The sequence below is a fragment of the Zosterops lateralis genome (genome assembly GCF_965231275.1).
Source record: "Zosterops lateralis genome assembly, chromosome: 5".
Taxonomy (NCBI): domain Eukaryota; kingdom Metazoa; phylum Chordata; class Aves; order Passeriformes; family Zosteropidae; genus Zosterops; species Zosterops lateralis.
Window position 1 is genome coordinate 41768710 of NC_139766.1, and position 144179 is coordinate 41912888.

At 38.2% G+C, this 144179-nt stretch overlaps 5 protein-coding genes across 7 annotated transcripts; 2 read left to right on the top strand and 3 right to left on the bottom strand.

The window, feature by feature from the left end:
* Positions 1 to 912: 912 nt before the first annotated feature.
* FNIP2 (folliculin interacting protein 2) lies at positions 913 to 50673 on the bottom strand (the record flags this gene model as incomplete). 3 transcript variants are annotated; one of them, XM_083860971.1, is made up of 18 exons in its annotated part: positions 913 to 4833; positions 6035 to 6150; positions 9387 to 9587; positions 11306 to 11462; positions 12234 to 13551; positions 16732 to 16901; positions 17037 to 17183; positions 18040 to 18128; positions 18697 to 18898; positions 21961 to 22090; positions 22698 to 22769; positions 23877 to 23966; positions 24129 to 24229; positions 24837 to 24908; positions 24991 to 25091; positions 26132 to 26263; positions 28191 to 28317; positions 50579 to 50673. In XM_083860971.1, 18 exons carry the CDS (start codon positions 50671 to 50673, stop codon positions 4755 to 4757), a joined length of 3399 nt encoding a protein of 1132 aa, XP_083717097.1. In that variant the 3' UTR covers positions 913 to 4754. The 3 variants fall into 3 exon arrangements, with proteins under 3 accessions (XP_083717097.1, XP_083717098.1, XP_083717096.1); XM_083860972.1 differs by lacking the exon at positions 50579 to 50673 and adding an exon at positions 41289 to 41334; XM_083860970.1 differs by lacking the exon at positions 50579 to 50673 and adding an exon at positions 33322 to 33552.
* Positions 50674 to 60175: 9502 nt separating this feature from the next.
* On the top strand, positions 60176 to 74692 carry PPID (peptidylprolyl isomerase D). Its single transcript, XM_083860981.1, has 10 exons — positions 60176 to 60274; positions 62182 to 62322; positions 62798 to 62904; positions 66231 to 66419; positions 67180 to 67302; positions 68840 to 68946; positions 71390 to 71531; positions 73731 to 73817; positions 73896 to 73938; positions 74461 to 74692. Exons 1-10 carry the CDS (start codon positions 60190 to 60192, stop codon positions 74547 to 74549), a joined length of 1113 nt encoding a protein of 370 aa, XP_083717107.1. The 5' UTR covers positions 60176 to 60189; the 3' UTR covers positions 74550 to 74692.
* A 589-nt stretch (positions 74693 to 75281) lies between these two features.
* Positions 75282 to 93878, bottom strand: ETFDH (electron transfer flavoprotein dehydrogenase). The gene is made up of 13 exons (XM_083860980.1): positions 93792 to 93878; positions 91697 to 91843; positions 91072 to 91301; positions 90127 to 90208; positions 89743 to 89861; positions 89352 to 89429; positions 86687 to 86833; positions 84787 to 84927; positions 83280 to 83423; positions 78364 to 78532; positions 76495 to 76677; positions 75904 to 76125; positions 75282 to 75627 (listed from the first exon to the last, which is right to left on the bottom strand). The coding sequence occupies exons 1-13, from the start codon at positions 93823 to 93825 to the stop codon at positions 75464 to 75466; spliced, it is 1860 nt and encodes a 619-aa protein (XP_083717106.1). The 5' UTR covers positions 93826 to 93878; the 3' UTR covers positions 75282 to 75463.
* A 217-nt stretch (positions 93879 to 94095) lies between these two features.
* On the top strand, positions 94096 to 95571 carry LOC310909924 (renal cancer differentiation gene 1 protein). The gene is made up of 2 exons (XM_083862282.1): positions 94096 to 94300; positions 94378 to 95571. The coding sequence occupies exons 1-2, from the start codon at positions 94148 to 94150 to the stop codon at positions 94531 to 94533; spliced, it is 309 nt and encodes a 102-aa protein (XP_083718408.1). The 5' UTR covers positions 94096 to 94147; the 3' UTR covers positions 94534 to 95571.
* Positions 95572 to 97391: 1820 nt separating this feature from the next.
* Positions 97392 to 141753, bottom strand: RXFP1 (relaxin family peptide receptor 1; the record flags this gene model as incomplete). Its single annotated transcript, XM_083860818.1, has 18 exons — positions 141614 to 141753; positions 126221 to 126376; positions 114428 to 114532; positions 113520 to 113625; positions 112244 to 112315; positions 110599 to 110670; positions 109466 to 109537; positions 108592 to 108663; positions 107738 to 107812; positions 107406 to 107477; positions 106399 to 106470; positions 105194 to 105265; positions 104717 to 104788; positions 102619 to 102690; positions 102162 to 102391; positions 100507 to 100917; positions 99776 to 99994; positions 97392 to 97693 (listed from the first exon to the last, which is right to left on the bottom strand). The coding sequence occupies exons 1-18, from the start codon at positions 141660 to 141662 to the stop codon at positions 97392 to 97394; spliced, it is 2301 nt and encodes a 766-aa protein (XP_083716944.1). The 5' UTR covers positions 141663 to 141753.
* Positions 141754 to 144179: the final 2426 nt, after the last annotated feature.

The window sequence follows — 144179 nt, forward strand, 5'->3', positions numbered from 1 at the left end:
ACTGCACAAATCACCAAGACAGTCCAATGGTTCACAAGTATCAAAGGTCAGGGACTGGAGCAGTTTCACTCTTTTTCTGTTCCCAGCTGAGGAGTCCCATCTCTTCCCTTGCTCCTTTGAGCCAAATGAAACATTTTAACCCAGCAGCTTTTTTTTTTTATTTTGCAAACACACTTCACCTGACTATAAGGGACTCAGTGCACAACAGCAAGGCACAGAACAAGCAGCTTGCAGAGGGTACAATAGGAGGAAAGAACAGACAGGTAACTGAGTTTTCTCATTAATATCAAGTCTTCGGCATCAAAGTCCCTGGGTTTTTTGTCTTCCAACCTTTGTTAGCCTGACCAACAAGCAAACATTTCAATCTATAAGTAAGAAATGCTCAGATCCTACAAATCAGATTAACTCAGCCCTCCTCAAAGAAGCACAAATACAGTTGATCATCTCATTTCTGTTTTTATTTCTAAATATGGATTTTCAGTAAGCTTCAGAATACTAAATAGAAAGGTCATGGAAGATCTGAGAGAAATCAAAAACCTCTTTATTTGAAACTAAATCAGATCAAATGCACTAACCATTTCATAATCTAGTAGACATAAGGGGTCACTCCTGTTCAGCTGAGCAATTTCAGAAACTGGATTTATAATCTAATAGCAACACATTTTTCAGGTAGCTCAAATACTTATGGAAGGAACTAAGTACCAGACACACAGGTGTGTGTAACCTTTGCACCACCTACTCCAGCAGTCACTGTCTTCATTTTCCACTATTTTGTGCCCATATTTTTTACACTCTAAGAGCTCTTGTTTGCATGTAACTGGGGTAAAGCTTCCCAGGATGACAATAGTGTTCAACCAAGTCCCAAATTTTGTGCAGCCTTCCTGTTAGACACTTCTTGTAACAGTTACTTACTTTGCTAATGGGTTATCTAATAGTGCTGTTAGACCTCAGCTACAACAATAACAGCTATTTTAGAAGCTTTAAAAAGGAAGATACCAAATATCACTTTGATTTCAGAAAGTTTATTGCACCAAATGCCGCAAAGAAACTGACCAAAATGATAGTGTACATAAACAACTATAAGAAAAAACATGTAGTTTGACATTGGTATTCAGTCATTCCTAAAAAAGCCTATGTTCTCCAAACATGCAATAGCAACACACATTTTTCTACTATGGAAAATTGCCATGTATGTCAAATTACCTCATTTGACCTCAACCCCCTCCCCCCCACCAAGAAAAAAAAAAAAAAAAAAAAAAAAAAAAAAAAAAAAAAAAAAAAAAAAAAAAAAAAAACTATTCAGTAGTTCGGTCTTGGGTTTTTTTGGGTCCTTATTTTGCCTAAACCTTATATACAAGTGTTGATGCATCTGAAAAGAGGTTTTGACTTTACAAGTAAAGATGTTTATAATATGGAGTGGGGAAAACCCATCTATAATTCTGGAAGATGCCATCAGAAATGTGAATTACAGGATCAGTGTCTATTAGTTTTTTGGGGGCAAAAGAAAGTTGTATAGATTAGTTCAGAGAGTACCTACTTAAATTGTTTAAATCTTGGTATTGTTTGGGGTGAAGAATGAATTTCAACTAAATTCTACAATTTAGCAGTTCATTCCTCCCCTGTGTTTAGTCTTGCCTGAAAACAGTATACATTCTTTAAATTTCAGTGTGTAAACTGCATTTATGTGGGATTTTGGAAAGACTGTGCATTCCCACCTAACCAAGAAAGTATGTATTTAAATTGACAAAAAAACCTACATAATACTGATAAAAACAACTTTGGAATATTTGAAAATTAAGCTACATTATCAATTTTCAACACAGCTGTACATTCATATCACTTTTCATCCTATTAAAATAAAACCAGAAACATGCCCTAAAAATGTCTAAAAACCACATCTGTAAATACTTACTGCCCTGTCATGCCACACCAAATTTACATAAACATCAAGATGCTACCAAAAACAAGTTAAAGACTTTGAGTCAAAAAAAAAGCCCTAGAAAGTGGAATCCTGTCAACTGAGGTAGTACATTTGGTGGAGGGGGAAATATGCAATTAGCTTTCATTAGTTTAAAGCCTTTTAAAGGTAAAAAAGAGCTTTCATTTTGAATTTTCTTTCCCCCAAGACTAAAACTGTGAAAATAAAATAGTTCAATGTGTAACTTCTGAAGAGCAGCAAAATGTTAGAGAAAGCAGCAAGAACTATAAAGTTTTAGCCTGGGCTGAAGAAAATACAAGTGCTTTTGACCACCGGCTCACATGCCACCACAAAGTTAACTGATGTCTTACCCAAAGGCAGATTTTTTTTTTTTTTTAAACAGTTGATGTAGTAAAATCAGCTCTATTATTGATTATGGTATTAATCTTGAAATCACTGAATGTCTGCAGATCTCTGTCCACTTTAGTAAACTCTGTGATAACAAAAGCACATCTTAATGTTAGGATATATTTATTTGAAGAACTGTCAGAGTCTGTTCAGATAAAAACCCCACTTTAAAAGAACTGGATTGACTTTTAATGATCTGAGCTACTATTTAAGAGTGACATGAAATAGAGAAAGTACGTGAGGATTTCTATATACACTCAGAAGCAGTTTCATAGTCTTACACATGCACACACACATTCTCCATCAAGAGGGTAGTTTAGGAATAGTGACTTCCCCTATGGTTCTTACTTTGTTTTAACCTTGTGAAATAGAAAGTGGTATCTGCTACAAGCCATATGTAGAGGTAAATTTACTTTCCAGCAGATAGGATTCACAGACCAAAGATATGAAAAGTTTGTTTAGCTATAAAGCAGGAGGAAAAACACCTGAACCATAGAAAGATTTTAGCCTGTTCAGGCAGAATACTAGAGAGAAGTATGAAAATGCAATAAAAGAAACATTTGGAATGTCAGGTCAGAAAACCAGCATAGACAAAACAGCTTTAGCAGTGTTTTATCAGAATATTAAGTATCCCTCCATGTGGAAACAACCTCATTTCACAGTAGGCCAGTCTACCTATTTCCCTCAAAAAGCAACACAAGGTTAATCAAGACCCCCATCACATTTAAACAATTCACAATAAGCACATTTCATTATTTCAAATCATTGAAAGTTTACTGTAGAAAAGTCCAAACATCAAGGTAGTAGGAAATAAAAACACTTTTAATAAAAGTGTGTCCCTTCAGTGTTAAAAATCTGTAACCACCAACAAGGAGAACTCACAACTGGTGACCAGGAGTTTCTTATTAGAATTCACTATTTTCAAGCAATTGTGTTGCCAGAAATTTGCTTGCAAGATGACACTTACAGACACTGTATTCACAGCAGCTCACAACAGAACAGTCCAACATTGAGTTTTCCATTTAAGAATGTTTTGATCCTTTGTACTCTCCTCAGTCTGGTCCATAGTTCATATCCAGCTTAACAGTGCTTTATGCAAAAAGAAGTATTTTTTACATTCATTTTAATCAACCATGTGAAAACAGTGAAGTACAAAATTTTATTTTGCTTTCTAGAAACACCAAAGGCCAGTATCAACTAGTGGAGAAGTAGTTTCTGGTGTCAGAGTAGTTAACCTAATAAAGAAAGGCACCTGGATGATAGTTCAAGATTTCTGTAGAATCAAAAAGGGTAATTGCAAACATTCAGAGTAATATCAAATATTGGGGTTCGCCCCCTAAATTTCATTTTACTTCGCACAATGTTCCTCTTTTATTCCTACTCAGAGCAACAACTCGTAGCTGGAAAAAAGTAATACTTTTGACTAAGGTTTTGGTGGGGGTTGTTTGTTGTCTTGTATTTCCCCAATATGATTGTCTTCAGTTTGTGCCAATTGTTTGGTGTATGTGCACACGGACACGTGCTCACAGCACTGGCATCATTCAGAAGTTTTTCAAATTCATACTCCTTGGAGATAGCAATATTTGATGACACCAAGACAAGTTTAGTTCCCAGGACCACAGTCATACAGCAAATCAACAGTTACTGAAGTTGCATCAGCAACAAATGTAAACTTGTAGCAGAAGTTCCATAAGGCTTTCCCACAAAATCTCTCTTGGAAGTCCATTCCATTCCACTTGTAGCCATGGGCTCATTTGAATGCTCCTCATTAACACAGAAGCAGCCACAGCTCTCAACCTCTTGTCCTTAAAGGAAAAAGTCACATCAACCTCATGCACACGTCCATTCCCACATGACATTTGGCTGCTGAATCCAGGTTCCTTGTTCTGAGCCCATCACTTCTACTGTACAAAATCACACGTATGCTCTGCAAGAAAATCATGTCCCACCTAATACACTTTTGTATAGGAATGCTATATACAGAGTTTACAGCTCCTCCTCCTCCCCAGCAAAGAAACATACACCACATCACACTCACAAGCATAGGATCACGAAATCCATTCTAACCCACTTGTTCTTTTAACTGGTACTTCATGGTTTTGAGCAGCGTTTTGGATGGCAGCACACAGTCTGCCACGTAGTGTTAACTTTTGTCCTTTGAATAAAAATAAAATGCAAGGATGCAGTCTCTTGTTTTAAGTCAGAAGTGAGATTGTAAGAAAAACCTGAATGCCTTTTGTGTTATGTAAACTGAAGTCCTCCGATAAAACTTCCGGTTGAAATCAGAATCGGAAGATGGTAGAATGTACAGTCATCACCTGCTTTCATCAGTGCTCCCCTTTACCATTGTTTGGCACCTCTGTTCTTCATTCAACATTCCCATTTTCACAATTGGACTTTAAGGGAATGACTATCCTGAGAATTTAATTTATAAGAGTATTTGAGCAACATATGGGGAATGAGTACTTGCTATAGCAGCCAACAAAGGCAAGTCATTGGATTCAATCCTAGAAATTAAAAAAAAGAGACAGAGTTTAAAATAATATACAGTCATTTTGGCAAGAGAAATACAAGATGATACTTTTCATCCACTTTAAAGAAACTGGAAGTGTCTTGCTATTACTAAGCTCATTGTTTAATTATTATTTACTGTCAATAATCATATAATACCAGTAAAGGTAGGTAAATAATGCTGAAAACCAAGAAGTATGCTAGCACTTAAATCAAAAGATAGCAGTATTACATTCTGTGCTAAATAATCTCTTGTGGTTTAAATAAAAGATCTTTTATTTATTTGCTAAACTATAAGCCTTAACTTGTAGTCTTACAAGTGAGTAGACACCAATAAGCCCAGCTTATAGAAGATTATGCATTTCAGGTTTTGAATATAAAACTCAGTCCACTACATAGGAGCATTTTCTTACCAAAAATGACCAAAAGCTGAAATTATTAATTATTATGCAATAAGAGTTCAGGGAACATCTCTCAAGTGCAATGGTCAGTTTCCAACAATTTCCAAATGTGAAGCTGCTCAGAGGCCAGGATGTATGTACCTATTTATATATATTTAATGCATACACACACACATACATGGAGAAAAATTGTTTATTTTAGGGTTCCACTATTTACAGCTACATTTCTGAGCATGAAATTTTGAACAGCCTGGAAAAAGATAAATTATATTTAATCAAAAGTGCTAAAAAACTTATCTTGAGAAAGTGTATTTACTTCTTCCCCCTTTTCTGCTGTCAGCAGGCAGATCTCTAAAAGTTATATGCCATTAAGTACTATAATTAGAAGACAGCTGCTGAACAGGGCACCTGTTTATTTTTGAGACCCTCTTGTCCCTCGAGATACAAATAGATCCTTTTCATTCCAAAAATTCTGAAGTATTTGTTGGGATGAAGTTTCCATTAAGGAGATCACAACAGAAGAGACAGTGCATGGATAACTTCCTAATGACCAAAATCCAAACTTTCTTAATTCTAAAGATTTTAAAATAACGAGAATTTTGTTGTTGCTGTATAAATTTCCTGATTTTGAGATAGCTCAGTAGAACCCATTTTTGCAACTTATTAGGCACATGAAAGAGGAGTGTCAAATACGAAGTAAATCCTCATGACAACAAGCTGTCAACACTCAGATGAAAAGGAAAAATAATTGGCCCAGCTTCTGTCATTGCTTAAGACTGATACCTGCAATACTCACCCCAAAACAATTCCTAGTTCTTTTACATGCACTCTTGTATGTCCTCGCAGATATTCTGAAAGCATTTTGCTTTTGAGATACATCTCTTGCAGTCTATCCTCAAGATGCATTACACACTGTAAACACAGACCAAAAACATCAGAACAATTTTTACAACCGCACGCAAATATTACAGAAATGTAAGCACATCGCTTTACCTTCTATCTTAGAAGATAAACTAAGCCTCCACTCCAAAATCTAGAAGAAGAATTGGATTTATTACAATAGTGCTATAAACATTAAGAAGTTACACTACCCTACAAAGAGGAAACTCCACAAAGAACTGGGGCGTTCCAGCTGTCTTGGGCAGCAAGTTTGTTGCACAAACTGCACCTCTTTCTACTCAAGCCACTGTATTCCTGCCAACTTAAACAGTTTTAATGAGGTTCAAAACTACTCAATATATCTTATTAAGAATTAAGGCAGAATTCTTGGATCAAGATGTCTTTGTTATAAGCCAGTACTATTTTTCTGAAAGACTTGGTTTAGACAACAGTTTCTAAAATTATCATTCTAGCTCTAAGGCTCTAGTGCCATTCAAGAAACAAAGACTCAAGAAGTGGAAGACACCACTACCTTATTTATCATAGAACTATAGCTCTTTTGCTGACTGCTTTTCTGTAGCAACTAAGTCACAAATCCATTTTAGGCATTTGTTTTCATACTTCCTAAGTAACTCTAGTTTAAAATTGTTTAAATATTTGATGCTGATTGCCAAAAGGTAATAGTTCAAGTTGAAACATCAGTTTAATGATTCCACTTTTCTTCCAGCAGTGGAATGCTAGAAATGCATATTATTTTTAAATGTGATTCATGGAAATTTCTCATATACCAGCTACAAGAAAGGAGATGAACCTTGGCTTCAAAGAGAGAAAGGGGTTAGTTATTCTGGCAAGAGAAGGTCAGCAGACAGCGTGTCTTCACAAGCTGAGTAGGTAGGAAGTCTTATCAGGTATTTTGTTCTAGGGCAAAGGTACATTAAAACTTGACATATTCCTTCTTTTCGCAGAGATGACCACTTCAAAAAAGTTCAATTAGTTCAGCTCTCAGAAATCAGGAGATGAAAACAGGAAGCACATGCAGAACCTCACATTATCAAATATATAATCATCCAGCAGGCACAGACAGCAATTAAAAACAGTAGCAGCAAATAGCTTCAGGCCATCATTCCATGTACTGGAGTTGACTGAAAACCCTAAGTATTACAAGTGAGACCTGGTGAGACCAGTTTCGTTAATTAAAAATCTAATGAGAAAAAAAAAGACTCATGCTTGTAGGTAGCCTAATATGTATTTTTCTGATCATCTGGAGCAAGATGAAGATGTTTAATTATTTTTTCAATGAGCTAATATTGAGTCTTAATAATGGAAAATAAAGAGGCATTTTTAAAAATGTGCTACATGGTAATAAAATCACTGCCTCCAATGGAGGAAAAGAAGAAGGTTTTTGACAACAGTTTGATCAATTTGCTTCAAGCAAATTTTCACTCAAGTCATTTTAATCGTAACACCTCTGATTCTGGCCAAAAGGGAAGCAAGCACTCTTTATCTTTTCCATGACAGGTAACCCTCACATAAAAAGCCTATGAGCACTTTCTCAGTGGCTCATTTAGGGGGGCATGCAGCTGCATCACAAAGTAGCAGTTCAATCTGTTTCAAGTCCAGTATTTGTGTTAAGGATTATGGATATTTTTTTTTTAAGAGTTATGAAGGAGCAAGCAAGAATCCCACATTATTTTAAAAGAAGGGTTGTTTACATCATATGATCTATTCCTTCTGAATACCAGCAAAGAATCAAAAGACATTTCTCCCCACAAGCTTGGCATTGATATGAGTACATCAATACTTACATTTCTATCCAAATTTAAATCAACAGAAATACTACTACGAAAATGTAACACTTCTAGAGTTTAGGAACACTTAGCTTTTCCATGCACTGATGTTGTTTTAGCAGATTGCAAAATCCCCTGACAGAAGGATCAAAGTGTCACTAACACCAATCATGAAGACTTACCAACTACTAGCACCATTACTCCACACTTCCTTTTTGTAAGAAAAAGGAAATAAAACCCCCTGAAAATCATTCTGCCTCCAGACACCTCCCAAACCACATAAACCATACAGAAACTGCATATACAAATCCTAAGGTAACGCTGGAAAGAACACTTCAGTTGCAAAATCAAGTACTCAGTTTAAAAATGGCAGGATTTAAGGTGTGACTGTGATAGTGTTAGGATACAATTTCAACTACAGTTGCATATTTTTCAATGCCCAGAAGAATCCAGAGAAAACACTCAAAAATGTACCCATATATTTTGCTAATGCTTGACTTGAAGAAACTTCGTGTAATTAATACCACCAATTTAACCACAAACAATGCCAACCAATACTATTTAAAGCTGTTAGTGTTTAGCTCCATCTTTCTCTTCATCTGCTGGCACAGTCATTGCACAGGATTCCTACAGAATTTCTCAAGGCTATCTGCTGAAGGACAAATCAATTCTGTTGATTAGAAAAGGGGTGACTACTGAAAAAACAGTCCATCTCCCCTCACCAACAACCACACACTAAAAATTGAATTACAGTTATTGCAGTCAGACTTGTGGGTAATTTTGCTGTAATCAGCAAAACCAGTCTTACTGATTTGCCCTGATGAACTCCACTACAAATGAGGACAGGAAAGGATGCTGTGGGATAGGAAATACACAACATGACAAACTAACATTCCCTGCTGCAACCCTCCCATTCCCAGGTGTCTCATCTCATCAATCCTATGGAGCCATTAGCAAAGCTACCCAAGACAGCACTTGCTAAAATATATATAAAATGGAAGGGTCAAGTAAACAAACAGAGGCACAATTGGAGGGGAGAGAGAAGAGGCATCCACTGCATGGGGTTGAATAGAAACCCCAAGAAGAGAAAGTTGTTTGCCAGAACTGGGATTTGGTAGATAGATACTTCAACAACTTTCAGAGTAAAGAAGTATGGAACTTACACAGAAAAATATAAAAAACAAATATAAGCGTCCTAAGCACAAACACATGAGGACCATGCTAAAATTGCCTAAACAACTTAAGTTCTGGCATATGTATTTTGGAGTTGTTAACTTTAATTTGGTCTGTTTAACATAAATTATAGGCAAACCAGTATCCATTACTGGACTGTAGCATGGATTCTTTACAATATGTTGTAACAGCTCTGCATTATATCAGGCATTAGTTCATTGATATTGCAACACAGTTTACAGAACTCTATGTTTGCTATCTGAGCTAAACAATTCCATTAGCTTTGGCCTTCAATAAAGAAATACTTACAAAGTCAGCTGGGACGTTGAGTTTGTAAAGCTGTAAAATAGACTGCAACAGACTGGATACTTGACTTGAAACCAGAACATCCTTTCCTAACTTCACACTGTCCATCATCTTTCTCTGGCTTGTAGCTACTTGTACATTCCATTTATCTGTGTCTGCAATAATGCAGACAGCTTCTGCTATGGGCTCATCTAGCACTGGATGCTGCAACAGAAAAGAATACAATTATGTGATACTTTCATCTACATTTCCACCGTTCAGTTTGAGGTTCTACTTTTATTCACACTGATGTAAGCAAGTAAGAAAGATTCAATGCATGTTTTTGTCCATCAGGGAACCAAAGGCATCTCAAAAAATGACAAGGAGTACCAACTTCAGGGACAAGATTTACATTCAGCAGCACTGGATCTGTCAATTTGATCCAGACATTTGATTTTCATTAGTGCCTGAAAGTCACTACTCGATTTTATTTTTCTTCAAGTATTCCCCCTACACTGAAGAGATTAGTTTCTTTCAAAATGAAGAGCGTAATAATTACAGTGATCCAGTGATGGTGAAAGTACATTCAATGTTTCAGAGATATGAGAGGGATTTTACTATGCACAATCAGGCAGGGTATAACAGAATAGCTATGGTTGGAGGGGACCTCTGGAGATCCTCTAGTCCAACCCTTTGCCAAGGTAGTGTCCCCTAGAGCAGGTGACACAGGAACAAGTACTGACAGGTTCTGAATGTCCCTAGAGAGGGAGATTCCACAACCTCCCTAGGCAGATGGTTCCAGTGCTCTGCCACCCTCAACATAAAGAAATTCTTCCTCAGAAGCTGAGGTGGAATTTCTTTTGTTTTAGTTTATGGTCACTGCTCCTTGTCCTGTTGCTGAGCACCACTCTCTAGACACTTGTCTTTAGAATATTTATATGCATCAATGAGATCTCTTCTCAGTCTAGTCTCCTCTGAGAAGCAAGATGTTCCAGATCCCTAATGATCTTTGGGGCTCTCCACTAGACTCTCTTCAGTAGCTCCTCATCCTTCCTGACCTGTGGAGCCCAGGACTGCACACAGCATTCCAGATGTGCCTCACCAGGGCTGGGTAGAGCAGCAGGATCACCTCCCTTAACCTGCTGCAATGCTCTTGCTATACACCCTAGGAGAGCACTGCCTCTCCTGGCAGCAAGAGCTGCCATGGTCCACTTGTCATCCACCAAAGAAGAGCCAGCATCACACTAGACCAATCTGATGTTGCTTAAAGAATATACAGACACACACATCACTGCTCTGGGTAGTACATGTAGTCATGCCAGCAGGATGATTTTTAATTGCTACAGAGAGAAGCTGCTGACAATTACTAGATAAGCATTTTAAATTGCATACTGAGTTATTCCAGTGAAAGGTTAGTTATAAATTTTATAATTTAGGAGTACTTACAGTAGAGAAAGAACACAGCAAAGTTCTTATCTATATACAATTACCTTCTGTAGTCAGTCATTTCTGCTACAGACTAGTAGCAGTACAGGCTTCAACAAGTCTTTACCTGACCTGCAACACATGCCACTAAGTGGCAAAATAAGATGTTTCAACTTGCATGTAATTTTTCTGAAATACACGTAATTTTGTCTGCCATTATGATGTAAAAAAGAAGCAGCTCAAGGGTTTTCTTCCTTGTTTGTAACTTGAAGTTGGAAGCAATCTTCCTTGTATTAATCTTTGAAGAAAAGCCTTAAAAGTAATAAAGGAAAGCACATGATTCCTTGCATGAATAGGCTTTGCATATAGTGAATTACACACTTAGATCTTACAAAAAAGACATGGCAGGTGTGGCTGTTCAGAACAGGTAAGTAAAAATAATTAACCTACTGAAATAACCTGCTTCTGTAGATTTCAGTAATATCACAACTCCTACTCTGACTCAGTATTTAACTCACATGCATTGCATGAAGTAGATCTGCTAGTAGACACTGCTTGAGTTTTTCATCATTATTTATTCCGTGTAACACTAGATCAGGTATATATGTATGACAGTAACCACCCAGAAGTGATCTTCCAAAGTTTTTCACACATTGACTGCTGATGGTGTTTGACCTGAAATACAAAAATACAATGAAGGTAAGACTCTTGCTTGACAAACTGCCTCCAGATTTTGCATGAATGCAGAATCATGCCTACTTCTACTGTAAATATTAATCAACAGTTGTACTCCTAATATACATAAATGCTCATCCAATAAATATCCACTGGTGCTCTTTGAAATAAGAATTTTAAAAGCTGAAATTTAACAATGTATTGATTTCTTCACTCTCGTAAACAAGCAAATTTATATTCACTGGAGTTTGTGGGATGTATAAGCTTCATGTTCTGCAGATTACAATTTTGCTAAATTTGAGTTTGCTTCAATTCTCATGCTTAAGGTAAGTCTAGAAACTGACCTTAAGCATCATCAAATTCCATGTGCACCCGTAATGCTCAAAAATTTTCAAATAGCATGGCCATGTTTATTCCAAATCTGTATTTGACTTAACAATTACGTCAAATCTAAACAGCTTTTTAAGCAGTCTTGCTAGTTCTCATACATTTTATCTACACGTCTACATTAAATGTTTCAGTCAGTTTACATAAAAAGTTTGATCACCTTTGGTTAGGCATTTGAAGTGTACCTTTGTCATAAAAGTTTATTAAACCTGCTCTGTTTTCTTTCTGCCAAATCTGGTTACAAGAATTCCAACCACATTACTGATTTATTTGCAAAGAACTTAGTCAAGAACTCAGAAGACTTCAGACTTGAAACTTTAAATAACTGTAAAGTAACTACAGCTTTTGACCCCATTTAGTTCTAAATTAATCAGACTTCTATACCTTGGCAGAGGAAGTTCCACTTCTGCAAATTCTTCAAGTCGTTTGCTGATGTTATCATGATGCACTTCATCAGGGATACAACAATCACCCTCTTCATCACTAGCTCCAAGAGCACTGTCTGAACTCTCGTTCCTTGGAATGTCTCCTTCAACTCTGAAAGAGGTTTTCCTTCCAGAATCCCCATAGGGGACATCTTTAGCACCTGCTTTAGGGCAATCCTGTTTGACAGCAGAATCTGTTTCTACACAGTCAGAAGAATAGTTCTCCAGATTGCCAGAGCATAAAGTTCTATTTTCTTTCATGTTAGGCAATTTTACAGTTTCTATGTTATCCGTGGGCAAAACCAGCTCACTAGATACTGAGTTAATTAAATTCATTTCAGTTCCTTTACCTTCCATGTGTTGATTAAGTATACTTTCCTTTTCCTCACACAGTGGGATTTGTGCATAACAAACATTATGTTTACTGATGGGTATAAAGGCAGCTTCACAACTGTCTTCTTGATTCTGAGAAGCATCCACAGTCAGATTTGTGGAACTTGAGGCACAATGGATCACCTCTGGATTTTTAATTAATGCCTTCAGATTTTCTTCCATTTCCCTTCTATGAGTCTCTAAGTCTGACTCTGGTGATGCTGAACTTCCAATCTGAAAAGTGACTTTCTCTAAGTGTGAACTCCTGTGGCCAGACCTTTCAGGACAAGGCAGGGCAGATGACCTACTAGAAAACTGCTTTTCCACTTTTCTCTCATTCTGGTTCTTGTTCTTCTTGACATCCATTATATCCTCTAATTTAGATGATTCTTCAGAGTGGTAGGATACAATTCCTGTATCAGTGACAGCTCTTTTTCTACCACCAGCTGCTCCTTTACAGAAACTGCTACTTAAACAGTCAACAGATGTTTCAGAGGTCTGACTGGCCTTTCCTATTGCTTCCCTCTTTTCTTTTGAAGAGACTGGGACAGCCTGAGTGCTTTCTGGTTCACGCACCCACTCTGCAGTACTGTTGTTCTTACTTCCATCATTCTTTGGAGGTAGGATTGGAGGCACAAGAGCAGGTTCATTTTTAACAGTGACAACCACATAATCAGATTCCTCTACCTCTCCTTTTTCTAGTGCAGTTGTGATTTTGCTTCCATTTAGCACCTGCTCTCCTTCCCCAGCCTTCTCACTCCAGGTCAGGTGGTTTTCCTGCAGCTCAGAGCACCGGATGAAGTAAGTTAGAACGTAGAGCAAGCGCTGCACCAGCTCCTTGCGCTTCCCAACAATAACAGTCCGAGTCAATCTAACTGGAGAGCCTATGGCACCGTAGAGATCACCTGTGCAGGAAAGCAAACATTTCACAGGTTTATGCTGCATGGTAATATAACCTACACTGTTCAAATTCAACACATTTTGAAATAGTATTTACTATGGACACAATTAGACAGTTGATTTCTTTCACAGTAAATTCATACAAGTCTTAAACAAAGAAAAACAAAGGAAATCCCTGAATGCCTCTTACACCTGGCTTTTGTCCAGAAGGGATTTTGTGAGGAATCAGCCGCTATTACTCATTTTCTTTCTGTTAAGAGCCAATTAAGATTTAATTTACACAACGCTTGCTTACAAGACATTATCACCTGGAAACTGATACAAGAGGGGGCAAAGAAGAATGTAGATCTAGCAAAACTCTGAAGCCAGCTATACTATTTTCTATTTCTCTACTAATTTTCTTTCACAAAGTTTTTCTGTTTTAGTGCAGTGACCTTTCTGTTAAACACAGGCATTTTTGCACAGTCAAAAATCTTAATTACATTTTTCAGGACTAAGATATTAGCCTAATAAATGAGGGTCAGAAAAAAGAGACATGTAACTACCCTACTGAGCAAGGCACATGCCGTGTATGTGGGAGCCAACCTCACTCACATGAGCATTTAACTTTGGCAGGGGGCAGTAGAGAAGTAAAAAATCAAAATACAACTGCAATATGAAATGTAGGCACTACTACATCATCATCTGAGTCCCTCCCAAGAATGACTTATTTGCTACTTATCTTGAAGAACTGCTTTTTTAACAGAACTAAAGTCATACATATCCTACTTTCAACATATTTCTTTGGGACAGTGGCAATTATCTTCCATCTGCTTATAACATGATTCCTACTCTGTCTAGGACAAGTAAGCATAAGGGAAGGGAAACATGAGTAAGGAAATGTTCATATGCCCTATTGGTCAAAGATCAGCTAATTCAAGAAGTATCTATTCCTAGGATGAGTTAAACCACTTGTCTTCACATGACATCCAAGAGAGAACACTCACTAAATTGTCTTTGCTTAACCAAACTATCCAGCTGGCTGATCTCACCAGCACATGGGAGACAGCCCTTAAAAGCTCAATTTTCTTCAGCTACCTGAAGTGTGGAAAGCAGGCTTCTATACCCTGAGGCTTGATCAGTTACCTGCTAATCTACCAGACTGCTTTCAGGTGCTAATCCTTCCTCTGGGCTGCTCAAATTCTGTTCTGGGCAAAGCCTGCCATCAGGATTTTGTACTGGACCTCAAGAAGCAACACTATATTAAGAGTTAAACAGGGCTTCAGAAAGGTTTCTTCTGAGGGTGAGGGAGCCTCTGGTTTTGACACTAATGAAGCAAAAAAAAATAAAAATCCCAAAGAGCACATTTATGTCCAGCCTCTTTCTCATTATACAAAACATAAAAGGAATAGGCTCCCAACTCCATTCCTACAAAACAAGGATCAATGAGACAGTAATTCCATGGCTCTCTTACTGTCTCCCTTGCTAAGATCTGCCACTTCCCATGATGTCAGTGATGCACTGGAGAGGCTCCTGGGTGGTGGCATCAGTGGTGCCATCTTCCCTCAGTTAGGGACACCCTTGCAACCAACCCCAGAGCTTAACAAGCCAGCAAATTCTTTGCTGAGGAGCCAAAAGTGGGCTTCAGACTCCTCAATTAATCTCAAAGGCTGGTAGGCCACAAGGAGAAGCAATTTGGAAATGAAATTGGAATATATTGTTTTATTTTTGAGTTGAGCATAGCTGCTATGGAAATCAGATTCAGGCTTCATGTTCATTTGCACAACTGGCTTCTATATAAATACTAATAAGACAGTACAACAAGTCAAAATCATGATCTTCAAAATATACTAATACTTGTTAGTACCATTAAATTGAAGCTGATGTTTAAGAGACAGTATGTTCTTATGACAGAAGGACTTACAATTGTATCAGTATGTAATTCCAGTTGATATGTAACATGTAATGAAAATACAGGTCTGAAGGTGGAAAGACAGGTACATCAAAAACCTGTCATTTCCATTGATTTTGTTTTTCCTCCCTCTTCCTAAAGAAAAGGGCCAGCAGAGGGCAACATCTCACTTTCCACGATCAGTCTTCGCACCCACAACAGTAACAGATTTTTGGGCTTTATAAGAATGAAACAGAATCAGAGAGCATTTTGAGTTCAGGCTCTGAGAACTTGGCAAGACAAAAAGAGAGACTTGATTAGTCACTAGTGGTGACTTCTGGGAGCGACCACAAGAGCTACTACTGAGCTTACGCCTCCAGTCCAGCTGGTTTTTGTAACTCCAGGCCTGGCTTTGTCCTCAAGACCATGAACACTCTTTAATTTCCCCTTCAGTCTAACCTCTGCACAATGTTTAGAAGACATCTTAAACCAGGAAACAATTCAACTACGACTATATTGGTAAAGTAACAAATCTTTCATAGAGGCTACTGAGAATAAGAAGCCTGAGACAATTAGGAAGAAACAGCAGCAGCACAGAGTAAATCACATCATTGGCCCAGTATGCACTTGTGTTATTTTACATGGCAATATAGTATATCAGCTAAAGTGAAGGGCAGTCTGATGTCAGATTTTCATCTGCTGCCAAGAAGGAGGAATTGTCAAGTATTTACCACTGACAGGATTACTTTCTCAGCTTTCATTCACCTACTCATTTGACATCAGTTATCTAGTCCCTTGTATCAAGATAATTTACAAACTATAAAATATTTGTCAGAGACCAGCCTGAGACACAGAAAAAAGATCTTGCCCCAAGCCCATTCATATAACAGTAAGTGAATGGAGGTACTACCAGTTGCAGAATTCTAATCTATTGCCCTGCTCTCTATCCTAGCTATGTGAGAAACGGACAAAGAGAGGTAGCCAATTTCAACTACAAAGGGCCTCCAAGGCTGCTATCAATCCAGTCTATTTCATCTTGTTCTTTCCCAAACTGGTCAGACCATTCATAGCATTTGCACCATCTTAATACCTCTATAACGAGTCCCCCAGACAGTGTAAGAGAGGATGTCAATGAGAACAAGAATAAAAAGCAGGATATGCAAAGAGGCCTCCAAATGCTCTGATTAATGAGGCAAAAGACACCCATTGGTAACAGGAAATGTGACCTGGATCACAAGTAGCCCTTATCTAAAAGGAGTGGATGCAAAGAGGTGCTTGTTACAGAAAAACCTGAAGCTTTCCAAACCATACTGACCCAGCTGTGCCCAGAGAGGGTTATATGGGTGGGATTTTGCCAGCATGTTCACAGACTGGGATGTGCGCTTCTCAGAGAAGGCCTTGATGGGAGGATGGTCAACTGGCATCACTGTTGGGACCCAAGCCAGGTGATATGTCAGCACTGCGGTCAACAAAGCAGCAAAGAACCTAGGAGAAAAAGTTAAAAAAACATGTCCAAAGTAACACCAGCAAAAGAACACCCATTAAGTGATTCAACATATTCACATGCACTGGGAAGCACACAAGCTTTTTCTTAAGAAAAAGAGAGTGGGGGAAGCTTACTGATTCTTGTTGATCTGTTCTATCAGAAATGTAAATTCTTTAAGAAAACGCTGGCATAGTTGATTCTTTTCCAGGGTGCTGGACATCATATTAAGCCACACAGGCTCTGCAATCCTTGGAACAGAATATAGGTTCCAGATGGTAACTCTGCTCAAAGAAAAGGCCCAAAAAGTAGGTGTTAACATGCATGTTTAAATTCTGCAAATAAATATAAGTAACCCCTTTCCTCTTCTGTTGTCCAGATTTTAATTTGTTTTTTGTTTTTTTTTTTTTTTTGTAAAATCCAAGATACTAAACAAACTGGAAGAGTTTTTACTCCTCCAGTAATTACTAGTGTCCAGAACACTAGTCTGTTTAATTCATATTATCAGTAACTCAGTGTCTTCATGTGAATTACATGTTTGGCTTCCCTTCTTTGCATTCCCATGAGAATGTCATTCAAAGAAGCCATTCAGAAATAAGTTTGAGGGGAAGAAGAACCCATTCCATTCATTGCACAGATTCAATTCTACATTCCAGATGTTACATAAACTCCATTCCATTAAAGCCTTCTCTCTCTTCTGGGCTGACCTTAGCCTTTGACCATCCCATCCTTTCTCAAGTACAGAAAAGAGAGCTTTTGACTGTAACTTTCTTGCCAATTACATTGTTCAGCATCTATGGCTAGGAGTAGACACATCTATCTGCCTGAGTACATCAATCCACCTGACTGTACAGGCATCAGCAGAAGCCAGCTCTTGATGAGATGTTTACACTTTAACTGACAATCCCAGGAACATGTGAGCACAACAGAACTACTTTCATTCTCATTTGGAAAACGGCTGAGCTGGTTTTGCTAAAGTTTTCTGAAAACATTTACCCAATGCAGAAGATGCATTCACGCTAACTTCAAGACTGTCTAAAATACAAGACCTTACATTAAATTGCTTATAACAAAGTGACAAATATCTTTCATGGGGCATGAAAAGTGGTCTCCTTGTAATTCAGAATTCCATCAACTCACCTGAATTCTCCCAGGGCATCCATGACACGGCTGATATAAACCTGCACTCTCTGGCTGGATTCTGCTATTTTTCTACATGAGATCATGGCCTTGATTAAGAGTTAAAGACACAAAACAGCTGCTTAAAGGATTCACATTCTTCATCTTTTTAAACTTCATTAACATGTCAAAATAGCTAAGATCTATCCCCAGTCCTCTACAGCCACTCTGAACAGCAACAAATGCCAACCTCCCTCCACCTCATAGGAGACCAATCCCTAAAATACTGCACAAGGGGACAGAAGAAACATTTTTGAGAGTAAGAAGACAACAACAAATATGTCGTGCCTCCCTTTTAGACACTGCATGAAAGGATAGAGTACCATCATTTCCACAGTCTCCAGGGAGTCAAAAAAACCTCAAAGTGAAATACAGCAAGAAGGAAAGAAAAAACACCCATAGCATAAGACTCTCCATTCTAATTCTGTCTAGAAAAGAAACTGCACTTCTTTCAGCAAATGCCGAGTTCCTACACTGGGCTCAAGCTCAAGACTGCATGTGTAAGGAGGGAGGCAAGCTTGAAACCACGCACCTTCTCCCACTCTTCATCTATCAGATTCTAGAATACTTCATTCTGATTGACATTTTTCCACATTATGCCAAATTAGTATTCTGTACCTTTTCTATTGCATATTTCAGCTTGTTCATGTGAGACTCAAAAAGAGGAAAGTGAGAGAAAAAGAAATCCTGGAAGTTTCTTTGTGCTTCTTCTTTTTCAGGCAGAGAAAAGATTATGCTGACTGCAATTTTTTTCCTCCGAACCATTGCAGGATTGGAGCTGCAGCTTTCATCAGCCATACTAAACATTTCTTCAGTAGACCTGTAAGACAGATTTGTTACAACAGTTACCTGTGTGCTGAGAGATAATTCAGCTTGTATCCATAGCTCTCTATATAGTGGAAGGTAATTAATTTGTAGGACTCCTTTGACTACATAAGGCTTTGCTGTCACAAGTTTCTGAACAGAGGATACCTGACATTTTGATGGATAAGTCCTGTGCTTGTTCAAATAGGAAGAAGACAATCCCCAGAGGCCTGATGTGAACACTTTCCTTTTGGATTTATGTTTCAGGGAGACGAAGAAAAGGGAACAGAGATACATCACACAAAATCATAGCCAAAAAAGTTAAAGGTAACTTTGGAGCTGTGAAATGCATCCAGCACTAGAGCTCCTCTCTAGGTGCTCAGCAGCATATTTGATAGTTCTGCCACATTGCCTTCAACAATTATGTCTCTCCTTGATATTACACATGGGTTGGCTATTAGGATCAATACTGCTTAATGTTCTGGTTATCAGCCTGGCCTGTGGATCACAACACAGTGAGTTTGCAGATAATGTCAAATGGGGGAATATGGTCAGTCAAGGGGTCAGCAGTGTCCAGAGAGGTTGTGGAATCTCCATCCTTGGAGATTTAAGACTCAATCATAAGTCAAGTTACAAGCCACCTGATGAGAATTCCAAGCTACTGCTTTGCACAGGCAACTGATGGATGATATCCACAAGTCTCAGTCCAGCATAAGTTTTACTGTGATTATACAAAAGGGTGGCAATTCCCTCACCCTGTTCTATAGATATCAGGCTTCCAGTGCTAGATACTGATACTGCTGGTTTTACAAAATTATTAATTTTTCTTGCTTAAAGTCTTGATCAATTTCACTGAAAAAACATGGTGGTTTTATACATCTATATATACATATACATAAGTAAGTAAAAAAGTATGGTCAAAATGTCTGTTGGAAGGAACTTCAGCTGAATAAGGGGTTTTCATCTACTGAGAAATTATAGGAGAAAAGGGTTAAAAAGACAAAAAAAAAGCCATGGAGACATTCTGAGCAGCAGCTCATCTGGAAATAGCTCAGTTTTAGAGCTTCTTTTAAGTCAGGACTGCAATACCAGTGAGTGGTAATTAAAAGTTTGAAGTCTTTTCATATCAGAATTATCTTGAAATGGAGTCTGTAGTATTTATAGAACACTACGAAGCAATTAACAAAAGGAAAGGCTCAGGGCTAAGCATTCATTCTTAAGCCATTCTAAAAATAAATGGCTTACAGTTTAATTGGTTTGACAAAGTTAAATATACAAAAAATTCTCATCACAGAGGTATGAGTCCATGAACACAGGATAAAACACACAATTAAACCCCAGCAAAAAACAGCTTGTGGGAAAACAAGAGTTTGAGACAAAAACATAACCTCATCTGAACTTCAGGAACTTGCATACAGAGACAGAAATTCCCAAGGAAGTCGGAAAAGGATGGCCAGTCAGCATCTAAGAAACATCACAAACTTTTGTACTGCTTCCCAGGAACAGAAATTGAGGAATTTAGGTCTGAGAGAGAAGCCTTTTCAACAAAACTGCTAATCCAGCTTGCTTGCCAATTGACTATGTGGAGTTCCAACTAAACATTTCAATTTCTTTGAGCTATTGGCCTAAAACATCAGTCACAGAGACTGTAGAATCTTGGCTGTAACAACCTGGGGTGCAAACTCTGTGGCACTGAAGTATTTAACCATAAGCCTACTGTTTCTCTAGCAAGTAACCAGAAAACAAGTATCTGAATAGGCTTTTTGGCTTATAGAAAGAGTCCGAGTTGAAGAATAGTTCTAGACAGTGAAAATAATCATGTGCTGTTTCCAGTATCTTCCCCCAGCACAGGTTCTCCAGTGTGGAAAAAAACCAAACAAATAAACAACCCTGCTCCCAACAGCAAATAAGCAGCCCAAATTACAAATTGTTTCCTCTAAACAATTCATAATTTTCAGAACACTTTGTAGAAATTTATATTTCTGAAGATTTAGCTACTTCTTAAACTAGGCTGAAATGATCTTATTTGGCCTAGATGTTTTAACCTTTTTTACACAGGCTGCTGTCAGCCTTATTTCTTTAGGAAACTAGACTAAAATGTACTTCAGTTTACTCAAAGCAACCGGTTTACTCTCAGCTCCAAGTGTGATTTAGAAAGCATGACTGCTACATTAGTACCATAGCACAATTCCTCATGTTAAAAATGACTCACTAAGAATACCTAGAATAAGCTGCAAGTGTTGGTTGACACTAGGGAAAGAAGTCTTTTCAAACACAGTTTAATTTTTATTTTTTACTGACTATGCAACTTTCATGCTTCTTTTAACTGAAAAGGGAGACAGACCAAACAGCATGAATTTCTCATAGGTCTCCACTAACTCCATTCTGTCTCTGGGTACAGGTAGATGAGTACAGAGAGAGGATAATCAAGAATCATTTGCTGTTTTGCAAATGACAAGGGAAGAATTTGCTTATTAGCTATGAAAAGTCTGCTGCATTCCATGCTTTGTTATGCCACTGAGCTACAAAAGCTAATAAAATTCCAAAACAGAAGCCAAGCTTTTTGATCACAGCTTTTTTTTCTTCCTGTTTTGGCAGAAGTCACATCAGGAACATCCTGTACCAGCCAAAAGAGTCATCATGGGCTATTACTCCAAAATTTCACTAACTGCTCACTAGTCAGACTTCATCACAGTATAAAGTAATTATGGCAGCAGTGCTGTTACAATCCCTTTCATCTCAACAGGATGGCTCTGCTCCTTCAGAAACAGTTTAACTTATTTTTGGGTTCATATAGAGTCTATACATTCACACCATAATAATACACAGCCTACATATTCAATAAAAATAATTATATTCCAAATTATAAAAAATAATTATATTCCAAATTGGGCTTTGAAGCTCACATTCAGTCAAAACTTATCTTTTTAATATTGACAATCTTATGTAACACAAAGATAGACTGAGTCAAGAACATTTAATAACAGGATTTGTACTTTTCAAGAAAAGAGGCTTAAGCTCTGTTTAGCTTAAATTACTGCCAAACAGTTGTTGTAAGAAGAAAGGTGCTACACTCACCATCTTGGAATAATCCCATTCTCTAAACTGGTTGTCTGACTTCGGAGCCAACGACGTTGGTAGCTGCTAGAAGATGATGATGAAGAGCTTGGAGATGGAAAAGGAGTAACCAGAAGACTGCTCAGAGATGCTATGAAGAAAGCAAGAAATCCCACATACAATGAATCACAAAGAGTGCTGGTTAAATATTGTTCTTCATACTCTATCAATTTTGCACAAATATTGCTCTTGCTTGCTAATCTTTTTCACACAACTCACTTGGAACAGGAGAGACAATTATTTGAAATAAATCTTGCTGCTTGAGGACATTAATTTGTTATAAAGTAGCATATTGTTCCTACTAAAACATACTAAAATGTATCTTATTTTCATTAAAAGTGTTCTCTCCCAAGAGTTGTTGCACTCCCATTACAATAGACAGGATGACTTCTAGACTTTATTTTCCTATCCAGTGTAAAAAACCAACTCCTCTTCATTTGCACTAATAAAGGCTTCAACCAGCTCTTCTTCCAAATTATAAATAGGTTAAGAACCCAGAACATGGTGGCTGTAAACAAAGGATATAACTACAAATATTTTTGCATGAAAGCTTGGGGCAAATGCAGAAGGCAAACCACCTAGGAGATAAAAACAATTATGGATTTACAGGTCATGAGGTGTCTGTATTTCAGGTGAATCACTGCAGCAAAGAATTGTAACAATTAAAAAAGCAGGCAAACAAGATAGACAGCAGATACCTGACCGAGCAATGCCACTGTCTCTGTCCTCATTTTGTCCTCTGCTAGGCATATCAACAGGTGTGCTGTGTGCTAAAACAAACAGAGCAGATCAATAGAAAATATTACATAATTCATCAGACTATTTGTCAACATTTAAAAAAAATGTTTAAGTTTAAAGGTCATAAACCAAAAAAATCACATCCTGTCCTGTTGCTCAAAATCAGTGTGGTATGAAGAGAGGTGGCAGCAAACAGTAGCCTATGCTAAGTATCATGTTACTAGAGGAAGGTTATTTGCCCCAATGTAAATGTAAAAACATCTCTAAGGAGCTCATGAATATGAATACAGTCTGTATTATCAGAAATCAGATATACTTTGAAAGTGAGGGCTGGTAGTACGCTCATCTGTCACTCTTGATAAACTCTGAGTGTGCAAGATTGTCCTTTAACACAGGTTAAATCATAATGAAATAGGCTAGCACAAGGTCCATTAAAAGCTTCTGTTTCACTTGCTGAGCTGAGATTTACTGTACACAAAGCCTCACGGTCAGAAACATTCAACCTATGTCACATTACATCAAAGTGTTAGTAGTGCAGAGTTACTCAAATTGTAGAGCATGCAAGATTTGCAAAGGCTGTGAAGAAACTGCATTGGTATTTCAATTCACATGTTTGAAATTAACAGAAGTAATTAGGCCTTAGATCTACCCACCTGCAAGGATCATCATTCTGCCTGTAAAAGGAGACTTTATGTAGCTTAAAGTTTTGAGAATTAAAGAAATTTATATTGCTTGAGAAAAAACCCTTAATGCCACCCAGACTCAGCTCAAGAATTTTGAATGTCTGCCATCAAATTGAAAAGTAGCAAGAGATAAAAGAAAAAACTGTACACCACCAAGACACCTGCATGTTAGCAAGAAACCAGCAATAAGCCAGGAAACATAAGTTCTCTAAGAAACATAAGGGCTAATTCATTTTTAAAAACACTGCATAAAAATAACTCTTCAATTAAACACAGTAATTTAGCCATTTCTTTTCAGAAGACATATTTTTAAGTATATGCCAGATACACCTGTTGTCACTATTTTAGCCCTCTGTTTCTAGAGACTAATTATGCATGCCCTGCAAAGATTCAGAAGAAGCTGGATTTGTGTGTACATATGGATGGGTTACACTGTGGCTGGCATTCCACACAAACCTGCAAAGAAAGAAGCACTGCGGATGAGCCGGAGGGGACCTCCTTCAGACACACCCTGCAGCAGTTTGCTGCTACACAGCTGTAACACACCTAGGAAACAAAAGCAATGTAGACAAAATGGAAAAAAATGGGAAAAAAATTAACAAAAGTAAAAAACCCAAGGAGGTGATGTACTGGGGAAAAAAAAAGCCAAAACTGAATGAACAGATGGCCTTGTGTCGTCAGAAAGACATAGAGCCTGGAAATATTTACCTAAATTACTTCCACTGCGACAGGTTCCCAAACCATTCTGATTGGAGCTCAGCTTCCCCAGGCTGGGATCTTGGTTGATGTATTCAAAGCTATCTTGCAAGCTAAAGCAGGGGGGAAAGCCAGTGTTCCTTGAGAATGTGATCAATAGGCATTAATATTAGCTTAAGGTTACGTTTATTTTATGAAAAAAAGAAGGCTGAACATTAACTTTACAGTCAAATTGAAGGACAGGTAGGTTTCTGCAACTGGAAGGAAACAGGCATTTATTCTTTTATATTTGAATTATTGGAAGCTTCTTTATATGACATTTGGGATGCAATTTATTCATACTTGACCATTTTAGGGAGGAGGTACAACAGAACAGCATATCTGTTGAAGGAAACAGAAGTGGGATATGGGGACAAAGCATCCTCAACATATCCCTTCCTCATCCTTCTGACAGCAGGAAGAGACGGAAGTTTTGATTGTCCAAAGCACCTAACCTCTGAATTTTATTGCATGTCCTGGACAAATTAAGAAATAGAAACTTGGAGATTTTTTTTTTTTTAAATTAAAAACTTGGCTGGCCTAACTAGGATCTATTCAGAGATTTCTTCTCCACAACTGCCTTTCTGATTTTCTACCAGAACTATAAAAGCAGAAAGACAGACAGACAACTGCACTGGCTGGGAAAGGAAAAAAATTATATATAAAAAAAGAAGTTCTTACTTATTGTTGCTTCCACTGAAGCTTCCTACCCTGGCTGAGAAGACTTTACTTATCATCAGCTGTGGGGGAGAGCTGAAAGGATAAACAGTCATTTCAGTGAGTCATCAATTCCAAGTGCCTGACAAGACAGTGTATCACAGAAGAGGACACTCACCGTATGTAGTGAATTTTCAAGGTGGAGCCTTTGTAACTCATTGCCACTGAGCCAAACATCATTTCTCCCAGCATATTGACATCGGAGGCTGGTCTGGTGTACTACACAGACAAGAAGATGGAAACAGCCAAGTCAAAAATAACTTGGCATACTATTTCAACTTAGCATAGTGCCACAGCAATGCATTTGGAATGGAGAATACATGGAAAAGATTAACTTCTTTGTGGAGTAAGATCAGTGTGCACTCAGTATAGGTTTAACAAGTGCAGCAAGAAGAAATCCTGCATTTTGCTCACTAGATGAGCAGTGCTACCCTTCTCCAAAGGCAAGAGAGAAAAAAAGATCTACGGCATTTCCAAAGGAATAGCCATATCCAGCAGCATTCCCATAAAATAGAGCGTTTGATAAAAGCTGTAAATGTTAACTGGACTTGGATTCTGTGGTCTGGATCCCCAGAAAATAAACTGCCTTCCTTATTCAAATGAGTAAACTCACCTTCCCTGCTCTCATAGAAAGCTTCATGGAAATGTTTTTTATTGAAAAAAGATTTGTAATTATACTTGGAAATGCAGTCTTCAGATCAGTTGCTTATTTTGTTTCAAAGACTGATCATCAATAGCAAAAAACGAAGAGAAGTTTGTTAACTCTGAAGCAAATCATCTTCCAGTTAAATATAATTATTTTCTTTTCCCACCTTAACCTATGCATGCTTCCAATTTCATTTTTCTAGGTGAAATGCTAACGCTTTTACTAAGAAAGAGCTAGAGTACCTGAAATTTAATGTTAGAGTAAGACAGACTAAAGGAACTCTTAATAGATCATGTTCAACAGCTTCTTCAGAACTGACTTGAAGCACAAGCAGATATGAACAGAGAACAGTATATTGCTTCTTACAACGTTCTTATGACAAAATGCTATTAGATATATTTCATAACTCCTTGAAAGATAATAGACCAAAAGGTTAAGATGCACCCAGATGTTTTTATTCTACAACACTTTAAGGATAGAGTAGATATCTCAAGGTTCAGATTAAGCTGTAATGTAATAGAAGCCTAAGTCATTCAATGCATCTAAGTGAAGGCTTTAATAAACTAACTTCTTCAGTAAAATGGGAGAAAAGCAACGAAGTAACAAACATTACCTGATACTTCGGTATCTGTTCTTTGATATTCTGCATACAGCTGACAGAGGGACTATGGGAAGAAACGTTGTTCCCATTGCTTGCTTGGCAGTTCTTGGCAGAAGTCTTTACAGAAGCCTCATCGGCTATTTTCTATGTCAAAACAAACAATGTGATAAAAACTACTAAAGTAAATCTGAGAACTGCCATCTCTAAACATATCATGGCAAGAATCTTCTTAAAACTACAGGAAAGCAACAGAAACAAAGAATACTCTTATTTGGTTCAAAAAATATGTATCAGTTTTAAAATATATTTTTTAAAAGCCAACATTGGAGCAAATGGAGAACTGCTCTCACATTTGCACTGTCAGATTTTCATAGGAGTGAAATATAATCAGAGTAATTAGTCAGTTTCATGGGAAGATCATTCCCAATCCTTATCAATTAGTCCCTTTTGGGTTTCTTACAAAAATTCCCGTAAGCATTTGCACAATTAATCACTCTGATTGCATGTAACTTTTGCTCCCCAAGTCATTAACAGATTTCTAAACAGAAGAACAGCCAGCAAAAAAAAGGGATGAATAATCCATCATTTGGTAAAATTAACAGGTTAAAGACAAAGAGTGTATTTGAATATTCAATGTGAATAAGCCCTACTGTATTTCAGAAAAACACACAGTATGCACACATATGCTTCCTTGACTTTAAACAGCACTGAGTTTGAAAGTAATTTTGCCTTAATTTTAAATGAATCAAGATTTAGTTTTGCTGTTTGAGAACAACTAAACACTCAAAATAATTTTCAACATCTATGTGTTTGCATGGCATTCAAAGTACTTTGGCTGTTTTAAGAGGGAACCTAGATTAGTGTCTGGCTAGAAAACAGATTATAGCTGTATCATGTGTTATGAGGGGGGTTATAATCTGTTTCATGTCAGTGTTTCATAGAGAGTTTCTGATAGTACATTTTGTACTCAACTTTTAGCTAAAGTATTCAAGCAAGTGGAATGATTTAAGTATTTAAATGAAGCCAGAAATGTATTTTTTGCTAAGATGCTGTTTGTTTTAAAACAACTTCAGACACAAAGTAATGACCTTGATTTTGGGAGGGGGTGGAGGAAGAGGGGAAGCAAGATTAACAACCAGTCTGACCCATTTACGCTCTTAAGTAGATGATCAGACATCAGCTGATGATGCTCATCAGTCTTACTGATTCAGCACAATGGCATATTTATGGTGTGACTGAAATAGAGATTCTTGCTTTTTAGATGTCTTTGTAAGTTCTACAAGTTGTGACTGTTCTTATATGGCTTATGCAGGTATATATATAGCTCTGCAATAAACCATGCTAGTCTAATAAGCTGAAGCTGCTGGTTCTAAAAAAAACATCAAAACAAACAAAAAATTGAAATAATTCAATGTAGAAAAGAAACATAAAGGGAGTAGAAAAAACAAGCAAAACTACCACAAAACAGACAACACTACTGCTTTACTCATCTTAAAATGACCAAAGTTTGCTGAAAGCTTTACTCCATAATTTGTGTGCTTGGAGAACAGCAAAAAGAACTTGCATCTTGACAGCATCTGCTCTTGCTTCTGTGTCTCCAAAATTTACATGGCCATATATATCACCATGTGTCATGCTTATGTCACATCATACAACGTGTTAGCCAGTGAAGTTGTTTTAATTCGAATAAAGACAACAGCTTTACTAAACCAAACACCAAGGGAAGAAAAGCACCTTTAGACACATGGTGAACATCACTGAAATGGATTGCACAGCCAACAACAAAAAGCAAACCCAGTCAACATTAGAAAGGCCGAAGAAATACTCAGTTTAAAGGGAAATAGATTTCTTTGCCTGAAAGCAAATCTGGATTGTTATGTTTGAATACCATATTTATATTATAAATACCAAATATCAGATATGTTCATAGGCTTGTTGTAATCTAACACATGCTTGTTGCAACTATCACAGTGAAAGATCACAAGATTAAGAAGTTGGCACTGTTCTATAACTGCTTTTGAAAAGGAAAACAAAAGAGCAGTAGGACAACAGCAGGATTAACATTTCATACCTGAACCACAGCTTCATCAATTTTGCGGACTGCTTTGGAATCAAACAAGACCTGTCTGCCCCTCCTCTCACAGTCTTGGTAAACTATCAGGCGGATTTCATTCAAGTCAAACTCTGAAGAGGACCAGCTATGGATTAGAAACACAAGATGTTAAAATAGTGTGCTTATTTTGTAGGCTCATTTAAGTGAATAAACAGGTATTAGGCAAAGATATATTTTACTTAGCATTTACAGAATCCAGGGTGAAAATCACATAGCTCCAAGCAAAAAGGAACTCGAAAGGAGTGTCTAAGCTCAGTGTCACTGACAAAGGCAAGCAAAGCCAGATCAATTTTCATCCAATCTTTTTCCAAATTTTTCCAGAAAGAGAACATAAAACTGTCTCAGCAACCTGCTCCTGGCCTTAACTCTTGTTATTCTCTTCTCTGTACACAGCCTGGATCATCCTTGTTTTAAGGTAAGCGTACTATTTTATGCAATAAAACACAATGCATTACCATCCTCTCTACTGCAGCCTTCCAAAAGCACAAGGCTTACACCATCTCTCTTCCTCCTCAGAACAACACAAGCCTAATTCCTTTTGACCCGTTCCTGACTATGTAAGTTAAGATTTTTCCCAAAGTTTAAGTCTGGCAGCTAATAGAAAAGGTTTATGTTGTTCCATTCTTCTTCCCCCTTTTCTGAGACATTTCAGCCACTGATTGCTGAGACTTGATCTCCGGCTACAATAAAAACCATTTAGTACCTGAAACCAAGATACTTGAACTTCAACCTGAAGTGAAATAATTCTCAGAAACCAGAGCCTGCCCATTCTTGAGATACAACAGGGCACACGTCCTGCCTCACTGCACTACCACAGGGGCCAAGGAGCCAAAGTGATCATTGCAGCAATGACAAGAAACCTCATTGCCTCATTTCAAAAGGAGTCAGTCTGCACATCAGAGCACGGAGACTTGCTTGGCCTCAGTTTCAGCTACAGAAAACACTTTTCAGGTTATTGTAGCTGACAAGCTGAAATCAATGGGAAAAAACCTACACTGTGTAAAGCAGTGCCACAGAGCACTGATGCTCAGCCACATTGCCCCAGCCCTGACCTGGATGGACTGCACCTGGGGGGTGAGAGTACAACTGATATTAATAGTTGTTGGTTTAACAAACTTCAGTCAAGGCCACGCTGATCCTCCACCCAAAAGAAGGTTTCATTTAGGAATTTCCCCAAATTGTGCTCTACAGAAATGGAAGGCAGATAATTGAGAGAAGAAAGAGCATAAAACCCCTATACAGATGAAAGACTTGAATTTATGAAGCTATTTCTTTTATTCCATGCCATTCTGTCAACATCCATAAATCAATAGTGAGGTAAACACTATCAAGTCCTGCTGGAGTCAGGATAACTGCTTTAGAAGTACACTTGCAGACTTCTGATTTTAAAATAATTTTAAGTAAAGTCAACTTAATTTCTTCTTTGTGCTCTTTCTACGTGGCTAAAAAACAAGCCTAAATAGGCATCTTTTCAAACCTGAAAAACCTCAATCTCGAGATTTGTTTTTAAACATCTTCAGACAGAATAAGCCAGATGCCTATTTTCACTGTAAGGTATTCTGATACAAGTATGCTGTAGGTACATAATATGCAAGGTTCCCTATCATGGAATGATGCTAAAGGCTGTTTTGCCCTCCACAGTGAGGAAACTTCCTGATGTGCATGTAACCTGTTGCCTCTAGAACTGCCAAGAGTGCCAGGCAGATTTCTTTTCAAGACTTCCCTTTCAAAGGCAATCACAGCATTACATTAACCTGCATGAGACCAGACTTGATACCATTGTTGATAGTTGCCCAACGAAGATCTTACACACCTTGCTTACACAGAGAGTTCAACTACACCATCTGTTTAAGAAGTCTGTTACTAGTTTCTCAGCCTACTGCCTGTGCAATGCCATTACAAAACCCAGTTATACTGAATGCAAGAGAAGTCAGAGCCATCAATACACTTCATCCTAAGCCACATGATTCTGATAGTCTTCAGTATCAGATAAGCCACTATCTCTTCAGTTACACAGATAACTATTTGCTTATTTGCTGCAACAGACACCCTGATGTAAGTATGCTGTTTTCTTAAAAAGGCTGCAGGTCTTTCCTTCCTTTAACAGCAAAGAAAAGGTACATCTCTATGACTTTAGCTTAAATTCTATGGAAGAGCAGAGCCTTATTTATCTCCATGACTGGCACAGAAGCATCCATACTTCAGACCACAGGCTTGCAAGTCTAAACTGACAGATTCAGTTCAGATACAGATTGAGCCAATCTAGCCCTGCATCTGCCCTCTGATGCAGGACTGCATGCAGGCTGGATTGTATGGATTCAGATTTCCTTATGAACAAATGAACTCCCTCATTAAGCACTAAAGCAAACCTCATGTTGCTCATGCAGTGCTGACTTCTGTATAAGACACGAACTGGATTTTATGTTAAAGTAGAAGCAAATTTAACAGCGTTTTCCACACAACATGCTAGAATTAAAGATTCCTGCAATTTGTCAGAACTACAGACAGATTCTCTAGTACCAGACAGCAATGAGCTAAGAAATTATATAAAACCTATCATACAGAGCTTTATGTGACTAGCAAACCAAATCTAGGGAAGTAATTTCAGGTAATGCTTCTTTATAGTTCTAACCAAACAGCAAACTTATGTTTTAATGATTCCATTGCTTAGAGATGCAGTTCCTGCAGCAGACCTACCCATTACAGAAGAGATTCTCATTTGGTAACATCAAGCATATCTATAGGCAATTTATACAAGCATACAAGTCCATGTAGTCTCATTACTTCCACATGGAATCCAGCAGCAGACCCAAGACTAGCCAGATGACCTGGATGTTTATGCCCATCAAAAAAGCTGATGAGCACTGCTTACAGTACTTCCACCCTTTACTGTTTAAGTGAGATTATGTAGCACAGATGCCCCAAAACAGGGACAGCAAGAGTATTCATTCATCTCCTAAAAGCAGAGTGTTGAAGAAGAGACAGTACATAGACTCATTGGTCAGCTCTGTTTTCACATGAGCAAAAACCAAAACCCCAAAATGTTACCTCCTTATCTCTGTATCAGCTTCTTGCTAATTTAGCAATGCCAGGTCCTGCATATTCTTAAAAATCAACCAAATTAACCAAATTAATGTGATCTTGTGTGTACGCTCACATTTCAGGTGGCTGTTCTGACTGAACACGTTTTCTTATTTGACCACGAAAGTAAGAGCCCCACATATCCTTTCACCCCTTTTTGTAACTATGTTACACTTCCTGTTACTTGTGTCTGCTCTGGTAATTGTTGGACCTTTCCATAGGTAAACTGAACTCTGCAGCAGCACAAGTCTGTCCAGGCATGTCCATGAAAGTGGGTCAGAAACATGGTTGGACAAAGGAAGAAGTAGAAGGCAGTGGAACATGCACCTCTTGGTGGCAGCATGACTTACACTAACTCACTTCATCCATGGGACTATATACCTTTAGGAAAGGGCACAAAGAAAACCTTCCCGATACATTCCAAGTGAGTCCAGGGCTAGCTGGGATGTTAATTCAGATTTCTTGTTCTCAAGTCAGTCCTCTCTGCTCAGTGAGCTGACTTCCCTAAGAGGAGCCAGTTCCAAAAGGACTTGAAAGGCCAAGGCCAGAAGAAGGGGAAAAAGGACAGGAGCATGATGCTAAAATTCAAAGGAAGAAGTGGCTCCTTCAACACCATCAGTCTGTTTGACCGGTCAGCTTACCTATCCTCACCTTCAGACTCTATCTTTACTGGATGTGGAAGATGCTAGAACTAATAAACATGATCTTCAAGTCAAAATAAATAAACCAAATCAAGCTGTCTCTGTTCATATGACAGTAGAACCAGGTCTACTAGAGATACTAATATGCTATGGATTTTCTTTTTTTTTTTTTTTGAAAGAAAGCCACAAGTTTGGAACAGCTTACAGATATCCTGAGAAGTTTTGTCCCCAGAGAAGCTTAAGCTTGCTTTATTTTCTCCTACATGTACATATAAGCTACTTTCCTTTGACTTGTTCAACATTTCTTCAATTACAGTTATGAGACGTGGAGGCAAGATTTCTCTTACTTAGGGGAAAGCAGACTTGTTTGTTCCTGGAAAAAATTCACAGAAAATTTGCATCATTCTACCCTTAATAAATACTTTCAGTTAATACAGATTTCCAAACTCTAATGTTTACAAAGAAAGCTTTTGCTTCACCTTTATAATTATCAGCATGCATGCAATAACTTAAGAGTGACCTATTCATTTATATTCAAAAAACTACTTAAGTTGACCTTAAACTGTTTTTGAAAGTGATTAACTCCTCACTCCTCCACTTTAACATCTACATGCAGGCTAGAGAACTAAACAGGCTGAAACATCCCTGTATATTTATCTGTATTTTATGGCTTTGTAGACCAGCAACCCTGAATGTAGAATACTAATTCTAACACCCTTGGGTGCTAGAACTTGGAAAAAAAACACCCTGAACTGTATTTTCAACACAGCTACATAGCTACAAAGAGTCAGACATTGGAGACATGCTGGCACGTGTCTGAAAAGGACAACACAAAAGTTAAATAAACACTATTCCCACTTCAGATTACTCTGATGTAATGCTTGAATTAGAGGCAACAAGTAAATTGAATTAGAGGTAACTTGACAAGTAAAGCAGAGGGTTCCCCTTTCTGTTCTTCCCCTACTTCACAGCATTCCCTTCTGTCAGCTCCACACACTGTCAGTACTTGAACTACTAACACAGGAGGAGGTGGCAAAAAAAGTAAAACAAGGGAAACTAATTAGGAAACTAAAAAGAGAAGGTAAGATTATTTAACCTTAATTGAAAAGAAAGGCAATTACCCTTTCTGCCTCAGTTTGCATATACATAAATCTTACACATCAGAGTCAAGAATGTCAGTTCAGTTTCAAACAGCAAAGACTTTCTGGAGTTTCAGTCAGCATCATCATCAAGAATAAGCTTCTAACAGAACTTTTTCAATTATTTACAAAATAGCCTTTCAGGCACATGTTTATAAATCTAGTGTTACATAAAAATGGCCTTTCTTTGTCAAAAATCATATACATCAAAAAAAGTTACATGCATACCTGTTTTGCAGCAGTCTAGTCACTTTGTTCGCGCAGCTGACACTTTCATCTCTCAAAGACTTTCTAATTCTTTCATCCAATTTGGTACAAGAGAGATTGTTTCCAAGTGGTAAATCGTTGTTGTGTCTTGCTCTTTCTATTTGCCCCCCAGTGCCATTTGCAGTTTTTGGTGTACCCCCACACATTTTCTTAGCTACAAACCCTCTTGTAAAGCTCACTCAAAGAAACTAAATTCCTGCTGAAGAGAAACAGCCTCAAGCAGTTTCTTCACTATCGATCAACCATTAACAATGGTAATTTACCATCAGCTTTCTTCCCTATAAAGTAACACAGTCTGCTGAATTTCCAATTGGGAAGAAAAAAGGCAAAGTAATCTTCATATATTCTATAAGCCATTAATACAAAAAGACAGCTGTAGCTAATGTACTCCTGCAATTATTCCAGACAGAACAGACATGACTTTCAGGTTTCAGAAGCCATCGTGGACTTGCTCTTGCTGCTGTCAAAGGTTCTCCTACTAAGCCTGGTGCAAAGCTGTAGCAGATACAACAGCTAATATTGACTTTAGCTATGTTTGTTTCCTGGTATGTGATTTAGGTAGCTGGCAATTATGTAGTCACAAGACTGAACCATATGGCCTCTTAAAAAAAAAAAAAAAAAAGGCAGCATAGTTGCTTTTGCAGTGACTCGCCCTTAGTTGCAAGGTTGTTCTAACACTGGCTACAACACCCTGTTAATGGCTCTCATGTGAGCAAGTGTCATCTGACAACCCCTAGCAACCTCATAGAGCTTAGGAGCAAGTAAGAATTTGTCATCATTGCCATATGGCCATCAGTTTAAAAAACCTAACTACTGACACCAAGAAGCACACTAGATATTCTACACTGTAATGCTTTTATTTCTAAGGACAAACACTACTTATACTTGGACAAGAACTTGGCACTAGTACTTCGAAAAGTTTTTTTAAAAAGTATGAAGGAAAACAATAAAAAAAGGTTTGTTGCAGACTTCAAGTTGCTTGATGAGAATTTATAGTCATGTGCCTCTTAAATAATTCAACGGCAATACTGATGACAAAAGTATCTAATAAAATACTCCTAACCAAATAAATATAAAATGTTGAACAGAACAAAGGAATCAGATCACAGAAGACAGAATATCATTAAGCCAAACTCCTGGGCCTGCACAGGAGCATCCCCAAGAGTCAGACTTATGCACCAAAGCATTGCCTAAATGCTTCTTGAACTCTGTCAGGACTGGTGCTGTGAACACTTACGTCCTTGGGGAGCCTGTTCTAGTGCCCAAACACCCTCTGTGTGAGTAACTTTTTTCTAACATGCAACCTACACCTCCCTGGCACAGGTTCAGGCCATTCCCTTGGGTCCTGTCCCTGGTCACCACAGAGATCAGTGCCTGCCCTTGCTCTTCCCCTCATCAGGAAGGTGTAACTGCAATGAGGTCTTCTCTCAGTTTCCTCCTCTCCAGGCTCAGCAAACTGAGTGGCCTCAGCCATTCCTCATATGGCTTCTCCCCAAGGCCCTTCACCATCCTTGTTGCCCTCCTTTGGGTACTCTCTAATAGCTTAAATATCTATTTTTCTAATAATAATTTTCTAATAATAATCTTTCTAGTATTGCCCTGACCAAAGCTGCACACAGGATTTTCCATTAGGCCCTGGTAATTCTACTGCTGAACAAAGCCCTCTTCCCCATTATTGCTTTAAAAAAAGTTATCCAGACATATCTGCTCCTAATTCACATTTCTCATGAATTATGATGGGCTTTCTCCCCATCAGTAAAGTTTTAGACATTTTATAAGACAACAGCCCTACTGCAATTTCCCTTCCAGGTTAAAAAGGGAAAATAACTTTGTTAATGGTCAACCAGACCAGCAGTAGAGTTAGAAACAAGATTTCAAAATCCAGTGCTATGTGCTACCTGCTAAACACAGCACCCTTAAAATTATTTTGTAATCATAGTTAAGCCCAATCTCTAAAAATTGGACGGAAGTGAAGGAAAAAAACTAGAGCAAGGTTAGGTTGAACAACTTGCTCTGTTGCTGAGGGAAACCTATAGCAATAAGAAGAACCAGCTCCACTTCAATCCCCAGAGAAGTGACAAGCTCCAGATCACAGTCACTCTCCTCCTAAGAGCGACAAACAAGTGAAATCTTTGGCCTGTTCTTGTATGATTTAAACCATCTAGGAGGGGACAACTTTAGCCCTCACCTCATTGAGGAAAACTACTTTATTAAACACCACTGTTACCAGTTGTCTTTGAAGCGCGAATGAAATAAGTGAAATATTACACTTTGACTGAGATCAGGAAATTGTAGCCTTCACTTCTGTACTACCTTTTCCCCAAACAAACCAAAATTCTGGAACATTCATCAAACTATCAAATTCACATCAGACATTAAAACAAGGAACTCCTGTAAGCTCACTAAATAGATGTGTTTTACAACACTACCTCATCTGTAAATGCAATCATCTGTAAAATAATATAAATCCTAAAGTACCTGGGGAATTAACATTGCAAACCCACAGAACAGTTTCTAAACAACAACAACAACAAAATAATACATAAATCCACACATGAAAAACACACAGAGTCCATAAAGTAGACAACACTAGTAGACAACAATAGTAGACAACAATAAAATGGAAGAAAGTGTCCTGCTCTGCAGATATAATCCTCTGTGAAGCAGAGTTTAATCACTCTTTTTCTAGGCTATGTGACAGCATGTCACCTGCTCTGTTTGTAGGTCATTTCCTGTCCTTCATCTTCACTGCGAGACAATTCCCTAAATGATTTCAACTCAAGGTAACATTTCAGCAAGAAAATTTGGGGTAGGGGAAAGAGGAAATAAATAGATGTGATGTAGTTAAGAATAACTTTCTGTTACAGCTATCCACTTGTTACAGCTGTCCACTGAAATTTAAGCTGTCCACTAAAACTTCAGGACTGTTACAGTTACAGCTGTCCACTAAAACTTAAACACTGTTTTCAAATCTAAGAAAATATTTTCAGAGACCTCTGAAAGGTTTTATTTTCTAAACAGCTTTTAGAAGTGGCTAGAGAAGCTTAGAAAAAAAAAAGTTTGAATCATACCTGCTGTTTCAGTGAGCATTTGTTTTTGCAGAACATACATTTAGCACAATTGATACACAAAAAAATGCCTAGACCCTGACATTCAGGATTAGTACCAAAACACACGTTTAAAGATGAAGTGGAATCTCTTTTGGATTGCTTAATGATGATTTTCCCTCTTTTAGTCCATTGAACAGCTTATGTGGAAGGCAGGTTCCCATCCTCCCTCTGATTTTGAATAATTTACCCTGCATTGTTTCTCCTCTTTCTAAAACCTCAGATATGGAAGGGCTGTGCTGATGCCACACCACATTCCTTCTCCACAACGACCTAGAGTAGTCCTAATATGGCAAAGCTCTATTAACCTCAGATGAACTACCTTGTTCAAGCATGATACATAGTTACCAGTTTCACACAAGTTAGGCGGGATACATTGCAGATTAGTCACGCAACAAGTGAAGGAAGGTATTACTTGGAGCACTGCTCTCTCTCTCTCAGGACATTTTCCTGAAGAAAGCGTTCAGGTGGAGAAAATAAAAGTTATCAGTATCAAGTACAGAAGGGTAACTTTTTTTTTTTTTTTTAGGATAATTCTCTGTGTTCCTCTAAGAAGTCCAAAACAATATTGGATATATTTGTTCATTGAAAAGTTAAAATTCCACAGATTCCCTGCTTAGGAAAGGACAATATACTGGATTTTTGTAAGGCTAGAAGCATTTTTTTCCATCACCTTTATTGCTACAAAGCAGTATCATCACAGGCATTCAAAAGAAATTACAAGACACAGACACATGCTGATAGATGTTAACAAACATATCTACACAAGTTGGAGTCACCAACAAGTGCACACATCAGCCTTCCACAAACATAAAGAGCAGCCCATTAAACCAGTGCGTCACAACTCAGCTTCTCAAAGTTATCAGGAATCACTGTTCACGAGCTTATCTACAAGTCTGAAGTCTGGGAGCTAGCTGTCATAGAGTATCTCAGTAATGATGTAGAAATAAAAAAATAAAACTCACAATAAAACAAAACCCTAATATAAAAGAAAACACCCAGCGAGTAGTCCCTTGTTTGCAGTAGGACCACAAACAGCACAGAAACAGTGGTCTCAGTTGCTGGCTCCAGAAGTGGAATTCCTCATTAGCAAAGGAAGAGCTAAAGGCTTGTAATTGCATGAAAAATAGCATGCATTCAATTGTGTTTTACCATTAAGAAAAGTGTGGGTTTTGTTAATCTAGGTCTTTAAACAAAGAAAAGTAAAGTCTGCAGTAAGGTTACCATCCTAGGTGCACCACCTACTTCTTTTCTCCATACAGAAAGCCATGCTTAGTCTCAAACAACTTTCCCCTTTCCATCCCACTTTCTGCCATCATCTCCACAGCTTCTAACAGGAGAGCTCAGCTGACCCAAAGTAAGTCAAGTATTTTGCAGAAGCTGTTTCATAGTGACGACCTTTATCCTTTCAAAGAACTGAAAATTTGCTAGTAATTTAACTCTGTAAGATCTGACAGCTTCTTTGCCTATTTATTTTTCCAAGTCACCTGCAGTAATCAGCTTCCAGTTTTCACTGTAGCCAAACAGCTCAAGCTAAATAGCAGCGGTCATCCTGAAGCAAACAGTGCTGGGTCCTGCATCTCACCCGGGCCAGCCCAGCCCAGCCCAGCTCCTCGGGCAGCGCTGGGTGTCTCCAATGCATCATTCCCGTGTCACTTGTTCCATGTGACTGGGCCTGCAGCCAGGAACACGGCTACTAAATACAGACACTGCCAAGGCACGTCTGGGAACTGCCTCTGCCACAAAATGAGATTAAGAGAAATCTTTTATCCTGCCTCTGCCTTTCCCCACCTTCTCTTGAACACAAGGAAGAATTACGCATTGTGCATCTGAAGGAGAATCTTGAGCAACAATGCGAGGCAGAATCTGGTATTTATAACACTGTACTAGCTCTTACTCCATTGCAATGCTGAATAAAAGTACTGACAGATCTCAGACCTCAGTATCTCGTACATAAGGGAGCAGGCCAGGACAGACATCACCCCACCTTAGGGCTGGTATCCTGAGGCATGGGTTTGGTTGCCTGCTCTTTCCTGCTCCTTCTCTCTCCTCTATAAAGCCCTATAATTCTATATTTTATTCTTTTTACTTCAGAAAGAGTTTGTGTACACCTTTCAAACCTCTATTCAAAGGATTAATTTTAGAATATGGAAAAAAAAATTACTAAGAAAAAGGGTTCTTTATCGGACGTAAGTAAATACATAGATACAGAGAGATGAACAATTCCTGGCGTTTAACATTCCCCTCCAATATTTTCTAGCTAAATGAAAAATATTTTCTCTGCTATAACACACACAAACACCTTCACTCAAAGTAGCTAAAAACACCCGCATGTTAACAGCAACCGTTTCTTCACAAATTTCCTCCACTTCTGCTGTGAAAAGGCTACATTCACAAGAGGGCTTTGTGAACTGCAGAGGATATGGCACATTCTCAAGCCTTACAGACAGAAGTTTAGGGTACTCTCTCCAGAGGCACAGAAAGATTGCAAATCCCCATTTCTCATCACTGTTCTGAACACGCACTCCCACTCTACAAAAGAACACTCTCAAAGAGGGCTAGAGGCAAATGTTATCCAGGGAACCCATGTCCCTCTTCCAAAGGAAACTGCTTTAGAAGGGGTCAGTTTCATCTAACCCAAAAGCATAAACTCAGCAGTATCACTTCACTTAAAAAGAAATTGTAATTTACCTCCTGAATTCCTATTCTATGAAAAGATATCAGATTTGGCTCTCTAACAGTGCTGAGAGCTGAAGCAGCCCAGTTTTTTTGACCAGCTAACATAATACTGGGAAGACCTCTGTAAATGGTGATGTTAAACTGTTGTAAGAACAAGATGCGTTTTGATCTTTCTAAAACAGAGATTGCAACTGAAAAGTTAAAAAGTTAGTCTGCAATAACCAGGAAGGGAAGGAAGAAAAACTAAGTTGAATATTTATGAGACAGTACTGATCTACCCAACTGGGAAGAATATGGGAAAGAACACACACAAGGAGCCACGCTTGATCACCCAAAAGTTGCTATAGCATGAACAGCAAAGTCCACTGCTTCAGTCTAGATGAATGCCAGGAAATCCTGACTTAGATTGAATGAAGTGATAACATGGACGGATATAACATCACCTCCGGCATTTTTCACTAGTTATAGCCAAAAATATGTTTTGCTCCTCTTGTTGTTGTTATGATAATTTGTCTATTCCATCCAAAACACTTTCCTTAACTCTCTCTTGTAGACAGCACAGAAAGTAGCTTTCTAGTAAGTAGAACTGAATTTTGAAGGATTAGATAGATTTGTTTTCAAGTTTCACTGGAAAGGGAAGGAGGAACATGTGTTGGGATCCGTGTGCATGGTAATTAAATCACTCATACATACCCTATACCTTCTCAATGAAAAGGACTACACACAAAAGCAACCAAACAAACCACAGTCCTGCAGCTGACTGGCATGGGCAAACCTACCCTTGCTGCAAGCCACTAATGCTAAAGACTTACGTTCTGTTTACCACCAATTGCGTAGGACTTTGAATGTACAAACAGTCATTAAGTTATGAAACAGTCTCTCCTCCTTAAAGCAGGCCAACCACTCTAAACTACTCACATAGGATCTCAAATATTTTCTCAAAAACACTGGTATTATAGTAGACTTAGGAGTTTATCCAGTCAAGTTTGTACATAATTACAGCTGACTGCACCCAGTAGCGTGCTAATATTTGGATGCCAAGTATCAGTCCACCAATCCTGAAATATCTGAGAAAAAAAATTAAAATCACACAGAAAAACCAGTTGCATCCTTGTCCTGCAGTGATTTGCACATTGATAGATGCAAACAAATTTCAGCCAGCAAGTTTATGTAGCAATTATTTAAACAAATTAGAAAGTTTTCTCCTCACGAGAAGGTAAAAATTGGTCAAGCTCTTTTAGGATTCCCCAAAAAAAACAAGTGTACAAGAAAGTCCTTTATAATAGATCTGATTTACTTCTGAGATGAGTCGACCAGAGCAGACTCGCTAGAAGACATCCTAACAACTACAGATTCAGGATAACTTCATTTAATTACAAACAAAACTTTCTTTTTACCTGCTGTTAAAACAAGGACCAAGGATACAACTCTAATGAAGACCAAGTCAACGTTTAGTGCTTCAGTAATGCAAACAATAAGCCAAAATCGAATCAAATTTCAATCAAATTCCTAGTTCACATGCTAACACATTTCAATACAAATACAGAATTATTTCTTTGGGTAAACAAAGTTCAATTCAGAGGTTCAAGTCATCTTTGGCAGTCCACACAGCCACGTTTTGCTTAAAAACAAAGAAATTGGGCAGATGCATTATCAATGTGCACATGGGTTCATTAGCTTGACTGACTGTTTCAAAAAACCCACATTCACTACAAAATACATTGTTCTGTTTGCATTTTTCATCTTCTTTGCATACCTATCCCTGCACTCATTATCCAGTCCAGCTATACATAAGCATTTTACAGCATTTCCACCAAGTGCTACCCAAAAGTGACAGAAATATTTATTTTCAAATATCTGTTATTTCCCTAGTTCCATTTAAAAGCATTCCCAAATATATCCCTGTCTGTAGGACTGCTTACGGGAACTTCTGAACGTAAGAAATTCAGTACCTGAACTTTTTTGAACTCAACTGTACTGTGATCTAGTCCACAGGAGGTGACTGACATATCCCCAAGTCTCCCAAGTACCAAAGTCATTCGGTATTACTCACCCGCTCCCGAAGTTAGAATTGCGTCTGAAATAATTTTAATATTTTGTAAGCATGATTTATATGCATGCACAGGCAAATCTTATAAATACCTTTATAAGGAGAGAGGGTTAATTTTTCCAACTCTTTAGCTTGATGTGATCTAGAAATGCTTTTAACAGTTGAAAGGGCAGAGGCTGCACTCCTGAAGCTGTTTCAAGTGGCTAACACAGGAGAGCAACCCTCCTCCAGGCTAAAAGCCAAGACCAAGTAGGAGCTAAGATGCATGTCACTGTTGTCTGCTAAGTGAACTGAAGTGGCCACCAAATCCCTGCTCTTTATTCCAGCCTTCCCAAGGGAGCTGAGGATTAGCCCTCCACAAGCATTCCTGCATGTTGTCACAGTTTAACACAGACTACTCTAAGAAGGGCTGGTTCTATCACTGACCTTTGCACAGACACTACTGAGATGCTTCAATGCTGTTTTATCAGCGCTGCTGTGGAAGCCACAAACGTCCAGCCAATACCCAATTCCAGCACAGAACAGGAGAATGCAGCAGCATCTTACAACATTGGAGCCATTCACCAAGACCAAGGCTTCACATGCATGGACTAATCCTGCTGCTCCACAACTGAACAAAGTGATTTCTGCACCAAATTTCTTCTTCCTTGCACCTACACCTTCCTTTGCAGCACCCTCATAGGTCTCCGCCCACCTTGTTCAACCCAAGCTGTTAAACAAGAGAGGACACTTCAGAAACAAAAGGCTCATGACCTTTCCTACAGTACAATTGGTTCTAAAAAGTACAACTCATTTCAGAGTGCAAGTTAGAGAGCAGAGTGTTAAATGTGAAGGTTTTAAAAGGTCATTTGGGGGGAATGTGAAAGGAAAGGCAAGCAAATGTGACAGAAACAAGCAATAGTTGGACAAGCTCATGTGCCCCCATAAAAAACCAGAAGATACAACAAAAATTTGTCTGAATGTAAACTAATTTCTGTGAATTGCACGTTTCAAAAAGTTCCAATAACTGTCTTTTCCAGGCCACAGAGGGTTTTAATATTACAACATTATATTTCATTCTGTAAAGTTATCCACATTCAGTGAAATAATAATAATTTAAGAATAATTTGCTCAGAACTATGTATTCAACAGTTTGTATAGCCTTCTCTCTGGGGTTTTCTTCAAAAACGTTATCTAATGTACTCTGGTCAGATTTTCTGTACTCCTGGAGCTGTGCATTAACAAACCCAACTCCAAGAGTTGAGCAATTTCAGATATTGGATAACATCCAGATTCAGAATTCAGTACAAATACTCTGCACAGAAATTCAGAGCACTGAGTTCATTCAAGCCTCTGTTTTCTTTCATAAAAGTTGGTAAACTCAGTGAAAACAAAAGCTGAGTTGTTATTGTAAGAAACTTCACAATTCCATTATAAAAAAATTAAGTACTACTGTGTTCAGATTTCTAATTTGAAAGTGCTAATACCAGATTCAGACTGCTAGTGCCTCTATTAGAAAAATAAATAAATATTGTCAATTGCACTTAATACAGCTGATTTCATTAGCACATCAAAATTTCACTGAGCACTTTGGAGGAGAAAAGTTGAGCTGTATTGCACTGAAGTGAGAGCATCCTGCAGAGAAAGCTCCATACTGATTCAGTAATTACATCACACACAGCTCAAGTTTCCCTTCAGCACAGTCCATGGAAACAGAATCATGACTCAGTTTTAACAGTAGCAGGTGTGATGTAAAGCCCTTATACTGGTTCATCAGTACAAGTCTAAGAATCTCACCAATATGCAGAAGTGTGCTGACTGACTAAAGACATTTCAGCCGCTGCTCAGGTAAATGCACCTGCACTTGCCTTAGTTGATGTGGGGAAGACAAGCACTCACTGTTGCCAGAACTCCTAAGCTCATCCTCTCAGTGGCTCAGAACACTTTGTCTTGTAGCCTGCACAGGAGCTTGTCTTGTGACCTCAGCCTTGCACATTAAAACATGACATCACTAAGGTATTCAAGTGACAAACACAGACAAACAGAGTGATTTGAGAAAGGTACTGTAATGTGGGGAGAGAGCAGAACACAGAAGAACCTGAGCATGAAGATTAAGAAGCGGCATAGGCAGAGCACACCCAGAAGAGCTGATTCATGACAGGCAAAGGTGAATTGCCATGTCCATGCCTGTTAGTCAGATCAGAAGTCATCTGACACTATCACAAGAAGCACATGGAAAAAGTGCAGACAGATATTTGCTGTCTTCACATGCGTATCCCATTCAAAGTCCTCCTTTTCCTGCTTATTCTCTCTAGCAAGCCTGTTCACCACCACCCTACAGAACTGCATTCCTCATCTTTTGCCTAAGAAGTGTACCCATGGAAACCCTCACACAGCAAATACTGGTAATTAGGACAGCCTAAGAACATTCTTCTCATAACGCTTCATACAAGACAACAGTGTGATCTTAGAAGTAACTCTTGACAAATATAAAACACAGCACATGACTCCAAATCTGAATTTACTCTTCAGAAACTATCCGTGAACATCGCTAAGGTGCAAAGTACATGATGAACGTACATGATTGTTAGTGTCAGAAGGAATTCTTTAAGGAACAGGTACGCCACCCAGGTTTGTAGCACGTATAGTGAGCATTAATCCAAATAATTTTTTTTGCAAAGGAAGTCCTCAGCAACTTCAATAATATTGAAATGTCAGAACAAGGAATTTTCTATATGAGAAAAATTACCCCATTTTCTGTCCCCCCTGACCCCAGCTACTCTGTCACTTCTACTGTCTCAGGGCATTTGGTCTGCTGTTACTCACTGTTCAAATCAAAGCAACAGCTGAAGGCCACTACCACCATTGGAAACACCTACATCTCACAACGTCGAAGTGGGATGACATGATGACTAATGACTAAAACATTTTTGTCAAAACGCTTCCACCTTCCTTTCCCCTAAATTTAATAAAGCTGTTTTGTAACTTTAATTTAGTTTACATAAGAAAAGTTACAAAGTTTATGCAAGTTTACGTGAAGCCAGCTTCTACTGGCAACAAAGCTCTGCGTCAGCTTTTAAAATGTTTCTCCACAAATTCAACTTTCATGAATGCTTGTCTGCATTTTTCAGCCCCAAGCAGCTTTATTTTCTCATTCATATCAAGCCATTTATGTGACTAGGTATTCCCTTATAGTATGAGCATGACTGTGTTAAATTGCAGTTCCTGCTTTAAGTTGTGCCATCAACAAGGAAAGATACCTCCAAGGCTTTCTGCTGCTACTATTCCCCAAATCACTTTCCATATCACTTTTGAGCACAGTATGTGGCACAGTACTCACCCAGCTTTGGACATGACAACAGCAAAAGCGCCCTAAGAATAAGGAATCAAACACCTACTATCCAACTGAACATCATTTTTAGAACCAATGCATGGAACTCCATGGATAAGTTACCCATAAATCAGAAATAAGATAACCTACAGGCAAAACCCATTTGACTGTCAGGCAATAATGCATCTTTTCATGTAATTAAATAACCACGGTGCATCCATCCCTCTCAGAATGTCAGTAGCTTGTGCATTTCCACACTTTTTTTTTTTTCTTGTTATTTGTGGCAAAGAAAAAACAAAACAAAACAAAACAAAAAACAGGGTGTCTTCTTGCAACTTTAAGAGAGATGGAACTAGACTCAGAGTAAAACTCAGGGAAACCACGAGGTTGTTCAGTGACAGCATTTAAGGCAGAGGAAATCCAAACAACTAAAGAAGAAGAATGGACTTAGTTCCTGCAAAGCTCAAAATCAGAGGACCTGGAGCTTGCTTACCTTCAAAAAAGTCCTAGGCTGGAAATGTGGTTTCCATGTCAAAAGACCATACTTTCAATTACTTCCTCTCTAAGCTGTGTTTTTGAGGGAGACTGTAATAAATCTCTTTCTACAGAACTTATTCTTTAGCTCACTTTACTGATGAAAGAGAGACTAATGCCAGTGCAAAGGTGTAATACTGCAGCCTAAGGCTCAGCTCCAGCTGTCTGTGAAATGGTGCATGGTTTAGATCTGCTCTTTGACCTTTCCTGCTCCCATGCTCAGATCTGGCCCTGGGCTGGATTGCCCTTTTACAGCATATAAAACAGTAATTTTCTTTCAAATATTTTTCCAAGGGTTTACAGCCAGATGTTTATAGATATTTCCATGTATGAAGATGTATATGTGTGCTCAGTAGGGTTATTGCTGTGTGGATCTCTACGAAACTGCAAGAAGCTCAAGATAAAACCCAATTAGGTCACAAGAACCTTTCGAGGAGTGTTTCATTTGAACAAACTGACAAACAAGCAGACTCCAAGCTCACCACTGCTTTCTTTCCTTTTTCAGAAGGTGGAACATTGCCAGGCTGGTAATAAATGCTGTGGAATAATGCTTAGCAAGTAGGATCTCACCAAGCATTTCAGCACTATGACCAAAGGAATCACTAGTACCAGCTGCCAAACAAATGATCTCATATACCAAAGCTAACAAACTGTTACCAGATAGATATCCTGCAGCTACAACATGACATCCGTTCCATTAGAGACACCAGAAGGAGCTGCTGACACTTAAAGCTGAAGAAATAGACTGCGTGCAAGTTTCAGACACAGCTGAAATAATACAACCTTAAAAAAAAATAACATATAAAATGAAGTTATTCCCTACTTTACAACAGTCCTTCACTGCACATACCAATATCAAAGAAATTTAATCACAGGTTGCAATGCAGAAATTATATATTCAGCAGTGAAAGCAGTCTTCTGAAAACTCCAAGACATTTATTTTTGTTAAAAAAAACTCAAATCAAATCAAACCATCAGAGACTGAAATTAAGGTGAAGTCTGAACCCGCAGCTTAAGGACTTTATGTTGAAAAGTACAGAAAAGCACTGATGGGAAATTTCTTCTAGAATCAGGCAAACACAATTACAGAAAAACTGCTATCAATTTAAGTAAAATCAAACTATCTGCAACCCATATCAATTTCCTTAAGGCCACCCCCCCCCCCCCAATACCTTACTCAAATACATGCTTAGCACTTGAAACATTCTAGTCTTGAGATACTATGTGCTTATAATCCCTAAAACTTAATGGACTGTTCAATGGGTAAGGAATTGGTTGGATGGCTACATCCAGAGGGCAGTGGCTCAGAGTCCTGATGGACATCAGTGACAAGTGGTGTCCCTTGGGGAATATCAATGATGGAACTGCATGCGCTCTCAGCAAATCTGCAGAGGACACCAAGCTGTGCCTGTCTGCACTCCTAAAGGATGGGATGGCAGCCCAAAGGACCTGGACAAGCTCAAGCAGTGGGCCCATGGGAATCTAAAAGGTTTAACAAGACCAAGTATGAGGTGCTGCATTGGGTCAGAGTAACCTCTGGTAACAGCACAGGCTGGGGATGAACAGATTCAGAGCAGCCCTGCCCAGAAGGACTTGGGGACATTGGTGGGTGAGAGGCTGGACACGAGTCAGCAATGTGCATTCTCAGCCCAGGAAGCCAAACGTGTCCTGGGCTACATTAAACACAGTGTAGCCAGCAGGGCCAGAGAGAATATTCTACCCTTCTACTGTGCCCTGGTGAGACCCCCACCTGCAGTGCTGCACGTACCTCTGGGGTCCCCAGCACAGGAAGGACATTGACCTGTTGGAGCAAGCCCAGAGGAGAGACACATGCTTAGAGGGATGGAGCATCTCTCCTATGAGGAAAAGCTGAGAGAATTGAGGCTGTTCAGCCTAGAAAAGAGAAGGTTTTGGGATGACCTAATTGCTGCTTTCCAGTACCTGAAGGGAGCCTACAAAAAATATGGAGAGCGACTATTTTAAAACACATGTAGTGACAGGACAAAGAGGAATGGCTTCAAACAAGGAGAATAGGTTGAGATTAGATATTAGGAAAAATTCTTTACTGTGAGGGCGGTGAGACATTGGAAGAGTTTGCCCAGAAAAGCGGTGGATGCTCCATTCCCATAAATGTTGAGGCCAGGTTGGATGGGGCTCTGATCAGTTTGGTCTAGTGGAAGGTGTCTCTGTCTGAGGCAGCGGTGGTTGGACTAGAGGATCTCTAAAGTCTCTTCCAACATGAGCAGATCTAGGATTCTGCTGAGTACATGACCCTGGTAGCACTCCAAAACTCTGTACAAACTACACTAAACCAATCTTGTAAGAGAAGTAACATTTGATAAGGAAATAAGAAGTTTTAGGGGAATTTATCCACATAAATACACATTGCTTGCACACAAAGTAATCAGGGTTTTCCCAGAGCCTCAGAGGCTAAGAAGAAATATATTCAATTACAGCCATTTAAGTGCCTCTGTTGAAAGGGGTGTATATGTACACACACATACATCTTTACATATGTATTATGCACACAGATATATATATATATATTTTCAGTTAAGGGAAGCAAGAAGCAGCAGTAAAAAAAGGTAAGCTCAAGTCTGTGTACAAAACTGCTTAGAACAAATGCAGTATCTCACTAATACATGTCTGTTCTCCACCTGGTTTATAATTTCTTTTTGTAAAAAAAGAATTAAACTATTCTATAATTCTAACTACTACCCTTCTACCACTTCATACTTCCATTATCTTGAAGGAAAACCTGGGCCAGTAGCAAGTCCTACTATCCCAACAGCTCTGTATTAGCATCTACAGCTGATGTTTACATTCTCCTCACCCAGCAAGTAAGGGCTGTGCTCAGGTGGACACACAGTGCAGCCCAGAGTAGCTCCACAGAGTGCATTAATTGGTGCTAAGGAGCTAACACCCACTCTAGATGTGTTCTGGAGTTTTACTATTGACCAGCTGCAGTGTGGGACCAGGGACTGTGAATGTGAATACACATTAGTGATTGCAACACACTTTTCAATTTCATTCATTCCAACAGGAATCCAGTTCACCTACTGAAGCCACTCGGCTTTGTGAGGCAAAGTGCAGTTAGTGGAGACAATTTAGAGGTTTTCTTTAAAAGAACACTCCTGAGCCAAATTAATATACTAATATTCATGCACCCAGGAAATCATTTCCTATGGCTCCACATTCAACTCTAGGCACCATGTCTCTTGCTCTTTGAGGCTGTGCCAGCTCATCCTGGTAAGCAGCATGGACCTTGAAGCTTGATGTTTCCATCAGAGCCAAGAAGACAAAGCATCATGAACCTCTGGCCAAGATATAGTTCCCATTAAAGGAGAGAGTGCAGCAGAATGAGCACATGCAGTACTTGTTACAGGCAAGCTGCAAGCTTGGTTGATCCCCCTCTGCAACAGAACTTTTCCTGGTGTTTCTGGGAAAACTGGAAAACACAAAGCTTCCCAACAATGTAGTTGAAAGAAGTTGTCAAATTACATTAATTTGAAGGGGCGTTATCTACTAAACAGATTTTTGGCGATTTCTCTGTTGTTCAGGATAAGGAGGGCGTGTGAATACATTTAAACTTTCAAGGCTTTCATAACAATTGAAAGTCCAAGGATACTGATTGTTATTGGTCTCACAGGGCTCCTTAACAGAGCTAAATCCTGCAAGACATGTTGAATGTAGAGGGACCTCACTAACCAAAACCTGGAAGGAATAAATCCAACTAAAAATCCCTAAAAAGACAGTCATGTCATTAGAAAATGATTCTGCCATTTTGCATCTAACATTGACCAGCAGTATATGATTAATACAAAAGCTACCAAAGGATTATGTCTCCTGCTTTACTCAGATCAAATCACATCTCTCCACTCAGAGATTACTGTGGAACAGAAAGTCTATTAAAAACATTGCAGCAAATCTTCTAAGACCCTGTAAGTATGCTTTTGCAGATCATGAACAGATTGCTGGAAAAAAAGAAAGAAAAAGCACTTCAGTGTACTTAAAGTTGTAAGGAAGAAGCTTAATATTAACAAGCAAAAAAAAAACCTCCGTTCACATGTAAAATCCTTCAAATAATTTTATGGACCTTAGGTGTGTCAAAAAGAGTCAGATAAAGGAAATGAGGAGTAATAGAGGATAAAAAGAGTGAAAGGTACCTACAGTAGTATTTTCATTACATTAGCTTTTATGTGAAGTGTCACATCATTTAAACGTTGCCCAAACTGAAAACCAAGTGTGGAATATCTTACTGAAAAAACAACAAGAAGGAAAAAGTACAATCCCTAACTTCACTAAATACTCCAAATGGAATAATCTTACTGATTTTAAGGGGAAACACACTGTGAAAGGAATCTGCCCTTGTGGAGATGCTTGATAATCCAATAATAATCCAATAATCCAGAATTAACAGCACTGGTCTCTGACACAAAATATTTCTAATAGAGTTAGTCTGGAACTGCCAATTTCAATGTGGAAAACTGTTTTCTTCCATTTTAAAGGAGATATTTAACTCATAAGGTGAATAAGTGCTAAAAGAAGTAAGTAGCAGTTACACAAAAGTAACCTCCAGTTATGATTACAGTGTATACACTCCGAAGCTTCACAAAATTCACCAGATTTATTCTCTAATATGCATGCAGCTCCAATCGCTTTCACAGGAATCATTTTGTAACCCAAATACATTGCAATTTTCACCTTACACCGTTTTTCTCCACGATCTTGCAAGTTTAGCCACACAAATGGCCATGTCCCACACAGATCATCTTTGAATGATAAAAGCTCCACGACTGTGATCTTTCATACTTGGCACTGTGGATCAGAAAATTGCCCAGTGCTCTCCCTCACCATCCTGAGCAGTTTCAGCGGTGAAAGCCGAGATTCCAATTCACCGTGTGATCACAAGAGCGGTGAACTCACACAGAGAACAGGCACAGGGGTGACCGGGCGTGCTGTGACTGTCACTGTGCCCACTGTGCTCGGTTTGTGAGCAAAACGCTGTCCCCCAAGGTTCACAAAACACTGATAGTTCAGTATTACACAGAGAACCGATATTATATAAAGGTTATAGATGCAAACCCGAAGCAGCGATAGCTACTGCACCGCCTTTCATCAGGCGCGGTACCAAAGCGGGGGCAGGGAAAGGTGCCTGATGCTCAGACTGTGCACGTGTATTCAGGTCACGACAATTCTCAGTTGTGAATTAAACACGTTTCCCAGATTTCCCGTGCTGAGGAGACACGGGCACGAGTTCTCAGCCAGGCCCCGGCGCCTCTCCCATCGCTGCCCAGGGGCGAGCGCCCAGGGCCCCTCATGGCCATGCCAGCGCCAGCCGTGCCGGGAGAAAATGGCTGAGAGAGCCAGCCAGGGGGAAAGGCGGGAGAAGAGCCGCTCCGGCGCCGCCGTGCTCCCGATTTCCCCCGGGAATTCAGCGCCGAGGACCCCCGGGGGCTGCGGCACAGCTGCGCCCCAGGCCGGCCCCTCCGCCCCAGGCCGGCCTCTCCGTACCCCGGCCCCGCAGCCCCGGCTCACCTGAAGGCGGGCCCCTCCCCCGGAGCCCGGCCCTGCGGGCCCGCCGCGCCGCCGCCCCTTTTGTTGAAGAGCTTCTGGAGCAGGGTGGGGGCCATGGCTCCGCCGCGCCCCTCGCAGCGGCTCAACGGGCGGCGAGCGGCGGCGGCCGCGGCACCATCATCCCCGGGGCCGCTGCGGAGCCGCCCAGCATTCCGCGGAGGAGAGGAGAGGCGAGGAGAGGCGAAAGGAGCGCCGGCCCGCCCAGCCGTCACCTGCCCGAGGGCCGAGCGCTCCCGGCCGGCGGTGGCGGCACCGGGCAGGGCAGGGCAGGGCAGGGAGCGCTCCCGGCCCACAGAGATGGGAATGGGGATGGGGACGGGCCCGCGCTGCCGCCGCGCCCCCCGGGCGCTCCCCATTGGCTGCGCGCCGCCCACGCCCCGCCCCCAGCACGTGGTCGGGCGCGGGGGCGGCCTTAAAGGGCCAGGCCCGGCCGCGTGTGAGGGGTGTGCTCAGGCTGAGCGCCCTGCGCGGGTACAGCCACCCAAAAAATCCATGGGACCGGGCCTGAAAGGTCATCTAGTTACAAACTGCACTCCCATAGCACAGCTCCCGCTACACCAGATTTCTCAAGCTCTTATCCAACCTGGCTTTGAATACCTGCAGGGTTGGGGCATCCACAAACCTCTTTGAGCAGCCTGTTCCAGCTCCTCTCCATCCTCACAGTAAAGGATTTCCTCCTAATAGCTAACCTAAATTTCCTCTGTTTCAGTTTGAACCTGTTATATATATTTTATATAAAGTTGGCTTTTCGCAAAATGTGCGCTATATAGTTAATATTGTGGTAAAAATATAGAATGTAAGTTTTTATTTCTGGCTTTAGAAAATTAAGCATAGTAGTAATAACTAATATAATGTGCTTAAACTGTCTGTTTGGTCGGAATAACATCCAACAAACATATAAAGAAGACCCTGCTATTAATATACCAACTATCAGCATCTACCACCTAAAAAAAGCATAGACCAAAACCCAAACTAAAAGCAATAAAAAAAAACACAACCACAAAACACACATGCTCTAAAAAAGCAAACCCAAAAAAGAGCCATACAAAACAGTTCCTAAAATTCAGTCATACAAAACAGTTCCTAGTGTATGTTGAGTTTTTCATCCACATCCACACATAGATAATGTATCTTTTACAATGTATTTCTCTACAGATGGAAAAGTATTTGTGCACGCATGTGTGCCCTGCGTGCACACACATGTAAATCGTGTGTTGGTGATTTACAACACTGTATTGGTGCAGTGGAGCAAGAACAAACAAACCACTGCCTGTATCAGAAGCGTTTGTTTGCCTGCTTGGGCTGACAGCGGAATGTGGTGTCCAAGTGCCCTCCCATCCTTCTTGCACCAGCCAAACCCACAGACTGACAAAAATCCATTGGGTTTCAGGAAGCTCACATCCCTTGTCTTGCTCCATGTACCAATCTGTCACTGGTCCAGGAAAACTTTTATGTGATTTTCACCCTAGTCAAGACTAGAATATCTGTAATGGAGAGATCCCTGGCAAATAAGTGTAGAAGTACTGTGATTCCCATGGAGAATCTGAACTTTTACTTTACTATTTGACCAAGCAATATTTTTGCAGGAAGGTAGATCTGCTGGAATGGCGCTTATTTTAACACAGAACTATTCTATTCACTAATAATTAGATGAGGCTACAGTATTTAGGTATCATTTGGAGCTTTTTGTTTGCTTAATTTGAGGGAAAGGATGGTTTGTGTGGTTTTGCCCAGCAGCAGGATGACACCTCAATGTATCTACCAAGAGACTTCAAATGCTCCTTTTCAACCAGCTAAGTCACTGCACACTGTGGTGGAACAAAAACCAAACAAATCCCCCCAAAACCCCAAGAAAAGCAGAATCACAGTAACTTCCTGCTCCTTTTAGGAAACTGGAAGATGAGACATGGAGAATAGTGGTTATTATAATAGCTGTAAGGAATCATTACAATACTCTGCAAACTCAGCATCCAGCAGAGGTAGAAGAGCTGGTGAACATATATTTCGTAGTCAGCCTCTCACTGTCTGGAGAAGCTGATTTCTTTTTTAAATAAGAGGTGACTGCCTACTGGGCAGATAATCTGATCAGCTGCACCCTTGATAACACCAGACTGAATCTTGTAATGCTCAACTGATCCTGTACAGAGGTCCATTCTCAGAAAGGCTTTAACCACTTCCTCTGTGAGACTGAATACCCAGTATAAATCTTTCAGCCTGGATGTTGTTACTGCCCCCAGTCATTAGAATCAATCCACTTGAAGAAAGCTGAAGGACAGAAGAGAGAATAGCAGGGTGTGGCTGGACAAGATTAAAGACATCATAGTTGACACAGTAATCTACACAAATGAGAATCTAGGCATCCAGCTCCAGAAATAATCACTGAACTGCATTTCTCAAGGAACAGCCCTGAGAAACTTAAAAGATGCAAACACCATGGCTGCCTCTCTAAAGTTAGCAAGGAGTGCTGACCAGTGGGGGCAGAATCAGAGGCTAACATCCAGTTGTCTCCCAATGTCCACACCACAAACATTTTACATTTTACACAACCATTTTACCAGTCCATTTATTTTGGACTGGTTGCGGTCTGGTCCTGTCAGCAGAATGCATGTCAGTGGTTGAAGAACACTGAATGTGTTTCTAAAAAATATGTGGTTTAGTTTCATCTGAAAATGATCCACTTTGTATGCCCAGATGCCACCCCAAAATATGAAGCAACACCAAGTCAATGAAGACAATTGGGATACTCTCTTCACAAATAGCAGTGTAAATATACCCTACATGTTGCCTGATGCTCAGTCCAAAACTAGTTCTCAGTGTGTTAATGTGTATTACCATCACTACTGAAATTGGTAACTACACATTAAGACACTAGTGTTCTGAAGGCTATTTCTGGAGGAAAAGAAAAAAAAAACAAAACCAAAAACCCTAAAAAACAGCAGAATCATCAAAGAAGTACAAAATAATTTTCACTATCAGAACGCACTGTCACACTCTGAAAAGAGCTGGGCTATGCAGAACACCTGAAAGCCAATGCAGTGATTTGTCACTAACCCCAGAGTACAAAATAGGAGCAGATGTAAGGAAAAAAGCCATACCAGCTGTCAAGCAAAGATCATTTACAGCAAGATAGTGCATCTACAACTCTCACTCTTCTAGGAAATACAGGAAATAAAAATGGCATTTAAAATCAAAAACTAATATTCTGCCTGAGAGTGAGACTCCATGTGCAGAGAAAGACAATTTAGTTGTTTAAACTTCAGTCAGAAAAGAAGCCAGATTCTCAATGCAGAAATAGATGGGACTTTGTTAGGAAACTGACAATACATAAAAAGGATCATTCAAATCCTGGCATAGCTGAATGCTTGAAAAAGCATATCAATGTTTCATAGCACATAAATCTCTCTAAAGATTCTGTCCTGAAAATGTAGCCAGGTTTAACAGCCAGGACAGGTAGGATTAAAAGCCAAGGGTTGTAAATCACACTTTGCTACCCCATCACTTACACCTGGACAAACTGTTGAGTTCCTTTGTGGATGCTTTCATTCCACTCTGCTCAGTCCTGAATGCACAAATTCAACATGCTCCTAAGCCTCTCTTGTCAGAACTAGGGTTTGGAGGTACTGCAAAGAGAAGCCAGAGGCCAAAACAGGTAAACTCTGAAGATGAACAAAAATTTTGGTAACCTAAGATGTTTGTTAATAATTGTTACATGAACACAGGTAAGTCTTGCTACAATTTGCAATGTATCAGTAACATTTTTGATTCTGTAAAGTAAATAAAATCCAGTTTTTAATGCAATTTTAAACGTGCCAAGTGAAATGTGATATTAAGAAATACCCAGAATTATTCTCTCTCCATATTGTTATTATTACTATTTAGCATATTAAATCTAAATTACTCTCCACAAAGGATTTAAAAACCTATTGTAAAATGTATTTCACTTTACAAGCAGGGACAGAAACTGGCAGAAAAGGAAAGCTTGGGATTGCAGCCCCCTGCAAACCAGCTTACTCATCCTTCATTGAAGCATTACATAACTTGAGCTGTTGCTGCAGCAACTTTCCCCAACCCCTGAACAGAGCCACAAAGGTGTTGTTGCCATAATACAAATAAGCATTTTCACTGCCTTTTTACATGGAACACACATTCAGTTAAAAACCAAAGACAGTTTGAAGGGGAATATTAATTTAATTGCTTCTGGAAAAAAAATTCTGGGAAATATTGATGTATATGTTATAAAACATTTCATTTTCAATAGTCTTTGGTGTTAAAAGCAAAGCAAATGGTCAGATGAGAAATGTCTTCTTTTAATCACCAAAATACAAATATCAACTAAAATGGAGAGAATTGGATTGTGTGAAGGTGATAAGTACAGTCCTCTGAAATCACTACTGTGCATAAGCATCTTGTCAAATTTCCTAAAGCAAGGGTACACTACTTTTTCCTCTAGAAGAGCCTGAAAATGTACATACCTGTGAATCTTTAAACAGCTGTTTAGAACCTGGTTTGGTTCCTCTTCTGAGAAAAACAGAGGAAAACAAAGCTTTTAGCATTGGTAAATTGCGTTTGTAAGTCCTGCCCAAGACTCCATCCAAAGTCTAGCTGGAAATCCTCATGTCCCAGATTTTCAATGGTGAAATCTGCCATGGGCCTTCCTATTTGCTGCCTGCACTCTTTGAGTCCACGGAGCTCTAGTTCACCTTGGACTCCATCCTACCCACATTAGGTGCAGACCAAAACCATTTTCTACACAAGAAAGTCTGCAGTCACCATAATTGATATTTCAGCACCTTTTGGTGGTAACTGTGATAAACATGCACTTACATGAAATTGCAATAATATCAGGACATACATTTGTATCAAAACAGAGGGCAGGAATTTAGCAACAAAACTGATACCCTGCAATGCTGCAGCAGTGACCACCTGCTGCTGACACTGGGTCTCTCCTTACAAGCCATGGCTTCTACTGTTATCAGGAAGTCACAGGGACTCTCTTCCACACCTCCTCACATCCTGAGGTCCTGAGCACTGCTCTGAATAGTTGCATCAAAAACATGTTTTAAACAGACCTAAAGTACATAACAAAAAAGTCTGCTTATTCTTGGTTGGTTCTTAACCATTTCTTCAGGGATCAGCAGATCTGAAAGTTAGTGACAAGTAAATGTATGACTTTATTTTCAGTTTCTGTCATGTCAGCTCTGTGTGGAAAATTTTCTTTTTAAAACATCCTCAGACAAGAACATTTGGTTCTTTCATTGTTTAGCATTGCATTTTAACTCAGTTTAGAGGAATCTGCACAGAGTTAGTAACTGTTCAGTATGAGTGTAATCTGGGCCCTCTTTATTCAATTTTATGCAGAAAAAGACTTGGTGCAGGTGGGTAACAATAAAGCTGATGGTGAAAAACCAGATTTATTTTTCCTGTCTCGTGTGCCTCTCATGAAGGTGACATGCTTGATGTGCCAGGTCACATGGGAATAGCATATGATGCAGCCTGTGTGTCATAGGACACAGGGAAGGCTGAGGGGCTGCTCTGTTTCACAGCCAGCAGTGAAAGCATCCTTTCCAAGAATGTTTGCATGTTGGGAGCTTCTTGATAGTTGTTCTGAAAAACTGATGAGGTGTGTGTTTCAACTGCTTGTCAGATGGATCCCCATCAGTACTGCATCATATTGTGAAGCTGCAACTCAGTCCAATGAAAACCTCACATATGATTACTTCTGTAAAAAGCAAAATGGCTTTTAATATCCTTAGACAAGGTAGTCCTGCACTGAGCCAAAGCATCCACTTTCCAGTGGAATTAGCATATTTAAGCCTCTATTTTCTTTACAGTGTCAAATACAGATTTAAAGGTGAAAAAAAGCAAGAAAAACAACAACAACAACAACAAAAAAAATCCTAGTCTGTATGTATACATATTTATCCATCTTAACACAATCTGCAACAACTATATACAATCTTTATTTTGCAGTTTATTCTTTTGTGAATGCAAATTGAAGGCTAGAATAATTATGAAATAAATTTCCTTATTGTGTATTCCATCAGAGTACTAGTTTTAGAATTACATATGCATTTCTAAGCATTTATCGATGATTGCTTGCTTATTTAGTCAGGAAAGGAAGAAGAGGTAAAACCGAAGATTTTATAACAGGCTGATCTTAGGCTGGAGGGTCATACTCCAGCAAGTATGATGTACTTAGTAGAAGGGAGACCTGTACTTGAAGCTATTTGCTTCAAGATTTTAGCACTCACAACATGTTTACCTATTGATAATACTCAAACTACTTTACTGAGTAGCCAAACCTGTATATATGGGAAAATAAATAGGTGAATTAAAAAATTAACAGACAATTCAGTTACAGTGAGTATTTTAATGTACTGCTTTACAGGCATTTACTACATAAACTACTGGAAATGTCAAAAGATAGGAGGTATTTTGGTAAAAGGAAGTATTTTGAAATTACAAGATCACAAAGGATTAGAGGAACACAGGGATGATTTCACTGCTTGAAAACAGATTTTAGAGGACTTTATAATGAAAGTCTGACCTTTTAAGAGGTTATTTGTATATAAATTCAGTGTGTAATTTAATACATTAATTTGAACATGAGATCACTCAGTATATTCTTGACAGAAGTCACATTATGCTTGTTTTTTACAATCTGTCAATGACTTTCATAAATTAATATGAAACTAATTATGCTACTGCAGTGCTTGAGAATATTAATTCAGCTCACATATTTTCCAGAATCTGCTACTGACATTGAGAAAATCACTTGATTTCGCTCTTGTTCAGCTCACATCTCCAAATTATCATGGAGATGCCTCTTTCTTTGTACCTCTGAAAGGACCTTGCACATAAGGACTTGCAAGCAAAAAGTGTAAAAAGAATTACTCATCTAGAATCTAGACTATTCCAACTTCACCAGTAAAAAAACCTGCAGGGACTGAATAAGTCTACTCCTGGAATAATGAATCACTGCTTCTTCCTGAGAAGAAGCTGCCAACAGCTCTTGCGGGGGACACACACCAACAACACACACTTTACTCTGATGTCTGCTACAGAAATCTCTTCTAGACTCTACTCACTTGGCTAGCAACTAACTCACTGAGATCATAGAATATTTTAGGTTGGGAGGGACTTTAAAAGGCTTTTGAGTCCAACCCCCCTGCAATGAGCAGGGACATCTTCAATTAGAGCAGGTAGTGCAGACCCCTGCCCATTCTGGCCTTCAATGTTTCCAGGGATGATGCATCTGCCAGCTCTTGGGTCAACCTCTTCCAGTGTTTCACCACCCTCATTGCAACACCCTTCTTTCTTTTACTTAATCTAAACTGACCTTTCTCTGTCTAAAACCATTGCTATATCACAACAAGCCCTACTAAAAAGTTTGTCTTTCTTACAGGCTCCCTGAAGCACTGAAAGGCTGCATTAAGTTTCACCTCTCCAGAGCCTACTCTTCTCCAGGCTGAACAATCCCACCTCTCTCACCCTTTCCTCATAGAAGAGGTCCTGTAGTCATCCTTTCATCCCTTACATGACCTTGGTGTCCTTCCTCTGGGCTTGCTCTAACAAGTTGTCATCCTTCCTGCACTGGGAAAGAGGTGGATACAGCAGAATAGTCTCCCTTGCTCTGCTGGCCACGTTGCTTTTAATGTAGTCCTGGGTATGGTTGGGTGACTGGGTGGCAAGTGCTGATGTGAGACTGCTTCTCCTACACCACTGCACCTCAGCTAAGCATAATGATAAAAATATCCCAGCCAGTGACTGTGGTCAAATGCCTCGTGAATTACAGATGACTCAAAGCTTTGGTGGCCTCTGACATGGTGGAGCATGTGAAATCCCTGACACAGCTGCATGACCTGGCTCAGAGAGAGAAATGCCTTCATGTGGTTCCACTGATTTCTCACTTAAGTGTTCCCAGATGGTAGCAGATGGCTTCTCTTTCTGTTAAGGGTTCCCAGATGCAATGTTTAACAGCACTCCATGCCAATCACCTCTCCTGCCCAACATCTGTGCAGATGTGTGGGAATGATTACAATGCACTATATGGACTACAGTTACTAATATCAATGCTACTTTATCTTTTCTTTCAGTCTAGGGATTACAACTGCCCTCTGACACATTCAATGTCGACAACATACTGAAAGAGATGAAAACCACCTTGATGAAGCTCAAGTCCAAACATACAGACATGAATTACAGGGGAAAGCCTTTGGAGAACACAGTGAATCAAAGAATGAATGTAGAGGTTTCTGGGATGGATTAGAGGAGTCCAAGAAATACAGAGACTCATTTTGATCAGCAGCTTTCCCAGAAGGAGGAGTTTGCAGGAGTCAGACCCCAGCACTCTTCTATTTTTGCCACACGTACCTTGCCTCCACGGTGCCATTCAGTACAGGATGTGGCCAAGTTGAACCATTGGGAATAGACACCTTCAAGAGTCCCAACCAACTGCATTGATAGTGCTCATGTCCCTTGGTCAACACAAATGTCCCAAAGAGATTATTTGCCTGGGAGCAATTATCGTGATAGTGTCAGGGTCTGCAAACATACGCGGGGAACCTGATGGTTCGTTTTGGAGATCTCAAAGCGCAAAAGACACAGCAGGGGACAACTCAGTTTGCCTAAACAAAAAATGCACTTCTATTTAGTGCCCACAATGCGATAGTAGGGAAAGAAAATAGAGAATAGTGAGAAAGATAGAGAAAGAGGGGAAGGGGATTATAGCTACCAATGTGGAGGGTCGGAGTCCTCAAGGCATAGAGATGCCCATAGACGGGATCTTCTCCAGTGGGGTGATCATAAAGGTGTTCGGGGTCTACAGAGTCTTTATAGGTTGGTTGGGGCGAGGACCAAGGTGAGTGGCACGGAGCCAAAGAGGGCACAGGGCCGAGTCAGACACCTGTGTTAAGGTTGGGTGCTCAGGGACAAGCTACAAGCTGTACCCTTCTGGTACGGTCAGTATAGTCAGCTCAGTCCACTGTAACCAGCTACTATCGTTCTTGCATTCCGTTCTTGTGGAGCAACTTTCCACCTCAGTCAGGCAAGGGGGCCCCTCCAAAGTCCAGGGTCCCGGTCTGCAACCATTGGAGACTGTGGTGAGGCATAACACATCCACAGACAGGCTCTGACAGATAGTCATCCTTCGGGATGAAACACATTTTGTTTTCAAATACAAAAAACATGTTTTTGTTTTCAAAAACACCCTTAGGAAGGCTGAAGTTATTCTGCCTTTCTAAACCTTTATGGGATAACAGTCACTTTTGACAGTTTGCCCATTTTACCACGGATCCCCACTTTTCATTTCTCTCATAAAACACAAACCCAGGCAAAACCCTAAAATCTCTTTCCTTCCCCCCATTTCCAGGCCTCGCGTGTGTGCAGAGCCTGGAGAAAGCGATGCCGCCTTCAGGGGTTATCCCCAGTCCCCTGAGGCCGCTGAGGGCAGGCCGGGGGCGGAGCGGCCCTGCCCCGCCTGGGGCTCCGGGCTGGCCGGGGGAGGAGCGGCCCTGCCCCGCCTGGGGCTCCGGGCTGGCCGGGGGAGGAGCGGGAGCCACGGCAGCGGCGGGATGGGGCACCCGAGCCCTGCCGCCCGGCCCAGCAAGGCCAGCAACCCCCGCACCTTCTTCGATGTGGACATCGGGGGCGAGCGAGGTGGGGAGGGCGGGACTGGGGGGGCCGGGCTGGACCGTGCGGGGCCAGGCCGGGCTGGGCGGGCGGCGGGAGCGGGGCCAGGCCGGGCCCAGCCTTCAGAACCAGGGGGACCCCGGGCCGGGAGCTGCCCTGGGGCCTGCGAGAGGCAGCCCCGGCAGCGGGAGCAGGAGGAGGAGGAGGAGGAGGAGGAGGAGGAGGAGGAGGAGGAGGAGGAGGAGGAGGGCGGCCCCGGCGCGAACGGGCCTCTCCCGCCAGAGTGAACAGGCCCGAGGAGCGTGGAGAGAAAGGCAACATGGCAGCGCAGGCGCCCGGCCGCGGCCTGCCGGGGAGATCCCGGGGGAGATCCGGGGGAGATGAGATCCCGGGGGAGATGGCAGAGGAGATGCCAGAGGTCGGGGCCCGTCCCCGCTCCCAGAGCCGCTCCACGTGCTGCGCTGCGAGCCCTGCCCGCCTCCGGGCCCTGCCCCAGCCCGGGGAAACTGGCACCAGCCCTGCTTCTCCTGGCAGCGCCAGGGCTACCAGAGGTCGTTCAAAAATCTGGTCCAAATGGAAATAAGGAAATAACAGCAAGTTAGCTAGGGTACTGTGATACATTCCCCCTCCTGCCCTCCTCCCGGGGGCTTTAGCCAGCTCAGTTATTAGGAGGATTTGGAGAGAATTATATCAAGGATGAGGTGAGATATCTCAGAAGAGGCCCTTTCCCCAGGACATTTGTCCCAGGCGTTTATTCTTCGAGTTTCCAGGGGGGAAAGAGGTAGTACAAAGGAAAGGGAGACAATTTATAGCCCCCAGCTCAGAGGAGAGAGAGCTGGACCACAGCCAGGGGGGTCAGAGAAGGAAATAAGGGTCACTCTAAGTGGTCAGGGACTCCAGGGGTCAGGAGGGAGAAACCATTTCCCTAGAGAATTACAACAGTACTGCTTGAAAGCATAGGTTTAAAAAAATTAAAGATAGGGACTGCCTAAATCTTGTCAGGAAATTGCTTTTCACTTATTCAATTCTGGTACTCAGAAGAATAAAAAGAAGGAAGTCTGCGAGATGATTTGCCTTTTTATTGACTTTCAGTTGTCTTAATTTGTTTTCATTCCTGTATTAATTAGAATCAATATATTTACATTTATCTTCCGGTGAAGTTATGCTAATTAATTGACTGTGAGGCTGATGAGAAAACAGGAGCATCAAGTGATGGTGGCGGCTGCTGGGAGTGAGAAATAGCTCTGTGAGAAGGCAGTTTGTGAAGGAATCCATTTATCAGCTATTACAGGATCTGTTAGATACTCAGGTTTCATTGCCTTCAATTAAAACATGTACAGCTTTGGATTTAACAGTTGCTTGTGGTGTCTCTAATTGTAAGTAGCCATTATTCATATGCATATTAAGTACCACTGCGTCTTAGTAAAATTCAGGTTTAAGAGAGTGAGGAGTAAAGGATGTGTTTGGCATAAGCTTTTTATGGATTAAAAGTCTCCACAAAACAGTCTTTTTGTACTGTATCTACTTTTGATTGAACAAACTACAAATATACTAAAATTGACATAAGTGTGCATATTAAAATTCATAATTTGGCTTTAATACATAATTTGGCTTTGATTTCCCAACACCTTTTTTTTGGCAGAAAATGCATTTGACATTTTCATTAGTTTTTTGCAGAATCTGTCTTTATTTCCTGTACATTATTCTTGGCAGGGGAATTGACTGTTGGTAATAACCTAACAACCTAAAAACCCAACGTAACTCTGCGAGCAATTGCCATGGAGCAACCTCAAGATGGAAATGGAATAGTAATCTAAATAAAAATAATAGTAATAAAGCTTGAAACATTAACTTCTTTTGACATATAATGCTCAACACATCACCATGCCAAGGACAAGACTTAAAAATGTCTCATTCTCTCTTTGTCATTTCAGTTGGACGCATTGTCTTTGAATTATTTGCTGACGTTGTACCTAAAACTGCTGAGAATTTCCGTGCACTTTGTACAGGAGAAAAAGGAACAGGGGCCACCACTGGAAAACCTCTCCATTATAAAGGATGTCCTTTCCACAGAAGTAAGTTCTGTGAAATCCTCCATTTTCCTATTGGTAACAAAAGTTGTCTGCCATGAATATTTGAAATAATATTAAATAGTATTGTAAGTACTTGTTAAGAAGTATTATTGTCAAGTACTTGTTAAAGAAGTAACTTCACTGAAGGAAAGATTTTCACTTCTTGATCCTCCTAATGACTATGTGTTCTTACCATGCACTGACGATAGTAGATTATAAATTTACTAGTAATTTTGCAAAACTAGTTTACTCTGAGTTGTAAACAGGTTGAAATGAATCTCAGGTAAAGGTTTAAATATCAAGTGATAGCCACATAACTGAAAAGGAGTACTTATGTGACACTTGGTAAATAAAAAATGGATTTTGGTTCCATTTAGGTGCTGGTGACAGGATTGATTTTCATATTAGAATTACTTCTTTTTTTTCCTCGTGCCTTTTGTGCCTTGCTGATACATTTTATAACTATTTTATTTTACAGTTATTAAGCAGTTTATGGTTCAGGGTGGCGATTTCTCAAACCAAAATGGCACAGGTGGAGAAAGTATATATGGTGAAAAATTTGAAGACGAAAACTTTCATTATCAGGTACTCTGTTGAAAACACTAATTCTGTTCGGTTTGTGACGTTTCAGTGATGTTACTCCTGCTGCAGTAATAACAATTGTCAGCATTGGTATTAACCATTTTCATTTCATGTTATATATGGCAGCATATGTGGGACTCTGAACAACACTGACTAAAAAACTTACAGACATCACTGTCCCATGGTTAAAGCAAAGACTTGACTGCAGTTGTACTTGCCCCCAAACAGTATTTTAGGAAAAGAAAATACAGCAATCCTCCACTAATCAAATATCAAAATCCTGTATCAGGCTCACAGAATCACAGAGTATGTTAGGTTGGAAAACACTTTTAGCATCAATGAGTCCAAGCTTTGACCAAACACCAGGTTGTCAACTATAGTGTAGCACTAAGTGCCATGTACAGTCAGGTCTTGAACACCTCCAGAGATGATGACTCCACCACTTCCCTGGGCAGCCCAACCCCTGTCTGTCAAGAAATCCCTCACAATATCTGACCTTAACCTCCCCTCATGCAACTTGAGGCCATTTCCTCTTATCCTGTTGCTGATTGCCTGGGAGAACAGACTTACCCCCACCTTGCTTTGAGGTCCCTGTGGAGAGTGATAAGGTCACCTCTGAACTTTATTTTCTCCAGCTAAAAAAACCTCAGCTCCCTCAGCCACTCCTGACAGGACTTAAGTTTGGAGCAATAGCTGGAAATGTGACTCCAGTATCCATCAGAAAGATAATTCCAGTTGTGTTGTCTGCAGTCTGACACTCTGGTGGTGCCCCCAGCACTGCTGCTGGCAGTGTGTGTTCATTGGTCTGTCACAGGATCATGTCCCTGAAGATGACTTTATGTCATTACATTTTTGGTTGTTCTTTGTGATCTGGAGGTAATTATAAACATGATACAAATGATTCCCATTTCTGTACTGCTCTGTACTTCTCAGCTCTAACAAATGTTGTCAAAATGCCAAAGATGAACTGAAGAGCCCATTTGGATCCTGTACAGAATCTGAGAGCTTGATTCCTGTTACCTATTCATGTTAGCTATCAGTATGGTAGGATTTTACTGGGAGTTTAAATGTCTATTACATAGAAATTCAGTGGTTCTTGCACTTAATCCAGCAGCCATGCACTGTTCTCACCCACCGTCTCGGAAAACAAAGAGTTGTTTTTGTTGATGTTTTAGGACACTGGAACTGTTTGCTCTTGTGCTGGCTGCATGGACTGTTGCTAATTGCAGTAAACTGCAAAACTTTTGTCAGTAGTCAGCTTATTATCTCAGATCAATCCCACTAGGCTTTTCTTGATGCCACTTCTCCAAATAATGGCTCTGCTGTTGTGGAACACCCAACTTACACAACTCCAAGCACTGTTACTATGGCATAGTTTCGCAAGCCTTGGGTCAGTCAGACAATCTGATTTTGTCCAGATTTTTTTGCTTGCTTTATGAGCTTAGAAAATGACAGCAGAAACCATAATGGGAAAGACATTCCATCTGTCTGCACTGTTTTTCAAAACACAGCAAGAAAAATTCATGAGTTACAACAGTTTTCTTTATAAATAGAGACTCTCATAATTTGGAGTTAACCTTGAGATTTGGTCCCAGATGAAATGGGGTTGTGTATAAGTGGGGAGACCGAAGGCACCAGACTCTTCTCTGTAATTTCCAACATGTCCCCATACATCTTTACAGACAAAAGGTAAACCTGCAGGTGTAAGGCAACACCAGAACTTACTGTTACTTGTTTTTTAGTTTACAAACCATTGCTGTCTAGTGTTAGCTGTAACTGGGGAGAGAAGGGGGAGGAACAATAAGATTTATAGGTTTTGGGCAGTGAAGCAGTGACCAGCCTCAAATGATATTTGCAAAAATCTGCTATGGGGCAACCCTTCTGTTTAACTGGTTTGCCAGCAACCACAATGCAAAGTGGGAGATACTCGTTTTGGAGGCTGCAGTCCTACCAGCTGCCTTCCTTGCTCTGGAACACAGGCTCCTCTGTCTTTGGCCATTTGACTCCCGGGGTGAGTTTCAAGGTTAGAATAGACAAAGCCAAGATTCCAGTAGCTCTCTGTTGGCTGGATGTGATTCTGGCTTTCTGTAGGACCTTTTCCCAGAGTTTCTAAGCCAAATCTTGACTGAAAAGGTCCTGACTTACTGTGCTTTATGACCAGATGAACAGTTCAGGCAAGGAGATCTCCCTACCATCATAGAAATCCAAACAGTGTGTGGGAAAACAATTTTCAAAACAACAGGTTCTTTGAACTGGTAGAAAATGTAGGAAAAAACAGATGCTTAAACACACCAGACTCAGACTGTTACCTCAAACTAATCAACCTCCCATTGAGCTCTGAAATCTGTTTCTATGTCCTCTGTGCTATCATCATTTTTTGCCTGTCCTCTCCTTCCCACAGTATCAAGTTTCTTAGCAGTACCACAGCATGATTGCTTTAGATGAGAACCAGTGTCTTGGTATATTAAATGGAGTTCCTTGCACTTAATAACCACACCAACTTGAGGAGAATAATATCTTCATGGCTGGGTTGTGCCAGTTAAACAAGACATTCCCAACACATACGAAAAACACATTTTTGCAGTACAGGTGAAAACTAAATAATCTATGTGATAGGACAAGAAAAGTCTTAGTTCAAAAAAGGAAAAAGTACTTGCAAGAAACAAGATAAACAGTATCTTCTTATATTGGGCTGTTTAACAATTTTCTTTTAGTTTGACGTCCAGTGGCTTAAGTTGCAAAATAATTAGATGGTTAAAAATCCCACCAGACTAAAAACTGTGTCTCTAGGAAAGTGAAGGAGAAAAAAAATCCCCAAACAAAATCACCAACCCATAAAATTTAAAAACTACAGTCCTCTAAACTCCACACCATACTTTGTGTGAGTAGCCCTTATAAAATTCATACTACATACCCATCTTAGCAGTGCAACGTTAAAGCTGGTTTCAGTGATGTTTAGCCTTATTTCTTAAGGCCATTGGTCTTAAATAATTCAAGGAGGATCTTCCCTCGTTTCTCAGGTGATCTGCCTAAATTCAGCATCTGTGCAGAGGGTGGAGTGTAGAAGCAGCAGACAGGTCTTAAAGCATTAAGTCACACATGTGGCTGTGCTTGCTAGATTGCTGGGGGGCAGGTAAAAAGCCAGAGCTGAGCATTTTCCCTTTTCAGTCATGGTAGGTAAAATTAGTTGCCACCTGTATGTAACTGTCTGGTTTACCAAGTTGTTGTGGCTGTCCTGGCTATGTTTACAATCAGCCTTACAGAATCATCCACATGGTTTTATAACGTATTTTAAATGTTGATGGTGATTTCTTTTCCTCCCAATGCAGCATGATAAACCAGGTCTGCTGAGCATGGCAAATGCAGGACCTGGTACTAATGGCTCTCAGTTCTTTATTACAACGGTGCCTACTCCTCACCTGGATGGGAAACATGTGGTGTTTGGCCAAGTGATCAAAGGAATGGGTGTAGTTAAAATACTAGAGAACGTTGAAGTAAAAGGAGAAAATCCTGCTAAGGTAAGCAAAATGCAAAGCACTGAGGGATGATGTTTATTATTTCATTATATGATGTATAATCATTTCTTCTAAATGCTCGGTGTAATATTTAGAACTATTAAATTATTAGTCAGTTATTTTTACTAATTGGTCATTTCCATTTTACTCTCCTTGTTAAGAGGCTTTTGTTCCTGCACTGTACATTTCCCTTGCACAAACCACTTATTGTTCAACACAGCTGTGAGGGTGGAAGCCTTTGCTAGAAGTGTAGGATGGGTGATGAAATTAAAAGGTGGAATTCACAATCCCACCTAAATGATACGTAATTCTTATAATTTTTATGTCAGAAGTCATTTTTCTGAAAAAGCAATTGGTGTGTAGGTCATAGCAGTTTGTGGGTGTTTGATGAATTAATACTCCTAACTTTAAAAGACTTGGCAGTTGAAGAAAGAACCATCTTCTCTAATGTAGTAGAACTTCCATGTCTTGTGTTTTGCTGCAGTTCAGCTTGCTGCCAGTTGCTCTTCCAGCCTCTCTGTGAAGCGTGGGTCTGGTGTTTTTGGAATGCTGATCCTCTGAACGCCACACTTGGTGTGATAAAAGCCTTTTGATGAGGATAGGCTAATGATGTGATGGGTTTCTGAAATAAATGCACCCAAACAACAGATGAAAAAGCTTTTTTATAGAATTTCAAAAATTTCAAAGAACTCTTGGAAGTTACTGCTTTTTTAAAAACTGTCTTATTAAGCAATACCAGTATTTACACTTCATTTTTTTTCAGTTGTGTGTCATCGCCGAATGTGGAGAGCTAAAGGAAGGAGATGATTGGGGAATTACTCCCCAGGATGGATCTGGAGATGCTCATCCAGATTTTCCTGAAGATTCAGATATAGACTTAAAAGATGTAAGTGATTTTCTTCTTGGGTATTTTACAGATTGCAAGACTTGTAGGTAATCTGAGTTACATGGTGTCTGTGATGATGTTCATTAAGCTTTTTTATTAAGAATGGATTGAGGTCCTGATTAAACGGTGACATTACATTTTAAGAAAGAGAAGGCTGTGTGGGAAGGGATTGTTATCTCTTTTTTTCAGTGCTAATTGCAGCCCATTTTTTTCCCCCAGTAACTAAAACCTCACTTAAAATTGTCACTTATTTTCTATTCTTGATTTCTTTTTACTTTTGTTTGTGCTATAACATCAAATTGCAATTACTAGAACTGCATCCTGCAGATGACTAACCTAATGTTATTACCTACACACTTTTTAAAATACCCACCCTTTAACAGACTGACCCACTTATTAGAAATAAAGGATCAGCCTTTTAAAAAGTTTTTTACTACATCAGAGCTAGTTGTTCTTAATTCCCAATAGTTGTTTACTTTTAGATTGTTCAAACTGAAGGAAGAGCTGTTGTTGGGAGTTAGAGAGCAGACTGGTGAAAGCAGCTCTTCTGCAGGTTTTTACTTTCTCATGGAGGTGAACTAGACAAACTATGTAAGTCAAACAGTGATTTGTGAGAGGGGGAAGAAAAGGGGGCTGCAGGAGTAGATTCCAAAGAGATAGAATTGTAAAAATCCATTTGAGCTAGAAAACAAACTCCTTGGCTGTTGAGAAGCACTTCAACTTTTGTTGAAAAAAATGTTTTTGGATAGCAGTTGATGCGGTGCAGAATCAAAGTTGGCAGGTTGCCTGTGCCCTTTAACTTAAAACTTGTTCATACAAACCAACTACAGAAATCGTGGTAACATTGGTCTCACACTGATCAGTTTTTGCAAAGGTTACTGATTCTAGTAGGGTAGAATAGACAGCAGTCATTGTGAAGTATTTATTGCCACTGGAAAAGTAACTTGAAGTGTACACAATTACAGTCCCAGTGTACACTGGAGATAGATTTGATAAAGACAGGCAGTTGTTTTTTTCTCCTTCATTGATACTCTTTAAGTGTTCAAAGAGAAAGATAATTGTGTTGATATGACTTCCAGTTTGAGAGTGTGCAGAATTCAGGTGAGTGATACAGTTCTGAGAAGCAGAAGACAACATTTCATCAGGATCAGGAATAAGAAAGTCTTAGTTGAATAATTGTTAACATAGCTTCTTTTCTCTGAATAATGGTCAACACCTTTATATATAGCTCTGTGTGGGTAGCAGCATTTGGGGAAGAGAGTTGGACTGCTATGTCTCCTCTAGTATTTTCTCACCATTTATACTCTAGAAAACCCACTAGGAATTTCATCTTTCAGTCAATTATGTTACATAAAGTAGAGAATATTACAGAAGTGGTTTGAAGGTAGTATTTTGTCTAAAATTGGAGTATTTCTATTCTGAGATTTTATAAACCTTGAAAGAGGATGGGCCTGGGATCGTACTCTTAAAAATTAGTTAATTCACAACTGCCTTCATAAATACATTCATATTTTATATTTCCCATCTATTTTATTAGGTTGACAAGATTGTGGCCATAGCAGAAGACACAAAGAATATAGGAAATACTTTCTTCAAATCGCAAAATTGGGCAATGGCAGCTAAAAAGTATAGTAAAAGTTTACGGTAAGGCTCTCATCACTCCATCAGGTAGTTCCTGTTATAACCCAAATTAATACCCCTATTAAGCAATGATTTGTACATTTAAAAGGTGCCTGGTGCATTGCTCTTTTCTTTTTTAAACAAAGAGCCTTCTGAATCTGGATAATATCTGATTGATTTTTAGCTACTGAATCTAAGTAGGTGTTCTAGTCATTGCTAGGTAAGAGCTATGGGCAGGAACTATTGCTTAGAACTGATTAAATAATTATTTTATAATACTCTCACTGTGCTGGTACATACCTGGGAAGAAAATCAAAGCAGTATCCAGAGTAGTTAATGGACAGCAAGGAAGGGAATTACTTTTTCTGTGATTTATAAAAAGCTTAAAAGGTTTAGGAAATTGATAAGTTTTTAAAAAAATGTGGCACTTACTCATTCATTACTATTTTTTTTCTGAGGGTCCATACTGTTTTCCTGACTCCATGTATAATTCAGACTTGCCTTCAAAACCATAGTCTTTCTGCTTTTGTTTCCATTCTGCTCCTTTCATATTTTCATGCTTTTTGCTTTAAGTATATGAACAACTCCTAAAAAGAAAGTTACACTTACTGACCTTTAACCCAACCTTCTTAATGATCACTGGTTAAGCAATAGTAACAATAATGAAAGAAAAAAGTTCAGGCACATTTAATGCTTCAGCTGAGATTTTAGCAGACTGGGTTTCAAATAAATGTAATCTTTCTGAACCAGAAAATGAATCCTTTAATTACAGATATTAATCTAAGATGCAGTGTCTCAACCTGCCCTCAAAAAGCCCATCATAGAAACAGAAACCCCTAAGTAAAAAGGATTTCTATGCAAACCTTTTGGAAATCATACATTAAAAAGGCAGGAGGAATGGATCTTGAAGGCTCTTTGTGTTGTATCTGTCCATTTTCTCTCCCCATTCTTAGGTAAATGCCAGGTATAATTACACCATCCCTTCCAGTTAGGTGTCTTGCTCAGTTTTAATCACACCTAGTGAAGGCTCTTCCTTCTGAGCTGCTTTGTTGCTTATTTGTTCTTGTAGGTGGAAATTGTAGTAACTTTTCTAGACTAAACAAATCTGATCTTTCCAGCTCTTCCTTATAGGCCATACTTTTACGGACATGCCCTGTTACTGTATCTTAAAATACAGTATTTTATGTAGGATGGCCACCTTCAGCTGGCACTTCACCAGAACTGATAGGAATAGAATAACTCTTACCTGGTTATCCCATGGCTTGGGTACGATTCACCTGGCACACCATCTGACAGTGCTGGCTTTTTCTTTTCACCTACAGTAACCATTATAATCTTCTGTTGTTTTTCTTGTTTTATTGCTTCTTAGTCCTTTTTTAAAAAAATATTTTATATGTTAGAATTGACACTTTTTTTTTTTTTAAAAAAGAATGTATTAATTCCTATTATCTCCCTTGATACTCACTTCACTGATTTCTTTGACTTGGAAGCGCTAATCTTATTTTCAGAATGGTTGCTGGTTTTTTTATGTTTTGGTGTGATTTCTAACTGTGTTATAACTCTCCTTACCTTTTTACTGTTTGCTCTTTCTTCTGGTTCCCATCTCTTGCATGATGCCTAGCAAGTGGAACAAGCACTGGGACTGCATCTAATTTACTTTTTAAGTACTAATTTTTGTGATCCAAATGTTGTATATGAACAAAAAACCAAAAACAAACAAACAAAAAGGGCATGTAAAAAGTGAACTTACATAGGCACTGATCCGCAAAGACGACATTAATTCATGGCATGCTTAAAATGTGAATGTATCCAAGCACAATTTTTATTTTTTAACTAAAACTCACATGGGTTCTATCAAATAGACCATTAAGGAGTTAAAACTTTTGTATCCACAGCAGACCTTTGCCACTGGAAATAAAAAACAGACAGAAATAGCACATTATAAATTAAGAAATTTGCTTTCGAAACAGAGATGTAGTAACTGCTGTGGCTCTGTCCTGAACCAGTGTCAGTTTTGAAGTTCAGGAAAAGTCATGAAGGACAGTGGGAAGAAGGTGGTGTTACTAATGCTCATAAACCACACTCCCTTACCAAGTAAAGTTAGCTTCAGATTTTAGCCACAAATTCCTAAGCTAATTAAAAGATTATTGAGGGAACTCAAGAAGAGATGGAGCTTCTCATGAACGTGGAGGGTGCAATGGTGGTGTTGATTTTTTGGCACTGATGAACAACATGTTCTGTGAGAATAAACTGAGATAAATTCTCATGTTTTCCAGTAGTAGAATAGTGCTTTTGTCAGGGTGGCTTTTATGTATTTAGCTTAATAAAGATTTGTAGTAGTTGAATTGAAGCTGCTTTAGAAGTAGCGTTGGATAGGCCGGTTCACACATATCTGTGGAGAGACAGCGAAGGGCAGGACAAAATGCAACACTTAAGACACGTTGTGTGTGAATCTGTTTTTCTGCAGGTATGTAGAAGCTTCTGAAGGAGTGGCAGAAGAAGCAGACAAACCCAAGTTAAAGACTGTTGCTTTGACCTGTGTTCTAAACATTGGTGCTTGCAAACTAAAACTGTCGGATTGGCAGGGAGCCATTGAGAGCTGTTCAGAGGTAAATGTAATGTTCAGTATCTTGGTCAAGAATTGGCCTGTACAGACAAGACTACAGAGCTTTTCTAAAGAGTCTTCTGCCAAGCTTATGATTTGAAAGTAAACAAGTAAAAGCTCATGGTGAAGTTAGTACTAACTTTCTAATATGTGGCTTTTTAAAAAGATTTTGAAATTGAAATGAATCATTAGAAACAAACAAAAGAGGGCTGTTGGTTACTGCCATGAAAAATGCACATCATTGTCAGTTTGGTTTGCAGAGCTACTTCTTACATTACAAAGAGTTAAACTGTGTTCAGTGAAAGAGGAATACTTTTCTCAGGAAAAATAGTACAAGAAGATGTTTTACTTGCCTCTGGATTTGTTGGCCTTTTATTCATATCAGAGACTTTCTAACTAAATTACTAACCTTTCAGGTAGGCTTAGTAGTGAAATAAAATGACTGCATGGGAAGAAAGAAACAAGGAATAAATATGGAAAAAAAGAAAACCAGTAGAACTAAAGAAAAAAATGAACCATGACATGGGTGTAGTGCAAATTTAGTAAATTTGAGCAAACTTCAAATAATTCAGTGAATTTAAGAAATATTTAAGAAAATATTTTGAAGGAAACAGGGGAAAGAATGCTCTTATCTGGTAGCAAAGGATCCTGAGCAGCATCTCCTAGGGCTTCATACTGAAAGCAGGAGTCACAGCTAATCTGTGTGTGAGGCCATTAGAGAGCTTGTCTTGCTTTCTAGCTTGCTGACAGTGGAAAACCTTAATAAATCTAAATTCAGAATGGACAAATGGGGAATGAGGGAAGAAGAAAATAGGAGAACTGTGTAATGTGATATCTGTCACCTAGAAAATGGTAAAAACTGAAACAGAAGTGTTACAGGTAGAAATTACTACAACTAATAATACTTGCCATTGTGGGAAGAAAATCACACTTCCTTTTTTTAAGATTAAACAATTGTTAGATAAAGGCAACTCCGTAGCTATAATAGACTTCTGTAAGGTATTTAGCTTATGTCTCATAATTGTGTCAGTGCTTTAATCAGAACACCAGTTTCCTAAAATTAGCTAATAAAGTTCTAGGTAATAGTTAATGAGAAACTGTACACTTTCTCTTTTATGATTTCACAAGGCCAAAAGCAATTTAAATTAACAACCTGGAATATATGCATTGTTTGTTGTAAATAATGAATTATGAACAGCTGAACGTGTTCAAACCAACCTTGGATTGAAATAGCTGTAAGCACAATGGTCAAGGTAAAACCAGAGAACACTACCTCTGTGTATACAGTCCAGACAATTAATTACCACGGAAGAGGCTGAAGGCGTTATAGTAGGTGGATCAAGAAGAGCACCCACAGTAATTGTTTTAAAAAATACAGATGCTATTGATGACTTAGAGTTAATAAAATAGTAAAGCAACACATTGCTGTGAAGACATTTCCTCTAAACACTGAGAAACTATATTCTTAAAAATAATAAAGACACACTATAGAACTAACTGCAATAAAAATGCGATTTTCAAAGGCAAGATAAAGTTACAGCTAGCTGACCAAGTTATCTGAGGTATTCTGAAAAAATAATCACAGTAATCAAATAGTGGAACAATGTCTTTGCCCAGCCACTGTATTTCCTATTTTGATATTGTCATACTAGAGCTGGTTATACACATTACTGAAAACATTCAGCTCAAAAGAGGCGTAATGACTAGAACTTGGCAAAGTTCCTGAAGCATGATGAGATGGATTGCTTGCATGTATCTTTCTAGCCCACAGTGGAAAAAAAAAAATCTTTACAGGAAATCTCTTTGTTTTATTTATGATGCAATCTGAGGAGGTTTTGGTGCGAAGGAAGGACCTGCAATAGAGAGTTGCCCTGTGAGACTGAAGGTTAGGATAATTTGAACTGCAGCAACTCCTCAGCCTTGACAGCTATCTAAATATACACACACACACAGCTGTTCCATTTGAGCCTCGTGTATGCTCATCCTTCACAAAAAACCACTTTTGGTGCAGTGGTACTGGAGCTGATTACTTGCTATTCAGTGTGCTGCATTACAGCATTCCTTTTTACACAGTTAATGTTTTGACAGCTTACCCTCAAACCAACTGCGAAGATTGTCTGCTGGTGTGAATTGTGCCATTTGTGGAGATGGGAGGCTGTGAAGTATAAGAAATGTTAATGTGACAATTTTATTAAATTTACAGGCTCTTAAAATAGATCCAGCAAATACTAAAGCTCTCTACAGACGGGCTCAAGGATGGCAGGGAATAAAAGATCTCGATCAAGCACTGGTAATCGATCACTTCTTTTTTTCATTTTAAATTTAAAATTCTGTCAGATCATTAATTTGTATTTTTCTTTTATTTAAGGCTGATCTTAAAAAGGCTCATGAAATAGCCCCTGAAGACAAAGGTAAAATAAGCTGTTTCTTTTAAAATTCCCGTAAGAATTTAAAGTATCCACGGTAGTATTCAGTTGGAATTCATACCAGTGTGATGCCTAAAATGCTAGTTTCTTAAACACTGATGTTCAGAGCAGAGAACCCAGTGAGGTAGAAAAGCTGATTTTATACAGCAGTGATGCTTCTATTGCACTGGAAGACCTGCCTATGTAGGTCAGCAGCATTCCTCTTGAACTGTGTCTGGATCTCACTGGGCTCTTACTAGCTTAATTTCCTGCTCTAATTAGGTGAGATTTTTAGCTCCTAAGTTCTGTGTTGGCACCAATACCATGCTTGCTACACACTCCTTTATCTGGTTACCTTACCAGTTGAGACAGAGCAAGGGACAAGGCTTTTGTTGCTAGTATCCGACCAAATCAAAGATTAAATGGAGTTTTATGAAATAACATAGGTAAGTTCTAGCAGTTAACCTATGAAGAGACCTAATGTAAAAGAGATTATTACTGTAACTCTGTCATTTTCTTTTTGAGCAGCTATCCAGACGGAAACACTCAAAATCAAGCAGAAGATAAAAGCCCAAAAGGAGAAAGAGAAAGCAGCTTATGCTAAAATGTTTGCTTGATTTTTTTTCCCTAAACATTTAAATCTATGCACTAACTCATGCAAAAGGATAAATGGAGCTGCTTCTTTCATTTGCCCTCTGCTGCAGTTTTCAGTGTTTATAACACGAAAGTCTAATAATAAAGACAAACTGTTCAAAGGTGATGTGATTTTCTTTTTCTTTTTAAGCTGTAGTGACTTGTGTTTTGCAACTCAGGTGTTTTTTCTAATGTGTAAAGCAGTAGTGGTTGCTTTCAAACTTAATAGTGCTTCCTAAGCAGCTTGGTTTCACACAAAGAGAATTTAGGCATTTTCACAGTTCCTATTAGAGCAGGCCTTGATACCTTGTAAGGATAAAAATACCGGTACACATAGAATGCAGATGCCAGTATTATTTTTTTAACCACTTTATAATAGGTATTCTCTATTATCATCATCAGGAAAAAACCCACAACTGTAAATTTGATGTAAAATGTAACACTTTAAAACAGTGACAATTTTCTAGACCAATCTATTTCCCTGACTGCCAGGCATGATTACATGAAAATCATTCCATCTAGAGAGAGAAAATACTTTTTTAAACGTAGGTTTATTCCTAAATTATTCCACCATATGCACAGTTCTGGATATGGGTCCTGTTATCACTGAACTTCAGCAGTAAATCCAAGATCCAAAACTTCTTTGTCAGTCCTGATAAGAACTTTTGCCTGCCATACAGCTCCTGTAAAGAAGTTCTATTTAAATAAGGCTAGGGTTTAATCAGAAGGCACCAACTTTCCATTTAATGCAACAGTCATATGTAAAATTCAGAATGGCACATTAGTCTCAAACTCTTTTAACATTCAAATCAGTGCTGTACATCAATTATGCTGCAGCATAAAATACTCCAACATATTTGTTGGTGATCAGAAGTCACTGAATAGCTCTCCTGTTAGTTTACATTCCATTATAAGCTGGTCCTCCTCCACCTTCAGGTACTACCCAGTTAATGTTCTGACTTGGGTCTTTAATATCACATGTTTTGCAGTGGACACAGTTCTGAGCATTTATCTGCAGCCTTGATCCTTCTCCTGTTTCCAGAGGAACATACTCATAGACTCCTGCAAAGACAAGAAGGGAGCTATCACTTTGCTGAACAGATTCTACCTGCATGTGTACCCTACTTACCAGCAAGCTAATGTTATTTAATTCTCTTCTAACACGTTAACAGTTATTTCATCACAGAAGTACTGCTAACATATTTTAAGACCTGTGACTGAACCTCCTTCTCGGAGGAAAATTGAGATAGAATGCCTGAGGTAAGTAGTAGGCCAGGTGGACTCTTCCTAGTCTTTCATCTTGGAGAAACAGCTGACACACACATTTTTGTTACCTACCTGCTGGACAAAACCTTTGCTCCGGTCCATCGAATACGGCCAGATTCCTGCTCACAGGGACGCTGTCATCTTTGAGAGTCAGATGAGGGGGCTGGTCGTGTTCATGGTTTGTACCACTTAAAGCCACAGATGACAGAAGATCAAAACTGATTTTTCCATCGGGCTTTGGGTATTCAATAGGAGTGCAGTCTTTGGCTGGCTTGAGCTGAGCAAAATCTGGTCCTAAATATATTTTTAATAAGTTTCAGTCTAGAATTACTGCAATTTCCCATTATTCAAGATCTATTTAACTAAGCTGTTTTAACTTCCCTTGTCATCAGAATGCGGTACTTCATAAAAGGTAGCCTTTTTCACAGGACAAAAACTACATCAAATTATACTTAACAGTGTTTTAATGTCTTAATTTACATTGTGTGGTAGCTAATATGACAAAGTCTGCTTCAGTCTTTGTCACCCATTTCTTTTGTACACTTTAAGGCCTCATCACTGGACCACATAGCTGCACTAAGTGCACATAGTGCACTAGCTGAAACTAAGACCAGAAAAGACTGACAGAAATTCAGAATCTTCTTCAGGAAATAATGAAATTACCTGGATGTTTTAATGTCCATGGTTCCATTCCTCTCAGTAGCCAATAAAATATGCCTGTATATATCATTCCTCCGTACACACCAAGTACAGTGTGGCAGGATGGTCGGATGTTTCTCACTGCATACAGCTCTTTCCACACCCAGGACTTCTTCAGGTTCTCTTCATATTCTTGCACATCAAGTCCTAAGGCAGTACATTACTTGTTAGGTACCTACAGTACATCAAAACTATCCTTGAAATAAAAAATCAATGCTGAATAAAAGCAACTGCTAGCAATGAAATGTTCAAAATGAGAATTTCAGAACTGTAAGCTAGGAATATACTAAACAGCATGCCTCTTGAATCAAGAGACCTGTTTTGTTGGCAGATGTGTACTGCTCCTTTGTAGGCTCCATTAAATGAAACACAAGCAACATTAAATCACCTCAAACTTCAGCAAAGTATAACCAGACAGGTGGCTACATTGGTACCTCTGTGGGAAAACAGCTATTCACTCATAGCATCTGGTTGCTGACCAGGACAGTCCACCTGTGATCCAAAGCCAGGCTTGCAATTCTAATGTCAGGTTCAAAAGCTTTTTCCAAAGAAGTTTTGCAACCAAAGTCCCATTTCAGTAACTATGGCTAAGGCCCAATGGATAATGCTAGTGCTAGATAATTTCTCCCTTTGTAATCAGCACATTCATGAGATACATTTGACTATAAATTTTTGATTTAAACTCTTTGATTGTACTTTTCACAAATACTAGACATTTCACACTTGACACATCTACCACAGTGCAGTTGAAGTCAAGTAATTATCTTAAAAAATAATGGTTCTTCAAATGAAAATTATTTGAGAACTTTCCCTTCACCGTTCTCCATTACTACTGTATAGGAATAAATGTTCTAAATAATCAGTTTTAAGCCCTGTCTACATATGAAAACCATGCTTCAGTCTGTATTTCCCATAAAGCCCATTATCCCTGCAAAGAGAAGAAAACGGGCTGGAAAACAGCATATAAAACCTGTCCATAATCAAACAGGAGTGACACACTACCCACCAACAGTGTTTATAGCTTCAGATGGATTCTAAGCATTTTAGCATGTCTAGCTGAAGTTTTAATTGTTCAGCACACCTTCTGTGTCTGGTGCATTTTAGCTGAATGAGAGCTCATTAGGCCTGAATCTATCAGTACAGAGAGGAGATTTCTAAAATAATCATCATGTGGCACCTGGCTGTAGTGCCTTATCTCCAGAGTGACTGAAATTCTAATACTCTCTCTCTCTACAGACTTTATTACAGATTTAAGGGGACAACTAAGGCTTAAACAAATCACTACAAGGTGGTCAGGACCAGGTGATGACTACAATGTCCTTGTATTATGTATAAAATAAAATACACAGTCTTAAGCTGAGACGACTAAAAGATTAATAGACAGAAAAAAGGATTGAATGAAAGCAGGATCCTAACAACAATAGGAGCAAATTTGAAAAATCTCACACTGTTTTGCTTGCATTTAATCTATTCCTTTTTTCCCCATTCCAGCAGGCTTTCAGTAACACAATGAATCATAAAGCATTACTTCTCATTGTGCTTGTAGGAATGAAACTTCTGGTTTACTCACAAGCATAAGCTTGCTTTTCAGATAGTCATTAGAGCTTCTAGCAGTAGGATCAATATTTATGAATAACTGAGCAAATATTAATTTCTTTGGTAAATAATTTTGTGTTATCAATAGTAAATAAACAATAAAATATATTTTAAACACACCTATTTCATGATTTATTCACATTTCCAACTAATTCATTCAGCCAGATTAATTACTACTGTTGGTGGTGGTTCTAATTGAACACAAAGTAATTACAACTCAAATTACAGTGATCTTACCTATTGTCTTTGATTGGAGATTTTCATTGATTAATTGACTAAAAATGGCTTCTGAAGCCACCATGCCACTTTTCATTGCAGTATGTGTTCCTTTGATCTTGGGAACATTCAGGAGTCCAGGACTGCAACCAATTAATAATCCACCTGGGAAGGTGAGTTTGGGTATTGACTGAAGATAAAACAGAAAGATAGGTGGTTGTTTTGTTCTTGCTTGTTAAAGTGAAAATAACATTCTGGAAATTAAACTGGCATAAGGCTTGAATGTCCTTTCCATTTTCAGACTTGGCATATACACTCTCTAAACATACACCAGTTACTCCACTTACTCATGGAATTTGAGTATAGTATGCATATAGGAACACAGACATTGTACTTGTGCTGAGTATGAAAGTGACATTTTCCTTATATCCTCTCTTCAGCTGCCTAATCTGCAGCACAACTCCAGTAGTGTCACCCACTGATATGACTTTCCTTCTTCAACCTCAAGTGAATTCTTTAAAATAAAGAACCCAAACCCCCATTTGTTTCCCTGATTTCCACACAGTAAGTTGTACTCATCTCATCTCACCTCAAAGTGCTTTTTCCCACTAATCTTTTTCTGTGAAAGTGCCCAATGCTATATCATGCCTGTCCCCCTCCTCCTTATTTTAGAAGTTGCTCACAGTCAACAAATATATTTTAGTGCAAAATCACCATTTTACTCCAAATCTGTAAGCATAATGTCATAGAGTATAGTCAACTCACAAACCTAACACAGCCAAGATGATTTGCAAATATCAGGTCAATAGTATTAATATACTATGTTATACACTTATATTAACTAAGGAATACCTCAACTACCAAGGTGATTAAGATTTTAGACTGGGAACAGCTTCAAAATGCAAACTGACTGCAGAACTTGGAGCAGAAAGCTCTGATCAAAGCCTAAGTCACAAACTGCTGAAGGCAAGTTTCGAACATATCCTTCCTCCAAAAGTCTTCAGTACTGAGCAGCACATCTTCATCTAGCTTTTATTAAAACTGTCTGAAAGAATTCATTTTGCAGTAACCTGAATACTAAACAAGTAGTAGAATTTCATGAAAAATGTCCAAAAAAGACATCCCTTGGAATTTAAGATAACCCAAAACAAAAGTTTTGTTTCTTCTGCTTAATTGTTACCTCTTTACTGTAGTCACCCAGGACTGCTTACTTTTGTATAGTCATATAGCTATCACTAAAAAAAGTTATATTACACAGCATTTCTTCTGTGCAATTTGTTTTATCAGAGACGTAAGTGATTTGGTTCATAGGAAAGGTAATTCAGGCGGGAAACACAACTACAACTTACTTTTCTGGGACAAGAAGTTTTAAGTTCAGCTACATAACACTATTTCAAAGGAATTAAGTATGTAGGATGTAGATTAAGTATGTAGATTAAGTATGTAGATCTCTTTCCACAGAAAACAGCCATTCTGGTTATCTATTAGGATTCAATGGTGCAGCACTGACAGAAGCACAGAATGTCTTGACTGACTCTCTGAATTGCATAGAAAGGTGGTGATCAAGTACTTTCTGCAACCACTCATATGCACACTGTGACCCAACTACTGCTAAAGAATAAATGAGATTAAAGATGAGTCATGTAACACAAGAGGTAGTACATACTGCAGCTTTGGTAGTAATTCTCACTATTAGTACTATGGCACCTGGTGCCTGCTTTCACAGTCAGTAGAAGAAACACATCATGTCCCTGAGATACAGACACAAAACAAAACTGCTTTAGAGAATGGGAGACACCTGCTCCTTGCAGTCTTTCCTCTGACAGACAAGAAACCTCATGTTCTTCCTCCCCTTAGCTCAGATCAAGGCTTAAAATCTGTTAAGTGAGTCTAATATTTGACACTTAAAAGGGTTGTCAGTACAAAGGTTTTTCCCCTTGCTATTCACAGCATACACTGCTCAATAACTGCAACACCATTTTTCCCACAAAACTCTTTCAAGAGTTTTTGATAAAATAGAGGGTGCATAGGAATTTAAATGCTTTGTTTTGCAATTTTAATAAACGTAAGAAATAGTAGCTACAGAGATTAAGTTACTAGACTCTGACCCTTCTTTCCACATGCATCACAAAACATGTGCACTCTCTCTCCCCCTTCACTCTGTGCTAAAGACTGAAGCTCATGGTCATAAGGTTATCTGTAACAAAAAAGCTGAGGTTGATGACAACTCTATACACCTATTTGATGCAATTCCATTACCAAAATCAAAAACTGGAGCTATAGAATGACTTACATAAGAAAATATTCCTGGACTACAGTGATACAAATGAGTCAGACTGCTACAGTTATTAATCAAAGCAACACATGCAAAAGAAGAGCTAATCTTAAAACTCTTCCTAAGTGAATCATCAATAAAGCTTTTTTTTTACTGAAGCCATGTATTAAAAAAGTCTTTTAAAAGAGTGACTTCATGATCACCTAGACAAATCTATCTACATGAAATAATACAAAAAAAAAACCTCATCAAAAAACTGACAAAACAAAGCATACTTTTATATTAGGAACAATGCAAAGTAAGGGACATACTGGTTTAAATGCAAAAGATGTCCAAAGCAAAAGATGTCCAAAGATGAGGCAGAGATGTGCAAGATCTGTATTTCTATTGTGTAACTTAGCACAATGCCTCTAAATGACTTTAAAAATACTGTGTTCTTTCAACTACAGGTTTTGAGTAAAGGGAGGGTGCAACTAAAGTCACAATCTGGCTACTTCACCAAAGCCAGAAATTCAATGACTGTGTGTGGTTTTTGAAGTAAGCCAGTAACACAGCTATGTTACAATGTGATATGACATATTTCCACTGCAGAGTAGACAAAATCAACGCTCAGATTGATTAAATGTGCAGCATGGGTGTAATCAAGAAGTTGTTTCCTGAACCCACATGAGTCACTGCCAGGAATGCACAGTGGGGTAAAAGCCTAACTCCACGTGCCTGTGACAAGAGTGACACCGTGATGAAATTCCAATTGTATTGCAAAAACTGTGTGAAGCCACAGCTGTACTAAGAGGTTCAAAAAGGAAAGGCAAAGTAGTCAGAGGGCTGAGTGACATGGGCCCACACACAGGCTGCAGATCATGAACACTCAGGCTAGTTTTAAGGTCCAAACTGAAAGGAGCATCTGGCAGATGGATCTGGGAGTACAGAACATACTGCCACGCCTTGTCTTTCAAGATGATAACCTAATAGGTTGGAAGTACTTTAAAACTGTTAAATGTAAACTCCAGACCATTTTTTGCAAGCTTTTCCAGCCCTTTCAACTGACCTTAAGTCTTGATGAATACATATTTAAAATTTCTCCTTTTACACTACTTTAGTTATCAAAATGAACGAAGTATTGAACTTCCCAAGAAAGCAGAATTCAAAGTTGTGCATGAAAGAAACTCAAGGTATTTGTACTTGAAGAGACAAAGATTTACCTGCCAAACTACATTACAATTTCAGCACCATCAGTGACTTAAGGCTCAAGCACTGAAAAGGAGTTCCTTTTGCTGGGATAAACAAGTAATTTGGAAGACCCCACAGGAACAGATCAGTGGTACTACCCTCTCTTCCCCAAGATTCCAGGCAAAACAAAAGATTGTCTGTGGCATCTTTGCTGCTGAACATACTTGACTGCAATATAAATTCCACTTCACTGGCTGCTCATGGCTTGGACAAACACTCTGCTGGGTAAAAAACTCTCTGACTGTCTGGGCTCAGAGAAGGTTGGTGGACAGAGTTAGACCCACTTGGCAACCAGTCACAAGTGGGGTTCCCCAGGGCTCAGTACTGGGGCCAGATCTGGTTAATAACTTTATCAATGACCTGGACAAGGGGATTGAGTGCACCCTCAGTCAGTTTGCAGGCAGCACAAAGCTGGGTGTGAAGGCTGATCTGCTGCAGAGGGATATGGACAGGATGGATCTATGCACTGAGGCCAATTATACTGACAATCAATAAGGCAAAGTACTGTGTCCTGTCCTTGAGTTACAACAGCCCCATGTAGTGCCTTAGGCTTGGGGCAGAGTGACTGGAAAACCACCCAGCAAAAACGACATGGGGAGTCCTGCCAGCTGAACACGAGCCAGCATGTGCCCAGTGGCCAAAAAGGCCAATGGCATCCTGGCTTGGATCACAGATAGTGTGGCCAGCAGGACCAGGGCAGTGATTATTCCCCTGGAGTCAGCACTGGTGATGCTCTGTCTTCAATCTTTTGCCCAGTTTTGGGCCCCTCACAAGAGGTTGAAGTGCTGGAGTGTGTCCAGAGAAGGGCAAGGAGTTCATGAGCCTGGAGCTCAGGTCTTACAAGGAACAGCTGAGGGAGCTGGGAGTGTTTAGCCTGGAGCAAAGGAGGCTCAGGGGGGACCTTACTGCCCTCTAGAACCAGGAGGCTTCACTGAGGTGAGGGTCAGTATCTTCTCCCAAGTAACAAGTGATAGGAAGAGAGGAAAGGAACTCAAGTTGTGCCAGAGGAGGTTTAGATTGGTTATTAGGAGAAACATCTTCACAGGAAAGGTTGGCAAGCACTTGCACAAGCTGCCCATGAATGGTTGAGTTGCCATCCCTGGATAAGACATACAGATGTGGCACTTAGGGACATGATTTCGTGGTGGTTTGGCAGTGGTGGCCTAGTTGTTGGACTCAATGATGTAAATGATCTTTTCCAATCTAAATGCTTCTATGATTCTCTATTTCATTTTGAAAGCAAAGTGAATATGTCAGAAGATTTTCAGTATGACAGAGCCTAAGTCTAGCAAATCTCAGCAGCCAGTAGCCAGCAAGGCAAGAAGGTTTTTCTGTCCAGCACACATTTGGTACAGCCTGCAACCCAAATCTACAGCACTAAATGCATGGCTATAGAGAACTTGAAGATAAAAACTTCATGAACAAAAATTACCTGGATACCACCTTCATTTAATGCTCTGGCACCGTAGGCAATCCTTTTTCCACCCTCCAAAATAGGCTGTACACTGGGATGGTGCTTCCACCTCTGAAATTCCCTAAATGGATTCAAATAGGGATTTTGATAATCTAAACCAACCTTAAAAAAAGAAAAAAATGCACATTAATAAAGATAAGGTATGAAACTTCAAAAAAATTTGAAGTTAAAACAATTGCATATTACCACATCAAGTCTTTAAATCTATTTTATTCTAAAGTAACCTTAGGATCTTTCTACTTAAAGTACTGGCAAAAATATATTCTATTAATGGTACAGCAGAAACAAATCTGAAAATTTGTTGCTACAAGTCTGCTCTCATCCCCACCTGAAATATGGAAAATATTTAATTGCATTGTAACCTCCTTTCAGCTGTCTTTGGTATAAAAAAGATTAAATTAAGCATGATTTAATGTGTGGGATAAGCAGCAAAACTTGTTTTAAATTTGTATTTCATACCTCTGCCCTAAAAAAAAGCTGTAAAAAGAGGTAAACAATTATTTTTTTGATTGTTATGTCCTTGTGCTCTCATACTTTAAACAGTTCTTTAAATTGTTTAGTAGTCAATTATAATTTCCAGTTAGGTGAGCCATTGTAATAAAGCACAGGGGAGCAATGATGAAAGCAGAAAATGGGGTAAAAAAGATTGCCAGTGGGCTGGATGCCCAGGATTGTAATGCATTTGAGAATTTGCCCAAATATATCCTCTGCATTTCCCATCTGTAAGATACTCTTAAAAATAATTCTCTTGCTGAAGTTTTCTCTTTTGAGAAAGGGATTATTTCTGGTTCCTGTGGGTTTTATTGGAGATAAGTAACAAAATACGTCCTGAGTCAGCAGCAATCAAGACTTTGGTATCTGTGGCAGCTCACTGCTTTCAGAGCAGTGCTTGCCTCTGCATTGCTGACAAGACAAAATTAATGAACAAGTTTCAAAATAAAGGTAAAATAACCCTACCACAAGAATCATCTCCGACTGAAATAGGTATAAAGACAAAAGCACGATTGTGTGTTCACACTTCTGTTTTTTCCTCTCTGATTTTTCCTTCCTGATTTTTCCTTTCCTTCCTGATTTTTCCTTTCCTTCCTGATTGTTCCTCTCTGGAGAGAACATGAACATTACTGATTACTTATCATTCTCTGTGATAATCAGAGCTCTCAGCCCTTCTAGAATCAAACAGAATTTGAATATCTACTGTATGTACTTATTAATTCCAATATTGAAAATTTGTACAGAACAAGTATGTGTGTCTGAGAAAGCTAACTAGTTTTTTCAATGCTTCTTACAAAACAGTTAGACAAAAATAGAGTTTTATATGGGCATAAGCACATATTAAGATTGAGAAAGGACTTAATTTGGTCTGTTCCTATTCTTCTATTTACATTTTCTTATTAAAATAGAGAAAAGAAACTGCGTAAGATGGAGATCAAACAACAAGCAAGAATGAAAAACTAGCTTCACTTACCACAAATCCAAGAGCAACTAAAGGCTCACGCTCATTTAAGTGATAAAGAAAGGATCCTCCATAGGTATGTCTGTCTAAAGGCCAGCCTACAGTATGTTCCACTCTTCCTGGTTTCCATTTCTTTTCATCAATAGTCCATAACTGAAATGAAGATGAACAAAAAATTACTTCAGATTGCAAAGTAATGGCCTTTCAATAATATATTAACAGACAAACACACAATTACATATAGGAGAAACTTAATTTACTCCTATGAGCAATGCAAAAAATCCTACAGCAAAATACCAACTGTTCAGTATAGTTTTTTGGATTACCAATTAGGATTTTCCCAATGCCTCTCTTTAAATGTTGTGTATTGGAAAATGTGACTGAGACTCCAGTACTACACCCAAAATTTTCATTCAGCCACAAGATTCCCAGTATTAGTAACTTTGACAGATTCTTCTTCCACAGAATGCAATGCTTATGTTGCCTTTTTTCTTTGAAAGAATTATTTTTTCATATGATTCTATGAATTATCTTTTGAGTTTTTCAAGGTCAGGACAAAATAGCATGCCTGAGTTGATCTAAGTAGTTTTTGTCAAACAAATCATCCTGTCTCTGCCTGTCTCCTAGACATTTCCAGTGCTCCACTGACCCATGGTGAACTCAGAGAAGCATTTTCATGTTTTCAGGAGTGAGTCCATTTTCTGCTCATTTCACAAAACATCTTTGCACCATGGATATGCCAGGCACAGTCTAATGACAGGAGGGCAGTTGAGCACTGTAAGATCAGCTCAAGCATGGAGGGCACATCTATAATAATGTTCCAGTTTAGATGAAAGAGCACATTTTTGAGAGGGACTTCTGATTCCTCCCACTTAGTGGGCTTTGACTCACATCAAACAGCAGCCATGGAAGGCATGAACTGGATTCCTTCAATGTCAAACTAAAGGACAGGGTCCTAAAAGTCCATCTAAAGCATTCCAGTCATGAAAGGGCACTCAGTCTATGGGACTGGATCACAGCTAGTCCAAAGTAAAAATAAACCTGAGGCTTGTATAGCACAGATATATCAGCTCATCAGCACCAACTACTTCAGATCCACTGCTACTGGACTGCACTGTTTGTTAAAGCAGACAGTCTCATCTGGAAGCAAGGGAACTCTACACGAAAACCCTTCTTTAATGACAATTTCAGAATTAGACACTGTAACTAAGTTTTTATCATATTTACAGAGTGGTTATTCTCTAGGGAAGTGTAAACTAATAATTTAAGAAATATTTTGTAGCTGTAAGCATATACTAAAGTAATAAAGAATTTGTTATGGTCAAAATTCTGAACATATTCTAAAATAATACAGCTCTTTTTCATGAGTGATATTTCCTGAGTATAGAATATTTTAGAAAGGAAACCTCATTCCTATCCCAGTTTTATATGCCAAATGTAGGGAGGTTTTTTTTTAAAGAAAGGCTCATCTGAAAGGTGCTTCAGAGACCACGACTCATCATCTGAAACAGCTCTCCTCTCTATTTCAGTAACATACAGAAGTCCATATAAAGTATTTCCTTCCTTCCTCATGTACTAACCCCTGCTCCTGCAAATTAGGCAGCACAAATCCCTCTCTCATTTAGTACAAGTACAGACAACAGATTCCCCAAAGAACCGTAATTTGAAAATTTTAACAGAGCAGTTCACAAGTACCTCTAGTTATAACAGATAGAAAAAAAGCAGCAGCTGAACAGTCATGACATTCAGGGAGCATCTGCTCTGATCAGCTTCCAAACAGCAAAGATTCTGAAGTCTGAAAGTGTAACTCAAATTCTTCAATTATTATGTCTTACACAAATTAGTTAGAAAGCAAACAGAATCTAGAGTCTTACGGTATTTCCTTTAATTGTTAAAATTATGCAAGTGATACCTCTTTCAATCCAATGCCATAGCTCTGGGGTTGACAATTCTCCCTTAGATTGTATTTTTTGTACAGCTGTTTGGCTAGATGTCCATGACAACCTTCAGCAAACACTGTGACTTTAGCATGGAGTTCCAAGCCTCTTTCAAAGGTAGCCTGCAAAAGTACAGCATTTCATCAGCAGTTAGGTCTGTGCCACACCAAACTCACAGAAAGAAAATGGAGAGTATTAAAGTGATTTTACACTGTTTGGTAACACAGCTTAGAACCTACAAACCATTGAAAATTATGGTTCCAGTTCAGTTGTCTTTCCCACCTAACCATGACACACCCCTGGCAAGTCCTGGAAGGGATTCCAGTAAAGCAGCCCCACGGTGAATCGCTATTTGTCACTGAAAAAGAGAATCTTTCCAGATCAGAGGATAATTATATCAGATCTGCTCATTCACAAGGTGCAAAGGAACTCGGACAAAGAATCCTTACCTGTAACCTCACACTAACTTTTGCCCATGAAGTCACATTACCATAAAACATTGTGTGTGTGTGCCCCAACACACATGACAGACTAGACAGAACTACCATATCTGAAAAACCTGAATCATCCCTGGTCCCAAAAGGACCCACTACTGCAGAATTCCATTACTGCATTACTCCAATCTGGCATGCTAAAACATGCATTAACATTAAACTAAATAAAATATAACTATTAAAAATTCTCATTAAAAACTCCAACGAGATTGAGAACCAGGTAAGGGGAATTGGCATACTGCTGTATGAGTACATTACCTGCATATGTGACCACACAGGACAAGAATATAGATTATTTTACAATTTTTTTATAACAAAAAAAGAGCTTTATTTCAGTCAGAAAGTTTAATGTTGAAAAAGACAAAGAAAACAGTTTTGGATTAAACTTTCTAGCATTACCCAAATAAATCAAGGTAAGCCAGCATAGGTTCAAAAGAAGATTACTGCTTTGTTTTTGAATTGTCTCTCAGGTGCAATCTGCTTGTAGCTAACAAATGAAAATGTTCCCTCTAGTTGAGAATTACATTTAAACAGGAGTCAGAGGATTTTGTGAAATTTTTAGTACTCTTTGAATTTCTGATTGTCGATGTGAACATGAATGAATTTTACAAAATACTAAACAAGAGTTACCTCTTGAATATACAGTGTCCACTTTGAAGTGACTTTATATAAAACAAATTAACTACAACTCCACATTGTAAATATTAGAAATTCATTCATTTGAGACATGTCAGTAATGTGACAGAATTGTACTTCATAGTTAACAAACTTCTTCAATATCTACACAAGAATCAATGTGCAACTTTCTACAATGTATTTTTACCACTGTCATTTTTATTTGGATGGTGCTGTCTGCAAGGTGAAAATCCATTCATTAACCACAGTCTATTTGATTAGGCTCTGTATAAACACATTGAAGATATTCTTGCCTCGGAGGTTATACAAACTACATCTATTTACCTGAGCCTTTATGAACTGGAGATAATACTAGCTGACCTAACTGACAACTAAAATACTTGAATTGAGTGATAGTGCAATAAAAAAAGCCTGCAGTAGAGGTACATTCATTATGTACATTAAAGAAGTTAAAAGACACAATCTCCCAGAACAAAAAACGAAAAATGAATCTATGTTTTGAGGATGTTAAGAAATACACCTAAAATTGTTCCTTCTCATCTTAAACCAAACCCAAACTCCCAACGAAGATTCATTACAGCAGAAGCTGCACACATTACTTGTGCCACCTTCTGGACAAAGAATGCATTGGAAAACGAGAGCATCTGTCCCCTACAGCAGATACACAGTATTACCTCCACTGGCTATATTTTCTCAAAACAAGAGATTCTTTTCTTCTCACTCCCTGCCTTAAATGAGGAAAAAAATCCCACACTTAATGTGAAAGTGAATACTTCATCGAAACTCTAGGAAACTAGAACAAAACTTTATAAAAAAAGAAAATAAATGCTAAGAAATAACTTCTACTCCTAATTTATGTAGTCAAGTACTACTGTGTGAAAGTTGTTCCAAGTAACTCTAAGGTGCCACATTCTCCCAACATATTATACAGGAAAACAGCACACTTAGGGCAGGTTCTGGATTCCACCAAAAAACCAAAAATCCAAGTCTGACACTTAGGGCAGGTAGTCACCTTCTGGATGCAGAAACATGACCAACCAGCATAAAGACTCCGTGTGTACCTTGTCCCAACAAGGCAGACAGACTGTCAGCAAGTGCAACTGCAGTTGTAAATATCAAGGAAACCAAACAAGGCAGAAGCACACACTCTTATATGTTGCTAGTTACCAGATGCCCTAAAGCTTTCTACTCCACCTTTGGACTTTTTTCCCAGGAGCTCCTACAGTTCTTTCCCTTGTTTCCAGATTTCACACATGCCAAAACACCCTTACATAATCTCCTTCAAGACAACTTTTCTGAAAAGGTTTTTTCCACTAATCTCAGAAGAATTTTACAATGTTCTGAGACCAGAACTTTCACAGGTAATCAATCCAATTAAATAGAGAGGGAGGACAGGTACTGAATTTTACAACTTTTCTTATGCTGCAGCAAGACTATTGATGGCAGTAGAAGCAGATGTATCACAGTTTCCATAATTAGACCGCTAGTTATGGAGAAGATAGATACTTACTTTAGGTGCTCCATCCTTCTGAATGCCCACATCATTAGTTGCTATCCCTTTCACGCTACCATCTTCATGAAAAAGTACCTTTGGAAATATTTAAACAAGCAAAAATCATTGTAATGAAACAGTACTTTGAATCTATTCATTAAAAGTTCTAAAGCAGAAGTTCTAAGCACTATGACTTTAATGGTCAAACATGAAGATTATGTATTTATTCACATACTGTATGATCCACTTGCACTTCACTGGATCTGAGCCAGGGAATTTAAACAAAGAAACACAGTTTTCACAATACGTATCAGCTGAAAGGAATGTTACACATGTACAAATGATCATGACTGCACTGAAGGGGGTTCCAAAGCCAGTTTTCATAAACACACACTGATGTCATCAGTACCTCAGCTGCTGCATAGCCTGGATATATCTCAACACCCAAAGCTTCTGCTTGTTCACCTAGCCAACTCACAAGGTGGCCCAGACGTACTATGTAATTTCCATGGTTAACCATCGGAAGTCCTGGACAAAAAAAGACACACACATGTCAAACATCAGACATTAAGCAAAATAACCAAAGCTGTATATAGCAGATGTTACATCTACAGCTACTATCTTCAAGGTAATCTCGTGTTATCAGAGCCACCACCTACTCAGAGTGTGTTTCTGTAACTTGTTATCTTCTACATACACTTGCTGCTACAGTGAATCAAACTTGTTTTGATTCATGGACAAGTTCAAAAAGACACAGAGGAAGCTGACTGTCTTCTCCCTCACTAAACTTCACCTGGAAGAATTGGCACTGGAATTCTAGATGTCTCTGTCAAAATTCCAAACTTGTCTTCAGTTACAGGAGTATGAAGTGGAGCCTAGAAAAAATAAAATAGAAGAAGTAGAGAGTTACGTTTTCTCAGCCAATCCAACAGAAACAACATAATCAAACAAACTGGCAGTCAAGCACAGGTTTAGTAGAGTACTTCTATAGGAAATTATCACAAGAGAGAGGATAAAATACTTTATGAGGCAGTCATCAGGCAAGAATCAACACAACTACTGAGGCTAAAAAAAGAAAAAATGGCTTTATAAATAACATTGTACACAGGCTTATACTGCATCAATATTCTGGACCTTTTTATAGAAGGCAGTTCAACTTGAAGATTTATCACAATAAGGCAAAGCAAGGAGTTGACAGCTGACTTCTTGCAGCCCACAGGTGATAGTGGGCAGCTGGCTGCAAGTCAGATGGCTGTTCTGGGACCTGCCTCCTAAAATCACCTTAGGCCTTTGTTCCACCACAGTGTCTGCACAGAAATCAGTGTACTCTGGCCATCTCCACAAAGAGCTACTGTACAGATCCAGCAAATCTGTCATTGGTAAGGACCAAACATCTTCCTGCTTGTACACAGGAGCTGGATTTTGCACAAAGTGCAAAAGCAAGTTCAGGGCACCCCAGGCTGCCCCAGACATGTTGTGTATATTGAGTTTACACAGGACTACTGCAGAAAAGAGCAAAGCCCACAGCATATCTGTGTAGAGAGAAAACTTGTAGCATTGTTGAACTACAGGCAACAAACTAAAAAGAAGGTACCCATTTTTGTATTGTTCCATCAATGTATTTTAAAATGGCACTAATTACTAATGGTACCAGGTACTAACACGTACCAGAATGAGTCACATATGAAATTCATTACAATCTAATAATGAACTTTGGTGTTTACATGCTCATACATACCCCTCGCTCTTTCCAGTCTGGAAAAAGTTCTTCCAAGGACCTTGGCTCCACACAAGCACCAGACAAGGTATGTGCACCAATCTGAGAAGCCTTTTCCACCAGGCAAACACGCACTTCTCTGTTGTGCTCAGCAGCCAACTGTTTGAGCCTAATGGCTGCAGAAAGGCCTGCAGGGCCTGCTCCAACAATGACAACATCAGCTTCCTCTGCAAATCTTTCCATGTTTACCCCTTCAATAGAAAACAATGATAACATAAGCCAATGTCCAATTTCTTTCAACCTCTCTCTCACTAAACCTAAACCCTCGTGGTAAGAACAACTGAAAAAACCAAGCAGATACGTAATGAACAGACTAAATCTTGTTGTAATAATCACTAAACCAAAAGCTGCTTGTATATTTTCTTTACCAAAACAAGCATAAAGTGTCTTCTGATACTATTTTAGAGCACTAAAGACACTCATTTTGAGATACCAAGCAAAATTTTCATTTGAAATATTACTACTGTATTTAAATGTAGAGAATTTCCATAAAGAGAAAAAAACCAGCAACACATTTTAGCGTCTTTAAAACTCACTAATGACAATAATAATAAAGCCTAGCTTTTAAAGAATGGAATGTTTTTACCTTCCCATCGTTTGTCCTTGTCCCGGGGATGAATTGTGTAATGCGTAGTGATGCGAGGCACAGCAGCAGTAGAGGCACATCGTGAGACACGTGGCGATAGGAGGCAATCCTTCTTGATCAACTTCAGAGCATGAAAGCACTGACGTGCTGAAAAGACCAGAAACAATTCTGTCAAATCGGTAGTTTTCCAAATTTTTCAAAATTTCAGAGATGCAAGTAGCACAACAAATATGATGGGTTGCCCCTCCCAAAGGCTACCAGGTGATACGAAGATGAGGAACAGTAAACATGGATTTTTAAATTTTCAAGTTAGGAGGATGCTGTGTAATTTTTTACCAGAAAAAAAAAAAGACGCTTCCCTTTAAGCATTCTTTAAAGTAAAGTTTCAAATTATCAAACCAGGACTCTTTTCAGAGGACTAGTACATGTCAAAATTTTCCTCTTTTAGAAACAAATAATAATTGCGTGTGATTTGAATAAAACCTAATATCATTGGTATGAAAACTAGTTATAGTTAGAAGATCTGTGAACTAATGTGCCTTGACTAATGCTATTCCTTACTTAAAGAATTGTCAATATTCAGGGATGAAGAATGATCCCATATTTAAAGTGAAGTATTTCTGCAAATCTACATAAGTGAAATTACCAGTGTGCTTTGACTGAAATGTTTAGTTGAGAATGGCACCTGGCAAGGCCAGCACAAGCATCCTGTGCCATAACCCTGCCTGGTGAAGGCAGGACAGAGGTTTCTGTACATGAGTATTGTCCATGTTGGTTCCTTAACAGGAGTTCTGTACCCAACCAACATGACATAAAAGCTGTTATCATCCTACCTCATTATTCTTAGTTATCCTTTACCTGCAGCCAGGCAGGATCTAAGAACAAGTACTCTATAAGGTTGATAACATCTACATCCATATGTATATATAATGAATTTTTAACTCTCAGGATTTTTATTAATTTGACCATAACTGATGGCATTATGAATCAAACAAAGTATTAAAAAAAAAAAATCAATTATTTTGCACATATGCAAAAGAAGCGAAACTCTCCTCCGAACAAGTCTGATAATTTTGTCATTATTTTTTATACTTATTTATACTTTTAAAAATATTATCTATATATAAAAAATAATTATATTACCTTTATTATTAATTACTATTAATAATATTAAAATAATTATTAATACTACATCATTAATAATTTATATTAATTATTAATTCATATTAATAATTTAACAAAAATTTTCAAGTATTTATATTACTTATACTTATTTTATATTATTTATATTATTTATAAGTAATTTATACTTATTATAAATACTTATTATAAATAATTTATACTTATTATACCTATATATATTTATAAATGATTCATACTTATTACTATATATTTATATTTATATTTTTTATACATATATTATACTCAAAATGAGTGTCTTTAGTGCTCTAAAACAGCATCAGAAGAAACTTTATGCTTGTTTTCGTAAAGAAAACATACAAGCGGCTTTTGGTTTAGTGATTATTACAACAAGATTTAGTCTGTTCGTTATGTATCTGCTTGGATACATAATTATGTGGGGAAAAAAACCCAGAGAGGTGGGTGGAGACGCTGTGGGGGCAGAGTCTTCCCCAGGGAGCTCAGGGCCTCGGGAGCGATGGGAAACCTGCAAGAACCAGGCGAGCTCCGAGGAGAAACTTTGTGGCAGCTCTTCAGGCACAGCTGTGGGGATGCTGTCTGCACAACTGCTGCCCGAGTCAGGGCGCTCGTCCCGCCGCTTTATTTCGGCCCTCAAAGCAGGTGACACCTAGGGTCACCCAAAAATCCTGGCCCATTCTCCCCGCCGCAGGTGAATACCGCACGCCGACACCGCGGGGCTGTCCCCCTTCCCTCCCTCCCGGCCCAGGGGAGCCGCGGGTTCGCGCCCTCGGGCCCCGCGCCCGCCCGGACACCGGCCCGACCCGGCCGCGACCTTTGCTCTCCCTCGGCGCCGCGCCAGCCGCCGGCCCCACCCGCCGCGCCGAGTGGCCCCTCAGCCCTGCCCGGCCCAGCCCAGCCCAGCTCAGCCCTGGTGGGGCCGGCCCCGGCGCGTTACCTCGGCCGGCGGACGGGCAGCGCTGGAGCAGCATCGCGGCGACCCCCGGGCACACTCCGCTTCTCCTGCGCACCCCGCCGGCCTGAGCCCCACCGCGCCTGCGCGCCCGGCCCGCCCCGCCCAGGGGCAGGACTACAGGACTGCAGGACTAACAGGACTACAGCTCCCAGAACCGCCCGCGGGGGCGGCCGCTGCCAGCCCGTCCTGTCCTGGTGCAGGACTACAGGACTACAGCTCCCAGAATCCCCCGCGGGGGGGGGGGTGACTGCCAGCCCACCCGCGGCCCGGGCGGTGCTCGGCGGGACCGGGACCGGGGCTGGGCGTGCCGCGGGCGGCGCGGGAGAGCCGAGTGGGACATGGCCGAGGCGGGGCCGCTGCCGCTCCAGGCCGTGCCCGAGGGATCGCCCGGCGACGAGCCCCGGAGGGCCCGCGGCGGGAGCGAGGGCTCGGAGCCGTCCGGAGGCGCCAGGCGGGAGCTGCTGGAGGAGGTGGAGATGCAGATCGGCGACGTGAGTGCCCTCGGGCGGGCTCGGGGCGCCCTCGGGGCCGGGGCCGGGCACCCCCAACCTCTCTGCCGTCCCTCCAGGCCGCCTTCTCGCTGGCGAAGATCCTGGAGGCCACGGCGGCCGTGTCGGCCCAGGTGGAGGAGCTGGCCAGCAAGTGCTCGGAGAACGCCCGGTTCCTCAGGACGTGGCGGGACCTGCTCAGGGAGGGCTACGAGGCCCTGAGGCCCAGCGGCTGAGGCGGCCCGGCCCGGCCCTTCCACCGCCCCCGCCGCCCCAGGGAGCTCACACGGAGTGCTGTGTTACCCCAGAGCCCTCTCACAAATACTTGAGGGCTCTCGTGTGGATGTTTTACGTATCTCGTATGTTTTATGTTAGTCTACCGGATAAAAAACCATTCTACCGGATAAAAACCCATTGTTTAGGGCATCAGTTTTTCGACTTTTAGATTTTTTCATTGGAGCTCAAGCGATCTCACACTCTTTTTTTTCCTCTCTTTCGTGCTAACGGGATACCTACGATGTTAATATTGTGCTACGTGCAGAACTCATTACTGGCAAGGAAGTGGTGTCTCCTATGGTAAAGAATTTTCTTTTTTAAAGAGCTCTCACCAGCAGAAACCTTGCCAACCCCAGAGAAACTTCAACTAACTTCAGTTTTTTGTTATGCACACTTTTTCTTCGTGTTGAGTGTGGGATAGTGTGGAAAGTTGTGGCTGATTTATGAGCTGTAGAAAAATCGTATATCCCAAAGCTTTTAGCAGTATTGTAATGTATGTCTATAAAGCTGCAGGTTATTTTTTTGTTACTGCAAACAATTTTACCCTACTTTTTTTTTGTAATGAAGTGCCTTATGATGGACCATGTATCTCTGCAGGGTAGAAGTTTAACAGCATTGTTTACTGATAGGATGGATTATTTTGAACTGTAACTAAAAGCTTCCATTAGTTAGAAAAGATTCTGCCACATGTCCCATCACTGAGGAAGCACATCAGGGCTTTTCCAGTATTTGGTCCTTTTTTTTTATCTTTACCTTAAGCAGTGACTAGTTTGATAGTCTGGAGCTTACTCTTAATAGAACCTTTTGGTCTGAAAGATGGTTGATCTGTAATAAATCCTGACACTCCTGTACCTTTACCAGGCACTGTGAAAAAAATTAAAGGCTGCAGGAGAACATGGCTCTGCCATGACTTACTTGCAGGCCTTATTTTTACTTATAGGACTTTGAGAAGAACCCACTGTTTGCTTATCAAAACAATAAAGATGTTTCAAAAATTCTGAAGTATTGACTATTATTGTCTTACTGATAGAAACAAAGGTGACAGTGAGTAAACCATAATAATGTGCAGTGAAAAAACAAGTAATGGCAAGGTCAGGGATCCTTGCAAATCTCAGCAAAGGCAGTTACAGTCCTTGAGCCCCTCAGAGTAAGGACTTCTACTGAATTCAGTTCTAATTGTCCTAGTTAAAGGCAATCCACGTGACAGGATTTTACTTAGGTGTTTTTAACCCCCACAACCCAAAATATTGCTAAACAGCTTGGAAAAGAAGTCGTTTTGTTCAGCAGATAATATTTTATTTTTAGGAGAACATACAGCAGTGGAAACAAGATGCTTAACCATCTTCAGTTTCAAGATAATCCAAAGTTCTGTAAACAGTTGAAGTGTGAGTCACACTTTTTCAAAATTCTACTTCTTATACTGTTAAGAAGTTAAGTGCAAACATTGGAATTATCTTTTAACTTAAAGTAGTTTCAAATCAATGCAAAAAAAAGCTTTTTTTTTTACCTTTTTGGGCTTCTAGGCCATCAGACTGAATACGGTACTGAAAGAAGAAGGGAAGTTGTAATAATTCATAATAGAAAAAATTCTCTTCAGTAACAATGTGTGAAGGAACTGCCTCTAGGGGATTGTTTCAGATAGGATATTTTGTATTTTACTCTTGTAATTCTGGGAAGTAATGCTTTAAAAAGTGCCGAATGGCTGTGGTCTTTAAATTACTTTAATTATAACGTGTCCAGTCATGTACAAAGTGATTAAAATGTAGATGCCATGACAGCTATTAAGACTGATAATTTTCTATTTGGCCATCTCCCTTGTACATAGAGAGACATCTTAAGACTGCAATTCATTGAAGTTTGCAAGCTGTGGTGAGCTACTTTGGGTAGCCTGTTAAGAAAAATGAGGAAAAGAGCAGCAGCAAGATGCTGGGATACTCAGTCCAGTCTTTCCAGAGTAAGAAGGGGAAAACTGCCACCAGTTAAAGCCGGGAGACACTGACTTGAGAAAAAACAAACAAACAAACAAACCCAAACCTCTCCTTTTTATTTTTTTCTTCACCACAGTTCTGGTTCTGCCTGAATTAGAATCTTGAAGATCATCTCAGGGACACCTCCCAGTGGACCAGGCTGGTCAAGGCCTTGTCCAAACTGGTGACTGTATTAGAACTAACATTACAATTTCACTGTTGCCTTTACATGAGTGAAATAGTCTGTAAATTTATAAAAGGAATATAATTTTCACTTGTTTGGCTTTTAAAATATATAGTTAACTGACCTAATTATGAAACTTAATGTTTTTCTTACAGCTATTGCTCCTAAAGCTTTTTAAGAAATGATGCAGCCTAAATAGAGCCAGTCAGAAACTTTGAGGAGAAAATACATTTCTTAATGAGGAAACCAATTAAATCTTTAAAAAATCAGTTGTTGAAATGAGAACTTAAAAAAAAGAATAAAGAAAATACACACACACACATACACTTCCCCATAAATAGATGATTTTGAAACAACCTGCCTTCAGGATGAGATGCTTCAAATGACAATTCATTTTTTCCCCCCTACACTCTTGGCTTGTAATCAGCCGCAAACAGCTGATATCTCATTCTGATCTAGGATGAATTGTCAGAATGTCAGGTCCTGCTGTGAGATGGTAAAATGCCAGTTCTACCTGCAAACAGACACATGGCTCCCTCTTCTTCCCGCAGCGGTTCCCGCGAGCCCTGATGTCACACCTCCCTCACTTTCCTCATGGCTGTAAAGCAGCAAGCCCACAGATGTGAAGCTAACAGTGCCCATGTCACCGTGAGGATCCCAAATGTAATTACGTGTAGGAATTTAGTCTTGTTGACTGTGTAGTCACTGAAGCATCAGAAGAGTCTGTACAAAGCACAGGCTTCGTAACCTTTGGCGTGATTTCGTGCATTGGCCACATCTCTACCCAAATGAATGATGGACCGTAGGGTTTCTGGCTGCCTTTACCTCGTTTGGATCTTCTTTGTCTGTAGTTGTACCAAACCTGATGGATCATCTCTTTGAAAGGTCGTGTAGTCAAAGTGTAGAGAAGAGGATTCAGAGCACTGTTTATTGGCAGTATAAAAATCACCACCCAAGAAGTTATGGTACCTTAGGGAAGGAAAAAGAAAGGCAGCTGTAATATGCATCCCAGTGTTTGCACTCCTCAGTTTGCATAAACACTTGATGCCAATGCAGCACAGCTTCCTGGTGAGAGGGGATCGTGTGCTTTCACACTGAGCTCCTGCACAACAGGTGCTCTTCTTTTTCTTCTTTCTGTTACACTTGTACTGCCTCTTACCTCCCTCTGTTTCCAATACTCCCTGCAAAAGCTGGCATTTATTATTCTCCCAGTAGTTCCATTTGTCCCTCTTTTCTATGCCATAGCTTCCTATTTGCCCTGACAGACTTCTTGTTCTGGCTGAACCCCTTTTTCTTGCCTCAAAACATTTTGTGTCTGCTTCTCTCCTTATCTCTTCCTGCAATCTCTGTTCCTCATCCTCTTCCCGGGACTGATGACATGCAGTCCTAATGGTGCCCCTGATGTTCTGTTTTCCTGCAAAACTATCCTCCATTCCCCATATCCCCTCAAAGACTGTTTTCTCTTCTGCACCAGGACTTCTCCATTCCTCCCCCTGAAAAAGAGCATTGTATACATCCTCCTTATTTCCTTCTTTTCCTGTTGGTAAAAGTTTCTGTGTTCACTGTCTGCCTATGTCAGTCTGTGCATCTTTACAGCATCCCTTTCTCATCCTTTGCTGTTTGGGAAATAAGTTACCTGAGGGGCAGGTGGGGAAGGGACAGGATTAAAGTGCTGAGAGATGTCAGTGGGTGCCCTCTGCTGCTTGGTTTAATTTATAAAACTGTTACAGGACTGTTCCAAGAGGCACAGAAACTTAGTTGCTTCTCTCCTTCTGGGACACCACCCCCCATGCCTCTCCCCAGTTTTACAACTTTGTTGCAATATCAAGACATTTCTGTTGACACCCATCACATTGGCTACAGTTTTGGAAACAAGCAGGTGCTTGGTTCTAATATTGTCACAATGTATCACTGACAAAAAGCAAATACTTTCAAATTAGGTTTACAATTTGTGTCAATTCGGACAGTTAGTTGTCAGGTCTTTAGTTTCATGAAATGAGTAATTACTGCTTAATCTGGTTCATCTGCCACAGAACATTAATTTGCTGAACCCAAGATCACCCTGTGATCCCGCAAAATTTCTTCAAAATTTCTTGACTTATAATAGAGCTGCTTCTACTTTTTGCAATATTTTCTTTCAAATATCATAGAAGATATCATTTGATATCTTCTTGATATCAAATATCAAGAAGAATTTTAAAAGATGTAAAATATCTGAATATTTGACATAATCAACATAACTTCCAGACATTTGAGATGCAAGTCCAAACTTTGAAAGTCTCAACTCCCAACCCTCCTGGTCAGCACATAAGACAAAATCGTCCGAGCTAAAACATTTTCTTGTGACATACATCTCTACACTGAGTCTGAATCTGTTGTTGCTGATTGTTCTGTTCATGCTGACATCTCCTTTCTAACAGAGTTCACAAGCCCCACACAAAGAGGCTTTTTTTCCCTGGCATCTGCTGGTATTGCAAAGAGAAGAAAAAAATTAAGGTGTAATTTTAGTCTTTTAGGTTACACTATTTTTACATGGGAATGTATTCACAGCATGAAGAAGATAAACAGAGCTTTATGTAACTTAATGAGTTGAACTATAAATACCAGCTTGTAAAATAAAGTTATTTCAGAATGAGTTGCATTATTAAATCAAGATACATTATTAAATCAAGGAGGTACTATGTTGTCTTGAGACATTTAGGCAACAGAATCAGCAAAAGTCATAAGATGAGAAAAGCCAATGCAGCTGAGACTTGATTTTTAAATATATTTTGTACACTTTATAGACATTATATGCAGATTGACTTGAATGATTTGAATTTTGGAGTTTTCTATGTAACACAAAGGTGGCTAATCTTTCATGCTTATAGTAATACAGTTCAATTAAATAGGAAAACTATATAGTTAATTATATTGTGTATACATCTATATCGATATAGAACATGAAGTTAATTGCAGCAATGTAGTTCATTTCATTAAATTATTTTTCTTCTGAAGTAGAAGAAACATTTCATGCACTGTTGAAATTACCTTATAAAAGAAAGGACATACCTGGTATTTCTACTCGAAGTAAAGAAAGGAGTTTCAAAATAAAAATAGGTATCCAACATAGTGCATCAGTAAATACAATGAAGAAAAAACGTTTAGCAAGGATCATCTCTTTTTTAATATGATTCCGAATTTCAGTGGCCATAATAGCTGTCTGGTGAACACTGTAGAACATGCTCCCATAGGAAAACACAATGATGATAAAAGCAGCCAAGTTTACACCTGTTTAAAAGTTAAAATTAATTATACCTGAAAATCATTGTGGCAATTCAACATCACCTATTTGCAGTCTGGGTAATAAAGAGGAATATTTAATCTAAACTGCTAGTCCCATGGAATAAAGTGGCCAGGAAATCTGAGTCTGTCCTCATCTGAGGACTGAATTTTTGCCTCTACTCAGGTATTCATTTTATTCACTGATAACTGACAAATGGCTACCATCTGATTAAAACTAAATAGTTCTTCTCTGGTCTTACTATTGTCCTACTTCCCTAGCATAGTCTATTAATTCAAGAGCATAATGGTCAATAATTTCTACTTTCTCAGCCCTTCATGCATTTTAAGATAAGTAGGTACACATCTAATACAGTAAAGTATTTATATTGGAAATAGTCTTTAAATGCTTCCTGAAGCATCTAAATCCAAGGAGGTGTGAACATCAGCACTATCTTATTTGTGTGGATACTTGGTTCCTTTTCAGCTCTAGTAATACATAAAGAAGAAATGCAACTTACCTAAGAAAATCACAACAGAGTAAATCTGACTTCCTGAACTTTCTGATTGCTCTGAGTGAAGAGGAAAACAGACGCCATTGGTGCCATAGTAGTTCCTGAAAAGTTCCTTATTGCTCAGTGGGATGAAAGCAACAGCAAACCCAATTATCCAGATAAGAACCAAAATGGAAATTGTCCTGCATTTTCTGGGCTTCAAACACCTAAAAGGATAAACTATGCAGATGTATTTTTCCAAAGTCAGATAAGTCAACAGTAAGACTGACACCTCTGTAGACAGAATAGCCAGCGATCCAACCAACTGACAGTGAATACTGTCCATCCACAACTGAGCGTGCTTGTTGTATTCTCCACGATATTTAAGATCAAAAGCTCCAATCACAAATAAATATATTCCCATCAGACAGTCAGCACCTGTGGGCACAGTGCTTAACATCATTATTTACACATCTGAATTTCCCATTCTCTGCATATGTATATTGGAAAACAGACACACACACACAAACACACACACACGTATAAATATATATAAGTATTTACAATTTAGTTAATACATAGATATAAAATCAATATTGCATCTGGAATGCTATTATGAATTACAATTAAGGCAGTATAATTTTTTGTTTGTTTGTTTTTGTTTTCCTTTTCATTTAGACTCACAGTCCATGTTTCATACTCATTTCCATTTTTTAAAGCTCTGGTAAAATTGGTTTGCAAATAGAAAAATATACAACGGTATTTATAGAAATATTCTTCCAACCCTTTTTACTAAGTTTTATTTCTTTATTTCTATATTAACATTTGGCTTAAGATAATTTTTTCAGAGTAGGTAATCTCTGCTGGATTTAAAGTTTATTTTTTTTCACTTTATGCTGGTTCAAAACTCATGTACGTAGTCTTGTAAGACTAGTAAGGAGAGATGACCTGTAAACACAGAACTGAAGGCTTCTTGGATATTTTGCTAAAAATTTTGCATAGTATTCAGTATTCTGATTGTTTCTATGGGAAAACAAAGTTTCAAAATTACTGACATGCTGTATTTAGAAATGTTGCAATAATTTTATATAATGTTGACAATTATCTTTCAAAACACATCTAATTGCATTTGTGCAATCTTATAGACGCTCCTGTATTGAGAGACTCAGGATTGCAGTGATTGTACTGTCAAGTGGTTCATCCATAAACATGTCTTTCTTTCAGGACTAAAATAAAAAAGACCACCACGATTCCTAATACTGGGGAGCTAGGATAGATTAATTTTCTATTTTTGCCTAAACAACCTTTGGTTTGAGCAAAGAATAGAATATTTGAACACAATAATTACATGCAGAAATTGTTATTTACTGAAAAATACATAGTAAAATATAGGTTTGTGGGCATTTGAGATAGTGGAATTTTATTCCTTCTTGCTGAAAAAAGTGGGAATTTGACAGAATTCACATGGCATGAAAATCACACATGAAACCTTTGGAATGTCCCAGATGCCAAAGGCAGCATTTAATGAGATCTCCTGGTATATAAGCCACAGCATTTTGTGGTTTTGTTTGCAGCATCATGAAAGTAGAGTTAATCCAATGCTGGAAATATGTCACTGTAACATAATAAAAATATACATCTAAGAGCAGACTAAAAAGATACTCTGGATACAGGGTACTCACAGCAGAGAGACATTATAGAGATGGCATGCAGCTTGTTCTCCGATCTGATGTAAGGCCTCATGCAGATAACAAAAATGTTTCCAAAGCAGGTAATGGCAGATACAACCCAGACAAACACCCTCTGTATGATGCTGGCTAAAAGATTCTCGAGGGAGGAGATCCCATCAGTGTTGGGTTTGCAGCTGCGCACATGAGGAGCATATCCGCAGTACTGGAATTTCTTGAAATATCTGGTCGTGAGAAACAGATGAGAGATCATTCTAGATTGACTGTCAGAATATCACAACTAACTAGTAACAACTCAGAAAACATATTCTGAAAGAAGACAAAAAAATTGCCAAAATTTGGCAACTGCTCATGTGCTGCTTTTCTTACACCTTTGTTTTCAATTATCCAGAATTCCGTAATTGTAAAATACAGGCCAAAGAAAGCAAACTTTCTAAAATAATCTACTTACATGTGGGAAAGGTTTCTCAGGGGTCTGAACATTCTCCTCTGGATGTTTGCAATTTCAATGCCCTCCAAGCTGCTGTAAAAATATATTCTCAGTAAAAGGCCATTGAAACTCATTAGTAAAATACCAATTTTTATGAGCATTTAGTTGTGATTTTATGCTTATAGGAAACTAGAGAAGAACTTTAATTGCATCTAATCTGTCAACCTTTTGAAACTTGACCAAAAAGTCTACATAAAATCTGAAGTGGAACAAAAAAGGAATTGCAAATAATTTTGATGAACTCACTGTTCTTCAAGATTCATGAAGAAAATTTTAAGTGCTGCTCTCAGTCATGAGAATTCATGAATGTCTGTTTAATATGTCACTCTTTCAAAGTGCTGTTCTACTGATGTTCTTTCATCATCTCTGGGAAAATAATAACTTGTTCTAGTTGTAATATTTTTACACATCTCTGCTCTCTTTTATCCCAGGGAGTGCTTTACTGGACAAACAAACCAACCCAAGAACTCAGTCTTCATATTGTCAAAAATAGCAGGAAGCTGGGACACAGAACACAGCACGCAAGAAAAAATGCTGGCTTTTTTGTGACACACAGGTGGGATTCCTTATTTTAAAGTTTATCTTATATATATATGAAAGCAGAAATATTTTTTCCCCCGCAGTCCTAGATCAATAAAATTTAACTCTGTAAGATGTTCTTCTAGAACTTCAGGTTTTGTATTCTTCCAGTCCATCCCATTCCCTGGTTAGATGTGCAACTGGGTCAGGGTTCTTTGGATCTCCTTGTGGAGAGCCTTATTTGGATTTATTGTTCAAAGATTTGAATGTAATACTCATGTCAGTTCTGAACACATTTAGGCAAAAATGGAGAAAAGTACAGACTTACTGGTTAGTTGATGTGGGTTGGTGGGCAGTTTTGCTGGCAGACATGAGAAAGCCCCAACATGGAAGTATGCTACTATTATTTAAGTAACATTTAAGTGCTGCAATCAGTCCAAAGGAGTGCTTTCCCCAGCTATTTTTACTATTTCAAACAGATAAAGAGAGAACTGGTGCTCTACAAACTGCCAAAATACAGTTACCTATTGATCTGTCTCAAGATTTAACATTTTTAACTAAGAAACATGAAAGGCCATGATCACTGAGTTGTATGTGTTCTTTGGTGTTAAATAATAGATAAAAGGATAAAATCATGCTGTAACTTGACTGTTAAGGAGGTAATTGGTTATTATTTTCTGTGCTGATTTGCTTATTTTCATGACACACAGATTTAGTATTTTCAGTTCATTAGAAATTTACCAGATTTAGGGTTTTAATTTAATTGAATTTGGCCAGGGGGTTCTAGTCACTTTGAGGGAGCTGGTCTGATCAACAAAGCTATGTGTATACTGCTGGCTACAGCTCACACATAATCATATCAGGTCAAATCATGAACTCCTACTGCACTTCTGTCCAAGGAAATGTCTGGTTTTCAATCTCTACAACCATTTTTAATAGAGCCTGTTGCACTAGGACAAGGGCTAATTGTTTTGAACTAAAAAATGGTAGATTTAGACTAGATATTAGGGAGATTTTTTTTTTTTAATAGGTGGTGAAACACTGGAATAGCTGGTCTAGAGAGATGGTAGATACCCCATCCTTGGGAACATTCCTGGTCAAGGTGGACAGAGCTCTGAACAGCCTGATAGAGTTGAACATGTCCTTGTTCATTGCAGGGGAGTTGAACTAGAGGACTTCTAAGGGTCACTTCCAAAACAAACTGTTCTATGATTTTGAAATGCCGTCTGACAAGAACCAATGCTGTGCTATACACCAAGGGGGATACTTCAGGTGTGAAGTGACCAGTGAAGATGTACTTAAATCTACTGCAGCATAATTTCAGATTTGCAAAATTGTTGCTGCACTATCTCAGAGTTTTAGGAAGAGCTCTGCTGGCAGAGTTCAAGTTAGAGCTGCTGTGTTAGTGCACATGCAAAAACTCCCACTAAATGCTTCAGGGGCAATTTCTTACAAAACATATTCTGGATCGCATGCTACTGAGAGAGATGTGCATAATCACCAAGAAAATACAACTAAAATAGAAAAACTTGATACTTACAGGGATTTGAGTTTAATTAAAAAATCAAACTGGTCTATTTGTATTTTCTTGATGGGGTTGTAAGAAAGGTTTCTGTAAAGACAACAAAAGTAACTTTGGCTACATTCCTTACAGCTTGTTCTAAAAACAAAGTCAATCTACTTTTACAGTTTAATCCTGGTATCATGTTAAGCATTCCCAAGCAATTATTGATTTTTCATGATGTAGCTAGCATAGCTCATCTTGTATGTACTAACAAGATCTAGAAAAAAGTAGAATTAGAGCATGCTGTCTTTTGGGAAATGAAAATGCACATCTTTTACAAAATTATTCTGGACAAAATGCTATATAGAATTGCTTTAGGTGCGTTTTTTAAGGAAGAACTTAAATGATGCATCCAAACAAATGTGCTCTTCTCTTTCCTGACACATATGACCGAAAGCATCATATCAAATGACAAATATACAGTTATGTATAATAATAAACAAGAATCCTTACAGTTGTGAAAGCTCCTTTAGTTCCTTAAATATATATGGAGGAAGTGATTCAATCTTGTTGTTAGCCAAATCTCTGCAGAAACACACAGGTTACAGTAAGTTCTTACTACACACAGTAATTTTACTGAATAGTTTTACAGTTTCAATATACTTTTATTGAATATACAATATACAATTTTATTTGCTAAATAGGATATTATTTATTCTATAGGTTATCAGAAATCTGGACTGTAAAAGACTAATTTTAAAGCAAGGTGGGAAGCTAAATCTATCAGATCTTGATTTGTCTCTAGTTCAGAACATACCATTAGATACATAATTCATTGTTATTTTATTTCCATCAAAAAGAAAGTAAAATACCATTATTTTGTCTTGTAGAAGCTTACAAATTAGTTAAACATATTGTTTCATGATGGCACATGGGCTAAATAGCACATCTTTATTTGGTTTTTTATCTCTACTTTTCACCTTACTCTCACTGTACAGAAATCCCAATAACAGAGGAATAAACGTCTCAGTCCAATCAAAACTGTCAAACTGGTCTAAAAGACACTGAAGGCACACATGCACCTGGATTGTAGTTTGTCATGGGTTAACACAGCTTGGTTTTTAGTTGAAGGGAAATAGTTCCCTCTAAGAACCTTAGAATTGATGAAATACTGCTTTAAAGTGGTGAAACTGACTGAAAGTCACAGCTTTTGTCTCTTTATGTTGTGAGAAAGTGGACAGTTGTGGGGAAGGAGAAGTGTTTTTGGGGATTTAATTTTGATTCTCATTCTTCTTTTAGTGTGTGTTAAAAATCTATCTTTATACCATGTAAGTTTGAGCCTGCTTTGCTTTTCTCCTAATCCTATCTCACAGCAGAAAAGACACTCAGTTACTGCACTAATTCTGGGAAACAGACTGGCAAACATGAAACCATAGTGATACAAGATAGTGATACATAGTGAAACATAGTGACACAAGAATAATTAATATTATTCTATTCAGGGAAGATAATATGAGAAAAGCCCCAATATGATTGATACAGATGATGTATTTTATTGATTATTTCTTTCCTGTTCAATATATATTCTAAAAAATACCCTAAAGAAGGATGCCATCCCCAGAACATGTTATATGAAATAGAATTTATGATGAATGATATTTCTAATATAAATCACAAAACTGTATGACTTGTATAAATAAGAGAAGAAATCTACTCACAACTCATCTAACATCTGGAGAGAAGAAAAGCTGTTTTCATTTAGGGAGCTGATTTTATTTCGTCTCATCACCCTGAAAGAATAAAACAAACTTACGTTGCTTCTTCTTGGTGTCTATTTGATTTTGGAGATAAGGTTTTATAAACTTTAAAAGTTCTGTTTTCTGCATCTTCAAATATTTGCACAATTCAGTTAACAAGCTAATTGCATCTAGAAGTTTACCATTTTATCCTTTGGAAAACAACTTTTTTGCCTATATATCCCATACATGCATGTACTTCTGTGCATATATATATATACACACACACATACACCCATGGAAGGCTACTGTACATTGATTGAGGGCAGGAGGAGGATTAAGTGGGCTGGAAGGCTTGTGACCTAATCATGCCTCAGATACAGGTACCTGGTTGTGCAGCTTTTCATTCACCCTTTTTTCACCTCCACTGAGCTTATTCCTTAAATGAACTACCTGGCTTTTAAAAATTACAAGAAAGCCAAGAACATGGGTGCTGCAGAAGAGTTAAAAATGGAAAGTGACACTCACCATAGAGTCTACTGATCTATCTAAAAGTAGAAGGGATTTTCTTAAGATGATTACGTCATCACTGAAGAAACTTTGGAGAAAATTCTGAAATTGATGAGCCAGCCAACCCACCAACCAATCAAAAAAAGAAACAGGCTATGTATTTTGTATGTTTGCTAGTTCTCATTATGAGATCTTTGACTCCAATATAAAGGTTATAATGAAAATTTCTAAATCTTAGTATCAGCCATAATCTCTTCAGTGAAGTCAAGTTACATATTTCAATGCTCAACTTTTCTGTAAAATACAAGCAGTGGGTATTCTGTGGGGTACTCACTTCAAACCAAATATTTTAATTTAATAACCTCAAGATATAAATAAGCATAGTACTCAGGAAAATTCTATATTAGCTGTAATGAATCACTTGACTGTTCAGCATGAGCACGTCTCACTCTGGCTAGCTACCATATCCAATTACTTACAGTACAGTTAGAGTGCTGCAGGAGATGAAAGTGGCATTTTTCACATGATGGATATGGTTGCCTTCAAGGTCTCTGAGACAGAAAAGAACCCCATCAGTCATTGAAAATAAACTCAGGCACTTATTCTAAGGTAATTGAAGAAAAATACTACCAGAACTTGACTACACAGAGGAGAATGGGAGGCAGATGTGTAATACTTCCGCACACTGAACTGATGACTTCAGGCCATCAGGCACTCTGCAAGACCCAGCACTCCATAAGAAAAAGTGGTGTGGAAGTGCCATACAAAGACAACAAAAAAATATTTTTCCAGTGAAATAAAGTAGACTTACAGCCAGTTTAATCTTGGCATATATTGGCACAGAGGTTTATCAGGCAAACGAGCAAGAGAATTATTCATCATCTCTCTAAAAAAAAAAAAAAAAAAGAGGAATAGTACAGCTGGTTATATTTGCACAGTTTCATTATAGAAAAAGATCCCAACCATGTCTCGTATGTACTTCTGAAAAACAAATCATTCCAATCTTGAATAATTTTGAGAGTAGTAGTATTTTCTTCCATATATTTTCCCTGTGGCATTCTGTGCAGCAGTATTTTATCCTTAGCTTGCTAATGACCAGGTAAAGGAAAGATGTTCAGTCTATTCACTGATATTCACTGCTATTAAAATGAAATGTAGCAATTCAATATAAATCTATATTCAGTCAGAACATGTCACTTCTATGGATGATGGAGGAAGTGGGATATGGAGGGAGGTGTCCCTCTGAGATTCAGGGGAAGAGGGCCCCTCATCTTTTGGGCTGGAGAGGGCAGTGGCAGATCACAGGCAGGGTCTTGGGGAGGGTGTCAGGCTGCCCTCCTGGGCAGGGGCAGGGACTGTGGGACCTTCATTCCATGGCTCTGGAGGACACCTGGAACCCAGTGCTGCAGCTGCCTCGACCCTGCCCTCTCAGTGACACCTTTTACCATTTTCCCCACCCTTCTCCCTATACTTTTCCAGACACTGTGTGTCCACTGCTGCCAAAATCCTCCTACTCCAGCATTTTGCCTGGGCTAAGGGAAAGCTGCAGGTGTACTGCCAGCACTCTGAGGTGAGCAAGCATCATTGTTGGAAAAAGGTTTTTATATGGATATGCCCTTCCTATTCTTTTAAATAACACCTTTTTAAATCTTGTTTTACACTTACAGAAGAATAAGGGATTTGAGTCCATAGAACGTTAATGGATAGATCCGATTTATCCTGTTGTTTTCGATTATCCTATAAATTAAAGCAAAATATGTATCAGATTGATAAATGGCTTCAGTCTTAAATTGAAGAGATAATAAAAGGTAGCAAGCTTTGTAGTGAATTTCTTCAAAAGTCTAGTCAAACTACTTAAAAAAATAACTATTCCTTGACAGGTTAAGATATTAATTGGATTAATTTTCTTTCAGAAAAACTTAAATTAAAAAAAATTAACTTAGAGAAAATAATTTCTTTTGACTTATAAAAAGTGTTTTCCTTCGAGGCTTTTAAATCCTTTGATCAAGGAACTTTGAATGGATTCTCTGTAAAAACAAAGTAAAACAACCTAATAGTATTATGTGGCAATCCAGCTGTCCCAAACATGCAGAAGAATGTAAGACATATTATTTGCCTATTTTTAATAGCTTAGTCAAAATTCCTCTGAAAAGCAGTAATAAGCCAATATTTCAGGTTATGACATTTGTCTGGATATTTTAAGTACAATTTACAGGAAAAGACCTGCACAAAAAAATGTCTGTCTATTGTTTTATAGTACCTGGCTTATTTAATATATTCATTTGTAATAAGCAATTGCTAACAAACATTGTTTACTATTGTTATGCTTCATCACTCATTGAAGCCATTAAGGCTCAAGAACTATTTTCTGCTCTCACCAAAGCCAATTGCATTTTTACCTTGCACAGTGTAACAGGAGTTCCTTAGTTATTAGCTAGTGTAAAGTAATGGTATGCACAAAACTGAAAGCAATCAAAATATTTATATATATTTTAAAATTAATTAAGTCAATAAATATACAAATAAAAAAATTACATACAGCCATTCAAGTCTGTGGAGGTCTGCAAAGACAAAAGGCTCCAAATTTGTTATCTTGTTGTTGCTCAGGTACCTGAAACAAGACCAACCAAAGATGAGTGAATGGAATGATTATTTAGCAGCAGACACATGAAAATGAGTTTTAAGATTATTTTTCCTTGATAATTTACCAGAATACTCCTTTTTTATTCATAATTTCTTTCTTTCCTTTTTTTTTTTTATTATGGTAATTTTCATGCCCTTGTTTGAGAGCAAGACAGGACTCTCTCTAGTGAGAATTTTAAGAGCAATTTTGTACAGCACTTTGTCTTATCCATAAGAAAGCACAGCCAGATAGATATTTTCACTGTGTCATATTTTAGATGCTTTCCAGTTTCCTTCTGTGGAGTGATTTGTTCCATGAAAGTTTCCAGGATCCCATTCAGTCATTGTTAAGGACATTAGTCATAGATGCAGATACCAGAATAATGGAAAAAGAAAAGCTGAAAATGAATGGGGAGAGGTACTATAACTGGTCTGGGAAGATAATAACAGCTGTAATAACAGATAATCAGCCACACTTGTGTGATGGAAAGAACAAGAGGTACATCTTTGTAAAACTTTCCTTCTGAAAACATTGCAGTAAAAATTCCGAAGCAAACAGTGCAATTTATAAGTTGTATCTTGCACTGAACATTTCCCTTAAAATTAGAAACATCTTTCAAAAAGTTCCTGCAAAATAAAGAAAAAAAGTGTTGCTTTCATCACCTATACTGGTTACTTGGAATTACGTTTGTAAACCAAAACACTGTGTTAAAGAATTTTCATCCAGCATAAGCGCTCACTTTAATTTTACTCCTTCTTCATTGTCTTTGGCTTTCTCCAGGATAATTACCATACTGCCTCCTTCCATTCTGAGGATTTGGGGAATAGGATTGAAGAATGGAGCAAACTTGTCTTTTCAAAGTACTGTCCTGCCAGAGAAACTTGCACAGAGACCTCCTAATCTGTCTTTGCTTTCTCAATTCAATCATTGAATTAAAGTTTTGGACCACTTTGCAAGTTCCTAATATGGAATCAAGTAGAGAGAGAGAGAGAGACTGTCAGAGCTCTGCTGGCTGCTTTTTACTTCAGTATTCTAGAAGCAATACTTACAGTTTTGTCAAGTTGTATAAACCTTTGAAAGCACGTTCAGATATGGCTCTGATTTTATTATTCTGAAGATACCTAAGAAGACACAAACCCCAAACAATTTATTCTCTACAAGCAAAGTTAAAGTAAACATAAGAAACCAATCAAAATCTATCAGCTAAACTGAATCCACATTTGATACTTTAAAAGAAGCTGTTATATTTGTTACACCTTGAATTTGACAATAACCATTTCACAGCTATAGCTGTGAAGATTGCAAGGTTGTTTTTAAAGAAATTCACACAAAGAGCAAAATTTAAAAAATCATTCCTATGGATGCTTGCCTTGCCAAAGATGAACAGTGGAGTGTTGTTTGCAACCTCCTTGATGAGGTCCTAACCTTGCAGTACTCACCTGTGTGACTTGATCTCTGTGTTTATTCAAATCTCTGCTACAACCAAAATTTTGCACAGTAAATGTAAAATTAAAATAATTTTTGAAATTTTTTGTGGTACTGGAGAATTCTCAAAATATGGCATTTTTATGATAATACGTTTTAAAAGATACAGCAAATATTATTAATCTTCTGTAAACTAAAGATGCTATTTTTTTAAAATTCTGGATATCTTTATCTACTTTAGTGAAGTAATGAGTTGAAAAGTATCAACTGCAAATGCCAAGTCTTTTTCAAATAATTATAAGGCATTATAACATTATTATCTGAATAATATTTAAACATAAGTCCTTTAAATCAAATTCCAGCTTCTGAAACATCTAGATGTATTCCTGCTAGAAAGCAGTAAGAAACTGGACGTTGGCTTTTACAAAATGGGTTTCTGTCAAACACTGCTCAAGACCTTTTGGAAAATGTAAAATTATCTATCAGAAGAGTGTGAAATTGATATTAGAAACAACTGTTTTCTACAGATAGGTAAGGATTTACTTACTTTAGTGAAAATTTGCCTTTCAGGAATTTAAGAGACATAATGGGACTTAACTTTCAGAACACAAGATGGTGCTGCAGTGTAGCACAGTTCCCATGAAAGAATTTTGATTATGTTGCATAGAAGCCCTACTCTAGACTTTGCATTTCATTTTTATTTCACTACTTCTATACAAAGAAAACTTGTTTAAAAACCCTCAACTTTTATGATTTTTGAACAGCATACATGTTACACACTGGAAAACATAAAACGGTATTGTATTGCCATAATAACTTGACTTGTTGGGCATTATCAAATCAACACCAGACATAACTAGGAGTAAAACCATGTGCCATGGGAATGAGCTTCCCATGATAATGGGAATTTTGAGTTTCCAAACTTCTTTCCCCAGAATAAATCCATTAACTTACTTTAATTAATTTTGACATATTACTGTTTATTATACATGTAACATACTTCAGAAAAAATTAAAATTTAGCATTTTTCTAGTATAAATCAATCTATAAACATAAACTATTAATTATGCAGAAATAATGGTTTTGCAAAAAGACAGACATCAAATCAAGGTACTTGAGCCAAACAGGGTACACATGAGGTACCAAAGGGTGAGACAAACCAAACTTTTTTTACTTAAATGTTAAGCTCTGTGTGTGTACATATGGCGGAAGGAAAAGATGAACATTTAAGGCACCAGAAAGGTATTTTATATTATAGCACTCCCTTACAGATTTTTAAGATCTTGGTATTTCTTGAAAACATCAGCAGAAAGTTTCCTTAGCAGATTCCTCTGAAGAGACCTGTAGGAATGAATGCATACAGTAAAACTACTGTCCCAAGTTCCTACAGTGCTTTTGTTAATTAACAAGGGCAGATCTCACACTGCTAAATAAAAAAAGCAACATGAAACCATCTGAACATGCTACTCCTGTTTTTTCTGTATGCTTGTATCTATTTAAACAGTAAGAAAAATATGTTATAATAAAAAAAAATCCATGTCCCCAGGAAAAAAACCTGACAAAATAATAGTTCAAACTAAGATTTAAAAATATTTGAATAAAAACAACAGATTTATTCCAAATCTCAATTGCATATAGAGCATATTTCCCAATTCATGTGTCCCTATGTCTCCACTGGTGACACTCAAGTGTCCTGTCAGGAACAAAATTCCTTCAGGACATGGTTTGATTAGAAGAGAATTTAGCCTGAAAGCCATCTGAACCAACTCACTGCTTTTTCTCCACCTAGAACTGGGTCAGTATTTTTGAATTCTTTTTCGACGCTGAGCCAGAAGCCAATTTAAATAGACATTTGACATTCCACATCAGTTTTTGTTATGCAGTGTTGCAGTATTTGTTCTCCAACAAGGAGAACTTCAGCCACGTGTGAGCACAGATTGGTACCAAAAGTAAAGATCCATGATCCAGATATATGAGGGAAATCCTCAGGTAAGGACACAGGATGCTGCTCCCTGCTCAGTGCACCTAAAACTGACTCTCAAACAGCAATGTGAAAATCAAGTGCACATCAACCATATTCTGGTCTCTTAAAAAAAAGTTTGGCTTACACATACACATCTGCATGATGACTCAGCCCACATTAAATCCTTTTATTTAATAGCGTATTCAGAGACATAAAATGAGAACTAAATAGATTTGCTCCAGCAGGGAGTTCCACTGAATTCAAGGTTATTGACTTTATAGACAGAAACACAGACTAGGAATATTGGCAGGATCAAAGAATAAGAAACAGGTTCTAAGCATTGTGTCTTAAAAGGAATAATTTCTTTTGTAGATTTTCTTAGATATCCTGAAACTGTAGCTCAAGTCACTTTTACAAACATGAACCGATCAAGTCACAGAGTTTACTTCTTACTTTCTTGTCAACAGAGACACAGTGACAAGCACCAGCTGATCATAATTTTAAGGCTGTAGTTGTGAAAAAGTTGTAGGATTGACAGTCAAACCTGAACAGAGCAAGACGCCAGGTTACTTCTCTACTTACAATATGGTTATGTTTGAAGAGACTGATGGGACAGCACGTAATTTGGCAGCATCACAGAAGACCTCTAGCCCTTGGCAAGTGCACTCTGCTGGCACATCACCAGCCACTGCAGGACAACAAGAACATGGTTGGGGCAAAAGGTGGGATATGTGTTGTGATGGGACATGGAGAAAAGAAATATGGTATAAAAGACCAATGAGCACAAAGACAGACGTAGCAGGCTCTTTGCACATAATTAAGGCACATGTTTTTACAGCATTAATTTAGACCTGAGAGGACTCTAATCATAAATATAAAGGGACACAAAAAATTATATTACCTCTGTGAAAGAGCTTGTAAAACTCTTGAACCTTAAACATGATATACAAGATTCTGACATGGGATTTTTACAACAATTCTTTAGATTATTCAGCACTCTCATTACTAGAAAGACCACAATTCCATGGGTGAAAATGAGTTGAAATTGGGTCAAGGAGTCTTTGCTCATCACAGTAGAAAGCAGAATCAAAAAGTTTGTACAAAGACCTGCCTAAGTGGAGGGGGTTTGCAAACTTCATTTGATGTACAGAGAAGTGAACTAGAAGCTATGTTACCTTCATTTCACTCTGAAATATATGCCAGTTCCATGGTCTCTCCAGCAGTATCAGCATATTTAGATAAACATTTATATTGCCCTCCTAATTGGCATATGCTAATTAAAAGACGTTTGACACTTCTCTTGCAGAAAATGAATCATCCTTAATGGAATTGAAATTAGCTTCATATTAGCATTTGTTCATTTGAGATATTAATTCTGTTTTGCTATAAATGAAATAGCACTAAATTTCCTGCTAAGCATATATTTGCTCTGTATTTCTTTCTAGGAATCATCATTAACAATCACTCAAATAGTATCTGTAATTACTTACAGCACTCAGGCGTCTTTGTCTGAAATGCATACAGAGATTTCAGTTTATTGTATTTGTCCTTTGTATAATGTTTATCAAATTGCAGAGACCATCCATTGTTGTCCTCTAATAAAAAACAAAAAAACCCACACAACATTAACAGACCACAAATAAAAGATATTAAAGTAGAAATGGAAGGTAGAAATATCTTCACTTAATTTAGTTGCATCAATTTTTGTCTAATTAATACAGGTTTTTATTCCAGAGCATTTTATACCCCATTGGATATTTTTATACAACTGCTTAATCATACATATCTACAAACAACATGAGCTGCATAGAAGTAACAGTTAATTATACTGTCAGTAACAATGCTGGCTATGGAAGTCACACTGAAAAACATAGTTGTGAATTCAGAAGTTTTTATTTATTTAGGAGCCTGAAAATGAGAGGGAACCATATTTTCATACTTACTTAAGCATGCAGGCTTGCCACTTTGTCTAGGAAAGTTGAAATGATTACTATGACTCTGACTAGTCTGTACAGAGGGACACCTTGCACTACCACAGCCAATAATTTCTTTCCTGAAAATTTAGATTAATGCCAAAGGAACACTACTTTTCAGGAGAAGAAGGAACTTGGTGTAACATATTAAAGTCAGAGTGTTCGTGTTAAATTTAATATGCATCTTAAACACAGCATGACTCCATATTACCCATTTGGTCACAGTGCACAGATGTACTGGAACTGAGTAGTTTATGGCTATAAGAACAAAATTCAAGAACCTTTTAGTTCCTCCCAGCGAATGGACATCTCAAGATATAGTGGTGCTAGAAATAACTACTGTTCTGTTAGTTATTTATTTATTAGACCTGTAAATTGACTGATCAGGTAGCCATTTTCCAAACAAGCTGGAAAGGGAATGGGATCTTGCCTTTAAAAGCTGTGATTGGATTTTAGTTTTATTAATTTGAGTCTGTCTTCTCTTCAGCTTTTAAAGCATCTCTTTTAATGAATATGCAGCAGTAGCAGAAATGCTCCTTGGGATGGCACTCACTAGCTGGTGAGCCAAAGCATCCGTGACAATTGAAAGCAGCACACTTTAAGTTTAGTTATATTTAAATACAATTCCTCATGGGTATTTCTCTATAAATCTTTATATTTACCTAAGCATTTTTAGTATATAGATAGGCTACAAAATAGGCAGGGAGAAATAAAAAATATTTTTCTATTTGCAACTTTTCCTATTCTGAAATGGCTTCTCATTTTTCAAGTCACATTACATCTCAGTTGTTGTTTTCTCAGACAGGCAGGGAAACGACCTTGAAAGCATCTCCTGACACCTGCCTACAGATGAAGCTGTTTTTGAGAGATGCTTGCCTCTTTGCTAAGCTGAAAAGATGTGTTATATGTACTGATTAATGATACTATGAAAGATTAAGTAACTTCAGGCAAACTATCCTTCATCTAGTTATTTGTTTGTTATGCATAAACTGAAAAGGCGCAAGATTCAAAGCAAACATAAGTGCCTGTCTTCAGGAATTGCTCCAGTGAGAGAAAAAACCAGACCTGATAACACATTCAAGAACATTTTACTAACTTCCTTGAGAGCCCCTTGCATGCTCTGATCCATTAGCAATTTTGTCATTCTAGATCATTAAGCTAATACTCAGAAGCAGTCTAATGCATTTTGGACAAAATGAAAGGTATTGGCAAACCAGCCTGTTTTCAATGCTCAAAAGAAGCTCAGTTTTAGGACTGCCTGCAGTATGGAATCTGAAATTGATGAAGTGATGAGAATAGATCCTTTGTCAAGTGGCAAGTGCCTTAAAAGCCTACTACCCTGTAGATGGGACCGTAATGAGGTTTTCTCTATCATTATTCCTGATTATTTAACTGGAGGACATCCATTGAATTTCATTTGTACGACTGGACTCAGCAACATGTGAGAATTCAACATACACAGAGAAGGTAAGATTTTTATACAGAAATTTGGAAAGATAGTTTAAAAATGAGATTATTCTTGATGTATAGATCATATCAAATGAATGCTTTGCAGTCAAGAATATGGTATGAAAATACTCTTGGATTTTCTAATTCATAATTATATTCACAGAAAGTTTTGGAAAACTAAACACTTGTTTGCAGATTCTGAATATACAGTTAAGAGCCATAAATTCTAACCCTCCTGTTCTGACACTAAGGAGTGGATAAATGAGATTCTATTCCACTTTTTGTGTACTTTTAAAATGCTTTGTCATGGGATAAAGCATGTACAAGAGGTGACCACCAAAGTATGTCACATTTGCAGAGAAAAAGGATGAGAACTGCCTCCTACACTAACAGGAATGATGGAGCAGTTTGTACAAAGGGGAGGTTCCTCAGCATTTTTGAGGAAGTCTAGAGGCAGCTGTGTATTTTTGGGTGGCCATAAAACAGAAGAGGAAAATTCACAGAGAAGATGGATTATTTTATGCTGGAATCATTCTGGCTGTTTGGTGTTTCTAGTAAGTTCATTTTAAATAATGGGCTTTTCTCAGGGCATGCTTTCTATTAGAAATAAAAGGCATATCTGAAGATAATAAAACAAGTTATTAAACATCTTTTGACCTCCAGAAATATATGCTTTGGGCCAAACTGTGCCCAAGCATGGGACAGTCTCTATTTTATCCAAACTGTTTTGTCAAATCCCAAAAGAATGTATTGTGCAAATAACTATATTTGGTACGACCATTCGGTGAAACACTCAATGGCAGAACCGTAAATCACTTTTCAGTCGTTTAGAATTTATATGAAGGTTTGTGACCTGTTTACATCTTTTGAGGCAAGGTTCTCCAAACACTTTAAGAAATGACTGGTAGTAGTACTGGTCTTGAAATCTCAAATCTATCATTTGATGGAGAACAGCTCAGATGAGAAATTACTTTTACCCTAAGCCAGTTCTAAAACAGATTAAGTTGGCTGTGGTTCTGTTAAAAATAAAAGAGATCTGAGAAAACAAGACATCATCAAATCTTCTACATGAGATAAGTGAAATAAGTAGTGGCAAACTAGTTTCATCTGACTACAGATTAATATGCTCTTTCTTGCTGAAAGTTTCCAATTACCACTTGTGATGGGAATGAGAAAGAGCATGTTAACCCTGACAAACTACAGATTTTGAGTAATTATTTCAGTGACAGATCCAGTGATGATGGCATCACAAGAAAGTATTATCTATTGTCAGTTAAAGACATATCTCTTAATATGGAGCTTATGATGAGGATGCTATCAATATGACTTCCCCCTTCTCTCAGCCATGTCTTCATGGGTATTATACAGAGAAATGCCATCAGCTAAATGTATAAACACTCTAAAGAGAAACTGTGTCACCCTTTGATTTTGCCTTTTCTGTTGTTCATAACCCATGGACATATTTCTTTTTGTCAGTTGTTCGAATAAACTTTTGCTTGCTGTAAGGAATTACTTCAGGCTTTTTGCATAAGTGTCTTTTGGTAGAAGGAAAACCTGTGTCATCTAGACAAGAAGAATTTCCTTTAAAAATATTTACAGATTAAGGAATAAAATTGCTCTTTTCCACAGAGGCATCCTGATACAGCCTCAAAACCTGCAGCAAGACCAAAACCACATGGAGATTTTACAAAACCGAGGGCTGCAGTGCCTGGAGGGAGGGCAAAGTTGGGATGGAATTTCACTGTCTCAGTTATTAAATATCCAAGCAGAAACAATTAAGATCTTAGAGCTGGACACCTTATCAATCAATTCAAAGGTGACTTACCTGACACCAATCTGCATGTCACTGCACATACACTGTGTCCTGTAGCTGCTGATGAATTGAACTCACATGTAGCTTGTCTGCTTATATGTGACAATGCAATTTGTAATAAACCAGACAGGGAACAAATTAATTTGCATAAGATTTACAGTTCTCTAGATGAAATAGATTACAATACTTAGACAAGTTTTTTATGATTTTAAGGCTACTTAATTAAGCTAGTGCAACTTTTAAGAAAACTGGCAGGTTCGAATTTCCAAAAGATACACATCTCAATGTTTCATCTTTATTCCTGTGAAATATATTAAAAACCCTCAAAATTTCAGCAAAGCTATTCCATGTGCTGGCATTTGCACATTAAAGTAAACTTTATTATTTCAGCGCCATATACTGTGGAGGGATGGCAATGACAATGAAATTTGGCCATATATGAAAAATTTCAATGTGAAGCTTGAAAATCCTATCTTTCCCCAGATATTTGATACATTTTGAGTATACTATTGACTGTCAAATATTTACTTGATGGCTCACAAACAGAATTTGCTATCCAGGGCTCAAAATCAAATTACGCCTCATACATTCAAATTGTATTTTAAGTATGATGGGAAAAATGCCATGCCAGGAAAACATAAGATAAATTATAACATTATTCATTACTAGTATTAATTTGAAATTTATAAAACATCAAGGTCTTCTGCAATGTGCTGAGACAAAAATGAAATTTCTCATCCCTTATGAGCAATCTTGTAATATTAAAACATAAATTCATAAATGCATCTATTTTGTATAGATGTTTTGAAATACCCCACCGAAATTTAGATTTCTGCTACGGAAATCTAATAGATGGTTTAATGAACCCGCAGAACTGCAATAATTCTTTGTATGATTACAGACCTTCAAAGAAACACATAAAAAACTAGCATTACATTATATAGATTGTTACTATGTTTATCTTGTTGAGTTTTTATTGGTCACTTTTGAAAAAAGAGCTGGTCTGTTGAAACTTATTTAGTAAGGCAAGCCAGTCACCTGGTGACTGTGTGGCACATGGTAACAGATGAAATTTGTGTTTTTAGAGGCAAATAGGTGCAAGGCTTCAAACAGCCACTCCCTGCCCCAGTTCTTTTGGAAACCTCTGTGTGTGACGAATGTCTATAAGTGAATTTACAACTGGGGAGCGGAACGCTGTCCTTTGTTCAGAGAACTCTTAGAGCTGAGAGCAACACAATAGTAAATACATTTAGCCAGCGAAAAGCTCCTCTGGAGTCAGAAGCAAATTAAATCTGCATGCCTGTTCTTGCTTCACTAGACTGGAAAAATGTGGCTATGACACTGTGATTAAAAAACAAATGTAGACACACTGCAACCATTGCCTAGCTGCCAAAAAAACAGTTTTGCAGAACTATCAGCAAAATTGTCCAGAAGCCAAATTTTTAAACACTGAGGAAACTTGTGCTCTCAAAATAGCTCAGGCTACTTTGTTCCATTAACCGCTCTACATAATTAAAGATACAAAAAAAGATAGAATCAAACACTAGCACAGTTTTTCTTCCATTCTCCCTTTTATTATTGCTTGTATGTGAAGCATAGTCAAATGTGTAACAGAAATTACTGGTCTCTAATGTCTCATTTATGGCAAAAGAGTCTGGTTTGCAGAGGTGCAAGGGATTAGGGCCAATGTGTGTTTTTTGTTTTGAAATTAATAAGAATTCTGGTGCTTGCATTTTTTACATAATTCTTATGTTAATATAATAATTTTACATAATTCTTATGTTTAACATAATTCTTATGCTAAAATACTTATTATTCTAAGTAGGACTTATACCTGTGTTGCATGATTTACTAGAAATAAATGAAGAGCCTACATGAAAAACAAGTTCTGAAATGGAGCAGAAGAGCTATTCAGTGTGATACAACAGTAACACTAATTTTAAACGAACTGTACCTCCTCAACCAATTAAGTTGGAGATAAAAAAGGATTGAGGCATTTATTTATGAAATCTACATATCACAGACTGCATGGGAAGAGACTGTATATTACACATGATGCTTCTGTGACAGGTGGCGCAACCTAGATTTCTTCATCTAAAGTGAAAAAAACCCCTCTGATAGCACCTCCAGTCTTTTCCAGATCTATTGAGGAAGGCTGGCTCATGAGTAACAAACACTGGGGTTTTGAAACATATGAGCTTTTTATAAGTTTCCTAACTTAGGTAAGTTATGATTCCTTGCTCACTGAAGACAGTGGGAGCCTCTCCTTTGATTTTAGTGGAGTCAGTCCAGGTCAGTTCTTGCTGGGCTTGGCTTTGCTTCATGAACAAGGTGGTGTGACTGAAGATATCACATCAGTCATACCGTTTGCATTTTAAATTAGAACAGAACATAATAAATCCTATAACTGTATAGATTTTAACTGCATGTTTGTGTGCTATCAAACCCTAATGGAAGTTAGGGAAAACTTTTAAATCTGAAAGCAGGATTATTTATAAATAAATGAGTGCACCTCTCACCCCTTTACATACAAGGGATTTTTAGAACCTGTAGCTACAGGATGCTGACACACAGCATTAGTTATATTAGTGACAGAGCAACAGGGATTAATCTGTCTTCCAGACTTATAAAATATGTTTTCAAATTGGCCAGGTGGGATGTAAAGTCCAGAGGAAAGCCCAGTACTTTTTGAGGTCTGATTATGTTTCTATATTTTTCCCAAACTAAATTTGACCATTGCCCATTGGTTTTGAAACAAGAAACTAGATACAAGCTTCACTGCAATTTACTGGGAGGCTTCTCCCCAAAAACTGGCATCATACTAACAGCACAGCTAATTTACAGTTCTGATGACTAAACTGTGTGGATGACCAAGCAGAACGTATGGAATATGAGAAACAATATTGCAATGAAGGCCTTTGAAGATCAGACAGGAAAAGCATCTATTTAGTCTCTCAGTGGTTCAAATTGCATTAACAATTTTTGCAGCACTTTTTAAATTAGTATGTTATGACTACAAAATGGCAACAGACCCAATGTTGGATCCAGCTGAGATAATTACACAGAAGTTGTTTGACTGAGAACATTGTGCTTTTATCACTGTATGCAGTAGTATGATAATTTTGGTCAGGGAAAGCTGACCCTTACCTAGGGCAAAAACTTGTTCATTCAGCTCTCTAAGTAGAAGGCATATCAGAGAATTAAAAAAAAAAAAAAGTTAAAAAAAATGTAAGTTTTAAAATTTAAATATTTAATTAGGAGCCTATGAAAGAACATTTTTTGTGTGTTTCTAAAGCTATTCTAGATATTTTGAAAACAGAAATAAACATGGATCATTACTGACAGTGTTAGCTGTCTTCTTCCAAATGTGTGGAGTACATTTATGTTATGATTAACTTTCCTTTCTTTTCCCCCAGTGTTTTGCTTGTCAGATTTTGTTCATCTAGAGAAACACACACCTTATAATGAGAAAACACACGTAGGCTCAGTGCAAATCTACACAATAAATATTGTTGTTCTGTTATTTTTGTTTTGCATTTACCAACTGTTGTTTTCCTCTGTTGTTGTTAGTTTTGTTTTTGTTTTGTCATTCAACATCACTGTGAAGATCTCAAAACTCTTCTTTCCATGAATTTGTACTTGGGAATACATACTTGGCACGTTTAGTATGCCACTAGACATCAAAGACTTTTGCCTAGAGATTGTTTAGACTGCATTAACAGTCATATTGCAGCAGCAATGTCTTTGGTGTGAGAAACATTTGTTACTTACTTTAGGAACAACTTCCACGTCAACACCGCCATGGCATTACGGGAGCGGAATTTGTGATTATGCCTATTTATCCTTGCGCAGGTTTAAAAGGCAATGAAGTTAAACAGAAGTTCTAACCTCCCATCTATAAATGCCAAGTAGCTATAGAATCAAATCTTACAGCTGTAAATAAATGGGAAAAGCTCTTCCCTGGAAAATCAGGCAGAAGCCGTTGTGTTTGAAATCAAACTTAGTAAGGCTAAACGTTATCAAACTTGCTCTGCTTTTCCAACTCGATCTTTAAACAAGTTTGGGCACAGAAGGATGCTGAAATGGCTATATCTTGTTCCCTACACATTTTGAATTTTGCAAATAGATACAAAAATAACTCCAAGTGAAACATGATAGAGGCTAAATTGCTTCATAATGCCCTCAGCCTAATTAAGAATTTGATACTTCAGCAAGGATGAGCATGGAACTGCACAGCAGAGAAAAATTAACTACTCTCTCAAGTCTAAAAAAGGAAATTCTTCAAAACCATAAGTGCTATGACAAATTACAAAACTTTGAATTATTTTTATTTAAAAATATTATTTTCATGACAGATTTGCAGAGATACCCACTTTTACTCAGTGGACTACGTTTTCCAGTTCAAAAGGTAAGATTGCATTTTCCATGCACATTTAAGGTTATCCAGCCATAGTTCAAGCAGAGCCTCCCATCACTGAGGGCATGATAAATTACCAGCTGCCTCCTCTTATTGCAGTTTACTACAATGCCCCAAGCTCTTCCACATTAGGGTATCACACGCAGTGCTTTATTGATTTAGGAAAGCAAACTAGGTTGCAAATGCACAAGATTTCAAAGATAAGTGGCTTCACTCTACTATGAAATAACAGCTATAATTCACTCTTTTCCAGAAGGAGAAGAAATGCTGAAGCTGAGCTGTCAAACAGCATATCCACGCCCTGAGGTTAAGCACTGTCACAGCAGTCTGAGTCTGTTCCAACTCTACCTATGATCCTAATTTGAGAGCTTCACTATTCTGGAGCTTAGTTTTATTTTTATTATTTGGATTTGGAGAGGCTGGTGGAAGTGAAAGAGGAAGCAGAACTGAAGAGGGCACCACAAAGCCAATCTCCATGTGCCTGGGCTAGAGATGAGCAGTGATTACAGCACAGTTGAAAACACATCTCTCAGTGAGGATTTGGTTTATTTTGAAATATTCATTATCATGTTTTGCTGTTACCAGGCACACAGTGCCTGAAACAGGATTAATACTGCAAATAATCTCAGAGACTACAACAATTTCTTACAATAATTTCTTACAAATACAATCTTACAAATATTACAACAATAATTTCCTTATGGAAATGAAGTGGGGGATGAGACAAATTTGTCCATTAAAAGAGGAAAGGAACCACTACAGGATAGTTGGAGTGAAACATTTAATGACTTATTTTGCTTTATGTTTCCATGCTATACAGCTGGTTTGACTGTAGGCTTGAGATAGGGCATTATCATTACTGAAGACATTAGTAGGGAAACTGTTGGTTGGCCTAGCTTTATTTGAAATACATGCATTAAAGAAAAAAAAGAGAAGAAAAGGGTATTTCTGAACTCCTTAGAGGGTCTACATTGATTTTTTTTTCCCTTCCACATTTGTTGGGTTGAATCCTGTAGACCAGTCACCTCAAAATTCCTCAAATTGATGCAAAAGTGTTCAGGAATTGAAAAGATAAGCTATTTAATTAGAATACCTGGTGGATGGGATTAAAATTTCCAATGGCACTGCATGAAACAATTACTACACTGGAAGAATTTAATTTTTAATTTCTTTTCTGTAACTAGGAGCAATGACTTCAATTGAAAACTAATTGTAAATTAAAAAAAAATGGGGAGAAGGAGCCAGATATAACTGTTGGAATGAGACAGGCATACTGAGGTGATCCTGGGAATGGCAGGGGAAACAAAAAGACAGATGGTTTCTCTGTCCCAGGAATTAATCACTGAGGCCTCTTTTCTTGTATTTTAAGCGAGATGAATAATCACAAAGATCACCCCACTTACTACATGTGGAGTCATTCCAGAAAACCTCATCAGGACATCACATACACTCAGACAAGGAAGTGACTCTTTCTCTGATTGCACAACAAAGTTTGACTGTGATACCAATTTTTGAGAAAACATTACTGCTGAATATTACATTAACAAATTTCTAAATGAGAAGAGGGAATCAAGCAAGATATGAGAAAAACACTATAGCATAGTCTTTCAGAGGATGAATATGATGACTCTTCATCTTCTGTAATTTAGGTTTTCAAAGATCAAGGCTATCTCATTCTTGAATTACTATACACAAAAGAGAATTCAATATCACAGCTGAATTGTTTTGTATGTTCATTTCTATAGAATAAAATAAAGGCATTACTAAGGATTTTGTTATTCATTGCTCCAGGGTTCCATATTGAATCACTCCTTGCAGCACTCTCCCTGCTCACTGACAACCCGTGTTACTTCTAATTGAATTTTTGAAATTGGTTATTCATAATCCAAGAATACCTCAGCTCTGTGTCAGTAATAAGATGAGATGCAAAGAGCTCTTTGATTAATGGTCTCAATGATCTTAAATTTCTTTTCTTACCTAAACAATTCTCCTATACTGTCTTGTACCTCCCATTATAAAACTGTGTGTGTCCTAATTAGCCTCATATGAAGATGTTTCATTCAGCAAGTCCTTGTACGATGGAATTTGTGGTATTGTACAGAAATGAAATATGGATAAAGCTACTGTTTATTGTCCTTGAACTTCTTAAACATGAAAGGGCATCACCATTGGCAATTTCTGCTACTGTAGGTCAAGATGGCTACAGAAAAATAGAGCAAGCTGGTTTTGTTCAGATTTTGATTGTTTACAACAGAAAGTAGGTTTATAGCATCAACAAATGGTATAAAACTACAAAATTGTGCACGTCCCTTATATGGGATTAGAATTTAAATTCACTTTCATAGGAAGTAAGACACTGAAATTACATAGGTGTAACAGTAAGATACTTCACACAGGTGCACAAATCAGCTTCACTTGCAATGAGAAGAACTACTTTCAAAATCTCATTGGCTTTGGTGAGAGGCCTGGTAAAAAAGTACCTTTACCATATTTTGTTTGAAATTCTTTTCAGAAAATTTCTTTCAGTATACATAGCTTGGAATTTTCACCTAATATTTTAATTCTTCCCACCCAGATCTGATAGCCATGTGCCTGTCTGGGACAGAAACAGTTCAGCTGTTTGGCTGAACCTCCATGGCCACAGGAAAATTACTAAAGAATAGGAAGCCTACTTCCCCCATCTGCAATGGATCAGCAGCTCTGGAAAGCACCTCTGAAAATATCCAGGCTGTAAGTAAGGTGAGAACAACAGTAAATAAAAATCGGTAATAGTAAATAAACAGTAAATAAAATAGGGTCGCTTTTCTCTCCCTGTGGTCTTAGCTCACAACGAAGTGGTGAAGCTCTCTCCTCACAGAATATAGGGATCCCTTTCCAGATCCTACCCCTGAGCTGTGTCCAAACATTGCATGAGAGATGCTACTCAGCATAGGCCAAAGCTCTGCCAGGGCCATGCCCACAAATAAGCAGCATGGACAGGTCAGTGCCCATGCAAAGCCCTGGCCTTACCTGGTTTGCAGTAGAAGTAAAGCCAAAGCCTACAAGCCAAGATCACAGCTACTATCCAGAGAGGCTAGGAGTGACAAGGATCAAAACAGCATGTCCAAGTGACCTGACTATGTGTATTCCCTGGGATTTTGACATTTTTAACCATCAAAGCCTGCTGGTAGCGCAGTCTGCACAGTACACTCACAGACTCACATGTTTCTCCCAAATTAGGGCATAAAAAATTCTGAAAAACCTTGAAAATTCTTCTAAATTATGTTTCTTGCATTAAGTCACATTAAGCTTTTCGTAAACTCTGTTGGAGCACGCATCTACCTCTCCTCAAAAACAGTCTTTGATAGATCACATATATCCATTTGTAAACATCAAAATGACATGTACAAAGAAGTTCAAAGTAGGGAAAAAATAACCGATACCACATACAAAGAAAAATGTGGCCCATTCTTGTTTCTCTAGCAAATGGTTTGCCGGGTGGCTTTATCAGCTAAAGCAGACCTGCTGCACTCTCTGCAAAACATGTAACTTTCCTATTCCTGACACTCCACACCCTCCTGTTTGATGTGAGCACTGCCTGGGTTTCAGTGACTACGGGTGTTGGGCACAAAGAAAAGTCTCAGGCACGTACCACAGTTGTCTTCATCAGCCCGATTCCCGCAGTCATCCTCCCCATTGCAGTGCAGCTGTTGGGGCAAACACTTGGTGATATTGCCACATGGAAAGTAGCCCAGGGGGCACCTGGTGCCATCTCCAGAAACGTGATCTTCCAAAGAGTCACAGATGACTAAATAGGAAGAGAAAAAAAATGTTTATTTTGTGATGTGTTTAAAGGTATTTGATATTATGGCTTTGTAAGTATCCATTTACATTTCAATGTAAATATCAAGTGACAAAAATGTATTAATTCATTGGACATGAAATTACAAGTAGTATATGAAGCACTTGTTAAATGTGACAAAAATATTTTATATTGTTATTAGGTAATTAAAATTTCCTTTGATATAAAGCAAATTCACCCTAGTAATTCACCCTAGTCATTCTCAGAATAAGATCAAAATGTTAATTATACAAGACAAATTACATAAGGCCACTATTTTAAATGGTTGTTTTGCTATTTATGATAACAATATACCAGACAAGCTAGAGGAATTCCTGGCCAGGGAAGGGTGGTTGGAGCAAGATGATCTTTAGGGTCCCTTCTAACTCAAACCATTCTATGACATTAATTTGTGCTGAAATTTTAGACCCAGATAGATTAGTCCCTTTATACAAATTCAGACACATATGTTTGATTATATTCTAATTTTAAAGAATTTCTTGGTGTAAATGGATCAAGGATCAAAGAACAAGGCAACAAAGATCAAATCTGTAACACAATTTTGCTGAAAATTGAGTAAGGTATCATGAAGGGGCCAATTACTAATCCTTCAGAAGAGTTGTCGGTCTGATCCAAAAACTGTGGAGATATTGGTCAGAATATATCAGTGTGAAGTTCAGATAAGGTGCTGTTCTACTGAGCCCATGCTTTGTAGGAAGGAACTTCAGAGAGCACAGGACTTAATTCACGCAGCGCTGAGGAGGGACAGCCAGGGCAGCTGGAGGACTCTGCCTGTCCTCTGTTCTCCAGTTCTCTGTGCTGCAGCAGCTGCAGTTACCCATGTGTGCAGGTGCATGATGCCTTACCCTTCTCACCAGTGCACACCAGGGACAAATTCTGCCACCATTATTTTTTTCCAAGAAAAAATATCACTATTTTTTTCTACTGCTTCTGTAATGGATTGCAGGATGCCAAGTCAGATTTCTTGTCATACAAGAGCAATTTCTTCCCAGGAGCATACTATGGTGAGGGTTTAAAATTACTGTAGAATCAAATTTGTACAGTCCACAATATGTTGGAAATGGAGAAAAGCATAATCGGGACAGAACATTATCCAGTGTTCTGCACTTCCAAAACTTCCCTAAACCTACCTAATACCTTTCAGCAAGGGTCTGCTAATTTAATTTTTGAAGTACTTTCAAAAAGGAGTACCACTTTCTTATTAGAGCTGCCATTTGACTTAATGCATACTGCTACAAAAAAAAACCCAACCCAAAGTCAAATAGCAATTCTATTTTAAATTTCATTGCTCTCATAGAACACTTTGAATACTCTCTACAAACTTTATTAACTGTGATGTGATGCTTGTTCAGATAGTAAACTGCTAATCCTGAAACATGTAACTATTTTTTCAGTCTATTTTCAAAGAAAAGGTACAAATCTTTCACACAACTTTCCCAGATTAACAAGGAATGTTCTTGGACAACATTTGATTTTTTTTGCACTCTTTTTCCTTTTGGACTAATAGAAAACACCTGAGACTCAGTTAAGTACTTCAGATTCACAAAAAATCTCTAGTGGAAGAACTTTCTTCCAGTTAAGCCCTTGACAATGTTTACAGCTCTGAAAAAATTGAAATGTTAGAGCAGTAGCTGCAGAAAACTGAGATAAACAGACTCTTTATATACAGATTTATCCCTGCTGTCAGAAGCATCCTGCATAGAAAGTCATATATTCCAGCTAACCCCCACTGAATGGTTTTGAAAAGTTGATTTGCTTTTATCATAAGTATATAACTGATGGAATTACTTAGAGCATTAGTTCCTTAAGATTTTTACATATAGGTACCAAAACTAAAGCTACATCCTAATCACAGGGTAAATTCACACTTGCATATTGTTCACAAATTTCTCTGCTGTTCTGTGCTTGTATTCAGAACATTATGATTAACTTGTTCCACCCAAAAGAAGCAGCAAAAGAAGCTTATATAGGCACATTGTTAAGCAAACAGTGTGTATGTGTAGTACTCAGTGTCTTAAATCTCTTTCTTAGCAAAAAGCTGAACAGGCAACTGAGGCTCCCTTAAGTGTAGTTACCTGTTTCAATCTGGGTACCTACCAAACCATCTAGTGAGAGACACCAGTATGGAAAACAACACCATAAATTAAAACATTCTAAACAGACCATCAAAAAACCTCTCACGTTTCATCAAGCTTTTTATCCTACACACTAGAGACATCTTTAGACTGATCTGAATCTTGTGCTTAAAGGGGCTGATCTCCATGCAGTTTAAATTTCAAATGAAAACCTTTATCTTCTCATGGTATCATTCAATGGAACTTCACAGCATGTTCCAGAAACTATTATTAATTATTCAAATAGTATTAATCCCTGAACTAATTAATGGATTTGCTCATGCATTTTAGAAATCTGTACTTTGCCACAAAGAATAAGTCCCTCATGATGTTCAAAGTTTTGAATTCTCTGTACATTTATAGCCTTGATGATATCTATTCTGAATCTCTGCATTACTCATTTTGTGCTATGTTGGATTACTCTGGCATGTAAATATCTGCCTGGGAAAGGAGATAACACAGCTTCAAAACTCAACAACTTCATCCCAGTTATAAAATCAGTGAAAGCACTGGTCTTCGTCCACTGACTTGTTAACATCACTTTGTTTATGCAAAAAAAGACAGATGTTTGGACTCCGCTGATTGCAGGAGATTTATGTATGGAAAAGCCCTCAACTCTCTGAGGAAATATTTGGTAAAGCTGACAAAGGTAGACAGGAGATAAGACACTAAACACTGTTGCAAAATGCTAGACAATATTCAAACAATTATCTTTTAGATTGTGGAAATTAAATTTTGTTCTTTTATGTGATGAAAATGGATAAAATAGCACTGCAAAAATAGCAATTAAAAATTATTGTTTTACAAATAATTTTTACTGACACTTTACTGCCATTGGAGTTCACCATGCCAAGGTAATGATCTATCACTCCATCTTTGTGCTGTGGTTTTTGGCTTTTCTACATTTGATTGATTTTCCACTATGAAAAAATTGAACCACTGTTCTTGTATCTTTTTTTTTCCTTCTTTTTTTAGCAGCTGAAAGAAGATGAAAAGTGATAAACCTGTGACAATTACTTATCAGAAGATTTGCTTTTACAAATACTAAGTAAAAGAGCCTCTTGTAAAGAAAATAATCTCCTGCCTTCCTGTGATATAGAGATACTTGCATATATTTCAGTTATTCTGTACCAGAAAATTTCTTTTTCATAATGTTCAGCATAAATATTAAAATATTTGCAATTTTTCAAGAACAAGGAAAAAAGAAATAGGTGAATTGGTATCAGTACAAACAGCAAAACCACAAACCTTTCTGAACGCTTGTTGTCTCAATACAGAAAAATGTTCTACTTAGCAGCATGTTCATGATACTGAAAATTAAATATTTCTGACTATCATGTGTTTAGGGTCCCCTGCAATGCCCCTAATTCATCTCAAATTTTCAAAAAGAAAACAAGAATTCCTGCTGTGCAACTTTTAAGCTTGTCCAGACTGGCTACTCTGAGATGCTTGTTGCTCTAAGATGCCACAGTGAAGAAACTGGATAACTTTCCCTGCTTGTCTTTAAATATAAAATTAAGTTAATTCTGCTTTCCTTTGCTAAAGGAATAAGCATGAGTTGGGTTGTCATCTAGTATAGATGGTAAGGCTTTTTCCTCTGCTGCATGGATGCAGAATCACTAGGGAAAGAACATGACAGGCCCTTTTTAAGCAGTCATAAAATGAAATCGAAAGAAGGAACGCGTTTGGGAAAGCCAAGAACAAGATGTTCCCAGGACAACATGGCTTGGCTTCCAACTCAATTGATTCATTAGGCTTGCTAGTTTTGTGCATTCTTTAAAATACAGCGATTGGGTCACAAGTGCTGTTTCAGAAACCAAATAAGGCACGTGGGCACTATAGGAACACAGACTGAACGCAGTTACTTGTAGGTTCTGTAAAACAAGCGAGTGTGATCCTGGAAAGGAACCGTTCTGGGCTGATGGGACTGAGTCAGGAACACTGAAACTAACCAAAGGCATCACTCATTGCTTGGTACCTAATAGTCACATCAGTCTCACTTGTGTCGCATGTAGGTTCAAATAAAGGCATATCGTAATATCAGGAAAATATTTTTGTGTTCTCGAGAATTTGAATAACATGAAGTCCAGTGTCATAAATCCAAAATGACTCATGAATTCCGTCAGCCAAATAAGTGAACTTGTTTTTCTTCGCTTTAAATGAGATAGCACTTCAAAATGGTTGAGGACATCAAATTGTTTTCTAAAAAGGCTCCTTAGATGCCAAGAACCAGGGAATGATTGTGGTACTGAAGAATCCACCCTGTATTTTTCTGATGGAAACTTATTTTACCTACAAAAGCTCAAGTCCTTTAGAGAGACTCATGCAAAACTCATGACACTTTTCTAGTCTTACATAACTTTTTTTAGTTGCTGTACTTCTAGACACAGTGGGAGATGGGCTGGAGGAACAGAAGACTGAAAATATTCTTGCTTTGACACAGAATGTTTTGTTCAAATAAAACAGAATCAACTCAGAAAGTATTGAAGTCAAAATTGATTTCACCTGTAATTTTTGTGCTAGCTTGAATACTTCAAGCTGACAGTTGATTAAAAAAATGTTCCCTTCTGCCGAAAGGTACATTAAGGGCATGTGAAATGGCTCTGAAAAACATTTTCCATAACATAGAACAGGCCTCATAGGCCTATCACCATCATTTGTAAAGATGAATCAAAGTTTACGACTATGAATTAATTTAACTTACAAGATGTTTAATTTATTATTAACAAAGAATAGAGGTGACTTGTGACTGACCAGTTTTGATCAGCTCCATTTGAATCACCAAATAACAGAAAAAAAGAAGATACAACAATTTAAAAAGATGCTTTTTAAAAATAATTTGTCGTCCGAATTTGACCCTTACAACAATATGTAGAAGTGAATGAAGAGATGAAGTTCATTCTTAGATTAATTTTCCTGGTTTTGTTCAGAATTTTCAGCTTCTTCCCACTAAACAAGGGAATTTTGAGTAATATATGACTGAGATAAGGATTAAGTTAGTCATTGCATTTCAGGATAGCCATAAAAAGTTAATTTCTGCATCATTTCATTTAACTTATTATAACTCTATCAGTGAAAATGCATTTTTTTTCTATCATGTAATTTAATACTCTCCTAAATTTTTTTAGGAGAAGTTTTCTAGAGATATCTGGGAAAATGTAACAGGAATCTCATATTAGTAAATGTCAATAAAACTAAACTTTAAACTGTCCATAAATAGCTATTGGAAACAGATTCCACTTTCATACAAGAACAAAACAGAATTTATACACTTGTGCTTTAGTGCTGTTAATGTACACACACTTGGAGTAACACCTTGGGCAAAATTTGTGTACCAGAATAGACCTTGGTCTAGTGGCAATAGGTTCTTTGGCATTAATCCTTGAGGCAAAATATCTGTGGCCTAAAGGATTTAAATATCTGTACAATGTACTCACAGAAGTGTAATTAAACTCTTATCACCATGCTGCCTTTTCTGTAATTTGCTCCTCTGCTTTGCTAGTTGTCCAGCCCTGAAGTCTATAACATTTTCTAAATGTATGTATTGCATATGCATTGTGTTTTTAGTTTTAGGTTTGATTGTGTGCAAGTGACACAGTGTAATTTATTCAGAACGATAGATTAATTTCTAAAACACTAGCATTTTTTTTTCATATTTAGCTGTTACTTTTGCAATAAGAAATACACTTTATTGCATTACATTTATCTTTAGCAAACTAGAAATATGTAGGACTTGAACTACACAGCTAAGCCTATTTTTTTTCCATTAGACATAATATAGTGCAAAAGACTTTAGCAAAAATGGTGTATATATTATGACTGTTGCACACCAATCTGGTAATTATCTTGGATTTTAATTTCATAAATTACTTTTATATCTTGCTGTGGATTACACTATGCTTTAATTTCAGAGGCATTTTCTGAAGCAGAAAATCTGTACTATCGTTTTGAAAATATCACCTCCAATCTCACAACGATGTCACATCAGTTATGCCACAGATGATTCAGACTAATTAATCCAGTTACAGGCTTGGAAGATCCTTGTTGTCTAAGTGCCAGATAAATCCACTCTAGGGCCAGAAACTGCCAGTAGAACAACTCAGACTGGTGACATGGTACCTTGGAATAGGATTTGGTGTTTATACCTTTTATTAATTTGTCATTTTGTTCTGCTCGCACAGAACTGAGAATAAAAAGATTCTGATGTGCATAAAGAACTGAAAGAGATAATACCTCTAAAAGCCCCAATATGAAGCCCCCTAAAATAAATTCCCTCTGAATCAAATTTTGTAGGGCATTCCCAGAGGATAAGGGTTCAGCACAATGTCTAACAGACACAAATTAATGAACAGAGCCAAATTTTTTATTGCTCCACCTCCCCTTTTCATCCTCTCTTCTAAATAAACAGAATTTAAATGATATCTGACTATTATTTCTGTTTAGAAACAAGTTCTAGTTCCATTTTCTGACACGATTTCCAATAGAAAATTCATCAAGGTAATCTTTCCTTTGCCTCTGTTTTTTTTTTTTTGCATCAGTGTAACTCCTCAACTTCACTAATCTCTTTTTTACAGCAGAGCAATATCAGGCAGAAAGCTGGCCATATAAAACACTAGAGTTTTGTTCAAGTGGTGTTGGGTATTGAATAGAAATGTGCTAGTACCATCCCACCTGGAAGGCCTGGAAAGGGAATGGTTAACCATCAAAATAAAAGAAACTCCTCTCTCAGGAGTTGATTCTGTCTCACAACCACTACTGAGCCCCAAAGAGAAGTGAAATTTGTTGCAAGTAATGTTTTTCCCCCCTCATTTGAAACACAGCATTTATGAGCTAATGATTTAAACACATGTAATAAAAAATAGTGAAAACAGATCTCTGAACCTTCATACCTGGAATTTTTAAAGTTTTGTAATCCTAGGTAAAAGGTTTCTTCTATTGCAGTATTTGCCAGGTATATTGCATTTATTTTTGTATATTATACTCAGTAGCAAGGTAATTAAAGGTTTTTTTTATTTTTATTTTATTTTTTTTTTAAGCAGAGTAATCCAATAATTGAAAATTTACTTTAGGTTAAAAAGATTAAGGACAGATATTTATCAATAAATTAATGTCCCTCAAGCAGCAATCATTCACCTCATCTAGCTAACCAGCATTCTGAATTTCAATACGTAAGGACTGTAGTTAGAGATTACTGTAAAGAATTTCATTTCAGGCTTGCTGCTTCCAGCAAGTTAATCCAGCCAGCCATGCATAAAGTAAGCAAAAGTGAAACACTGACTAGTGAAAACTAAATTATTTAAATTAACAAACGACAGTCACTTGTAATATTTCTCTTAAGTTTCCATAAACAAAAGGCAGATTTAAGTGACTTCATGACACAATATCATATACAGGAGGAAGTTTGTGTACATGTGCATTCATGCATAGAAGTAAAAAGAAATTCAGCAGATGAGACAGAAAACACTTGTAGGAAAGCCTGAAGAGAAAGCTGCAATGAGAAAGGGAAATAAAATTAGAAAGATAATGAACATGGAAATTACTTCCTGATATTCAGATTGTAGGATATTCTGAGAACACATTATTTGCAAAAGAGCAGAACAGAAAAGAATTATTTGGGTATCATTAATATGAACTCAAGGCAGAAAGAACTTAAAAGATTCATAACCCATTGCCTGAATTTTCTTCTGTCAAAAAGGGCAAGCCTGTATTCCATTTTTTTCCTATTGAGTATCTACGCTCTCACCCCCACCCCAAAACAGAAGTTATAGCTAAGTTATGCCATTTATTCCAACTTTGGTATGTCCTTGTGATGGGGAAACAAAGTGCTTTGGGAGCCCTAATGCTGTGTTTGAAATATGAAACATAATCTGGGTTTTTTTCTCTTTTTGTTTTTTCTCCCTTCATTGTGCTTTTAGTAAAGTCTAAAAGGATTGCAATAATAATTCTCACAATGGAACTAAGCCAGCATAATTTGAAGTGAAGCTCTGAATCACACTCAAGATAAATCTTGTAACAATGAAAATCCATTATTTCTTGGTGAGCCGGAGACAGGATTATCTGATATATTTTATTTATTCACATACTTTTATTACTAAGAACCATTTATAACTATTAAGAATTTAAATTTAATGTAGAACTACAAGTTCAGATTTGGGAGGTGGCTGTGCCCTGTGCCCTATGAGATTCCACCCTCCTGGAGTATTATAAAATATGGAACCCTTTGCTCTGTTTTGAAGTAAAATAATTTGAAAGTATTTTAAAAAAACTGGTTTTTAAGAGCTCACAGAACTATTTTGTGAAAAATCAATTTGCAGAATGTGCTTAAATAAATGCATTATTATTGGATTCTGACTCATTAATCTTTGGTTCGATTTAAAAATTACAAGTTTTCCTATTTCAATTGTATTCTACTGTGAGTACACATAACTCACCACTGAAAATTTTGACACTCCAGTTAAATGCATAAAACAGAAATTATCTCAAGTTAATAGGATTTCTGACTTTCTTGAGGTGAATAATGTTAGCTGGTCAAACCACAGAACTGGGGAATAATTTAGGTTGGAAAAAACATCTGAAATCATGTAGTACAGCTGTTTGGATCCCATGACCAGAGACATCTGACTTATTTCTTCTTTTGCAGGTTGTATCAAAATGTGCATGTAGATCAAGAGCAATAGATCTTGAAATTATAGCTTGTGGACTTCATGCATTTATTAATATACATAAAGAAATGTCACATTAATAAACGCACATACTTGGAAGTTTGGATATCCAGATTAGAAAATATAACAAAAAACACCATTCAGATGTGTGGCTCCATTTGGGATGTACTTTGGCTAAGCAATATTTTAGCATGGATTGCTGTGGATTTAACCTCCACATAGTCTATAGTTCCTCCTTCTCCTCCTTTATTGCCACTTCATCTAACCTAAAAGAGAATGGTATCTGCTCCTGACACTGTTTTCTCACTGCAGCAATGAGACCCTGCTTTGTGGAACCAATCTAGAAACCAAGCAACCAATCTAGTTAAATGATGATGTGAAAACAGTGAATATATAAATTAAATATTTAACAAAAAAAAAAAGTAAATTTAGTCAAATAGTGATAGAACAGAAAGATGTACAAGGTGTTTCGTTTTGGCTAAACCATATTAAGGAAAGGAAAGACTTCATGCGACATCTAAGTCATAGGGGTGTAGAAAAATCAATTATCAATCATACCTGTTTCTGATAAGTTCTTTTGGAAAAGTAGAAAGTGGCTGTACTCTTTCTGCATGGTGCTCAGAATCCATACTGAAGAAAAAGCAGGATTTATAAATGTATGTTTGCACTGTTACTTGATCACTGGAAAAGAATTAGTGCCTGAAAACCAGTGTCTATAATTTCTAGGTAAGACTACATAACAGTTGATTCACATGTTTTCACATGGAATTGGAATCCAGAAAATGAGGCCAAGGAGAGGATTTTTGTGGTAGACGGGCCTTGTTGAATGAAACTTCTAAAAATGCAGATCATCTTTGTCAATTGTATTGCTATTGAGTACTCCAGTCTAATCAAGACATTCATTCATGTGGCTTTTAAATTCATTAATTTAGTCCTTTTCTTCCCCATGCACACAAATTTTGACTTTAATTATGATGTGGGCAGTTTCATTGAGGGATGCTGCTCCTAGCTTATTCCAAAGAGGAGCTGATGTATATCTATTTTTTTTTAATTGAAACAGAAAAAAACCCAAAACAAAACAGGGCAAAAATATATCCCTAAGTTTAAAAATACCACTTCCACCCTTCCAAGCACTATACCCTTTTCCCTACATTGAACATAATATTGACAATCAGGTCTTCAATGGGAAAAGTCACTTCTCCCAGGTCAAGCCAGTTACTTCTGCAGAACAGAGGAGAGAAAGGTGATGTTCACCTGCTTTGACTGACTTGTGCATGTCTTTGAGCCTCAGTGACTGAACAGCCTCTCCCACTCCTAGTGTCCTCTTCTCTGGAGGAAACAATTACTTGACTGAGATGAAACATTTTGACCAAATAAAGCCTTAGGATTGATAGAGAACAGCGGGGTGGAACACAACGAGCTGTGCTATAGGGGACTGGGTGATTTAACATCCTCTCAGATAAACTCTGCTAAGTGATCTCACAGGCACAGATCCCTCAGGATCAGTGTAAGGCTTTTAGAGCAAGAAACATGAAGATAAATGTTTTCCACAGCAGTTGCCTTCATGTAATGGCCTTCATTTTGTGATCCCCAGCCTCATCCACATTTTGCCTTCATCTTCTACAGCAAATGAAGAAGGGGTCATTCAGGCAGCATAATTCACCATAATTTTTGATTCATCCTTTTAATGCAGGACACAAAGCATGTGTTTTTGTGGAGTTATAACAAGAAGAAAATTCAGTATGACTACATAGCACAAACTAAGATTGTGTGCTTTGCCTAAATTCCTAAGCACTGAGTTTACAAAATTAATAACTTTCTCTGACATAGGTAACATTAACTATTAGAACAGGAAATCAGTTTCCTTCCAGCATTTTCTAACAGGACACCATGCTGCATCACTGGTTTGGATCTTTTAGCTCTTCAGACTTTGTTTTTTGAGGGCAGAGTGATCTGACAGCACTGATCACCAGACTCTGAGGAGGGGTGTTACTCAGGAGATGTTTTCAAAGAAGTCAGTAAGTCACAGGGCAATCTTCTCATTCTGGCTTTGTAACACAGTGCTCACCCAACCAAGCACAGCTCCCTTTTCTGCTCATGCTCATCTTTGCCTCACCCCAGCTGCTTCCCTCCCATCCTTTCTTGTGTGATCACTACCTGCTTCCCACCATCTCATCCCCCTCTCTCTGTACAGAAGCCTAGTTCTGATCTTACCATCCTCTGATTTCAGATGCTCACTCCCCTCTCTCAGATCTCCCTGTCCTTCTTTGATTAATTTACTGTTCCCTGCTGGCTCCCTCTCTCACATCCCTTTCCTCAGTCTCTTCTCTCCCAGACTAATAGTCCTCCTGATTTCCATTTTCCCTTTCTAAGTAACATTAGTCTTTTCCCTCAGCTCTCTGTTCCATTGTCCCATCTATCTGCCCCTTTTGTCTCTGCTTTCATTGCCCTTTTTCAGTCCTTCCCAATACATTTTCACCTCCTCTGTCTTTCAGACACAACAATTATGAATTCCTGATCCTCTCAGCTTCCTGTGCCTCCCAGCATTGCACCAGCCATTTCAAAGTCTGATTTGATGGCTTCCAAGTCATGGCACTCAACTGAAAATGCCTGCTGAGATGACAGGTGACAGATCTTCTGAGTGTCACACTGGTCTCTAGCAACAAGCAACATCTATTAGAAAAGGTTATTTTTACTTTACTGCAACCAGGCTGGAGCAGCCTCATGAGCTGTAGTGGGATGGCCCATCAGAGGGTTGTCTCTGAGGGATAATTCAAAAGTACTGTCCAAGTAAATGCTTTGCTTAATATAAGATTATCCAAATTGATCAGTGTAGGCAAAATACCAATTCCTCATATTCAGAAAAAATTTGGTAAAGTTTTGCTTGTCTTCTTGGTCAAGGACTACAGATTGCACACAAAATTTCAGAGCAAATGGTTCAAGTCTGGTAGACTAGCTATAAACAGTCAATGCAGGTTTAAAACTTTGGTACCTCCTGGTGCTGTTAAAGAAGAGGTGAAAACTTTCTTGCCCAAGCAGCAGTTGCAGGATCTAACTTTCAAAGCTTCAGTTTACCATTGTGCAGATTATTCATTACCCTCTAATATCAGTTGATATTAGAGCAAATTTCCCTCAGGAAATCTAGCCTGTATCCTTGATTTTCCGTAAAAATACTGATTTTCATGTTATGCATAGATATATATATATATTCACATAAGAGTCACATTGTTGTTCAAACTACAGGAAAGCCAGACAGATTAATGCCCAAATTAAATGAAGGAAATAACCAAATATTATTATTATACAATGATTATTTGAGCTTGTGCAAAGGCTGAGTTAATTTCACTTTCCTATTTACAAATCTGGAATAAATCTTAAAATATTTTACAAACTATGTAAACAGGAGCACAATCATAAACTTGCAATTTTCCAAAGGATTCAGGATTGTCTCTTTCCCACATTTGACAGAAAGCATTTGGTATAAAAGATCTTGGCCTTGAAAACAGCTGTCACCTGCACGAAATACCAAAACAAGTGATGAGATTCAGATGGTTTAAAGAGAGTTGTCCTTGGCATTTTAAAGTGAGGGTAAAGGAAGGAAAAAAAAATGAGGGGAGAATAGAAAGAGGAGGTTAAAGGAACTGCAGGTACAAGCAGAAACAGGATTGGAAACATCAGGTAGAGGCACAGAGCATAAAGGGTTAAAATTTTAAGAGTTGTAACTGTTTTTCACAATGAGCCTGCCAAATCCCTTTTGAAACTTGCTTTGAATACTTTTCAATACTAGTGTTCTTCAGTTTTGCTTAATGATTGATAAATGAATTGTTTGAGATCCTGTCACTGAGCCAAGGTCCAGGAGGATCAAACAGCTTTTGTCCCCAGAAAGCCAATCAAAGGCACAACCCTGCACTACAGTGGTTGCAGCAATTACAGGTGATTATTTTGGTAAGAGAAAAGATGCAGCAGCAGCCAGTGCAATGCCAGCCACACACCTGAAGTGACCTGCTAGCTTTGCAAGGGGAGTGACCCACCCAGGCAGAAATTCATCCTGCTACACCTCAGGTGCTGCCAGTTCCACAGCTGGAATCTGAATTTCCTTATCTTCGTGTAACAATCACTGCTGTTGTGCTGACAAAAATCATGATACAGATACTGCTTTGTTTTCATAGAAATCTCTACCTGGAATAGTGTATTCCACTTGGGAAGATACTAAGGTGGTTGCCAGTACATACAAAGCTCAACTTCTTGAATTAGTTTGATTATTTAGATTTTGGAGGGAAAGGTCTTCCATATATATATATATATATGTATATGTATAAAATTAATTAATGAAGAATCTCAAGGAAGAGAGTAAAAAAAGTGATTGAACTTCAGCTGTTGAACAGAAAACTAAAGAGGCACAGCTTGAATGGACGCAGGTAAATCAAACAAGTAGCTTTTGTAAAATATATATTCCTTATTTTACTTTCTTAAGTATTAGAAGGATCAGTGATCTTGTAGAAATTAAAAAAAAAGCACCAGCACACAAAAAAACCCCAAACATAAAAACCGACACAATAAAATGCAGCTGAACTCGCAGCAGTCCACTAAAACCCCATAAATTTCTTTGTACTTCCTCCAGGAATGTTTAATATCAGCTAACCTAAAGGTTAAGCAGAGCTGAATTCTATTGAGCAGATTAAATCAGCCAGCTCGTAGGTGTGGTTAGAATTTGCATTGCTGGCTAAAACTCTGAAAGGCAGTGAAGCTGTGAACTGTGCAAGGTGAGGAGATTTGACACTAAGCAGGGGCTAATTTTGGTGCAGAACAGAGCACTAACAGGTGCCAGAGAATTCAGGCATGAATGTGCTTTAATCTATGAACTCACTGCTTCTCACTTTATCAAATCTAGATGAGCCACGTGGTTTTCTTATATTCATCACTATATATGATGTATATACCTAAAAAGGTAATGGCCATCATAATTAGTAGTCATTCACAGTCCTCATCTGCAATCCTATTTTGCAGTATGCTTTAATATAAGCATATAATGTTTTATAAACTCCATAGCAGAGATGAATTTAACAGGAATTACAGCAACAGTTTGTACATCTTTAATGGATGTTTCTGTGTTTTAATGCTTTTGGCATAGACAACAGTAATGTGAAAGGCTTAATTTGTTGAAAACAATTAGCTTTTATTCCGCATAATTGGAAGTACTACTTTAAATATTGAATTATAGCTCACAGAAAATGCAGGTGCATATGAAACCAGACTTTGCTCACAGGTTTGATACTATGTCATTATTTTTGCTTTTTAAATTCCAAATACATTAATATCATTGGTTTTTTAATGCATGCAGCTGGCAATTGTGTATTCCTCTAAAACATACAGCAACTGCTTAGAGTTTTTCCACTGATTTCACCGAGTTCTGCAACTTGAAAAATAGCTGTGTATGGAGCTCTATTTCCCAAACTCCTAGTGCGGGCAATACCCCTTACAAATCTTGTCTTAAGCAGCATCTTGTGAACACATGAACTCAAAAAGGATTTAATTTAAAAGCAGGAAAGAGAACAAGCTGTTGCACAATACAGAGGAAGATGACAGAATCCAACATTTTGCTTCTGTTATTTTAACAAAACTGTTCATAGTATAAAGAGTAGCTATTTTCATCTACATAATAAATGAAACACTATTTTAGCATTGACGTTGTGTAATGGAAAGCAATTTATAGTAATTACAACTACAGAAAATGGAAATCATTAGGAACATTCAACATATAGATCAGCATCAGCAGCTTTTAGAGGGACAGCTTTACCAAGTCATAAGAAGCACTTACAAACAGGGTACTCAAATGAAATGATGAAAACATTACTAAAGTAAGCAGTATGTCCAGTGTAACTCCCACCACACTGAAGCGATTTGCATGTGAAAGAAAACTAACATTGAATTCAGTCTCCCTCTTGCATGTTATACTGCCTATCAAGCTAAAAATTCCCATTACCTGAACACATTCTTCCCTTTGAGAGCTACCTAATAGCTTTTAGTAGCACTTGCATAGTATCACTTCAAACTACTGAACTGAGTCTAAAATGAGGATTTCATGGCATGTTAGTTGTCATTTCTGTAGGTACCTTCAATAAATACTTACAGCTAGTATTTATGAATGTTTAACCTGTTTCTCGTTTTTAAATTTCAGCTCATAACTATTACTAGTAACTCTCAAGTGCAAAAACATCTGATCCTGACATGCAGCTAGTAACCTTGAGAGACTGCATTGCACTTTGCTTCTATTAAAAAATAATTGACATGAGGAAATGTAAAATAACACTGAGATGATATATTTTTTAAAAGAAATCAGCTCCTGAAATTTATCAGCTATCTGCTTTGCAATGCTCAAAACAAGAAAGGAAGGCAGAGACACTTACCCTTGGTACCAATGAGCAAGAACATATAGAAGCAGCAGTTGGGTGTCATATCTGTCCTTCAGCAATTCAGTGAATAAAGTCAGTGAACGTTGTCCCTTGAATTGCACACCAGTCAGAGTGCTGCATGTACAGTCTGCCTCTGGGAGCCTCCAGCAGTGTGTGAAGCAAGCTCCCTTCTCTGCCTGCCTTCCTCCCTACTCGCTTCTGCTCCAGGTCTCCCTCTCTCCCCCCTCTCTGGCACGCAGGAAAGTTTCCAGGATCACACTGTCTCCGGCTCTGCTCCACAGGCTGGGATGTGCTCTGTGGCAGGCAAAGGCTGGGCTGTGTGCATGGACACGGCTCTGCCCCAAGGAGAGCTGCTGCTGCTGCATGAAATACAGCCAGGTCCCAAAAACTGTCATCAATCGTTTTTCCTTCTCTTTTTTTTTTCTTCCTAAAATTGCTGTGCGGCAAGAGGTCTGAGAAGCACAGTTTTATTTAGTCAAATCTGTTTGAAACCAAATGTTTTCTGTAGTTTAGATAAAAACTGGAGGTTTTTCAACTAAGGGGAAGTGAAATTTATAAATACAGTCCCTTTGTAGCAATCCAGACGCTCACTGAAATATAGAAAAATGCACAATATAATTTATTTCCAATATCATGTTACTACTTTTACACACTAACCACTCTTTATGGCTACTGCTAAGGAAAACAATCTGAAAGAACAAAAAGGAGTATTCAAAAACATATTCTTTATGAGGAAAACATTTTTCACAGATTTTTGTCTTGAATACTTTGAGGCATTCCTATCTGGCCCTTGATGTTACCATCACCAGTAGATCATGGTATTCCCCATTACATAAACATTCATACAGTTAAAATCTGTTTTATGATGTGAAGGCTAACATATAGCAGCACAGCAAAACGTGCTTCAAAACAAGTTGGTCAGTTGAGATGAACTCGAGAGAGGAGTTAAATTTTATGTGGACTCAAAGTGTTTCAAACTTTTATATTTTTTTAAAAAAAAGCTTGTTAGATTCAACAGTTGGTCAGGATGCCAACGGGCAGAAAGCACTGGTAACCTGTGAGCAGCTGTGACAGGTGCTGAAGGAAAAGAGCTTCTCTGGCTAAGGAAATGTGCACACATGAACACACCCACACAAAATGGTGAATTTAGAAAATGAGAAAAATCTTTATCACAGTCAAAATCGAGGTCCACATTGTTTCTATGGCAAAGTTGTCGACAAAATAGACATTATGAACAGCCAGTCTCTTGATTTCTAATATAAAAGAATACAGAACAGAGAGGGGTTTACAAAAATGTTGTCTATGGAAAGCCCAAGAAATACTTTGACATCTACTATAACAGCACTAGTAATAGGCAATGTACAGGCAAAAATGGATCAAAAGGATCAGACAATTGTAAAATATTTCTTTTATAAGATGGGGACTAGCTTTTGAGCATATCAAGATCACACTTGCTTCAAACAACTGTTTAGGATTTAATCTAACTCTTCCATACTCTAGGGCTAATGCCTGAGCTGAACAGCTCTTCCAAGGTGAGAAAATAGAAGATGAAACTGAACCAAGAAAGTGAATAATAAGTGAAATATTCTTTCAAGGAAAAGTAAAATAAAAGCTTTACCTCTTCAGTGCAGAGTGAGACAGAACTTACATTCTAAATAAAGGATTTTCTTTCTTGTATAGTTTCTCTGTGGCTTTCTGCTTCCGATCTAGTCATAACTACTTGAGACATGTAAGAACCATACATGTACTTGGACTAGATCCTTTCACCTGAAAATATAATAAATCAAGCAAGCTGCTTCTTTAAAAAGCAGTCTGACCCACTAGAAAAGTCAAAGATATTCTACCTCAGATTAAGCAGGGAAAACCCCCAGACGTGGTACATACCACTCAGACATATTTTCTGAAGCTCAGCCCCAGTGGGAGTTGTCACTTTTCAGCCTTCCTCTTTTTCAAGAACCTTTAACAAGCACACTCATTAAAGTTAATTTTGCTGCAAATAAATGCTTGCTCTCTGGAAAATCCACTGAGATCTTCCCTCTCCTAAACTTCTTACATATTCATAATCTCACAAAAAGAAGCAGCAGCAGCAGTTTCCAGCCCATTCTGTCAGTGTAATTCTATTTAAATCAAGAAGCTCGAGTTACAAACACACGCATTGCTGAACTATGGAATGTAGAGCGGAAAAAGGAGAGACCAGCTTTTGAAAAATAGTTTTGGCTTACCTCACTTGAATGCATTTTTGCTTCTTATTAGAAGAAACATGTCTATGTATTTGAAAGGCAATAAGTATTTCCCTCCTGACTAAAATGTAAAAAGTTATGGCATGGTGGTGTTTAAGAACTCTTTTCAAGAAAACTATAAGCTTGATAGACTAATTCCTTACACAGCAAAGAAATAACTCATCAGAATTGCATGTTTTTTCAAATAGCTTTGAGAAGACATTGGACTTCATTGGGATGGTCAGTGTTTGCTTTTATTTCTACTTACAGCAGTTCTATAATTAAAATTTAATCTAAAGAGTATCTAAACTTATGGAACCTAATTGCCAGATCAGTGGGGG

Coding starts and splice junctions, on each gene's coding strand:
- LOC310909924 (XM_083862282.1), top strand. CDS start 94,148: ATGGCCGAGGCGGGGCCGCTGCCGCTCCAGGCCGTGCCCGAGGGATCG. Junction 94,301..94,377: donor TGGAGATGCAGATCGGCGAC/GTGAGTGCCCTC, acceptor CCGTCCCTCCAG/GCCGCCTTCTCGCTGGCGAA.
- PPID (XM_083860981.1), top strand. CDS start 60,190: ATGGGGCACCCGAGCCCTGCCGCCCGGCCCAGCAAGGCCAGCAACCCC. Junction 62,905..66,230: donor ACGAAAACTTTCATTATCAG/GTACTCTGTTGA, acceptor CTCCCAATGCAG/CATGATAAACCAGGTCTGCT. Junction 68,947..71,389: donor AAGTATAGTAAAAGTTTACG/GTAAGGCTCTCA, acceptor GTTTTTCTGCAG/GTATGTAGAAGCTTCTGAAG.
- ETFDH (XM_083860980.1), bottom strand. CDS start 93,825: ATGCTGCTCCAGCGCTGCCCGTCCGCCGGCCGAG. Junction 89,430..89,742: donor CAGGCTATGCAGCAGCTGAG/GTACTGATGACA, acceptor ATATTTCCAAAG/GTACTTTTTCATGAAGATGG. Junction 76,126..76,494: donor ATGGACATTAAAACATCCAG/GTAATTTCATTA, acceptor AAATATATTTAG/GACCAGATTTTGCTCAGCTC.